General features: G+C 42.1%; 1 protein-coding gene across 2 annotated transcripts; it reads left to right on the top strand.

Annotated features, from left to right (window-relative positions):
• Nucleotides 1-24,975: 24,975 nt before the first annotated feature.
• On the top strand, nucleotides 24,976-128,566 carry LOC114571017 (ephrin-A5b-like). 2 transcript variants are annotated; one of them, XM_028601770.1, is made up of 6 exons: nucleotides 24,976-25,309; nucleotides 25,397-25,967; nucleotides 114,632-114,924; nucleotides 125,333-125,398; nucleotides 125,521-125,601; nucleotides 126,584-128,566. In XM_028601770.1, the coding sequence occupies exons 2-6, from the start codon at nucleotides 25,840-25,842 to the stop codon at nucleotides 126,706-126,708; spliced, it is 693 nt and encodes a 230-aa protein (XP_028457571.1). In that variant the 5' UTR covers nucleotides 24,976-25,309; nucleotides 25,397-25,839; the 3' UTR covers nucleotides 126,709-128,566. The 2 variants fall into 2 exon arrangements, with proteins under 2 accessions (XP_028457571.1, XP_028457570.1); XM_028601769.1 differs by having other exon boundaries at nucleotides 24,976-25,967.
• The last annotated feature ends 15,613 nt before the right edge of the window (nucleotides 128,567-144,179 follow it).

The raw sequence follows: 144,179 nt of genomic DNA, 5'->3' as shown, positions 1-144,179 counted from the left end.
AGCTAGCAATCTACACGCTAAAAATGGAATTTGAATTGTGCAATAAGGCTGCTTGGTGCTTCTGAGGAATGATTGTGAAGATTTACAAAAAAATACGTTTACCGCATTTACTTTCTAACTGGAACGTTTTGGGACGAAGTACACACCGATACACTGGTAGGAGCAAATTACGTTTCACCGTGCATCCAGCTAATTTAAATAGCTCATCTTACTGTATTGTGTGAACAGATAACTTCATGTAATATTGCATGTGACGTTTTCTTTTGCAGGGTGCAAATGTTCGACCCAAACAAGTTCCTTCCTGAGACTATTTTGCAGAGGCACTGTCCATGGTCTGGAACTTGGTGCCACCCAAGAGGACTGTGATTGGTTTAAAGAAATGCAAAGGAGAGGTCTGGCAATGAGAAACTAAGGATTGATCAACCTTCACCATAGCTGCCGGTTCATATGAAATGGATGCTGGAATACTACCCCAAGTTCACACTATTCAACTCCCAAAACACCCTCGACGGTAAGAGCATGGAACACTTTAGGCATTTGGATCATTCTTGCCTAAACAGACAAACTGACTATTTGTTGTTTCAAGTTGAGTCCATGGTTCCTATGGTTGTCGTGGACTCGTGAAACATCCAAAAAGTATTGTACAGACAAGAACGCAGATTGACAATGGCCTCCTCGAACACCAAGTTGAGTCCGCAGTGCTCTCAGTGCTGCCACAGGTGTCCAGAAGCTACATAGTAGCAACACTGATTCAAACGGTTGTCCCTTTTAATTTAATCTTTCAAGTAGCACGTTCCTAGGACCCCATTTTAACGACCCAAGTTTTTCGGGTAGAACCTAACCTAACCTTGGTGTTAACGCTTGCGCAGTATTGCATTTTCGTTCGGTAACTGGGGTTGTAGAAATGCAGTCCTGAAACAGCAGCTTTCTTTACTGCAGAAACATAGAAACTTGTGTACCGTGGTATAATGCTTCTGTGTAGCAGCTACCTTCATTCATACTGTACAATATAGACGTTTTCTGTTTAAGATAATACTCACTGTCTTTACTTTTGTGGAGACTAGCTAGGATCCAAATCAAGAATAATGGAGAAGAGCAGTTTCTAAACCTCCTGGTGTGTTCAGTCCCAGCCACTCAGCCGCAAACAGATTGAAAGTAGCATTCTGCGATCAATGGAACCTCATCAGTATGGAGCAGGTGATCTCTGCCTCTCTGTCCCATTGTCCACTTTGCTCATTATCTCACATTCAAAACACATATGGACACAGTGACGGGAAGTATTCACTCAGGAGGTACATGTTTGTGTTCATGCTGGAGATGTATCCCACATATCTGTGTTGGTATGTGCATGTGATGTTGTGATACGGAGAGATGGGTAGAAATCACCCACTGCGGTTTGTGTGTGTGTGTCACAGGACCCTGTCATTCGATTACAGGTCACACTAATCTAATCATCCAGCTGTGAGCTCACTGTGCAGGCCTTTATGAAAGGGACTGTAGTGCTGCCGAGCACAGACCTCAGTCTGTCACCACGTTACCTTTTGCTCAATGACAAACTTTGTCTGGGCCGACTCTGATAGCCTGCAGCTGTTACCCAGACTGATTATTGTGGGAGGGAGCGGGCCTTTGCTTCAATTTAGACACCTCACCCACTCCGGTTAGGCATGTTAGTGCAAACAAGGAGTCACGCCAGGTCTATCTGAAACCTGGGGGGGGGGGATGTCCAGGTGTGATTGAGGACAGAGGCGTCTCAGAGATAAAGCTGTTATCAGTGTGACTTACAGGACTGGACGGGACAAGCCACTCAGCTCCCCTCCCTGAAATCATATTGACAGGAAACACGGCTCCCTCAGATGAACTCTGAGGCGTTTCGTCTGGTTTATCATTCTCGGCCCCCGCTTCTGAGGGGTTGGCAGCTAATACAGATTTTCTAAGGCTAAATCAGCTGAGCGGCTTGGGGTAAAAGAGATCAATACTTTTCATTTTTAACACAGAGGCAGTATCGACCGCCGTGACAAGGCCTCTTCAGTGGGCCCGGAGAGACTTTCTGCGCCCCTGATAAAAGGCGTATTATTTTAATCATCATCATCTTTCATCCGCTCCTCTCTTATCTGCCGCCTTTACACGGGGAAATGGCTGAGGAGAGGGTGGCAGGGAGTGCTGCCGAGTCACAGATGCTAAAGCAGATTGTCTGACTCATCTCTGAACCTGTGACTTCTTATTTCGTAAGCTCTTTGTGGAGTTACGGCCGCAGCTAATAGGATGACATGCTAATGCCAGGTTGTGAAAACGTGCTGGCATTCATTTATGAACACAAAAGCAGCACACAAGACACTAACTGTAATCATAGACGGTAATAGAAAAAAAATAGATGGATGACAGGTCTCCACTTCCTCCCACTGTATAAAAGAGAAGCCATCTTGTAATTTTGGAGCCAGAGTCTTCCCAATAGCGATCGAGCGGTGGAGCCGCGGTATCAAAGTCCCGCCCATACACCCTGCTGACCAATCGCGAGTCAATCACGGCTGTCAATCATGGCGTTTCACCCCGTTTTTATAGCATCTAATACCTTAAAAAACAACTTATCAGAAAAATGAACACTTAAACAAACATCAGCGTGATCAGAACTACCTAAAAATGACAGTAACCATCTTTGGGGCAAAAAAAAACGTGTTTGACGTAACCTGTACTGCAAGCAGCCGCCAGGGGGCGATCCAGATGTTTTGGCTTCACTTACACAGGCTGTGGCTAGTTCTCATGTCGTTAAATGGCATCCACGTTTCCTTCACTTGCTTCCTTCTTCACGTCTTAGTGCGTCCCACCAAGGAAGCACGGGAGAGACGGAGGAAATCATGTGAGGACAGAGGAAAAGAGGGAAGCGTCACATGTCCTTTCCTGTGAAGCGTCAAATGGATTTGTCAGCTGTATGGGCGGAGTTAGCAACAGCCTTCGGCTGCTCTCGTGTATCCTCGCCCGTGTTGTAGTCAAGACCACCTCATGTCTTTATTTTCGTGTATTTAATGTGTAACTCTATGTTGTCTTGTACGCTTTATGCCTTCTCTTGGCCAGGTCGTTGTTGCAAATGAGAATATGTTCTCAATCGGCTTACTTAGTTAAATAAAGGTTAAATAAAAAAATTAAAAAAAATAATCTGAGAGTGTAGACTAGAGTGTATCGAGACCATGTCAAGACCAAGACTGTGAGGGGTTGAGACTGAGTCAAGGCCAAGACCAGACCAGTGCCAGAGAGCCAGAGCTTCTCCTGTCTCCCACATTCACTTTCTTCATTTTCCTCCGAGACGAGACGTCCAAAAAAGTTGTCTTGAGACCAATCTTAAGACCAAGACCGATCTTGTGACTACGACACTGATCCTCGCTCACAGCTCCTCCTCCATCCTAGCTCCTCGAGGCTGAAATAAGAGCTTTGAGACGGCCCTCACAAAGGAGGGCCAGAACGACTTCCGGTTCAAGCGAGAAGCGAAAAACTATTAAATACTGTAAGAGACTTGGGATTCAGCCTACACATTTACCCCTGAATGTAACAAACTCACGTGTAAGCAATAATACACAACTAGGTGTCCTGCTTCTGTATTTAAAAAGGCCCCAGCGAGAATCCACACTGCCACAATGCCGTTTAGCAAGGCACTGAACCCCCACTTTGTGCAGAGCTGCTGCTGACACAGCGCTTTGACCTGCCAGTGGATGGGGGGGGGGCGAGTGAAAAATAATTTCAGTGTCACCATCAGTTGTAATAACAGAGAGATATGTAAACACTCCACGGCCCCGGGACAATGTAACATTCTTATTATGATAAGAAAAACAGAAATGTTTGTATTCATGACCACATCCGTATCCATGCACACGCGGTGATGAAGCCACAACGTCTGACGGTACTGAAGCAGATCACAACAGCCGAGTTCCATCACAGAGAGACAAACAAACTGGATATTGTAATTTTATTCATTGACCAAATTGGCAGATGAAATACAAGCCATATTCATAAAGTGGCAATAAGAGGCAGAGGCAATACGAAGCTAATGGCTCCGCTAGCGCAGCAGCGTTTATTGTTCCACTGCACTAATAGACCTCTCAAAGACAAACTATCGTTCAGGACCGGCCTTAATGTTTGCAGAAAATCACAGAATTATTCTGAGAGATGAAATGATGTGAACTTCAGTCGGGGGGGGTATTTTTTGGCATTTTTCCTAAATGTAAAGTTTTCCAAGTACTGGTCGAACACCAAAAGCCCATAAAACCCATTCAAAACAGTTACGTGTCTTACTACTGCATGTGAGATTTATTTTTCTCTGGCTAGGACAGTCTCACAAAGTGGCAGCTCAAAAAACATTTAGGGGGCAATTCAGCAACGCTCAACCATCTCTCTCTCTCTTTCTCTCTGAATGAGGAATGAGGGATATGGTGCGGAAAACTCCTGCAGTTCTTTCCAATGTTCTCTGTGTCTCGGCTGCTCAGCCGGCCGTAGCTTCACAAATCGGCTCTGCTTCCGTACGGAAGAAGCTTTTTTTTTTGGGGAGTTTATTTAGTTTCGCTAAGAAAACAGCTAAGAGAGCTTAGCGAAGTTGCAGATCGCACCCAATTCAACATAGCTTGATCTAATTTGGGCCAAATGATCAAATGTATGCAATGTAACGAAAACGTGAACCTTGGTCCGGACCAGACTGATCTCATGAAGTGGCGTATGTATGACACGCCACTTCGTATGCCATTTTGGCGTGTTATCAAGACGCATAATCGCTTTTTAGCGTGTTCATCAATGGAAATCGCCCGCCCTTGACCTACGTTGCGAGTGAATTTTCGTCTTTGCAAGTAGTATAAAGGGACTTTCACCACTAGAGCCGGGTTCGCGTCCCGCGTGTGGCGATTTTCAGCCGTTTCTTTTTTTTAAGCCTTCCCCAATGTTTCTTTCCTAAACCCAACCGTTTATTGTTGTCCTAAGCGTGTTTTTGTCATTTTTTTCCGTGTTTTTGTCGTTTTTTTGTGTTACTAAAGCCTTTCCCTGTATTCTTTTCGTGAAACCAACTTCTTTTTTTTTTTTTACACGCGTGACGTTCTCACGATAGTACGTCACGTTCTCGCGATAACACGCAACACGTGGCTGGTATATTTACATTTGCTGTAAAGGCCCTAAGACGGAGACCCAATCTTCCTTCGTAGATGTGATGGGCTAGAGTTCAGTTCAATTCTAAGACCTGGCTCACTTCAGTCCATTATGGGAGTCTATTGTTTTTTTTTTTTTTTTTTGTCATGACAAGGTTACAATAACCAGACACCTCAATGCTGCGGAACGTTGATTACCTTGAGCTATCGCTGCCAGCTCCCATTCAGCCTTTCTATGAATCACGTTAGCCGCGTCCATTGTGTGACACAAACCAGGCACGGAGAGGAATCAACTCACTTTGTATATATTTCTGCTGTCAGGTAAATGTCAAATGTCTAAGTGTCCGTTTCTGTGGGAACAGAAAACAATTTAAATTTTCTTTTATTTTTTTAGAACGATGACTTGCTTTCTTGGGCCCAAAAGGGGATGACGTCTTTAACTTTTGCCTGGATTCATTCACTTCAAAACATCAATAGATAAAACTGCAACCATATTAGTCGAGAGACCTCTCTTCTGACCCCTGTTTCCACCCCAGGCAGCCACTGGCAGATTTACCCAATAAACCTTGCTGACAATTCACCAAGCGAGGGCTTTCTCGATTGTAAAAGGAGATTAGCTAAACAAATACCTTCACCTTTAGAGGCTAAATCTGTCTTCAAGGAGACTGGTGAGGGCTGAGCTTCTGTGCAGGGAAATAAAGGCAATGAATGAGACCGAGGTTTTCGTTTGTGACAGCAGGGTGATCTGATAGCTACTGAGGGCATCCTGTGACTTGGAAATCACAAGTTTCACGTTTACAGCAATCTGTGTGTCATTCACTGTCGAAGTGTCCTTGAGCAATAGCTGAAAATAAATAAATGTGATTTGCTGCCAGGAGTCTCCCCTCTTCTGGTATGTATGACCTTTATTGAGTAATGCATAAAAATGTCTTTATTTTGCATTGCAAAGTGCTTTACAACCTCTCAAAATAAATACATAAGGAAGGGGAAGGGATGGCTCTGCTGGAAAACAGCAGTTAGTTAAAAAGTCTAACTGCTGTTTTCTACAGCCACGACGTTCCACTTCCCGGGATTGCTCCGGTACCACTGGAAATTCCGCTGGATGTCACTTCTTTTCGGCCAGATATTCGTTACCTTCCGCTTTAAATAAATAAATAACAATGGCGGATGTGATAGACAGATTGTTCATCCAATCACCTGCCAGTGCCTGCCCTTTTCCAAATGGTCTCCAGGGACGGTTCCTGAGGTTCTGTGTAGATAGATAGATAGATAGATAGATAGATAGATAGATAGATAGATAGATAGACTTTATTAATCCCAAATTGGAAAATGTCTCTCTGTTACAGCAGCAAGTTACAAGGAACTACACACACACATACAGACAACAAACCATCTGGCTCATCAGGTCACATTGCATTTCTTTTAGCTGACGCTTTTATCCAAATCAACTTACAATTATTGCCTTAACCCATGATGGTGCAAACTCAGAACAGCAAAGACTGAGTTCTTAATTTGGAGGCTGAAGGCAAACGCAACAGTTACCTTCAATTGTTCCCCAATCACACCTACTTGTATCATATCTTTACACAGGCGGTTGCTTTTTTATGTCGTTGAATTGTTTTCCCCAGCAGAGTTTACTGTGAAGACACAAAATATGTTTTGTGTCCTTTGGAAGTTTCCCAATTTGTATTGTGATTTCCTCGTCCTATATCTTTTCTATGCCTCACTCAGATAAATGGGTTCCATTTTTGTCGCAGAAAGTAAGAAGCTCCTTTTAATTGTCACATTGATCTGCCTTGAATGGTACTTCACAGGCGTAGTAAGACGGAATCATCTGCTTTTGTCTTAAAGGGGCAGTTTGGCTCTTGAAACATTTGGAGGCATAACTTTGAGTTAAAAACTTCAGTTTATACATAACTATTTTTCGCGTATTCAGGGCTCTTTTAGAGGCTGGTGGGGGCCAGTAGGTGCGGCCAACAAACAATTTGTCAAATCACCCATTATTGCTCATGTCGAGCTTTAATCACTGGATTCAAGGCAAATCAAAAGTATTTGTATGGGAAACAATACAATTCTGCATTGCATGTGTTTCATCTCCTATTGCTGCACTGTTTCTTGTGAAAGGATTCTTTTTCTAAACCCTCTTTCAGAAGTCTAAGATGTTAACAGAGATTTCTCGACTGGACTCAGTGGCTAAGATGCAGATATTTTCGCTGCTCTCTTTATCCACTGAGTCCTGGCTGTGCCGCTCTGCTGGGCTGGCGTAGATGCCTGTGATCCATCATTACATGCAATACAGAGTCACCTCAGCCCCACACTTCTCTGCAGGCCGTCTGCTAATTAGGAGAGGCAGAGAGAGTTGGGAAGTAGCTGCGGAGTAATAAAATCTACAAGTTCCGCGTGAGCGCCCGACACGGAGCAGTGATATTTCAGATTTAGCTCTGTGAGGGGATGTTTAAATATGCCATTATATCAAAAGTTTTGTCCTGAAATAAGGCTTCCACTTCCACTGGAAAAAAAGCACAAAATGAAAAAGTTTTTTACTGATTTTTGTGTGGGTGGGTGCTGATAACACTGAAGAATGGGGAGTGCTGATGACGCACATGTTGCGAACACACAATTCGCAACATGTGTTCATGTCACCAATTGTATGTTTTTTATGCTGTTAAAATTGTGAGGGTTTAATCCAGGAGATAACATGAGCTGGAAATTAAAGGACATGATGTCACAATTTTCATGTACGGACACCATCAGGTATAAGGTACAAGTAAATATTTCTCGTCATGTATGTTTCATATCTGTATGCAGCTCTGCATATTGGTGAAATTGCAGTTTAGCACTATGAGGCTGTGTTCTTGTGGGTACATCTCATCAAACCAGCTGCCAGACATCCATTTATTTTTCCCCCCAGAGCAGAGAAATGTCAGTAAATGTTGATGACTGCTTTCAGCTGATCTTTGGAGTGACACTGTCTGTGTCGCCCACATACCGCTGTTACCAAATATCCCACCAATCGCTGAAATGCCACCGGTGCTACGCCTGGAAGCTGGTTCCTGTTGGCTCTCTGACAATTTCATGATAATTTGGTTGCTCGTAGGATGCCGTGCAGGAATTCTTGGCCCTGAGCCACACTTTGAAAGCTACAGATATACAAATGAGAAAGACTAGGGGCTGACAACTCTTATTTGGTGCTCGTTGGAGTTGATTGAATACGGTTTCAATCCACATTTGTCAGGTCTAAATGTTGTAATTCAGTAAAATCCTGGGAGCACTTTGATCCTTCATTTACTAGCATTCAGCACTCAGAGGCATAGTGCAGTGATGTATTCAGCATCACAGAAACAACACTATCTCAATATTCTTACACTGATTTATTTATGAATGATCTACAGCCGTATATTATATATGAACTACCTGAGGATTTAAAAAAAAAAGAAGTAGTTTCTGTTGAGGCAACATTCAGTGCGTGCACATGTTACTGCCAGCTGAAATTCAGGAAAAACTGGATCCTAATTGGTCGGCTTCTGTTTGATTTGAAGTGGGGTGGCACGTCGGGGGGGGACCAATAATCAGTTGGGGGAGGGGGGGGGGGGGGCATTTTAATCAGAAAACAGCATAGAAAATCTGCTTAGAAATATTGGGAATTAATTGACACCAGGTTGACTACTTTAGCTTAATTAATGTTAGCCTTGAGTTAGCGTAACGTTATTGTTAAAGGTGCAGTAAGCGATGCTGCGCAGACTGTTGAATTATTTGAACTCTGCCAAATAAATACAACCCCCCCGCCCCCCTTAATACTTGTATTTTGGGATTTCTACTAGAACGTGTTTACATGTTTTAATGTTTAAAAATGAATCTCATTTTCACCCTCTCTCTGAAATGCTAGCTGCTTCCCAAGTGTCTTATTTGATATCTCCTCGCTCCTCCCTAGAACCGGAAGTCGTTCTGGCCCTCCTTCCAGAAGGCCGTCTCTAAGCTCTTATTCCTGCCCTGAGGAGCTAGGATGGAGGATGGATCTCTGAGGAGCTATGAGCGAGGATACATAAGAGCAGCCTTCCCGTGCAGCTGACAGCTGTTGCTAACTCCGCCCATACGACGGATTCAAGTGACGCTTCAGCGGAAGCACACATTTCCTCATTTCCTCTCTCATCACATTATTTGATGGCTTCCTCAGTGAGTCCGACTAAGACGTGATGAAGGGAAGCAAGCGAAGGAAATGTGAATGCAATTTCAGGCCCTGGGACGTACCCCCTCTGAGCGCTCATTGCTCCCATGTTGGGATAAGGTCTGGCTCACTGGCTCACAGTCTGCATTCCAGTTCATCCCAAAGGTGTTGGGTGCGGTCGAGGTCAGGGCTCTGTGTGCAGGCCAGTCAAGTTCTTCATTTCTTTATGGACCTGACTTTTTGCTCGGGTGCATGTTGAAACAGGAAAGGCTCTTATCCAAACCGATGCAACAAGTTAGAGGCGCAGTTGTCCAGAATATTGTTTACTGTAGAATAACGATTTCTCTTCACTGGCTCTAAAGGCCTCAAAATCATGGAAACAACCCATTTAGTGTTTTTTCTTAGTGTTCATTTTTTCCAGATGAATCCATGTGCAAGGTTTCTGTGCTTCGTAATATGTATTAAATAAAACATCAACAAATTGGACTCTGACTGCAAACCACTTAAGCCTAATTGATGGGTTCACAAATTTCAAAGTCAGTTTTGACATGTGGTTTATTTATATGAAGATTTCATTTAGGTTGCATTTTATTTTGTAGTACAGATTTTCACCAGGAATCATTTTAGAAAAAGGCTCGGACTCGGGGTGCAAAGTTGTGCATGACGTATTACACATTAAACGCGTGCAAAACATCATGAGCCCTTAATTAATGGCTCAAAAACTTTACATTTATATAATTTTTTTGAACGTAAATGTATGCCTGTCACGGTTTGAGAGTAAAAAGTAGGACTCAAAGGCAGGAGGCCAGTCAGGCAGGATAGCAGAACAAACAGCGAGGCTGAATCCAAAGAAAACACAAGCAAACTGGAAACACTTAACACTAGCAGATACACTGAGAGCCAGGAACAAACACAGCCAGTCAGAGCCAAGTGAGCACTAATATACACAGGAAAAAAAAAAAAAAAAAAAGAGGGTGGTAACGGGAAACAGCTGATGTGACTGACAAGGAACAGGTGAAACACATCAGGGCGGGGCGGACCATCAAAAAGTAGGAGAAAACACAGAGGAAGGAAGTAAAACTAGACATGACACAAGAAGAACCTACAAAATAAAACAGGAAACTAAACAAAACTCAGAATCACAACAATGTCTTGCTATGCAATAGAGCCGGAAGGATTAGTTCATTAATTAATTTGTCACTCGCAACAATTTTATTAATCAAATAGTCGTTTCAATAACTTTTAAGCAGAAATCCGCTTCTCAAATGTAAATAATTTGCTGTCACCTGAGTTTCTAAGTGAAAGGCAACTAGGCTTGCTTTAGTTTCTTGACGATGTATGTGTGTTAGTTTTCTGTTTTCATAGTGTATATGTTTATACTTATATTGTTTATATTCTTTTTATCCTTCTTATATTTAGAGAATGTGTGACTTGCACCAACAACACCATGACAAATTCCTTGTATGTGCAAAAAACGTACTTGGCAATAAAGCCCTTTCTGATTCTGATAATAGTAAACCAAATATCTTTGGGTTTTGGTCGGTCAAACAAGACAAGCTGTTTGAGTATGGCAACTTGGACTTTAGGAAATTGTTATTGGCATTGTCTCACAATTTTCTGATATTTTATAGACAAAGCTAATACTCATTAGCTGAATCGATAATGAAAATTTGCGAGTCTTGTAGGAAAGATGAGGTTGTTTCACAACTGTTCCTCTGGTTATGTTTGAATCTAAAGTCACTTATATGAAAAGTATCGCATACTTGCATCAACACTCCGTATCTCAGTGTCTTAGCTTGCTCTACCCTGAAATTGCGCTTCAAATTATTAAATGTTTCCATTTAGAATTTTGGGGGGGGGTTATTCCTCAGGCTGATTTTCAAAAGGCCGCCATCTTTATTGAAAAGTGTCTGTTTAGTTTTGACACAGATCTTCCCAGAGGGGGATCAGATATCTGTCGGAAGCAGAGCCAGACAATGTATTCCCCCCCTACCCCGCCATGACCCTGCCAGGGTGCACTCATAACCCTCCAATACATGACCCCTCTCCACCCACCTCATTTATCCGGCAGACACATGAGCTGATGAGTCCTTTCGGTCATTGGCTTACAGATCAATTTTACCGTGCTCGGAGCAATTTGGTTTTGCCTGTCTGATCCACAGCTCCTGATTTCCAGTTATGATCAAGTCCCCACTTCAGCTTGAAATGCCTCAGATCAAAGGCTAATGAATAAAAGGCTAAACTAACTTCCAGGGCCTTTTCATTTGAAGAACTAAGAGGTTTAAGTGTATATAATTAATCACTTTGATAGAAATTAACATAAAGAGCTACTTCAAAGTGTAGTTTCTAGCCAAGCTGATTTCTGCTTTTGTTTACAGGTCCCACATATTGTACGAGAGGTTTTCCAGGGGTGGGGGGGAAGGGGGGGCTAGGGCAGGGGGGCACTGGCTACAAAATCCTCAATGTACGTACATTTCTTTGGCAATTTTCTTCTTTATTCCTCTCCCCAAATCTAATCATGGCTCCTACGGTTTTAACAATAAGTTAATTTCAGGCTGAACAAATTGTGTTATGGGAATGGGAGTGAGCAGATTGATTCAAAGGGCAATGAGGGCCGATCAATGAGCAGATGAGCGCTGGACCTTTAACTCCACAGTGTGTGACTCCCCGAGGCAGGTTTGGCTTCAATTCTGATAGCACCCTCTCATTTAGTCTTTGGGACGGACACCCACAGCTGGGACTCTTCTTAGCTCTCGATTGAGGTTGCAGAGATCTGATCCTGGGTCTGCAACAGTGGCCTCCACATGAACTGTATGAACCAGTGCCATGCACAGATTCAATGACCGAGATTCAAACATAACTGGGCCAAGGGTGGAATAAAAAGAGGGAGAAACTCTTCCTCCTTGCGTAATTCACAAAAAAGGCATTTAAGATAACCATAGGGACACAGACTTGGGTCACTGGTTAACAGGGGCTGATATAGAGACAATTCGGGGTCATCAGAGGGGCATTTGAGGTGAAATGTTGGTCAACCAGAGGGGTGTTTGGGCTGACAAAAATGGGCTGACCAGATGGGCACTTGGGGTTATTTTGGTTGACCACAGGGGCACATGGGTTGGTTAGAGGGCATTTGGGCTGTTTAGAAAGGCACGACCAGGTGTAAACAGAGGCACTAAATGCAACCAACTTTGGGACAAGTTGGGTGACTAGAGGGGTATTTGAGCTCACCATAAAGGCACTTGGGGGCACTATAGTCAACTATGTGAGGAATTTTGGCTGACCAGGACACTAGGGGCACCAGGGGCACCTGGAGAACTTTGGACAACCAGATGGCCACTTGGGCTGACTAGAGGGGAGTCTTGGTTGTCTAGAAATGCACTTGGCTTGACCAGAGGGGCACTAGGGCTGATTAGAGGGCATGCTATGGCTGACCAGAGGGGCACTTGGGCTGACAAGAAAGGACAACTCATCCACAGGGACATATGGGAGAACTGAAGCCCATCAGGCCCTTTGGTTGAACACAGTAGCACTTTATTCAACCAGAGGGCCACTTTGGGTAGCAGAAGAACAGTGGAGGCTGCTGGAGATAGGTCTCTCATAGGGCGAGGCACAACTAGCAGCTAATGACAGTGATAGGTGGAAGAACATTATCAATGCCTTAAGTAAGTACAAAAGGCACTTGGGGGCCCTTGATAATAGAGCAAAAATGAGGCATGACACTGTCCCATTACGACAAAGACATACACATGTACATATATAAAGGCTACATAAAAGGGGCACTTCACCACATCACCACTCTCTGTAAACGCCACTTGTATAAATGTACAGATCTGGTGAGCACCTCCCCCCACCGACATAGCTAGCATTCCAGTGTCAGCAGCCCTCTGTTTGAAAGACTTTAAGCAGGGCAGGCTCCACGGGTCACAGACATTACTTACCTACATGCAGGGAAACTAGGAAAACACTGATGGTGAGAAGTTTTTCCTCCATAAAAACACACAAGTGTGTGTGTGTGTGTGTGTGTGTGTGTGTGTGTGTGTGGCCTTACACTCTCTCTCAGGCTTTTGTGTGCCAGTGTGAGTTTGTGTATTTGTGTCTGCAGAGGTTGTGTATACAAAAAGAGTTCAACCAGGTGCCACACACAGACGTACAAGTGCAGAATGGACAGGAATAATCCAGACCTCCCACGTCTTTCTGGCTTGAAGTCAGCCTGTCATCGTGCATCTTCCTCACACCCCTCCTCTCCCAACCCCTATTTCACCTTAATTTGTATATTTTTCACCACAGCCAAATCTTTTATACGACGCTGTTCTTCAACAGCTACGCCCTGTAGCTTACGGGGCTGCATGCAAGGCCAGCTGGGAAGGTTCACACTGGAGTTTTAGACAAAGCGTTGAAGAAGGAAAGACACGGTAATAAACTGATTCCTTGGGGGAGAGATAAACATTTACTTTTCCCTGAGGAGATGGCAATAGCATTACGAGTAGGAGGAAAACGAGGGAAAGAATAAAGACGCAAAAGTAAAAGGAAGTCAAATGGACAGTGAGAGTAGAAGAGAAAGATAGAAAGGGAGGTACATGACTTATCAATCTGTATATAGCACACAACATATTCCAACAATAGCTGACCTGTGTCTTTAAAAAAAAAGAAAATCAAAAAATCTTTTGAAAACTAGCAGAGAGGGGCTTGTAGAATGTTAAGTGGCCATAACCATTACCAGGCATTAATCTGCAGTGCGGACAGGTTACTAGAACCCACTGTGGGCTTTGAGGAATAAGGAAGAAGCATTGCGAGCTTTTGATTTGTTATGGAAAATTGAAATAGAAGCCCAGTCGGATCTCCCAGGAAAGCCGTGAATCGGACCAATTAAGCGTGTTTTCGCCGATTCATCACTAGAAATGGAACTGTGGCAAGCATCTAATTATCACTTACGTTATCCACATTCATGTTTAGACGCAACAAATGATATAATTAGCTACAAAAAGCCTGGAAGTCGGAAGTTAAGGGCGGCAGCACAACGAGTCGTTGCTATGGAGATGATGCATCGTCTCGTCACGTCGCATCAGTGTGAACTGGCAGACCGGCTCGTTGCAAGTTCTTTGGTCTGAACTGTTACGGAAGATGATTATTATGCCTGTATGCTAAAATGGGTTAATGCAATACAGTTCATGATCCTTTTCTAGAATGGAAAGAAGTGATAATGAATGAACACACGGCATGGCTGACTTCGTGCGCACAACTTCAAGACCTACAGTTTACCTAACCAAGTAGTTCCTTCAGCCAGTAGAAGCTGGGAGAAAAAAACCACAAACTGAGATCCTGCTCAAACGTCTTCATAAACGAACGTAATCCAGACAGCATGTGTTCCCTGGATGTTGGGCGTACAGTGTAAAAAGATACTTTGACACCAGAGACTAAGATATGTGTCCCGCGTCCTCAAGTCCACTGTTAGTTTTGACACCTGATTTGAGTAAGTTTTCTTCTATTGACAAAAATGTGTATGTATTTTTTGAAAGGAAAATGTGATAAGGCCAGTGTTGGGAAACTTCACTTTCTACATGAACTAGTTCAAAGTTCAGTTCACAAATTTTAAAATGAACTAGTTCAGTTCATAGTTCATACTTCAACATTTTGAACTAAGTTCACAGTTCCAAAAATGAAGTTGTTCACCGTTCTTTTTTTCCGTATGTTGCCGCAAGCTATTATTTTTCAAAATGATTGCCACAGCCCATATAGAACCACAGACAGCAATTATTTTATCAGTTTTAACACTTAACTATGCGTCAGATTTCATCTTCATATCCAGTCAGTTCAATGTGCCGTTTCAGGTTTGCTGTGGATGGGACTGAAGTGTGGATTTTCTTTTTGAAAGCCGGCGGGCAAAGTTTGCACAGAAATGTCAGATTTTCGCATCCTCGCTGACCTTGTCATACGAAGCCTCCACGTTGCTTTTTGTTTTGATGACGCAAGCGGCGGTGTGACACTGGTGGCTGGTGTTACCAGATTGGGTGTTTTTTCCGCTACATATGAAGGCCTGTTTACGGTCTGTTTAACCGGGTTTTGGCCTGGAAGGCTCCATAGAAATCTGGCACCCTGTTAAACTGAGAGAGCACGCCGTTCACAGACACCAGAATGAACGAGTTCACAGTAACGTTCATCAGGCAATAATACAGTACGTTCAGTTCATCCATCCATCCATCCATCTTCGTCCGCTTATCCGGTGTCGGGTCGGACGTTCAGTTCATGTTCCCCCAAAATATGAACTAGTTCAGGCACAACACTGGATAAGGCGATATGCAGGCTTTGTAGCTAGTTCCACCAGAAGGCTGGAATCAGAGGACAGGCTCAGCGGAAGACCATCAAAGACCTCGCAACTGCTGCCGAAAGAAGCAGTCACTGGCTGTGGCTGAAGTCGAAGGAGACTGTATGGGCTGCCAAGTGACCTCATGGAGCCTCCAGTACAACACACACCCAGGTCTGATCAGCCTCAGATGGGCCAGCCTCGGGTGAGGGTGTATTGTGATAAAAGGCCGAAACACCCAGTGAGGCCAGGGTGCACAACTGATGATGTGTCGTACTGGAGGTACCAGGCGGTCACCCCCCAATCCAACCCCTCTCAAGAGGACATCAACAACAGTACTTGTGCTGAATATCAAGAGATTATAACATCTAGTCGTAGTAAGCATACTGTAGTTTTTATTTTTTGTAGTTAAGAAAAACTAGACAGCTTTCTTTGTTGCGTACAGTTAACATGGTTAACATGGTGTCCTTTATGTCTATGGTGAGGTTATTCCTCCTTCAAATATCTCTTCTTCCAGTTAGTATCCGTATTTAGTGTGCTATGGGGCCAAATTCAATAAAACACATGTCAGTTAACATGAAAGTGATGACTAAAGGTCAGTGAATAAACAAAAAGTCTCACATAAACACAGCATTTTAAATTCTGAGATTTATTTGTCAAGTCAAAGTAACCAAAAACCAGCATCACAACACTATTTGTAAATGTATTGAATACCTAAGTTTTGGGCTTGTTATTTCACATAAATAGTGACAGCAAGCCCTCATGCAGTGTGTGTGTATATACAGTGCATGTGTCCAAAGACAACAACCCATCCAAGGGACCGAATAATAAACCATGAAAAAGAAAGAAAGAAACAAATCCAGGTCCCAACACCTTTAACAAACTTTTTCAGGGAAGAAAACAATAATCCTCTATACAAAAATGATAAAAGAGCTACGGTGAAGCCTTCATAAAAACAAATTAATCCGCCAAATATAAGCAACTCAAGTCATTGCAGCAATTATTTAACTTGTAACAATTTATTTACTTCTCAGTACATGAGAGGAATATTGAAATGGATTTTTCTTTGCAGAAGAAAACTGTTTACCAGCTGCTAATGGAAGAGGGCTGAGAGGCTGTAATGCCTGTGCGACAGTATAAACACTCAGTGGCACTTTGATGGCGCTGGTTTATTACAGATTGCATTCATAAGCATCAGAAAGAAAAAACAATCGGAGCAATCTGCAGCTCTTATCGCTGCCGTCACTCTGCTCTCCGGGAGCACACGTATGAGTCAACGTCCTGTGGCAAAAACAATCTGATATACTGTAAATTAGGGCTGTGTATTGGCAAGAATCTGGCGATATGATATGTATCACGATACATGGGTCACGATTCAGGGACTGTTAGGCAAGGACACTAGTGGTGTGTCTCAGCATAGCCCTCTAGTGGTACGGGGTTTAAACACAACATAAATGTGGACCACTGTCCTACATGAATATTTTTTAACGTTAACTAAAAAAGTTTTTAAAAAAACAACAAAAACAAATCAATACTGCGTTTTTGAAAATTGATATAGTATTGCAAAATAAAATATTGCAATACTCAAGTGGATTGATTTTATTGTATTGAAACATGTTTCTGTGAACTATTTTAGTAAAATATGTGATCATATTCTTAACAGGCCGCCATGACAGTCTGGCTTTGAATTTATGGAGAAAACAAACCCATGTGACGCGTTTGTCCAATCAGCAGCCGGTTTTCATTTTTTGGGCAACAATACAGATTAGCGCCGCCTGCTGTTATGGAGACGTATTACGTCTCGTCTCTTTTAAACATAAACGTTGCAATTTTAAACACGTCTTTAACGTTGTGAAACGGTTGCAGTTTGGTTATGTTTAGGCTCAAAAACTACTTAGATAAGATTAAGAAAAAGGTCGTTGTTTAGGTTGAAATCAGATGTTACTTGCCACGGCCAATTTGTTTATGTTTAGGCACTAAAACTACTTGGTTACAGGGTAATTTCGTTTTTGATTTTTTTTTTTTGTCAACCTGGAACCTATTTTCCTTTGTTTTTGTGTGTAAGTGATTGATAGTAACAACAATTTTTGAAATTGGTCCAGTATTAAGCGTGAACGCTGTGACCGGCAGACACAGACCGAGCTGCAATGTAACCTTATAGGGAAATGTACATTGTCAAATTTGTCTACTAAAAGTGTTTTTTTTGTTGCCACAGAATGGCTCAGATAATTATTCTAAGTGTCTGAGAACAGTATGAAAAGGATCCCTGTAGAGATAGACCTTTAAAAACCTCTTTAAGACCTTTCTGTTTAACCAGAAACAGCTCTCAGGTCGCTAGCGCTAAACCCACCAGACTCCATTTAAAAAAGCAATACTTGTAGCTTGTATACAGCCAACATTCTTTCACATGTAAATCTGTAAAATATGTGTTTATTTCAACCCAAATTAGAGTTGAAAAGTGGAAAGGCGACCCTTTTCATAGATTTATTTGTTTCTGTCTACTTTGAATGAAGCGTATTTTACAGTGCTAAAATTATTGTTTATTTACATGGAGTCTGGTGCCTTTAGCAAATTCAATTTAAAAAAAAAAGGATCTTACTCTTTAACAGAAAGATTGAACTCCTTAGAAATCCTTTCCATTATGTTGTCATACACTCAGAATATTAACATGAGTCTGTCAATGGCAAAACAAGCACTTTTGTGAACATTAATACAAGCAGCACAATAGCCCTGTTACCCAACAATGTAGCCTTTTTCGCTGACTGCCGACAGCAGCTTGCTTAATACCGGACCAATGTCAAAGATTGTTGTTCCCATCGGTCACTTTGAGACACAAAAGCATAGAAAAATAGGGTCCAGGTTGAAAAAAAACGTTACACAGATCGTGGTTTGGGTTAAAATCAGTCGTTACTTCGCTTCCTGAAGGTTACGCATGCGCAAATTTGGCCCTCTTATATTTTGTCATCTTACTTCCTGCTCTGACCCCCTCATAACTACTACGTCCACTATATGGTGTCGCCACTAGAAACGTAATCATAGATCGTAATTGCTGCTTGTACAAACGCGGTCTGGGAGCGTTTTATGGGGGAGGACAGTCTCCTCCGCGCATGTGACAGTTGACTCAACGGGCCATGAGAAACATTAGGATGCACCGCTGTGCTGGCAGCCCCACTGACCCTGATTTATAATAAGTCCATTGTCTTGGGGAACACAGACGTATATCAGGCGCAAATGAAGTAGGACAGGCACTTTAGCTGGGAAGATGAGGTGATTATAGCTCATGGATTAGTCTGCCTGGGTGAGGTGGATCATCAGCCTGATAAACACACACACACACACACACACGCGCACGTGCATGCACACACACACAAAAGTGAACACACGAAAAACACTTTTTTTTACACGTTCATGCATGTACAGGACACACACATGCGCACACACACACACACACACACACACACACACACACGACACCCAACAGACAGGGGGAGGGGGATTTACTGTAAACAAAGCCCACAGGAAGATGATCATGCTGCTGGGGAGTTGGGTTGGGTCCAAATGATTTGATGAATGGTGGCATACAGCAGGTGCATGTCACTGCGGTTTACATGTATTTTTTTTTTTTTTAGTAGGGTTCAGGTATGGACCAGTGGTGGAAGAAGTATTCAGATCCTTTCCTTAAGTAAAAGTACTAATATATATATATATATATATATATATATATATATATATATATATATATATATATATACACACACAGTACAGGCCAAAAGTTTGGACACACCTTCTCATTCAATGCGTTTCTTTCTTTATTTTCATGACTATTTACATTGTAGATTCTCACTGAAGGCATCAAAACTATGAATGAACACATATGGAATTATGTACTTAACAAAAAAGTGTGAAATAACTGAAAACATGTCTTATATTTTAGATTCTTCAAAGTAGCCACCCTTTGCTTTTTTATTAATAAGGGGAAAAATTCCACTAATTAAACCTGACAAAGCACACCTGTGAAGTGAAAACCATTCCAGGTGACTACCTCATGAAGCTCATTGAGAGAACACCAAGGGTTTGCAGAGTTATCAAAAAAAGCAAAGGGTGGCTACTTTGAAGAATCTAAAATATAAGACATGTTTTCAGTTATTTCACACTTTTTTGTTAAGTACATAATTCCATATGTGTTCATTCATAGTTTTGATGCCTTCAGTGAGAATCTACAATGTAAATAGTCATGAAAATAAAGAAACACATTGAATGAGAAGGTATGTCCAAACTTTTGGCCTGTACTGTATATATATATATATATATATATATATATATATATATATATATATAGCATTTGATGTGATATCTACCCAATGCCCTTTTGCAGGTGATGACCCCAGAGCTTGCGTGCTGGTTAATATATAAAAAACCTCATCATTTGAAAAAGTATACATCCGTTTAAGTGTTGCTTCTACAGAAGCCATTTCATTTGGTGCTCTGAGAAACCTAATAGTTTTTGAAGTAAGTGTAGACACTGTGGCATCAGCGGCCAAACAGATGGACTCTGAACCATGCGAGATGGAGTTCAACGAGCCTGTTCAGGTGGGAGTAAACCAGACCGTTTGTGAACAGGAGCCACAGTTGGAGGAGCGGCGGCGGCGGCGGCGGCGGCTGTTCAGTGTCTCTGAAATGTTTACAACCGTCCCGTTGAGCCCAGCGGCCCTGAGATGCGCTCCTCCGTGGTACTGTTGTTATGAGGAGGATTAGTTCAGCAACCAGACTCAAGTGTGTCTGGATCTGCAGTCACTCACTAATGGACAATCTCCAAACCCCACCGAGTGATCTCTATGTAGTCTAAAATCATTTTTAGGGGGGAGACCCTACAGGCAAAATCATCACTTTGACTTTCACATTTGGAGTTTTGGGGCTATTTTGCTTCCATAACATGTCTTCTTTCAGACTATTTGGAAAAAAACATCCAAAATACACAGTAAGGCCTAGATGTTTATTTTACCACACTTGTGCCTTTAGATCTCTCCTAAATTCCCCAGAAGTTAGTAAGATAATGCTTTATTTATCCAGAATACTTATAATAAAAACCTAATTGTTGTAATGTCAGTAGTCCAACACATTCCAGCCCAGTCTCATGCCAGGTCGTTATATAGTCACGTTATTGTAATCTATTAAGTCGTGGACAGGTTACGTAAATGCCGTTTTTTTCGTGTGGCGATTACGAAATTGAAAGCAATGCATTTTAATGGGAAGCATATTTCGTGATCCCAGAACGCTGACGGTAGCGAGTAGTTGATAAGGCGAAAGTCCGCGTAGGGAGGTTGGTCGGGGTGGTGGATGGGTCAGAAAGGGTCAGAAAACACAGGACTTTCATCCCGGAGACCGGGGATCGCGCCCCGCGTGTGGCAGTACCTTTGTCCCGCATGTTGCAGTTCCTTTGTCGGCGTGTCCCGCGTGTGACGGTTCCTTTCCTCGTTCTTTTTTTTCCTAACCCCAACCGTCTCGTTATTGTGGCGTTTCATTTCACTGTTGTGGCGTTTCATTTGCCCGTTGTGGTGTTTCGTTTCCCCGTTGTTGTGTGCCCCTGTGGCCGGGGATCGTGTCCTGCGAGTGGCGGCCCGCGAGTGGCGGCCCGTCCTGTTGTTTTGGCCGCCGTGCGGCGTTTCATTTCCCCGTTGTCGCGTTCCCCAGAGCAGGTTCGAAAAGCGTGACCTGTACACGTTCAAAAGTCGTTGCATATACACGAAAAAAACGTAAAAATCATAACCTGTACACGAATTTATGAATCAAAATAACGTGACTATTACACAACCTGGCGTGAGACCGGGTTGCGCATTCTCATGAACATGATTGTATGATATTCTAAGAAAAGTTATGCACGCTTAAACTAGAAGACCTCCGACTGCTCACGGGACATCGGCTACAGAGCTCCGTGCTGTAGAGTGGCAGATGCTAGCTGTTTAAGCCGCTACAGAGCTTTGTGCCACAGAGCGGCAGTTGCTAGCTGTTTACGCCGCTACAGAGCGGCAGTTGCTAGCTGTTTAAGCCGCTACAGAGCGGCAGTTGCTAGCTGTTTAAGCCGCTACAGAGCTCCGTGCTGTAGAGTGGCAGATGCTAGCTGTTTAAGCCGCTACAGAGCGGCAGTTGCTAGCTGTTTAAGCCGCTAGAGAGTGGCAGATGCTAGCTGTTTAAGCCGCTACAGAGCTCCGTGCTGTAGAGTGGCAGATACTAGCTGTTTAAGCCGCTACAGAGCTTTGTGCTACAGAGCGGCAGATGCTAGCTGTTTAAGCCGCTACAGAGCTCCGTGCTGTAGAGTGGCAGTTGCTAGCTGTTTAAGCAGACAGAGAGCTCCGCACTACAGAGCTTGGTGCGGCTACGGTGCTCCGCATGATGCTCCGTCAGGTCAGCGCTAGTTGGTGGTTCAGTAACCCGGGAATAGGTAACTGCGAAGCGGGTGCAGAGCACCGCAAGCTGCCGATCATTTCGGCGGAGATTACGGTTAAGTTTAGGCAAGAAAGAGTGAGCGTTATGCTGCGGTGAAAGTTGAGTTTTGGCACCAAAAGGACTAGTTAAAATTAGGAAAAGTTTGTGGTTTGAATAAAACCACTCCCAAGGAACATGCATTTCCTGGGTGAAAGTCTTTCTTTTCCCCCAGGGAAGGGAACGTCACTCCCTGGCTTGAAAGTCATGCATGTTAACGCCCACCCATCTACCCCAACCACCTCCCTACGCGGCCAGCCCCGGTCTTATACGGCTGCTGTCAATGTGGTGCACACAGCAACAACAAAAAACCTTGTAAATCATATGAATTACAGTGCTTAACTTTTCGTAGCTTTTCAAACGTACACGGTTAATGAGGACAGGCTGCAGTATTAAACTGGGGGAAGTTTCATGCTGATATCTGTTAATTAAATGTGTTACCCTATTCACCTGTAGTGTCTTGCAAAATGTATGGAATTTTACAAGCCATATCTTTCAAGGCCCACTCAAAATCAGACTCTAGGCCAGAAACCTCCACTTCACTAGCACTTACATACACCAAACCTAGCAGTTTCATTCCTATCTATATTCTCAAGTTTTCTTTTTACTTTGTTAATATATCATTCTTAGGCATTTATGCAACAATTTATGCCTAAAATGTGGCGATTTTTTATTTTTATGGCTGCTGACAGTATTTTCTGATTTATGGAGTGATAGAAAGGGATCTCCAAAATCCCCTCTGTAAAAACATTTGACTCGAATATGTCAACAAAATAAAAAAAAGAATTTTGAAACTGGCTTTATCCAATGTTCAGACTCCTGCTCTGGAAATGTGCACGCACATTTAAAAAGAAAATTGTCTAATTTGCATATTTAAACATAAAATCTTAAACAAAAAAGATTTGTCGTCATGTAAGAAATCAACTGGGGAAGTTTCATGGCGATATCTGTTAGTTAAATAACAAAACAAAAAAATCCCCTATTCACCTGCAAACTGAGAAATAGTTCAAATGTACGGATGAGGATTAGGGCCACATGTTAAAAATGTATTTGAGTTTAAAGTCAGGATTCTGACTTTAATCACAGAATTCTGAGTATAAGAAGTCAGAATCCTGAGATTAAAGTCAGAATTTCTGACTTTTGTTCTCAGAATTCTGACATTAATCTGACCTAATCCTCTTCCATACAAATGTTTTCTTCTTTAATGAGCAGCGTATTGTATTCCTGCAACAACAAAAAAAAAGACTTCCTCATACAATTCATGAAGGTTTTCCCATCACCACCACTACATGGCGCATTGAGTCATGAACCCAAAGCAGTGCACAGCTCGCTGGAGACCTACAGCCCTGAAACCTGATGGAGTCAAAGATTGAAATGTCTGTGAGACTAATGGGAGGCCAATAAAAATGCTTCAAAAACGTAGTGACGCAAACTAGAAGAAATGAAAGCTGTTTTGTGCTGACATTTAACTGTGTGTCATTTAGTGCAGAATGGAAATGTAGTTTTCCCCCAAACAAGAGAAAACCCTGCCAGCTGACATACTTTACTGGTTTCAAGGCAATGTTTGCCAGTTAAACAAGACCTGTCTGGAAACCAGTTGGAAACTATTTCTTTATGGCAGGCAAAAACACTGGGAGAGCAATGCATTTACTGACGACACAAATCATTAGAGTAAAATTCATAAAAAGGAGTTCATTTGCATTAAAAACAACTTAAACTTTGGTTTAGTCCGAGAACTCACGTTTGAAATGTTTATTATAACAGCAGAAAAGTGTGTTTAATGATTCCCCCCCACTGGCCGGAGCCTACAGGTGGATGCTGGGGTGGTGGGGCTGAAAGCACCATTGACGAGCAGCTTATATAGACCACCAAATTGATGGGGTGTGTTTGGTAAATGATATATATATATATATACTCTATGTACGGAGTGTGAAGTGTGTCATATGGGTATACAGTGCTGCAGCTCGAGTTGCCTGCCTGAACTAGCCCGCAGGCGTCGCCCCAATAAAATCAACTTTAAAAGATGTCAACTGGACAGATGGTACGGAAAAGGATAAGAGACAATATAAAAAAAATTATGAGTTCCAAGTTTGTTTGTTTTCTCAGAATTCGGACTTCATTCACTCACAATAAGCCTTACTTTTCCCCCTCAGAAAATTTAATTTTCTTTTACTCTCAGAATTCTGAATTTAAACTCAGCGTTGTGACATTTTTTCACATTGGCCCTCATCCTCTTCCGTAAGATTGTGTGATCGTGTCATTACAAGTAGAAATAAAGTTTTATCCACCGGCCTGGGAAGCAACGATCTCCCTCCCTCCGTCCCCAGAAGGAGGGATGTTGTTTTTATAAACGAAACCCGTCATTCAAACCCCCCCCACCAAGCCAATCAGACTGCGCGCAACCGTGAAACTGTACACTGCAAGAAATATCTGCAGCAACAAGCAGCTACAGTGCTGCAGCGGGCGGCTGCACGAGAAACCACATGGATGGAATTCATCATGACAGCCTCTCTGCGCAAATGCACCCATTACTGCACAGAATGGTAACATTTGAGTTCCTCTTTTTTATTTTTATTTTTTAATTTTAATTTTATTTAAATATGTGCTTTGACGGGGTTTTCTGCAACCTGTGAAAACGTGAAGCATCGCAAAAAAACCTGAGAACAAAGCAAGGCTGATCCATGCATATGCGTGATTCTTTCATTTCACCCAACAAACAGTCTCTAAAGATCAGAACGCCACAACTGCAACAACAAAAAAAGGCGAACATTTCTTGCAGTGTGGCCCTGGCTGACACAGAAGGAGGGAGGAAGGGGGAGAGAGAGAGAGAGATTGAGTGAGAGAGGTAGGGTGAGGGAGGGTGTAAGGGGGGGGGGGAGGGAGTTGGTGGAAGCTAGGGGGTTTGTCCGGGAGAGAGCATGGCCGCAGGAGCCGGAGCGCTGCACACTTTTGGTTCGCTTCCTCCACAGTGATAACACACCGCTTTCTCGTGCGCTCTCGGGTGATGCTGCGGAGCCGCGCGCCACGGAACATTTAACCCGGAGATCGTGTGCGGAGATCTGTGTTTTTCATTTACTGCGTGCGTTGTTGCTCGGCACGGCAGAAGCGCTCGTGCTTGCCGAGGGTTCAGCCGGAGCTAAAGCTGCTGCTGCTTTAAGTCTTCTTATTCTGCTTTTTTTTTTTTTTTTTTATTTGGAGGGGGCTTCTTGGTTTATTCCCAGCGAACAGGAGAGACTCTGAAAGCTGGTGAGCGCTACGGCACAAGGACTGCGTTTCTGCTCTCTTTATCTTTGTATTGTGGGAAATTAATTCTCTGTTGTTTTTTTTTATTAGATTATTTTCTCCGCTGCGTATAGCTCCTCTCTGGGAAATCCAAGGCGAGTTGGAGAAAGTGTCCGCTGCGCCGCGCCGGAGTTGAGCCGGAGGAAGATTGTTCAGGCAGAAATAGTGTGGACTTGAAGTATCCTAGAACTGTTATTTTTTGTTTCATTCTAAGCGAGTGGAGGAGTGAGCGTGTGGTGCAAAGTTGTTGACCTGACTGACACACCGAGGACTGAGCAAGGAAACGAGAGAGAGAGATATTTAGGCTTTTATTTCTTAGTTCCTAAACACCGAGGAGGGAGCTTCTACATCTGTGCGGGAATAAAACGCGTCAAGTGGACATTTCACCAACCACTTCCAACAGAAGCCTTTACAAAGCCGAGCCAGAGGAGAGAAAAAGAGAGAGAGAGAGAGGCTGGAATCAACCTTGGCTTCCCCGGAGTTCCAGAGCCAATATGCCGCAGGTGGAAATGATCCTCCTCTTCCTCACGCTCATCTTTGCGATGTGTGTGTACGGCCAGGACCCGGCTTCCAAGGTGGTGACGGACCGCTACGCCGTGTACTGGAACCGCACCAACCCCAAGTAAGTAACCCCGCCGACTGAGCACCGCTCGCCCGCAGGAACGCGCCCGGCACACGGGCGCCCTCCGCCCGGCTGGAGGCGGCGGACTTCACCCTCGGCGTTTGCCCGGTTGTTGCTGCGCTCTAACCGGCTTGTAGCAGTTTGATTGTTGAGTGACTGGATGTGCAGTGTTAAGCCTGCACTCTGAGCCTCATTTAAAGACACCACAAGTTACCCACTTTAGAGGCTAATCAAAAACGCCACTTCATATAGCCTATTCACATATTTAAAGACGTTTCTGTTAGTACGTCAATTTGCAACAAAGCCGTATTATGATTTAACATTTGCATTGAGTTACTCTTCTTCGGCAGACACACACACACACACACACACACACACACACACACACACACACACACACACACACACACACACACACACACACACAAGGTTCAGTATTTGTTATGTTCCCGCTTGACTACAACCTTTATTTGTTTTTGTCTTCCCTGACGGATTGTTGTCACGCTTGCAGTTCATAATCCTCCATATCTGAACCAATGTTTGTGCAACACCGTAGCGGCATATACATCATGACCTGACAGAGGGACAAGGCACACTCTCACACAGGGCTGTCCGCTATTACGCACCATTACGCGCTATTACGCATTTATTGTTCAGTGTTTTTGCTGCACGTTCAGCTCGGGAAATGAAATATACGAGCAGGGTTGGTTACAAGCGCCGGCACAGATGCATTCGGCTGAGCTCGGCGCCGCGGCGCTGAAATAACGTCGAGTCGCTTCTAGTTTGCTGCCATCGATTAAAAGTGACAGAATTGCTTTTGTGCCAAATGGAGACTCATCCTGTGAGACTTTATATATATGTTTTTGTCTTTGGAGATATATATATACAGTACAGGCCAAAAGTTTGGACACACCTTCTCATTCAATGCGTTTCTTTATTTCCATGACTATTTGCATTGTAGATTCTCACCGAAGGCATCAAAACTATGAATGAACACATAAGCAATTATGTACTTAACAAAAAAGTGTGAAATAACTGAAAACATGTCTTATATTTTAGATTCTTCAAAGTAGCCACCCTTTGCTTTTTTTGATAACTCTGCAAACCCTTGGTGTTCTCTCAATGAGCTTCATGAGGTAGTCACCTGAAATGGTTTTACCTTCACAGGTGTGCTTTGTCAGGGTTAATTAGTGGAAGTTTTTCCCTTATTAATACAAAAGCTAAAAGGGTGGCTACTTTGAAGAATCTAAAATATAAGACATGTTTTCAGTTATTTCACACTTTTTTGTTGAGTACATAATTCCATATGTGTTCATTCATAGTTTTGATGCCTTCAGTGAGAATCTACAATGTAAATAGTCATGAAAATAAAAAGGAAACTCATTTATAGAGGTGTGTCCAAACTTTTGGCCTGTACTGTATGTGTATATATATATTTATTTATTTATTTATTTTTGTGGCATTAAGAGTTTCTGTGGCTTATTCTGCTGTCACAGTGACACAGTGCTTTGCACAGAAAGTGCTCATTGAGTGTCTTTGTTGTGTTTGGTTACTAAAAAGTGAAACACTTTAGGTTGCTTTCCTGGTTTAAATTACTACAAGTCTAGTCTGTTCATATAAGCCCTGATCCTTCTAGTTCTAATACTAAAGTGACATTTCTCTTCCTAGACTCCCTCCTGAATGTGTCAGGACTCCTCCCTGGGTGACTCAGTGCCGTGGCCTTGGCACTGGAGCACTCAGTGATATAATGAGTGTGTGTGTCACTTTGTTTCAGTTGGACAGGAATTCTCTGCTCTGGTATTAGCTGGCTACAGTTTCGGCATGAGTCAAAAATAAAAGAAAAGAACAAGAAATGATATCAACATTTGCTCAGGAGCGAGAAACTGGTCTGTTGGGCTGACAGGGTGTTAATTATTCGAATGCAAATGTTGTGCTGGTGACATCAAAAGGCTGAGGGAGTTCCTGCTCATCTAACAGACAGATATCTGAGTCTGATAACGGCTTTCTGACCCACTCACAGGCTGCACGTTGTTCTGGTTTTTTTTTTCTACTTCTTTTTTTCTCTTGGCTTTCAAACCGAAAAATCTTCAAAATCATACTACGATATCAATGGTTTGTTCCCTACCCTCTAATACGACCCACAGGAGCGTTTCATAACCTAACGCCCCTAGAGGTGGCAGGAAATACTTATATCTAAGGGCGTAACTTTGGGTTCAAAATTGTGGGATCTCAAACTATCCAGAGAGGTCCCGGGACATGTCTGCATGTATTGAGAAAAGAGACACAAACATTGAAGAAATTGTTGAAAAAAAATCTCAAAAAAAAGAAAAAAAAAAAAAAAAAAAAGATTTCAACGTCAAAAGGCTACAAATATCAGAAAAAGTGCCAAAAAAAGGCGAGAAAAACTCCAAAAGAAGCAACACAAACATCGAAACTTTAATTTTTTGCCCAAACAAACAAAAAAAAAAATTTGAAAAAAGCAACAGAAATGTGGAAAAAAAGCAGCAATAACTTTGGAAAAAGCCCAGAATGGATAATTGGAAATGACGCCTATGCTTAGATCTAAACCAGAGATAGTTTAACGTTATGAAACGGTCACAGTTTGGTTCTATTTTGGCCCAAAAAGGACTTAGTTAGGTTTGAAAGATTGTGGTTTGGTTTCAAATTAGACGCTTCTTTCCACGTAAAGTTGAAAGATCTCGCCGTTTACTTTTATTTTCAAACAGGACTCGGACCCCGGTCCCCTGGGTGAAAGTCCTGTGTTTGTTTGACCCATCCACCACCCCAACCTTCCATCCCAACGCAGAAAATTTGGCGCTCTTACACTTCTTCGCCTTACATCCTGCTTTGCTCCCATCATAATTACTACGGCCACTAAGTTAGCGCCGCCACTACAAATGTAAATATGAGTCGTAATTGCTGCTTGTACAAAACGACTTATGTGGGCGTTTTCTTTTTTTCCGGGGGAGGACAGTCTCTTTCAAACAGTTCCCAGTTCCCAAGTCTGGTTTCTTGGTTGCCATGCTCACCCATCCAAGGGTCCCCCCCCCCCAGCCCACGCTGGGGCAGACAATAAGGGGGTACACAGGGGTATTTCAACTGCGGCCAAGGCACAGCGTGGTGCTCGGCCTTGTGAGAGATCCACACATGCTGAGGTCACACACTTGGTAGTAACCAGGCGAGTAGCAGGTTAAGCAGCACAGAGGGGACCGTTGTCAGGGTCAAAACCGGGGCAGTACCGCCTGCCATGGGGCCCGGGTGACGGTCCCGGCACGGCACCCCGCCTGGGCTTTGTTCCTGCAGAATGAAGGCTAAATAAATGAGTAACTCTAAATGACTGTCTCCTTTTCTCATTCATGACTTTAATCTAAACCTGACCCCGGCTGTATAATGTAAGAGAGGGCCGTGCTTAAAGCCTGGGGGCCCCCCCTTGACCTGCAGCAGAACCTAACAGTATTCCATACAAGCTCGCAGGGCCCCGGGGTCCCTGCTGTTTAATGTAACCATACTCAGTATTGGAGCTCAGGGAAACCTGCTGTGGTACAGTCCCAACTTCCAGATGAGCTTTCTCACCCCCCCCCCGCCTCTTCTGCCTTCTATGCTGCATATTTGACCAAAGTGGGGAGAAATGGCATCCGGAGCAGCAGTCCATATTCAGCCATTCATGAAATCCCCTGCAGGAGCTCTGGAATTGAAATGGGAAGTGAGTCGTGAAAAATAGAAATGCGATGACATTTTCGTGTTTTTCTATTGTTTCAAAGGGGGCTGAAAGGAACCTTTTTGTTGTTGTTGTAAGTCAGATAAACGTGCGTCCATGTTTGCTGTGCTTTCATCTTCCTGCCCTGATGCTTGTTGCTGATTAGGATCAGACGAGCAGGACTCTGAGCGGAGGAGTACAGTACAACCCTGAGGATGGCTCAGCTTCTGCTGGAGTTTGAAAAGCTTCCACAATGACAGCAAGTAGCTGTGCTTGTATAAGCTACCTAATGCAATTAAATGAAACTCCAGTATCTGGGGGCCTTGTTAGAGAGAAACTGCTGAGACACCACTGATGAATGATCCTTAGTTGTTTTTCCGATGGCAGATCTCTCCAACGTTGAACCAAAAGGGCTTTAGATAATTGTGCCATTTTGGTATTTATATGTCAAAATGTAATTAATGTAGTGTAGATGCTGCGGTGAAAGATTTGGCATTGTTCGGTCTAACTCAGAGTGTGCAAATAGTTGCTATGCAGGTTTGGAAAGTCTGGGAATGCTTCTAATTTGGATTTAGAAAACTCACAAATTTAACAAAAACCTGGTAAGAGTAAATGGCTAAACACTGACGTGACTCCTTTTAGTTGTAGACTTTAGATACATTTATAGAAGAATAATGAGGAGTAATGCTTGGTGGGCGTACTGCAAAGTAGTGTTAGCAGAATCTAGTTTATAAATCATACTTGGTTCCCCTTTCTAATAAGGCGTACTTTCTAAAAGAATTTTAACAAATGGATTTATTCATGTCATTGAATCATTTATTTCAGAACATGTAGAACAAAACCAATTTATAAATGACTTATTGACACTAACATCTGCAGACTTGCACTGTCTGTTCAGAATAAATCAAAAGAAAGGGATCCTTTTTTCCCGTTGAACTAAACCATGACTCCTTAACCATGTACGAACCGAACCGTGACTCCTAAACCGCAGTATGAACTGAACTGTGACTCCTAAACCATGTTATGAACCAAACCGTGACTCCTAAACCATGGTATAAACCAAACCGTGACTCCTAAACCATATTATGAACCGAACCGTGACTCCTAAACTATGGTATAAACCAAACCGTGACTCCTATACCATATTATGAACCGAACTGTGACTCCTAAACCATGGTATAAACCAAACCGTGACTCCTAAACCATATTATGAACCGAACCGTGACTCCTAAACTATGGTATAAACCAAACCGTGACTCCTATACCATATTATGAACCGAACTGTGACTCCTAAACCATGGTATAAACCAAACCGTGACTCCTAAACCATATTATAAACCGAAACATGACTCCTAAACCATGGTATGTACCGAACCGTGACTCCTAAACCGCAGCATGAACCAAATTGTTACTCCTAAACCACGTTATGAACCGAACCGTGATTCCTAAACCATGGTATAAACCAAACCGTGACTCCTAACCCATGGTATAAACCAAACTGTGACTCCTAAACCATGGTATGAACTGAACCGTGACGTCTGCGTACCGTTACACCCTAATAGTTATTAAGTCATTTATAAATAGATCAGAGGTTGTGGTGGAATTAGCTCTTTGCTAATGTCTGATCTATGAAGCATTAATAACTGATTTAACCATTATTAACCATACGTTACAACTTATAAACCCTTTATAAAGTATGCCATAAGGCATAGAAAGCTGTAAATGTCAAAAGCTGTTAATGAATGGATTTTAGTACAGACACAGACACCACTATATGCAGTAAAAAAAAAAAAAAAAAAAAAAAATATATATATATATATATATATATATATATATATATATATATATATTAACATTAATAAAGCCATTAGTTACAATTTAAGACTTTGTGTTTTATCAGATTTGAATATAGCAATCCAAACATTTGTCCTTTTTGTGTGATCAATAAAGTGCTATTGACACCGGTATCAACCATTAATAAAGTCATTAGTTACAGCTTTATTAGAAAGTGGCAACGATACAGAAGCCTCCCAGTGAAGACAAGAAATCAAAACCCGTAAAATAAAAGCTGTAGCGTTCATGGTTGAAACGCTCATGTAAGAAAAATGAGTCACAGATGTTCCTTGTCAGCTTTGCCGTCTGTGTCGGCAACCAAATGATGGAATAAAGTGCATGAGTGGGGTATTTACTGCTGCTCTGACAAGGAGCTATTAGCGAATTCCCTGCTCACCAGCTATTTAGCTGCTTCATTAAAACCCACGCGGGTCCATATGGTCCGCATGCAGGCATTGCCGTGGCCCAAGGTGTTTATTTGTTGCTGATAGGCGGGATCAACGGAGAATCAGGGCCGAGTTCCGACCCTAATCTCCCAAGCTGTTTGTGTCTCCGACGCCATGGAAACTGATACCCCTCGTCATCAAAGAACCTCATTGGGTGGGACTAAGTACCTGACAGCTGGGGAGAGGGGGATTCCAGCATTCAGGGAGAGCACTGTCACCCCAGGGGTTTCCTTTAATCCCTGATAATGCCCATCCAAAGCCTTCCCAAGCAGATGCAACATATTTCTCCTTAAGACAATCAAAGAATCGTTTCAGCGGCCTGTTTGCATTTCGGTTATAAGTGTGGTTATTGACTTACAGCAGTGGTTTCCAACCCTTTTTTGGCCTGAGGTACCCCCACAACTATGTCAGATGAACTCACGTACCCCTTCATCAGTTCCAAAGTTATGTTCCAAATGGAGAATGTCCTCCCCCAAAAAACACTCTCATAGGTCGCTTGTTCAAGCAGCAATTACGACCTATATTTAGAGTAATGGCGCAGGCTAGTAATTTTGTCAGGAGCAAAGCAGGAAGTAAGGTGATGTACTATAAGAGCGTCAAATTTCCATGTAAGGAGGCAGTTTGGGTTGGTGGATGGATCAAACTAAACGTAAGGCTTTCGCTTCAGGGTTCAAGTCCTGTTGGAGAATCAGAGTAAATGGCGACCCTAACGCCTAACGTAACCGGAAGTGAAGTAATATCTTCTATTTTTTTCTTGAACCCAACTAAGTAGATTTGGTTCTTAAACATAACCAAGTAATTTTTGTGCCTAAACATAGGCAAACTGTGACCTGTTTGACAATGTTTGGCACGTTTAAAACTGCAACCTTTACATTCAAAACCACGACCGACATTCTCTGGTTTAAATACGATGGTGGTGTCCCGTATAAGAGGGTAGGAACAAACAACCCAAATCTTCGGACGGTTTGGAGGACTAATTGTCCAAATGTATAACACTATTCATTATATCAAAGTGGTCCTTATACAATTAAACTGTCAGTATTAAGGTTGGTTTGGTCAGCAATTGACTAAAACTAGCATACTGGGCTACTACTACTCAAAACAAAGTTGAACATTGACCATCCATCCTTTAACTTTTAGCTTTATTTCAACCATTTATCCAGTAGGCTACTTAGAACTTATCATTTGAACTGTTTAGCCATTACTTCTGGCTATTCATTTCTACCCTTTAGTCATTACTTTTTGCTACCCGTTTTAAATGCTGTGCTCGCTTGCTAACTAGCTTTCTCTTACGTAACTGCAACATGCAGTGTTCTTACAGTTGACTTAATGTATATATTTTTTTAATCAAACCATAATTCAAAAATTTTAAAATTAGGAGCTACCCGACAATCTTGCCCCGTAAGCCTGGTTGGGAATCACTGACTTAGAAGACCTCTCTGATGATCCAAACTGTCTCTTTCCTCTCAGTTTTCAGACATCATTAATTGCTTTTGGTTGAGCTAATAGCTCCGAAATGGTACTTAAGGTCCTTGACTTGACGCTTGCACACATTTCTTGTCATGGCAGAACAACCTCCGCTATTCGCTTTTCTTACTCTGCTCTTTTTAATCTCCACTTAAAGAAACAATACTCCACTTTTCACTCGGTGGGCCAGCTGATGTTGTGATAGTTTCCCAGTGGCATTGTGAGTTGCCCGGATTGCATTGTTCCCAGTGTTTACCCTCGCTTTCCCCTCTCAGCCTTTTCCCCGGCTCCCTGCCGCTCGGTTCCGCTTGGATTAAAAAAACGGCACAAAAAGGCAAACCGCGTCCAAATATTGACTGGACCTCAGGACCGCAGCCTCTCTCCCAAGCGCCATTGTTCCGCTCGAACTCAGCGGCCCATGGATGGCTTTTAGCAGCGCAGAGAGACGGGCGAGGATGGTTGCGGAGAGTGTGCATATGTTATCGGAGGTGGGGCAAGGGGGATTATAACAGGACAGGACAATACAGTTGCTGGGGGTGAGAGAAACTTCCTCCTTAGAGGCCAGAGGCTACGACAGGGGGAAACAGTGTCCAGGCCGCCGAGTCCCAGGGTGGGGTCAGAACCAATGTTCCCACCCTGAGGAAGTGTCAATCTCTAAAGGCATCAAAGAGAGCCTGTCTGAATGTGATTTCCTGCAGAGTAGGGTTCAGAGAACTATCAATAAAGTGAGGATGAGAGGCTCCTTATCTGAGGTTTACCTTCCATTTTATTACAAAGTGCAGCAGCATTAAGCCTGCTCGCAGCACTTCAGTCTCTCGGTGCTTGAAATGAAAAGAGCGTCACATCGCTAGTGGTGCAATGGAACTAAGTAGATTTACTCAAGTACTGTACCTTAAGTACAAATTTGAGTCTTTTCTTTTCATGCCACTTTCTACTTCCTATCCACTACTTTTCAGATGGAAATGTACTTTTTTTCTCCACTTCATGTATCCGACAGCTTTAGTTACTGGTTACAAACTTAGATTTTTGCAAATAAAACACATGTAGTTTATAAAACATGTAGGGCTGTCCTCGACTAAAGAAATTCTTATACGATTTTGTCGACCAATCGATTAGTTGATTTAATTGACAGAGCTGTGCGCTTTGAGAGGTGGAAATGTAGTTAATTAACCATCTGTAAAACTGAGTTTCTCCACAATTAATCCTGCAAAAGCACCACTTTAAATCTTGTGTTTACCATAAATGTGCTCATAAGTTTCTTGGAAATAAGTAATTAAGCATGAATAAGCATAAAAAATGACTTATCAACTAAAGAAATCTTAGTCGACTAAGACCAAAACGACCGATTAGTCGACTAATCGACTAAGAGGTGGCAGCCCTAAAAATAAGTTTTATTTTAAATGAAACAACCCAACAATACAATAGACTTGAGTATTTTTTTTACAATGTGGTACTTTTCTCCTATTGTGCCAGTTTGCTACCACTCGGAGTACTTTAATCAGTCGTGCCTTACGGAATGTACTTAATAAGACTGAGCTCCATAGACTCAGCTCTCCGCAGATTGGTGTGGGGGGGCAGTTGTCCTGTGGAGACACCCGACATTCCCCCATGCTCTCTACGACCCTGCCTGCAGAGAGAGGCCGCCCCCGCCTTCCCTTTACGCTCTCACTAATAAGGCGAGGCCCTGAGGCCGATGGGGCTTGATTGACAGGAAGCAGTGACGAAAGGTTACTAATAAGCGTTGACGCTTTATTGGTTCACGGCAAGAGTTTCTCTGCGTTTCTGCAAAGGCACTGGCGGTTACAGTCATTGTGTTGCAGGTTGGTGCATTTTCTTTGCGTTTGCTGATTTTTTTTTTTTTTCCTCTTCTTCATCACAAGCAATTTCCATGTTGAAAAAGGTTTTGAGCCCAAAAAGTATTGGTTTCCTAACACAAGAGCAACAAATCATCAAAGTGCAGCATGATGACGTTATTTTCCGATTCCAGCAGAAGTCAACTTGTTTCACAAATTTTTCTAGAATTTAGCGGCCGTAATCATGAATGGAAAGGAATCGAGACAAATTCGACTTGAATTTAGAAAATCTGACGTCAAGGTGAAGGAATCGACCCACGCAGTAGGACCATTTCTTCAAGCTTCCCGGTACAAATCCTCTTGTTTCGAGAACTTTCTAGAACTGAGTCTTTTTATTTTGGAAGAAGACTGAAGTACTGACCGGGGTAAATCGTTGAACTGGAATCAAGAAAAAACAAAATAATAAATCACACTTCTAGAAAAAAAAGAAATCAAGAAAATTCCATTTAGCAGAAGCCAAAAAGTCTGTCAGTGTAGCATGATAGCTTAAACCTGTTTCCATTTCAAATCAACTACTTCAAGAATGTTTTTAGAACTTTTTCGTTTGTCGGTATCTTGATACTGTAGAAGAAAGAATACAGGAGATCACAGCTTTAAAGAAAATAAAAAAAATCCCCAAAAAAAAAAAAAAAAAATCACATTTCATTTTAGAAATCTTTACTTAAAATGTGTAAAAACAAATCTGCCGGTGAAGCCAGATAACTTCCGTCCAATAAAAGTCCACTTGTTACCAGAATGTTCTAGAATTGATTGTCAGTCCGTCTTTAAAGAAGACCGAACAAGTCAAATTGCTGAACTGGAATCAAGAGAAAAACAAACTTGCAAACTGACTAAATTCCACTCAAAAGGTAAAAAAAAATTCAAACACTAGAATGTTTCTTGATTGAGAAAACCTGAAGAAAATCTGTCAGCGGTATGATTTTTTTCCAACCTGTTTTTCAATACAATAATAAACCTGTATGATAGAAGAATGATTCCAGAATTTAATCACCTTGAAAGAAGGGAAATTGCGACTTGAATGTGAAAAACATATTAGACAGGTGGAAACAGGTTAAGATAATCGTTAACCTATATTAGCAGATTCTTTGAACTCGTTGAAGAAAACACAACTTTTATGACTTGATGAGACTGATAGTGTCCTGATCAGATACTGTGTGAGCTTGCCATCCTGGGTTTGATGTGCACGACACTCAATGAATGGATTATAGGGGGGACTCTCCAGGCCTAATCTCACAGTCTCACTCCACTGCACAGAGGTTCACTTTTCTACCGTTTGAATCTTTTTTGTGTGTGTGTGTGTGTGTATGCTGTTTAAATGTGAGTGGTGAAATGGCATCCCCCGTGTCTTTGTAGGCACCGGTGAGGGTATTAGCAAAGAGGCTCTAAGGGGCTTAAGAGGTCAGCCCTCCCTTTGTGTGGAGACACAAAACACTTCCTGTGGGACCCTTCACCCCTCTGTGTTCTCCCCCCAGAAAGCCAGGCCCTGCCTGACCATTCACATTAATCAGCCTTAGCTCCTAATGACTGCAGTAAAGCTTCGCAAAACGGCCTCGAAAAAAAGCTCCTAAAGAGCCACTAAGCTGCTAACAGACAGGGCATGGCTGCTGCTGTTTGTAGGGCAGCACACAGTATCACAAAGAGTGTAGGGCGGCTGCTGCTGCTCGGCCATTGCTACAACCCCCAAAAAAAAAAAAGTGAAAGAGGAGGTTTTTTTTGGTTTGGAAACTAGAGTCCAAAGAACAGTGAAAGTTTGACAGAGAACGCTACAGCTGCACTGGAAAAATAAAAATGTGACCAATAAATCTCTTTGTATCGTCGGCTGTAGAAGTCGTCGTTTCAGTCATTTTCTACACTTTGTCTTGATTCTAGTGCGACAGTTGGCCTTACTTTATGTCTTTTCTTCCAGAAATGTCTTTAAACAAGTTGCTTTGTATGGGAGGCAGGCTGGAATAATGTCAACACTCATTCTCTGTATGTTATTGACTCTCAAAGGCTTTTATTTTTATTTTGACTTGTTTTTAAGCATTTTTCTACATTTAGCCTTCATTCTAGTGCAACTATTGGCCTCATCCTGTTTTTTCTTACTAGGAAAAGTCTTTTTGTCTTTCCTCCAGACTTTAAGGAGTCATATTAGACAACATGACTTGATAGTAGGGAGATTTATTCGCAGTGTAGATGTTAAAAGGTGCATTTTCTACTCCATTCTAAAAGTAGAGTCAATATAAAGGATGAGTGGATTTAACTAGGCAGCTGCAACTAACGGCTGTTTTCACTGTCGAATAATTCTGTTGATTATGTTCTGGATTAATGGATCAGTTGTTGTGGTCTAGAAAATGTCAGGAAATGATGAAAAATCTCGATCAGTGTTTCCCAAAGCCCAAGATGAAATGCCCTGAAATGTCTTGTTTTGTCCACAGCTCAAATAGATTCAGTCTACTGTCACAGATGAGCGAAGAAACTAGAAAATATTCACATTTAAGAAGCCGGAATCAAAGATTTTGGACTTTTTTTCTTTTTTTTTTTCCATAAGAAATGAATTACCATTAGGGCATTGGGAACTAGCAATAGCTATGAATGCTGTGATGCTGTACATTGGAGATGTGTTGCACAAATGTTTATATGTCTAAGCATCTGTCCCTATTCAAATAAACATGAAATGAAAATGAATGACAAAAGTGGCCGATTAATTTAAATACTTGGCGACTATATCAAATGATCTTTGCAGCTCTAGATTCAACAGCACGGAGTGAAAGAAGTCGGCGTTGTTTTTCTTTTGCATGTTTGGATTATTGTATGTAGGTGATATACCTCTCTTTGTTGGATTATTCAGCTTCACTTTGGACTCCAAACTGTTAAAAGTCAGCGGGACTCGACTCGACAGCTGGGATGTCAGTACGGGGAAGGCTTTGCTGCCTCTTCTGCTCTAAGACAAATGGGAGGCAATGAGAACATTGGCACGTCTGTAGATGGAAATCATATATGATTGCAGCTGAAATGTCAATTGGCTCCAAGTGTGATGATTTTTGACAGCGGGGGGGCCAAACCTCGGAGTAAATGTTTCTGGAAGTGTATTTGGGTCACCGCGGCCTCTGGAGGGACGCCTGAAACTAAAGAGTATGTGTTCCTCCTCATCAGGGCCATATTTCCTGATCTTAAATGGCTGCTGGCTCTTGCTTAGCTCTTTGTGTATCTTGGAAGAATTTACGACAAAAGCCGACGTGTGAGTGCTTTGCTCTCCCCCGTCGATGTTTTTGTGCGAATCGCGTGCGATTCGTGGCGCGGGCCACATACGATGTAGGCTAGGTTTGTTCTTTCAGCCACGCAGGCAGACCCAAACATCTCTGATGAGGCAAAGAAATATGCTTTTGTGGGAGACAGCGCTGCGGTGTAATCGCTTAACGTTTCTCTGGTTCAGACGTCTCGTGGAATCATTTGGTTTAAAGATGTACAGCTGGGCGATATGGAGAAAATCTAAATAGCCCGATATTTTTGACCAAATACCTCGATATCGATATTGTGGCAATATTGTAGTGTTGACAATTGGTGCTTTCACAAAATATGCACAATGAGATTCATGATAATCATCATTTATGTTGATATAAAAACTATGTGGGCAAAGGCAAATAATAGAACAGTTACAACAGTCTGGTAAGATCAGAAAATGACATCACTCTACTGTAATGCAGCCTTTAAAAACAGGAAAAGACAACACTTGTGTAATATCAGGATATTACGATATCCAAAATTTAAAACAATATCTAGCCTCGATATGTTGCCCAGCCCTAGTAAGAGGGTTTTATGGGATGTAGCGGTGGAAGAAGCATTCAGATCCTTTACTTAAAAGAAATAATACCACACTGTAAAAATACTCTGTTCCAAATAGGTATAGACCGGGGCTGTTTTTTTTTTTTGGTGGCAGTTTTCAGATTGTCTTTATCAGCGTTTTATATGCCTTATAACCGATAAAGTTAATGAATTCAAAAGTGGGCTACTTTGGCTCGTCTCCAGCTCTGTGTCTGTCCCTCTGCTTCGGTTCCACTCTCCACTGAGTCGGACTTCATGTCCCGCCAACAACACTGTCTGACTCTCCGTTACTGGGTATTATGTTGAAAGTTTCTAACGTATAAAATAATTGCTTAAAGCATTTAAACTAAGTTGTGTGTTGGATTTTGTAACATTCCATGACTTAAAAGATTTGAATTTTCACTGTAAATGCATATCGGCTCCAAATATTGGTTATCCATTAATAATCGGTATCGGCCTTGAAAAAAAAACCAATATCGGTCGAGTCCCCGGTTACAAGTAAAAGTCCTGCATTGAAAATGTCCCTTAAGTAAAAGTATGAAAGTACAATCAGGAAAATGCACTTCAAAGTATAAAAAGTAAAAGCACTTCAACGCAGAAAAACCCTCCAAAACAAACAGTTGTGTGTTTAACAGTCTAATCATTTCAGCTGGACTTGTAGGCCGTGATATATTATCGGGTAGTTTTATTCATAATAAAAACATATTTTATGAACCAGATGCGTTTTGTCTGCAAAAATCTTAATCTGTAAAGTAACTAAAGCTGTCAGTCAAGTACAGTACTTGAGTACACGTACTCAGTGACATTCCACCACAGATCTGATGATGGTTTGGAGCTGAACCGCAACAGGGGACAACGTTTTTTTGCTCGTTTTCTCCGTTTTTTTCAGCCACCCTCTGTGCAGACTAAGGAAAGGAGGGAGTGGGGTGGGGGGGAATTGGGAATTGTCGTGATTGTGTCTGCGTGTGAAGAACAGTTGTTGTTGCATGAACTCGCCGTGACTTTGCGGGACCTTTTCGTGTGGCTCTCCGCTCCGTTGGGACTCAAAGTGTTTCCTCCTGTTGGATTTCAGCACACTTGGTGCTCTGGGAATCCATGAAATATTCAAAAAGCTGTTGTGTGATCACACGATATAGATAGAGCCTGGACAGACCTTCACACGCAACCTGGAGAAATCCAGGTCAGGGCCCCCGCCACTTTAATACAGGGGTCGACATTATGTCCTATTATTTAAATTTTTTTTTAAACTAATCTTTTCCTGGCCTGGCGTTGCCTTGATGATGAATGACTGTGATTACATCGTTTTTTGTTGTTGTGGTATTTTATCATCGCACAACTTGAGTTGCAGGGTCATTAATTGAAATCTCAGACTGCCAACATGTGGAGCTACACTTTCCACGAGGAGGTGGCTGGCTTCTCCTCCTCTCCGCCTTCCTCTTTTCATTGTGATGCTGCTGCTGCTGCTGCGTTGGTGCGGGGAGCACAAGGCAGCCATTTTCCAAAATTCGGCTCCATTTTGTTTCATGGAATAATAAAAAAAAAAAAAGTAGGTTACGAATCCTGGGATGTCACTTGAGCATTCCCTGATCTTTTTTGATCCATCGCTCGACTACTGCAAAGAAAACAAAATCCCCTTCTTATACAGACACACGTGAATGTCTCCATAGGAACTCATTTATGCCTGTTAACGAGTTATTAAAGTCGGACTTTCCTAAAAACTGGAAAATATCCATGTGGAGTTCAAATATTTTGTTCTTTTTTTCTCAATTCTAGTGCAGTGTCATGCTTTTATTTTTCTTCTTTTCTAGTTTCAATTCAACCCACAAATCACAAAATTTGCCTCCAAGAGACCTTCATGATACAGACAATTTCCAGAAAATCGTCTTCCTTGGAAGTTCTTGTTATTGGTTTCTATTGGAATTAGGCTGGAAGTGAGAATTCCTTCTGTGCAGACAGAGAGCTTCCCTTGTGTGAAGAAAATGTCAGTTTTTTCAAGAAATATGATTTTTGTGTTTTTTTTGCGAGATGGAAATGATTGTCTGAACTTTGTGGCCTTTTTTTCTCCATCTTTTGACATTGTATGAGCAGAAGGATGAAGGCTGAACTTGGGGGCAAAGCGAGAAGCAGCACTGCCAAAAAAAAAAAATAATATGTACTTCCACAAACAAGCTAAAATATTGGGGACTTTCTGCCGATATATGCTAGTTTGAAATAAAACCAATCAAGCGGTGAGGAAGACAAAATGACCTGAGTCCCGAAACCGGCCACGACAAAACGTCATCTCATCTGAAATGGAGCTGCAAAGACGAATCCATTAGTTGTCAACTGATGAATTCATTGCCAGCTACTTTTGATGATCCATTTATCAGTTTGAGTCATAAAACAAGTAAAGATTCTGTGATTCCAGCATCCTAAACGGGAATATTTTTCCAGTTTCTTCTCTCCTCTGTGACGGTGAAGTGAATATCTTTGAGTTGTGGACAAAACGAGACATTTGAGTACGTCACCTTGGCCTGATTGTCGCCATTTCCTTGACATTTCATAGACCAAACAACCGATCGATTTAACGAGAAAATAACTGACCGATTAATGGACAATGCAAATAATCGGGATGAATGAAGTATCTATCTATCTATCTATCTATCTATCTATCTATCTATTTAGTTGCAGCCCTAATCTTCAAACTAGTCAAAAAGACTTGATGTTAAACCTCTGAAATCCAGGATGAACGTTGTGCAGGTTGTTGAAGCTCCGTTGGGTTTTTAATTTGGCTCAGTTCAGAAGTTGCTGTGTCTCTTTTTGGTCTTAGCTCGGAGGTCGCTTTGATTCTTGAAAGATGTTTGAGATGCGAGTGCGACGGCAACGCAACACTTGACTTTTTTTTTTAAGACGCGTTTGTCGTCAACAAATCTATCGAAAAACCAATTACCCTGGAACGAGTTTCATAACTCAAATCGGGTGCCGAGATTATTGATCTTGGGGCGCCCGGGGAAGCAAAGTTGGTAGAGCACATGGTCGAGGGTTAATTCCTCGACGCAGAGGCCCAGGGTTCGAATCCGACCCGCGGCAATGCCCCCCCACCTTTCATATCTAAGCTGTCCCAGTGATTAAAGGCGGAAAATGACCCCAAAAAATAATCGGTAACACTTTACTTGAAGGTATCTACATAAGAGTGACATAACACTGTCATGAACGCATGAACCCTAACCCTAACCCCAACCCTAACCATTAACTTGTCATGACTGACTATATTTCTATTTAAATCTTAAATCCCAGACTATACTCATATTGCACGATTCCTTCCCTCTCTTCAATTGTTATTGCATATTTTTTTGTAAATTCTATTGTATTGTTATACTGCATACTTAACAGTATTTATTTTTATATTTCTTACTCTCCAGGTTTAGATGTTAAGTGAACTTTTTTTACGCAAACCTGGCCAATAAAGCTGATTCTGATGACAAAAAACGAATGACATTTATTAAAGGAGCATTATCTCATAAGCGTTTCTGATTTTATGACAGTGTCATGTCACTCTTACGTAGACACCTTCAACTAAAGTGTAACCAAATAATCTATAAAAAAAAGTTGATCATCCTTAAATAATGTTTTTTTACGGCTTTGCCTACTGAGCTCTGATTGACCCACTAACACATTGATGGCGGTCCCCGCTGTGATGCGTTAGTTTGTGCGTGGCGTCCTATAGGAGCTGGCACCTTGGCTCCAGCGTATCGCCGCACGGGCAGACGCTGCCAGCGCTATAGCGCTGATGATCCTCTTTTATGTCGGGGGTGGGGGGCGGAGTTATTCTAGTGCATAATTGATGGAGGAGTTAGAATAGCAGAAGTAATGCGATGAGAGGGTGCAGTCGAGCGGAGCGAGGGATCGCGTGCGTGGGGCTGCAAACATTGCAGGGGACGAGAGGAGGGCATCTGGCGGAGAACAGGTCCCAGCGCTGACGAGACACAGAATATGTCAGCGCTCCCTCGGCCAATCGCAGCGTTCCTCTTTCCCCGCCCCAATCAGACGCGGCTCCTCAGAGGTAGAGTACTACGTTCCCATGAACCGGGGCAAGAGACTTCTAGGAGCTCTCGTCCGGCTTCTGTTCCTTTATGTTTTGTGGGGTTTTTAATTTTTTATTTTCTTCACTTTTATTCCAGAAAGCACGTACAGGTTATGGCAAGGGCTTGACGCTGTGAGGAAAAATATGCGATTTGGCGATAAAAAGATATAAACTTGTGATGAATAAGTGTACTCAGTTCTGGATTTCTGCCGCTTGCAGTATTCTGCTTAAAATACAACACGTTTAAAAAGAAAGAAAGCAAATCCTGTCCAACATTTTATTGAACAAACTGAACATTGAATTAACAATAAAAGACATGAAAAAGGAATGGCAGTTGCATTTTAATGTGCAGTTTTCGACCAATACGTCATTTCAAATAAATAAAATAAAAAATAAATCGCTCGCAATATTTCGCAGCCTTTTGCGAGGTGTTTATTGCGGCAGTTGATGCAATCAATCTCGACGACGATGATTAAAAAAAAAAAAAGATATTGTGCAGCCCTAGTGTTAAAAAAAATAACTTAACGGGACTATGAAATTGTCTTTGGTTTTTTAGCCTAGTTTTGATTTACGAGACAAAAAAACAGGTTCTCTCTACAGGTTTTGGTTACAAAAGATATCCCCCCTAAGTAGTAAGAGTAAGAGAGACTGACTTTTTTTTTTTTTTGTGTCGGTCTTTCAACCGACCCAAAAAAATCCTCGAAATGTCTTTCGCGATGTTGATATCGCGATGGTGGTAAGAAAAAAAAAAAACAATATATTGTGCAGCCCCTAGTCAGGACAAATGAAATATTGTTCTCAGTAACAGGACAACAGAGATCTGACATTTCAGACATGTTTCAGGGGCCAGATATTATTTGTGGTTTGAAATCTGATTGGGATGTATAATTGAGATAATCACATTTTACTGGAGATTCCTTTAAACTGGAAAGGAATGTTGTAAATCACCTCGAAGGGTGCTTTTTTTTTTGGGGGGCCCTCAATAAGGCTTTCTTTCTTTGTTTTTTTCCTTTCTTTGTCCCTGTAGTGGATTCTTCCACGTCGGGCACTGCGCTATCACCGACGACAGGGTGGATATCGCACCTAGACGAGCACCTACAAAAGAGAAACTAATGGCCCGACGAGCTCGTATTGTCAGACTCACAAAAAGGCGACCCGTCCCCCGTCCCGCTTCAAAGAGACTGACCAACTCTGAGGGAACAAATCCCCCCCCAAAAAACACAGGAGATGGGTTTCAGCCATCAGCCAATCTCGCCCAGAGTTTCACTTTGATTCAATGTGATGAATAAAGTTAAAAAAAAGCAATAAAAAAAACAGAATGTCTGAACATAATAATTTGTAATCTAAAATGATTAGGGGTAGAAAATGTTTAGGGTTTAGGGTTAGGGCTTAGGGTTTAAGATTAGAAAAAGGTTAGGGGCTAGGGTTATACAAAATATTTAATCACTGCAAAAAAAATGGTAAAAGATATATGAGTGATTTTGTTCAAGAATTGGAAGATAAGTCAAAAGAGTGAAAAGAAAATTAAAAACAAGCATTTCAAAAGAAACAAAAGTAATGAATTAGTACTAAAGCAAGACAATCCTCACTTTACTCTGGCACTGAATTGATCCCTTCATAGTTATATTAAATTGTTATGACTTATAAACACAAGAGCACTGCAAAAAACTAAAAAAACTACTTCAAACCAAGCCAGTGGTGGTGAAATGATGGCACTCGTTTTTTGGAGGAGAAATTAATTTTGCGATTTTCTAGAAAACGATAAAGCCAGTATTGTGGAATAACAGAATTAAGTCAGAAAAGCTGACTCTAAACACCCAAATAAAACCCTAATTTGAGCTGGAACCATTTTTAACCTCATTAGCAGATTATTTGTGCATTTTCTTTTAATGAAATATGCTTTTGGAATTAAGTGAATTGGAAAAACAGGAGGTTTTTTTGCCCAGTAATCAGCACACCTCCAATTACATTTGGTTTCCTATTTTTATTATTATTATTATTATTACTACACAGACATACTGACTCCTACATACAGTGTTTGTTGTGTATCCATTAGTTTTATATTCTGTCCTAATGTGCAAAATGTACAATCCGACCCAGCTAATGGGGAATTTATTGTAATTTCACGGGCACTGAGCGTGTTCTTTTAATTACCCAGAGTTCAGCGTGCTACTGTCTGAAACCCAGAGCTGTCCAGCGGAGCACTTAGAGGCCACTGGACCGCCACGGTTCCTATATTAAGGTCATAAAACCCCGGCTCATGAAGAAGTTTTATTTGCTTCCTGAGTGGGCCGGTTGCTCAGGTTTCCATCACAAGTCTTTATTGCTCCATGCTCATATTTCTGTCTCTGGTGGAGCGGACTAGTCACTTTTTAGTGGACTTTTCGCAAGTAGCAAAAAGCGTGGTCACCAAAAGTTCACAAATTATTTTTTTTTATTTTATTTTTCGTTAATGGCTTTGTTTTATTACAACTGCAACTTTATCTCTGTGATACTGTATAGGGTGTGGTTTTACGACAGCTGTTAGAATATCTACATGACAGGGAGAACACATTCAACATAATTCATAGCTTAATATTTAAATGTTAAGGAAATCCCCCCCGACCCCCCCAAAGGATGCCTTTTTATTAGTATTATCAGAGTATCTTTGCCTGCATCTACGCAGCTATTATGATTATTCATATGTCATGGCTTACGCACAATTCCTTCTTTTGTATTCATAGTTAGGTATTTTAAAACGCTAATTTAAAAAAAAAAAAATCTTGAAAGTAGAATTAGTTTCAAACAAAGATGTTATTTTGGCCTAAACATAATTCTAGATCATACTGGTCTTTGAAACGAAAATCCATCAAAAATCATACAATTTACTTTCACAACGTGTATAGTTTGTATCTGCATAGACGCATTTGCCCGAATATGTCATATTGTACAGTGTGTGATATGTGACATCACAGTTCAGCCTAAAATGATTGAATTCTTAAATACTGTGTCCAAACTGACAGATAGGTATTAATTCAACCGCATTTTCACATAACAAAACGATAAATTGGCTTCAAAATTAAAAGAAAATTAATAAAAAATCACGGTAAATGTATAGCTTTTACATTTGTGATCATTTGATTTGGGATTTGTTTGCATGGTTGTAGCTATAGTTCTGGAAATTCATCCGATGTTTAGTTCTGTGAGTGGTGTTAAACAACTTTTGGAATAAAAAACAAAAAAAACAAACACTAACTGAAAAGCGAGCTGGTTTGTTGCGTGGTTGAACACGGTGGCGTTGATGCAGCAATGTGTCGCCGGCGCTGAGTTCCACGTCTGTCACTTCCCCTCAGTTTGACCGTGCTGAGCGTGTGTGGTTATGGACTGCAATGAAAAGGGGGGGGAATTGATCGAAGAAGAAGAAGAAGAAAATGGGCCTGAAGTGTGTATGTTGGAGTCCCGTGACTGCTCATCTGGGTCACAAGGTTCTTCCAGAAGAAGAAGAATATGAAGAAGAAGACGTGGTGGTGGTGAGGTCTAGACACGCGATACACGGGGGGGTTAGAGAAACCCGTCACACACGTTTACCATCCACCAAGCCACTCCTGTATGGAGGCAGGCCCCTTCGAAAAATTTGCCCAGCAACCAGCAGTGGAGTGGGATATGCGTTTTTTTCCTAATCCGAAATCGCATTATTTTCTGATTATTTTAAATAACAGTGAAGACTGTGTCACTATACTCTGTGTTGAGATGATTACAATACTTTAAATACATAGTCTCTGTGTTGAATTAAGAGTTTGAGGAGCAGCTGTGGAGGCTGAAGCTCCAGCTGAGAGGGTTCTTTTTATTTCTTTTACATTTGGTGATATCAAGTCTGACATTTGGAGCCTAAAATATTCCAAAATTAGGTTACACATCCTCCACACTACAGTGAAAATGCATAAATCTGCAAATTTGTTCCAGCCCCCCCACACACACACACACAAACACACACACACAAAAAAAAGAATACATGGGGTGTGTCCTCTCACAAAGTCACCAATCAGGATTAACCCGTAAGCCTGCGGCAGCCAATGAGCTGTGGAGGCAGGCAGCTGTGCTTTCATTGGCCCTGTCGGTCGAGCCACGGATAACCAAAACTGTGCCAGATACACCAGGGTAGAAATAACCCAAAATTCCTTGGTGCCTGAAGGGAGCGAACGCTCTTCTTAATGCAGCCTGCTGAACTCATGCTGCAGCAGCCTGCTGCTTTCTGGGGGACGCAAACTCAAATGCCAACAACCATTGGAGATAATCACTGTCTGTATGGTGTCTATTCGTCATGGCAAGGACACACACGCACGCACACACACACACACGCACACACACACACGCACACACTTGTGTCCGCCACAGTATGAATGTTACAGAAGGTTACAGGAAGCTCAGTTTGCTTGCACTCTTTCTTGCTTCCTTGCTTCCTCATTATCTTTCTCTCTCTCTCTCTCTTCTTTTCAAGAAAGCTTTTTTGGTCCCCCAACAATCAACCTCAAACTTGTGACATATCAAATCACTCAGAGTTAAAAAAAAAAAAGATATATATATAAAAACTATATAACAAAAAAAAACAAAAAAAAACTGGCTTGTTAACTATACAATTTTAGATTTGGTTTTTAGCGTATATATAAATCCCCCCAAAATTGGTATTCGTGTACATGCTCAAATTTGTTATAGACACCACAGAACAATATCCCAAATTCTATTATTGTGTCCGCCCCTCCCAAACCCTTTTTTTTTAATTTTAATACCAAAGTTTTTATACCGTCTTTAGAGTTTGCTGTCCAAAAGCCAAAATCTCATGATACTCACAAATTGCCCAAATGTGGTTTAATGCAACCAAATTGTCCGTTATTTGGCATCCTCTTAAAAGCATCAGACTGTGTAAATGCAGTGCAAAAAAAAATCTGTTATATACGACACATTTGTTACAGGGCCCTTATTAAAAATGTTCTTGGCATAATCCAGACATACGTTGTAGTTCATGCAAATCACATATATTTGCTCGAGTGTCTTAAAACGGTGTAATTTAAGATAATCACAACATGTGTTACAGTATCAGAATCCCAACATTTAGAGTAGCAGCCTCAACATTTCTAAGATTTGCAAAATGTGCATATAGGGCCCAAATACATGTCTTATCATGGTCATACTGCATGTATATATCCCCCAAATTTGCTGTACTGTCCCAAAAATGTTCCAAACTGTGAAATTTGTTTTCACAGGATCCCCAAATGTGGTTCAGTAAATCTAACATGTATTTGTTAAGATCCCAAAATGTGTTATGGGGCTTTAAAATGTATCCTAAAATATACTATGGTGCAAACAGATACTAAAATCCAGTGCAGTGGCCCTACAATGTGTTACGTGTGATAATCCCAACATTTTGTAACAGTGTCAGAATATATTTGCAGAAGTTGTATGTACGGCACACAGAAGCTTCTTGTCATGGTTGAAAAAATACGTTTTAGTGCACACAAATACTACAGATTTGGTGTAGTGTCCTCAAAAATGTATTTGTGATAGTCACCAAATTTGTCATAGCACCATAAATAAATAAATATATATATATATATATATATATATATATATATATATATATATATATATATTGTTGCTGTCGGGCAGAAACCTATCGCCATATTTCGTCATTTTAATTCTCTTTCATAGATGAATGCTATTGGTCATCCTATACGTCTGTCTGTGGCTTTTTACAACAGGCTTTAAACAGTGACTAGATGGTTTTAGGTGAATAAGCTCAGTACATAGTTTTCAAATTAGCCTTCTTTGATTTCCTGAAAAAAATAAATGTTTGGACATTGGTTTTCACTATACAATGGCAACGATATATATATATATATATATATATATATATATATATATATATATATATATATATATATAAAAATGTTCATAAAATAAATGCGTTATGGCAATGCAGACTCCCACTCATTGTTTTCAACCAAAATGTATTTGTTATAGTTCCCAAAATATGTTTTGTATAAAACCAACATTTGTATAGCCCCAGAAATCCAGACATGTAGGAGAGCACGCTCAGAATTTGCTGTAGCGTCCCCCAAAATTACAAAATGTCTGCCAAGCTAGTGCGCTAATAACGCCATCGAGACATACACCTTTCAGATAATCATCTTTAAATATTTTATTAATGACAAACAACTAACAGGGGACACTCAGAAACGCTCCACGTCTTTTCTGCACACTGCCCCTGTTGCCCTGAGCTGCGTATTGATTCGGCTGGGCTAAACCTCCCGGGGTCCAGATGGTTTTCATCCAGCTGCTGACTCCTGCCGCTATGCTATAACATATGATGAGGGCGATTAAAGCTTCTCGGACTTCACAGCTTTGTTCTACTCCCTCAAGAAAGAAAAATCCACCTCAGCTTCACTCTCTGCTGAAGTCACTTCCTCCGTTCCTCCATGTGTGCAGCATACAGCGAGCTGGCGTTCGGCCTCCAGACAACACTAATGCTTCAAGTAGGGCTGCTGCTAACGGTTATTTTCATCGTCCATAATCTGATTATTTTCTCAATTCATCCGCTAACCGTTTGGTCTATCAAATGTCAGAAAATAGTCAAAAAAAATGTCCATCCCAGTTTCCTCAAAACCCAAAAGATATTCAGTTTAATATGATATTAAACAGAGAAGAGCAGGAAACCTCCATATTGGAGAGGCTGAAAACCGCATTTTCTGCCATTTCTGCGTGAAATTATTACTTTCACGATTCGTTCATTATCAAAATAGTTGGTGATTATATATTTATAGAGATCGACCAATCGATATGAGTCGACTAGTCGTTCCAGCTTCAAGTCTTCCTTCCGAATTTGGACCTGTGTTGTGAGCGAGGACCATTTTTTGTTCTTCTTTTGAGAAAAAAACGCTTTTTTCCCGGTACATAAAAAAGGTTCACATGCTGCACAGATGAATGTCAGCGCGTTGGGGACTTTAATTTGGCGGTGTGCTCTGTGGGTGCAGACACACATTTAATCTGCTGTGGAAAATGAGTCGGCAGACTTTGGGGAGACAGTGTGGATCGCACGCACGCACACACACACTTTACAAACACACAGACAGGCCGCGCATACCTTCACAAACACACACACACACACACACGCGCTGATGCAGACTTGTGAGCAGGGTGTCATATGTTTATCCTGTAAGTCAGCTGTTTGATCATAATTTGTGATTAATCAACCATGAGAGCTTTTGAATTAAGTGCAGCTTTTCATGTCAGAGTAACTGCAGCCTAATCCGTCTGGCCTTTCCCAAACGCTTTATAGTTTGAGCAGAGCAGATGACACAGAGCGGGGTGGCTCAGTGCTGGTGCTGGTTATAGAATGCCTTAGAACTAGAAAAGTCGCCGCTTTTAGTGCCAGCCGTGTCTTGAGAGCAATAAATTCCTGCCCCCCAGTGATGAAATGTGTATCCAGGAGGAGATTTTATATCTCGGAAGCATCTGCCTTCACATTCAGACAGTTTGTCATATCTACACGATCTGAGCGGGCGAGGCTCGCCGCCACCGCGGGTCATCCTTAGCACAAATCGGAGCCACTACAGACCATTAACTAATAACCGTATTTATTTTACAACCGCTCACACACATACGCAAACGTAAATTCACAAACTTCCCGAGCACGCGTCTCTGGTTGTCCGGCCTTTTCTCTCTCGCACGCAGTCCAGTGGCTCAGAGCTTTTAACACAGTTCAAGTAAACAGCATCTCACAGCCGTGATCCCCAACCAGGGGTATGTGTATGTGTAGCTGAACTTTAAAAAATAAAAATAGAAATTATGATTTGATTGGAAGAATATGTCCACATATTAGCATTAAGTCAACTTATAGTAACAAGTAAAAAATGGGAGAAATAACTAGCTAAATGTAGTGACTAAACAGTTTCGAATGATCAGCTAAACGTAATGGAGAAACACTTAAAATAGCTAAACTGAAATAGTTAGCTAACAATTGAAATAGTGGTTGAAATAGCGAGCTAACAGTTGAAATAGCGAGCTAACAGTTGAAATAGTCAGCTAACAGTTGACATAGTCAGCTAACAGTTGCTAAAAGTAGGCATATGGCTTTAAAGTTTTGTGCATAACTTTTTTATATTAACGCACTTCCGTTACATTCAAGCCATTGCCAAATGAGTTGATACAATGCGCGATCACAGAAGGCTTGTACCACGTGGATGCGCCGACAGTTCCAAAAAATTCATCTACACTTCAAGCAGTAGTGCCTAGAAGGGTTGTAGTAGTACAATTGCTGACTACACCAACCTTTATTGTCGACAGCTCAACTGTATGAAATAATTAAAAAGTATCCACTTGTATAATGAATGGTGTATAAATACATTTGGAACACATTGGGAATCGATGAAGGGGTATGCGAGTTCATCTGGGGGTATATTGGACTGAACCAGGCTGGGAACCACTGTCTCACAGCAGCTTCCTCCTATCTGTGATGTCTGAAGCCCAGCACGCTACTGCGTCTAAGTGCACGGTGTAATTAGGCCAACGAGCACCAGCTGTGTCAATTAACTCACCTGGCCCTGCTCTCATGAGCTATCCCCACACCTGTCTCCGCTGCAGCTGATTGCAGACCACACCCACCTCCCCAGCAAGGACTCTGCACTCTATAATAATCTATCATCTATAATACATGTCTCAGGTGTGCGGGTTTGAAGATCTGCAGTAGGCAAAGGCAAAAGGAACTGAAATCGAAATAGAAGTGATTCAAAATAAGAGGCTAAAGTATGCAGAATATTGTTTCACTTAGACACCTGAAGTCCTAAAAGATCCACTCACGTTTAGAATGCATGTGAGAGTAGAGTTACTCCATGAAAAGACAGAGGCATGTTTTAGCTTTCAGTTTTACTTTGAAACCATTACCAATAGCAGGTAGACAGGAGTAACAGGTAGCCTAATACATGCCAGGTGTGCTATATGATTGTTCCGTGTCATCAATTCGACTGATAATGTCAAAGGACTACTGTCTTGTAACCTTTTCTACCAAATTTAGCGCATATGCAGTTTTTTTTTTTAAATGCGGCAAAACCTGCTAAACATGGCCGATAGACGTCTTCCCCATTGCCAGTACAGTAGACGAGTGTCCCTTTCGTTACATTTGATGGCACAAACGTGCCGGAAAACCGGGATGGTAATCTGTAGAAAGCAGCATTGAGCCCAGTGAAAATGTTGTTTACTTTTTTTTTTTTAATCTCTGTTATCTGTATTTCAAACTCCGTGCTGACTAATTTGAAATCAGGTTCGAGATAACAAAAGGAGACGCGGAAGTTACAGACAAAGGCGAAAAGAAAGTACCCGCGACTACTGCAGACTCATTTGTCTCGGGAAGGAATGCCGATTGTAACCTTTCCCGCTAAAGATAAATGCCAGACGTTAGCGGGTGTAAGTGGCTTTTTGTCCAGTCGGCGCAGGTTTCCTCCACTAATACGGCGGCAGTCTAACATGAAGCAAATACGCTAACACTTAGCTAACACCGCTAACATAGCTAACATTCTGTCCGGCTGATTAAACAATGTTTACCGCTGCAGTCTACGTAGCCTAAATGTTTGTGCAGCTCCGATCGCTGCGTTCTAGTTAATCTTCGCTCTCAGTTGGTCAATAATTGTTGTTCTTTACAGTCAGCCTTTTAGGTAGAACACGTTATTTCCCGCCTTTATTTTTTCAAGAAAAAAAATTGGGAATTTATTAATGAATTTAAAAGATCAGGAAATCAAACATCGGATTTCTACTACATAAGGCGTATTCGGAACGATGCTTGCTGCAACAGGACTTTTTTTCTTACTGAAGCAGAAGAAATGACATTAGGGTGTGTTTAGGTTTAAAGAAATCTGGATATTCTTTGGTAAACAATGTGTAAAAAGAACAAAGATGAATGCGTTTGAGGCTAGACTCGCTAAGGATATAAGATTGTGCTTAGACAGCGACGTGGTGTTGGACACATGCTCCTAGCTTGTGTTTAGTTGCAGCCTGAACTAGGGCTGCACAATTAATCGCAATTTTATTGAAAACCGCAATATGGACATGTGCAATATCCAAATCGCGGGGGGCGTTGTTAAAGGCACAATATTTGTCAAACCATTCTGTGGTGCTTGCAGACATCCCAGCCAACTAAATGTATCCTACATACTAAAGCTTTTTTGTTGTTGATACAGGTCCTTAAAATCACACTATAATCATAATATATAATATTTTTCAATGAAAATAAGTGATACAAAAATGATCATTCCCTCCAATATCGGGAATCATCTCGCAATATCAGTCAAAATAATCCCAATTAGATATTTTCCTCATATCGTGCAGCCCTAGCCTAGAACAACGCCTTTCACGTATATCTTCACGTCTGCCTGGTTTGTGCAGGCTTCTCTGTACGTCCGAACAGAACTCTTATCATTGGCATTCAAATGCTTCAGACTCACCCTGCATGGCATGCCCTGGGCACGCTGTTCCCTCCCCACAAATGTTTCTCCTACTGCCCTCTTGTTCCGCTCCAGAATGGAGTTGACGCGTGTGAAAGCGAACGTGATACCGGGGGGGGGCCCCGAGAGTTCATTATTCGCCGCTATGTTCTCACGGGGGCGAGTGAAAAATCACTCCTTTGTGCCTTCGGAAGAAAGAGTCTTCCTCTGACCTCATGGTTGCGCAGTGTAATGTCAAAAGGCCCCCGAGGTTTGTGCGGTGTGGCCACACCCACTCTGTTGTGGAGCCGTCGTGGAATCCGACCAGGGTTCCCTGTCCCAGAGAGAGAGAGAGAGAGAGAGAGACGGAGAGAGAGAGAGACGAGGGGAAAAAAAGCAGCCTCTTGTAAACAAATGTTTGGATCCCACATCGTATACCGCACTAATTGGACCTTGGCTGCACAGAGGATCTTTTTTTCTTCTTCTTCTTCCTCCTCCCAAATCCAAATAGTGCATTTTCTGCATTCTCTGTACACTGTCCACTTCAGACCACACTCACTCTCCAATTAGGCTCTTTCTTTTAACCGATAGGGTAAAGATGTCTGCCATGCAGCACTGTGCAGCATCAGACTAGTCAGAATTAGAGGTTTCTTGATGCTCAGCTCAGTTCGGGTCTCCTCTCCTCTGCTTGTCGCGTCTTTCAAAGAGTTGACCGACATCAAACGCGTTTTTTTTTTTTTCAAAGCGGGCTGTAGAACGTCGTTCCTTTAGGGGGCAGATCGCTGGTTGATCTGAGGAGGCGTTGGCAAAGCTTCCCTCTGAACGCTAACAGATGACATAATGACCCAGAGGAGCCTGCTGCCTTTCGGGGTGTTAATTGAAGCTCTGTGCGGTATGTTTATATATACGTGTGAGTCGGTGTATCTGAGCGTGCATTTTTGCCACATAATCACCCCTACGCAGACACACACAGAGATGCAGAAATCTCTCTATTATCTCTATCGACCTAGTCTATATTAAGACTTGAAAATAGTTATTTTAACACAAGTAACAGACTTGTCCCATGTTCAAACGAGCTGAATTTGCGAACGCAAACAGTATGAATTTCCTGCCTTCGTGTGTTTTTTTTTTTTTTTTTTAAGATAGGCTACTCAAATTCAAGAACCTTTTACTTTTTTTTTCCCCCTTTTCTTAAAATACAAGATTATTTTTGATAAGACCGAGATATTGTTTGCAGCAGCTGCCCAATCATGTGGTATGTTCTGTCCTGAAGCATTCTAATTCTGACCCACATCCTTCTTATTCTTTAGAAAAGTATCACAGAAAAGACACGATTTTTGCACTTATTTTAACAATGCAAAAGTTTCCGCCTCCGATAATATAGCAAAATGGCTCGTAAAGATTGAGATTTGTTCTGCAAGCAGCTGCTAAAACATTTGGTCTGTTCCCCCACTGCTAACAAATCCAGACCCCAACCCGGGCCCGCAGGCACTAATGGACTTTTCAGAGCAAATCCTGGTAACCCGTGTGATATACGATAGTGTGCTTAAATCATAATTAGGACACGGCTCGACCGAAACCCGGGCGCTCTCATAAGGTTGATTTTGGATGCGGCCCTGATGTTCCATCCATCTCCTCCGTCTCTCCGCCTGTATCCCACCTCGCCAGATTGTTAGCCAAGAAATGGGGAAACGCCACATTTCTGCTCAACTTCATGGGAAAACGCTGCTTCTTCTGTCGGGAGAGGAAGAGCCGTTAATGGATTAAAGTGGCCGCTGTTTCCCACCCGGGGGGGCAAGCCTCTGTCATGGCCCCGGTTTTATTCCAAAGCCCTCCCATCTGCTTGCAGGCTAATGGGCATGGCTAGCGTAGCTCAGCTTTAGACCCTTGTCCTCTGCCATGAACTTGGCTTTCCTTGCCCCCTCTTCACCCCATTCATGTCACCAGGTCCTGGCAGTCTTGTTGGGCTTTTTTTTTTTTTTTTTTTTTTTTTTTGAACGTGTTCACTTTGGACGGCGATGAAAGGAGTCGGGGGAACACGGGATCTTAAATCACTTAATGAGGGGAGACAGGCAACGCTTTTGTCCGGCTTGTTCTGGAGCTGTGTCCAGCCAAAGGCCTCTAACGGGCTCTGACACCTCGCTCTGCTGCAGACCCAAGTGTGTGTGTGTGTGTGTGTGTGTGTGTGTGTGTGTGTGTGTGTGTGTGTGTGACTGTGTTGGTGCATTGCCAACATTGCTCCAGCCCGCCTGGCTTCAACGTTCGGACCATTTTTTTTTTATCTACATCTCAGCCTTTTTTCTTTGCATCTCCTCACCAGCTCGCAATGTTTATTTGGTCTCTAGCATTTTTTTTTTTTTTTTTTTTTTTTTTTGATGGGGGGGGTTTGCGGGAAGCATATTTGTGTGTGGTGAGGGGTTAAGTGGGAGGCAGAAAGAAGCCGCACGATGTGCTAGGCAGCGGTGTCGAGGACAGGGTCGCTCCCTGCGGGTGTTTGGCCTTGGCCCACAGTTAGGCATGTTGCTGACGGAGCCGCAGCAAGGCATGAAGGGAAAAACCCCAGACGAAGGAAGGAAATAAACAAGTGGCAGATAAGTTTGGCGTGTTTGGGTTTTGGCTCTCACCTCGGGCCTTGAACTTTCCAAACTCCCAAATATGTTAACGATGGGTGTAAACGATCATTAAACATTTTCTTTTAATGAGCCCCCCAAAAGTACCAGAGCCTGTTTTATTTTAGGTTTATTCTCTTAAGGGTTTGGTTGTTTTCCACTTTTTTTCCCCTCTCTCTCTCTCTCTCTTTGTGAATTCTGCACTCCCACGTTGTTGGCAGAACGTGAACACTCTCACGGCAAAATAACGTCACGCATTTATGACCCGGGAGCGTTCACACATTATTTCAAGATGTTGTGCTCGCGCTTAACGTTTTAGTATTGGGTTTATCTTTTTACTTTGGCCACATCTCAACACCAAGGAGGCTTCCATGGTTTTTATCACTCAGCTGTGCTCATATGTATGGCCTGTATGAAATAGGGCTGCACGATATATGACAAACATATGCAATACCGTTCTTGAATACCGCAATGGCGATATTTTTTGCGATAAATCAGCAGATATTAATGTTTACTCAGCTTTGCATTCCCGCATTGCTTGTTCAGTTTAAAACAAATGAAGGGAAATCATTTCCAACAGTCTTTTATTGAACAAATTGAACATCGAATAGAATATAAAACGGACCACTAAAAAAAAGAACCATATTTAAGTTTCCGACCGATACGTCCTCTCAATGAACACAAAAAAAGAACATTTGCAATACGTCGCAGCCTTTCACAATGTGTTTATTGCGCCACTTGATATCGCAATGTTGATAAAAAGAAGATATTGTGCAGCCCTAGTATTTAAAAACAAAACAAAAAAAAACTAGATATCAGGAATATGAGCTTGTCATTCACTTAGCCTAGTTTTAATTATGAATCGTCTTTGAAATGTACTGTACTGTTAGCATTTTTTATTCTCCAGTGTTAGGTTTCCCTTCTGACGGAGATGTTGTTCTTCGTTTCCTGCCCAGGGACTACAGAAGCTTATAGCCAACTCTGGTAATGGCTATAGCTTATAGCTAATTCTGGTACTGGCTATATAGCTAACTCTGGTACTGGCTATAGCTTATAGCTAACTCTGGTACTGTTTACTGGCTATATTAGCCCATATGCACAACCCTCCTCTCTCCTCCCCCACCATGGACTGAGGTCTGACTTGAGGGATGAGGGGAGGATTGGGATTCAGCCTAGTACTTGAACAATGGCTGGAACCCTATTACTTCAGACCTCTAATATTGACTGTTGATTTGTGTCTATCCTACTGTCTATTGTATTCCCTTATAATGCCCATATGTAAACTTTATCCTTGCACTGGTATAGTTTTTATATTACTATGTCTACATTATTCTCTTACATTGTCCATATTTAATGCTGGTCTCTAGACTTTATCCTTGCACTGTTGGACTTATTTGCATTACCTACCACCATGACACCCCCTCTCATAGAGCACCTTACCGTGCATGCTGAATCACAGGGTCAGTCGCTGGCCTGTCAATGCAAGCGTCTCATGCTTACACACCCCTCAGTACATTCATGTGGATTTATTTCATTTAGTATCTTTTCTTTTACTGTCAATATTATTCATGTGGATTTGTTATTTTATCATACTGTTTATGATGTATGTGTGTGTTGTGTGTGATGTCTTTAAGCTACTGGGACCTTGAATTTCCCCTTGGGGATCAATAAAGTATCTATTTATCTCTATCTATCTACTGCTAAGGAGCAGTGCATTGTCCCTGTCAAATAAATAAATAATCCCCAAAAAAAAATAAAAAACACAAAACAAACAGGTTATCTCTAAACAGGTTTGATTAAAAAAGATATTCCCCAGACACAAATAAAGCCTCGGTCGAGTACAGCTCAAACTGTATGAGAGGCTGTCTGGATCCGACTGTAGTAGCACCACTGGCATGATAAGGATCAGGAAAGCCCGGGCAGTCAGGGGTCAGCTTTGTAGTGTGGGGGCCTCAACCCACCCTGTGACATCACAGTCCAGGAAATCCGCCCCCCTCACCCCTCTCCCTCTCTCACCGACGCCCACTGCTCCACACTCCTCCAGCCGGGAGATGAGCTGCGTTTCTCCCCCACTGCCAGTCAAGTCTTATTCACCGCCATTCCATTTTCACTCGCACTGCTCCCGACACTCTCCCACCTTCTTTTCTGACAACTCAAGGTGCGTTATCAGCGCCGGGATGGCTAGTTTTGGATTTGCCACTTGCGCTCTCTCGGTTTCTCTTTCTCACTCATTGTCTCCTGGCACCGCCTACCACCCGCCGCCTCCCTCTTCTCTCTCTTTCGCACATGCTGCGCGCGCACACGCGCACACACACACACACACACACACACACACACTTTTCACATGTTCTCGCGCACACAGTGACTATGTGGCAGACTGGTGTTCAGTTACAGGTAGGGTTGGGGCATTGTATTAAAGGAACACGCCGACTTATTGGGAATTTAGCTTATTCAGCGTAACCCCCAGAGTAAGACAAGTCGATACTCATCTCTGTGCGTGCTGTAACGCTGTCTGACGGTTCCAGCATTAGCTTAGCCCAGCACAGATCCTGTAGGCAACTGGTTCCAACTAGCCTACTGCTCCCAATTGTGACAAAAGTGACAAAATAACGCCAACATGTTCCTATTTACATGTTGTGATTTGTAGAGTCACAGCATGTACAAAAAACAAGGTAACATGAGACACAGCCATCTTCTAACTGTAAACAAACCGGGAACTATATTCTGAGACAGGCTTGCTGCGAGCATATCACTCCGCCCAAGTACTATATTCTTCCGCTTGAGAATATAGTTCCCGGTTTGTTTACAGTTAGAAGACGGCTGTGTCTCATGTTACGTTGTTTTTTGTACACGCTGTGACTCTATAAATCACAACATGTAAATAGGAACATGTTGGCGTTATTTTGTCACTTATTCGGAGCAGTAGGATTGCTGGAACCATTCACCTGCATGTTCTGTACTGGCCTGATGCCGCTGGAGCCGTCAGACAGCCTTACAGCACGCACGGAGATGAGAAGGGTATGTATCGACTTTGGGGGTTACGGTGAATAAGCTAAATTCCCAATAAGTCGGCGTGTTCCTTTAAACGTTGACAATTCTGATTCTTCCTTTCCTTACGATTCTGGTTCTTATTGATTCTTGATTCAAATTCTCGATTCCCGATACCCGATTCCCGATATTCGATTCGATTCCCAATTCCGATTCTCTGTGGGGTGGAGTTGAAAGGGGTCACATGCTTAATTCAAAGATGGTGATTTACAGTTTTACCGGGCTTTCCCAGCGTAAAATAAAGCCACACTTTTAGAGCGGCACTTACTGCGCTCCATGGCTGCAACAGAAGAAGAAGCGCCCGGAAGTACAGTGGCCGCTACGGAAACCAAAACCTGCGCGTGGTCAATTTGGAACGGGAGGATCGCATTCAAAAATTCCGCAAACAATTCAAAATTTTTTGTTGTTGAAACCATTCCAAGTTGGAACCGGTTCTTGATGGTCAATCCTAGTTACAGGACACCCTTCGGTTGTTACCCCCCCACCACACCGATGTGTAAATGAGTTTTGTGAACTCGTCTTCATTAGAACTGGAGTTTTTCCGAGGCCAGTGTTCCCTGGCACCAAACCAACCTTTGGTTGAACCATTAACATATCAGCTGTAAACAGTTGTCGCTGCAGAGCTGCTCTGCATGTGTGTATCTGTGTGTGTGTGTGTGTGTGTGTGTGTGTGTCTGGTTGCGTGTTGATGTTGCTCACTGAAAAGCCAAGATTTATATGGCGTTCTCAATTTAGCTTCACTGCAGCCGCTCCTCGGGCTGTTAGACCTCACTGTTCTTTTCAGCTGGCTCAGGTCCGGTTCCTTTCACAGTCCTCCAAAACAAGAAGAATGCTATGAAGTTCCCATGGTAAATCACATTCACATTTACATTTTAGGCCTCATCCAGAATGCAACGAATGCTATGGGAGAGGCTGCGTTAAGACCCACAAAGGCACTGCATTAAACAGCCATAAGAGCTCGCGCTGGTGTGAACACAAACTAGTAAGTGCAGTTTAAAAAGGTATATTAAACACCAACACATTTCACTGCAGTTTATACTTCTTGTAGGCACAATTTTACAACTCTGAAAAGAAACAAACAGAGGGAGCAGCTTTCTCTGCCTTCTTAGTGTTTGAGAGACAAACAGTAGAACTAGCTCATGATTCAAGAGAGCTTCATTGTCATTGTCTCCAATAATAGAATTGTACTTGCAAATCCAGTCAGCTGAGAGATAAGACAACTGCAAATAAAAGAAAACAAATGTAAATGAGAAAAGAAAAAAACATTTACAGAAAAAGGAAGCACCAATATTAAAGTATCAAGAGTTTAAGAATAAAAAAAAAGCTATACAGGCTATACGCAACAATGCCTTCTACTTGGATTTCTACTTATATTCACACTGCATGTTCATACTGTACTTTAGTATGCTGACACTGCACTACAATAGCATTTGTACAATCCATTGTTTTAGCAACATTATCTTTTAACCCCATCTTTACTTTTTTACCTAATCTTACTTTACTTGCACTGTATCCATGTTACTAGATGTTACTTTATATACTTATTGACTAGCTCTTTTCTTACTCTTACTTTTACCTTAAATCTAACAGAGCAAATGCAACGGAACAATTGAGGGAATCAATAGAGTATTTTGACTCTGATGTTCATTTGGGTTACTGAATTTGATTGGTCAACGCAGCGTTTGCAGACAACCCTGGACAGCTATCGCAACAAAAGTTGAGCCAGGTTCAACTTCTTTGCGGATGATGAGGTTGCGTTTCTTGCTGTTGTGAATGAAGACGCCAAGGATGTTTTTTTGATGCAGTTTGAACACATCTTTACACTTCTTGCTTAATGTGATGCCCAATGGAGACTGGAACTATCTGTCCGTAAGTTAAGCCAACCCATGTAACGTCGGACACAATAGCTTAGCGTCAGGATCCCACAGTCTTCCCGTTCTCTCTGCTGATTCCTAACTTCAGTATCCACCTTTGTCTTCATAAAAGCTGTTTTTCAGTGGTTACGTTTTCTTTACATTGTCGGTAGTGAGTATCACCACACAGCGGCTTTTGCCATTTTCCTGTTTGTTGAATTGACGAGGAGGCCCCTTCACGCAATACAAGTCAATGGAGAGCAGAGAGTTGTGTCCCCCCCCTCCAAAGATGTCTAAACGTCTAGGTTAAAGTCAGGCTGTTTGAAAACTTCAGTTAGATGTCCAGTTGATATATAACGGTTGTTTAAAAGCATGTCAGCGCCCATATTTCATGGTACTGTATAGTAGATTTAATAAGCTGTTATACTGCCTGTGTCAAAAAGTTGAGCAGGGAGCTTTTGCTTCAGAACAGAACACATTTTGGATTTTATGGAACAGGGGCACAGACTTAGAGAAGCAAACGTTATTGATAAATCCGGCAGCAAACGCTATTATATTGTTCACTGACACAATTAATCAAGCATTCGCCAATATTAAAAAGTATAACCTTTGACCGTTAAAAAAAATTCAATTCAAAACGTAAACAGCTTTTGTATTTATTTCAACGATCTCTAAAAAATGTTTGAATTTCATTTCGCAATAAAACATTGTGCATAACTCCTGATTGATCTTAATGGCTAACGTCTGTCAACGGAAAACACAGAAATGCGTGAGTTATTTATTGGGTGATTATGTGTTCCATACCACATTTAAGTACAGGTAAATGAAAAACAACTGTGGAAACAAACCTGTAAATTGAAGCACCGGTGCAGGTGGAAGCGTGAAGGATACCGAGCCCAGTTTCCCGAGCCACTGGTCTTTTCAGGATGTTTACTGCTCTAAATGACAAGTTTACGTCGAAAAAGAAAGCACATACCGACCGAAACCACAGTCTATCCAAGTGGTGGCTGGGAAACACATTCCAAAGACATCGTTGCCAAACAGCCCTCTCCTGCCAGTCCTGCCACATCTGTGCCTACTCAAAGTCCTGTCTGCTACATTCCTTCTACCCAAAATCTGGGAGACATGTTTTCAATCACAAGATCTTGAGTTCAAAGACAATAAAATCCGGACTTGTTCAGGCTCTTAAATTGTGTGATAACTGCATGTGAGGAATACCTGAAGCAGTTTGGACTTTTTTTTTTTTCAGAACCCCTTAAGGGTCTACACTTTAGGACACTTTTCAGTTGTGGAAACAAATAACAAAAAGGGAAGAAAATAGCTGTTTCTTATTGCCAGCAGCCGACATCCGAAATTGCAGGAGTGAACGTCATTGTGCTCGGATAAATATGGGTTCACGCTTGTGTGACCCCCGACTACAAACAGACATTGTGTACTTTGCTCCGCGGCCGCTTTTTTTTTTTTTTTTTTTTTTTTTTTTTTTGCACGGCACTTTTGAATGAGCCCCTCGATAGGCCGCGAGCCCATGAGAAACCCCCGACTTGAAAGCCGTCGTCTGGACACCAAGGAAATTCTGCTGACACCTAATCACAAAAAGAGAAGGAGTGAAAAAAAAAAAAACGAAAAAACACCCGGAGCCCACGGCGATCTCCGCGGGTTATCTTGAGGGAGCGTAACCTTTGTGACATTGATAGGATTGTACACAAAAGAAGGCGCTTAGCTTGTGCGCGCACACACACACACACACACACACACACACACACACACACACACACACACACACACACACACACACACACACACGCACAACTCCACCAACTTTGTCCTTTCACTTGGCTTTCTTTGGGGTGTGCGTTGCCGGGCTCTGAAGCATGGATGTCAGGTCGCCCTCTGTTGCCATTCTACTCGACTCGCCATAATGGACCCCCTTTTTTTTTGCAGACTTTCGAATTTCCAGTGAAATTGATGGGAAAACTAATCCCTAAAAATAAAACCGAGGCTCTGTTCCTTTCTCCTCTTTTCTCAGGCTCTCAACCGCACGGCGCCTTATCAACACCTAATATCTTACACGTAGTAAAAGAGTTGAAGTCGGGCTGGAAGGCAACCAGTCACTCCTCTCTCTCTCTCCCTCTCTCTCTCTCTCTCTCTCTCTATCTCTCTCTCATTCCTCAACGTCTTTTCTCTCTCCTAACATCATGACAGAGCTTTTCTCATGTCAGACCAAACATGCGATTCCCTTTCCGTCTCTAGATGGCCTAATGTGATGGCCAAGAGTGGACAAACACTTGATTATTTGAAATCGAGGCGACGTTAGTTGTATCCGATATATGAATTATTAGGGTCGGGCATCGTTTGGATTTTAACAATTCTGTTTCCGATTCTGCCTTTCTATTCCGGTTCTCATCGATTCTCTGAGTGATGTCTAGGTTAAAGTCTCTAAAGGCTGTTTGAAAACTTTAGTTCAATGTCCAGTTGATATATAACTGCTGTTCAAAGGGATTTTAGCGACCATATTTCATGGTACCGCAGAGTTGATTTAATAAACCGTTAATACCGCCTGTACCAAAAGGTTGACCGGGGAGATTTAGCTTCAGAACAGAACACATTTTGGACGTAGTGTAACAGGGGCACAGACTTAACAGATAGAACCGTTACTGATAAATCCTCCCATGAAGATCTGGTTCTCTTTACCTCGCGAAAGCAGCGCAACCGGTCACTCCTCTTCTCTCGCACTTATCTCTCAACATCTTTGTCTCTTCTCATCTGACAGAGCTTTCTCATGTCAGGCCAAACATGTGATTCCCTTTTAACCGCTGCCGTGGAGCAGCTGATAGCCCAGAACTCTTCTCTCTGGCCCAGGCATCCGTGGAAGCAGACAGGGCCTGGACTGTTTATTTGATTTACTATCTATAGGAAGCCTCTATTTCTGGGGGAGGTGTAAGGCCAGCTTGATGAGGTGTTTAAATCCCTTGGGTTTAACTTTTCTCCGTTAGGGAGTCACATTTCTGCTTGAAAACAGATGTTTTGTTTTTTTTTGTACGTGGGCATGTGTGGGACAAAGGCTCCAGACAGGGACAGCACCACTTGGGACACTAGTGTGGCAGGATGAAAAGGACAATTTGAAAAGTAATTCAAGTAAACCATTTTTTTTTTTTTTTTTTTTTTTTTAATTTTTTTTTAGTATCTGTTGATTTAGCAGTTATTTTGATTCATCGTTCTGTCTATACAATCTCATGAAACGGTGAAAAGTGCGCACGATCATTTCACAGAGCCCAAGGTAATGCTATTAAATGTCCTGTTTTGTCCCAAACTCAAAGATATTCAAGTCACTGCAGAGCAGGAGAAGAAAAAAGCACCACATTCTCACATGTGAGAATGGTGGGGGGGGAACCATCAAATGCTTAGCATATTTGCTTTAAAATGACTTAGATATGAATCTGTTATCGAAATAGCATAGCAGATTATTTTTCCCTCGATTGACTCAATGATTCATCGACTAATCGTTTGCAGCCCTGAAATAAAGAGGTCGGAATTGGCCAACAGCCTCAACCAAGAGATGGATAGGTGGGGGGGCGGCGAAGAGCCAGTCATCGTAGAGAGGAGCGAGACGCGATAATCGTTTGAATATGGGGATGGTGGCACACATTTTCAGACAGTGTCTCCCCCGCGAGGCATTCGTAGTGTTACCCTCTGTTACACACACACACACACACACACACACACACACACACACACACACACACGATAAGGTGTGAGAGTTCAAACCCTGCACAGCGTCTCACCTGCACGTGTGTGAACGTGTGAATGTCGGATTGTCGGTTTTGCAAAGTTAGAGAAATTGTTACGCCCCCCCTCCACAGACACACACACACACACCTAGTTAAGATGTCAAACCATCAAACTAGCACTTCTGATGCAGCGTACTGGCACCTAACAAAACCATTTCACACCAATTGAATTGGATTCTTTTTCACAGCTATCTCTTGCGTGCATTTCAAAGTATGCATGTACGAGGAATCGGAGCCGTGCGTGGAGAAAGGGAAAGGAGAGGGGTGGTGGGGGAGAGGAAGAGGAGGGATTGAGGGGGACACCTCGGAGATAGCGGAGCACGGTGAATCCACTCAGATCTTCATCTCTGCGTCAACATTTCCACTGAGACGCTGAGTCACTCGCAACAGAGAGTCTGAGGTCCCGCCATGTGCACCAAATCAAGACCTAATCTCATGTCTGCCGCCACTTCACCCGTACTGCTCAGCCGGTGTGTGCCTGTGTGCGTGTGTGCGTGTGTGCGCGCGTGTGTGTGTGTGTGTGTGTGGATTTGACTCTGATGTGCGTGGTTGATATCAGTGGAAGTCCTACCTGAGTCATCAGTTGTAGCGAATAATACAACAAAACTGGCCTGATTGCAGTTACCTCAATGTTTCCACGTGTGTGTGTGTGTGTGTGTGTGTGTGTGTGTGTGTGTGTGTGTGTGTGTGTGTGTGTGTGTGTGTGTGTGAGAGAGAGAGTCTGTGTGTGTGATGACCCTGTGTGTATTTATCACAGTGATCAGCCTCTGGTTGAGAGATAAGAGGACAAACAGGCGGCAGGAAGTCACTCAACACACACACGCACGCACGCACGCACACACACACACACACACACACACACACACACACACACACACACACACACACACACACAGGGATTGACTCTCAGCGTGGCTGGATGATGTTCGAGTGTTGGGGTTTTTCCTTATGTTTTTTTGGTTTTTTTGCATGGTTAGTGCACGAAGGGTGCCAGGTGCCGTGGCTCCTTTTGGGGGGCAATGGCCAATATTCAGGGGGGGGGGGGGTGTTAAGGTGTCCCCAGCAGATATCCGGGGCCAAGATTTCCTCCTCGCCGTTCATTGACATAGTCCGATTAGCAACCACATCCAGATCCAGGTACAGGTACAACCTCACAGCTAATCTCTATCAACTGATACCAGCATCTGAACTCAGATTCACCCTCCTCTTGTCCTCGGGTCAAAGTTGACCCATTTTCAACAAGTTTCTACATTAGAAATTTTGGTTTCATTCAACCACGTGTTTGTGTGTGTACGTGTGTAAAAACGCTTTGATAAAACTGATCAAAACATCGGGGGAAAGCGTCAAAAGTGTTGAAAAAGTCGACCAAAACGTTGAAAAAGTTTTTCATTTAAAATTCTGATCCAGGAAATCAAAAAGTTGCACGGTCGAGCGGAAGACAACACGAGGGTTAATTAAAAACAGAAATGGAAGTGGATGATTCCAACATAAATCTCACTTTTTTTTTGAACTAATAATAATAATAATTTAAATAAAATCAATAGGATTTGTATAAGTGAGCATAAATGATATAATGGCTCTGATGCCCATGCATCGAGGCCTTATTGGTCCCTCTCTCTCCCCACATGTCATTTAGTGCCCTGATGCCGGCAGAGTTCACTCGGTCTTGACCTGCTTGACCCTCCGTTCTTCAGCCGTGCACAAAAAGCGTCAGACGTCGCTCATACGATCGCCGTCGACAACGCACGCCCCCCCCCCCACCCCTCCCGTCCTGCAGCCATTGTCTAAATGTCATCTGGCAAACAAAAAAACGCCTGTTCATACAGAGCCGGAACAAAACACAGCATCCTCCATTCACACTGCGACTGTCAAACAGTCCCAACAAACTGCTGCCCCCTCCCCCCCCCCCCTCCCCATCTCATTTCTTCTTTTCATATTGTTATCGGGGGTGGGGGGCGCAAAGAACTTCTCACCCCAGATCAAAGAGGGTATCATAGCAAACATGGCAGAGATCCTACCGAACCTAATACCCATCCTGTGCGTGCGTGTGTGTGTGTGTGTGTGTGTGTGTGTATGATTTGTGCACACAGGCTATAAAAAAAAGCCCATTGTGGCTTTGCCAGTGTGTCTAATTAGTGTGTACACAACTATGTCAGCAGTCCTGTGATCTCCTCTTGTTCCACTGTTTGTGGGGCTCTATTGTGAGCCGAGTGGGAACGCTGAGGGAAATGCAGATTTGTGTGTGTGTGTGTGTGTGTGTGTGTGTGTGTGTGTGTGTGTGTGTGTGTGTGTGTGTGTGTGTGTGTGTCCTGCAGGAGTGCGTTATCAGAGACACACATCAGCATTCCTGCCTGTCTGGTTGCGGTTTCGTCTTCGTGTCACCCGCGAGCTCAGCGTCTCGGACGCCTCTTGATTTACGGCGGCTCCGGGATCGGGTGGCGCTGCTGCCCAGTGTGCCAGCCCGGGGGGGGGGCGCCCCGGAGTAGTCAAGTTCAACCCGGTTGTTTTACTTCATGCCCTCTAACAACTTAAACTTTACGTCCTTAACAAGTGGTCCAGGGCCAGTGTTTTTTTTTTATAATCATACAGCTTAGGGTTGGGTTTTCCCAAAGGTACCTGAAGGTCTCCCATGACTTTTTGTTCAAGACATTATCTTGAGTTACTCAGATAACGCTTGTATTACCCAAAAGACATGTTTTTGAAAAAAGCAATTTTTCTTACTGATTATTCATTCTTTCTCCATCGAAGTGGGCTGTTTCTAAGTCAAGGTTGATAGGAAAAGTGTAACAAGTTAGAGGAGCGTTATTTTCACAGGTTCAAAGGTGATATTTAGAATGAAAAGTCATTTTAGCCGTCTTTATGAGGCATTTGTTTTCCTGTACCCGAGATGTGTTGACGACTTAACCGAGGTCTACGAGGGCCTCGCCGTGTACGGGCTCCGTACATACTGAACACATGTGACTAGCACACAAACTCAACTTCTTTGCATCTTGGTTAACCCTCTGAGGTCTAAGGGCATTTTTCGCATATCTTCTTGAATTCTCCTTTTAAGTGTTTTTTTTTTGTTGTATATAACCTGTAAATAACAAACTCAGCATTCTGTATAGTGAAGCCCAAAATTGTTGAGCAATGCATAACTCTAAAGAGATAATTTGGCGGAAATAGTTCTCAAATCTCTTGTGAAAACATACCTACGCTCAGTTGTTTTGGTGCTTGAAATGAGTTTACAGAAGTCTCGGGCTCACAAAAGTAGCGTAATATATGAATAGTAGATAAATGTCTATATTTTGAAATCCGAAAAGCCGGTGCGTCTTTTGTCCTCGGAGGGCTAAATTCGGTTCTTTGACGATAAACTTAATTTCAAATTCAAAAGAAAGACCTGCAAGTGTGTACGCTGTATGACGGGGGACTTTGGTTAGATCACTCCAAAATCTATTATGCTTTTTTTTTTAAATACATTTTTATACAAGCACCAAAGTGTAGGATGTGGCTCTCGGTAAGAAAAGGAAAATGACAAGGCTTTGATATGAAACTGCACGGAAATGCGTTAAGCAACGCACAGGGACAACAAGTAACAACGCAGAGAAGCCATTTTTCTTTTGGTGAGACTTTCAGGCAAAAAAGAAATAATTCTCTGAAGGGTCCCATTGTAACAAAGCTCCGTGAGTTCAAACTGTTGGAAGATTAACTTTGACTTGATCAAATGTTTTTGGTTCCCCCCTTGCCCTGTTTGCGCAGATGAAAGAGCTGACTGAATGGGCTTTGTACCGAATGAGGGATAAGACTATTGTCTGGATTGAGCTTTTGTCAAAATTGCCCAAGGATTTTGCAGTTTACCTTGTTGGTGTTTCGGTTGCTGGGTTTCCACCACGGAGACAACCAGTCTGACTTTGCGCTCCTGGAATTTATTTTGATTATTTCCTGTTGCAAATGAAGACCTTTTATCAGCTGCAGGGTTTTAATTACAGGATGCATTTAGAGAGTTCAAAATGTCCAATATGGGGGGAAAAAAAATCATTATCTCCTATATATAGAGGCTCCGAACTGCAACAGTGTTACTATGGCCACATTGCTGTCAGGTACAAACCATATGTCTTGTAGTTTGGGATTTTCGATAAACTGAACCATTACATGCTCAAAAGAACGTACAACGGCACATTCTGGTGGTATATGCAACCAGAAAGGAATCAAATGGGAGGTGGAGTTCCAATTCTTTGAAAAGCACTGTTATCTTATTGTTCTGCTATATTGATAACAGTGATCCGTGTGATTCGGATTTTCTCAGTTGATAAAAATCTTGTTTTACGCAAAACTTTCCATCAGAACAAAGCTTGATCTCCTGGAAACACTTTGAGATGGATTGAAGCCCGGCGCGGCCTTGCTCTGGGGAAGAAAACATTTAAATGAAGAGGACGTGCCGTTACAAAGCCACAGGAAGATAATGCTGAGGTGCAATATCAGTCTTTGATGCTTTGGTATGGCTGTCTGAGTGTGTCTGAGTGTGTGTCTGTGTGTGTGTGTGTGTACCCTGCTTTATCAGCACACAGACATGTAAGGGTGCCTGACCTTATCACGGTGTCTCTGCCTCCTCCTATAATCCCGTCCTTCCCTTTCTGCTCTTGAGATCGTCAATGAAACACACACACACACACACACACACACACACACCCTTAAACAAAGCAGATCAGAGGAAATGCTCCAAAAGCGTTCAATACATCCATCAGTGGCACTCTTTGAAAGGACAGGATTCCCGCCCGGTGTGTGGTGACCGGTCCAGACAGCTGATATCGATAGAACGCTGGACATCAACATGGTGGAGGGAGCGGGATGGTCCCATCATTGACCTGTGGTCACTAAGAAAGGACAGCCCACATGGGTGTGGTAAATGGTCCTGTACAGGTCAGTACTGTTCTGCAAATATGGTGAGAGTTAATGCTTATTTAAGCTCCCTTTACGTACGAAAATTGTTCATTTCAAAACAACGTAACCGTGAATGCCTACAAACTTTCATGCGTCCTTTTTGCATAGGTGTTAAGTATTACATTCACTTACAAGCAGGGCTCTAGTACTCGAGTCCGGACTCGGACTTGAGTCTGGACTAAAGAAGCTTTTCTGTAGTTTCGGACTCTTCTTGAACTTGTTGGTATTTTGTCTCGGACTCAGCCGTTGGACTCGCCAAATATTCAAGATGGTCTCAACCGAGTCCAGCACTATATGCTTTTATTCTAAAGTAACTTCCTCCTTCAAAACAAAGCCATTGATGAAGCGCGCTTGTTCAGAAAACAGGTACTTGTTTAATTCTAAATCCATCTAGAACAGGCATTGAGATTGGTCTTCATAGACCTCAATCATCAGGTATCAATCATTTTCATTTGGGCCACAGACCCAATGTCTTCAGGACAAGTAGTAAGTTCAACAATGGGAACATTTCCATTTTATATTTTATGAAAAATAATGGGACCTTTCTTTCTACAATCTTGACTGTCTCTCATTTGGACACGGTCTTGACTTGGACTCATACTTTCTTTTTGGACTCGGCCTTGACTCAGTCTCGACTAGTCCTGGTCTTGGAATCGACAAAGGTGGACTTGACTAACAGCCCTGCTTACAAGGACCACAACATCAACCAGATACGTTTGAACAATTTATTAATGAACGATGATCGGTATGCGAGGCATGAACTTGTGTGCTGACTGCGTTGTGGGGTAGCTTCGGTAGGAAGTCTACCGTAGCACCCGGGCACGACCGACCCCCTTAGGAACTGAAAGAGGAGAAAGGACAGGAAAACAGAAACAGGGTGGCAGAGAGGGGCACAGAATGAATTGAAAAGTATTTTAAGTAGGTTTTTTCACAACAACAGGGAGCATATTGGATCAGTTAAAGCTTTAGTGCGTAACATTTTGATATTAATGAACATCTGTTACATTCAAGCCGTTGCCAAATGAGTTGCTACAAAGCTAATTAAAACTATCAGCTCCACACAACTCTCTCTGGATTTCTCAGTATGACTATGTTCAGAAGATTGTGTCGTCCGACTTTCTCGCGCAGAAACTTGAGTCAAGATAATGACCTCTTCTGAAGAGTCTGTCATGTTTTTTTAATCCTCTGTGTCCTCCTTGGCTACTAGCCACTGCGTGGAGGAGGGGGGGGGGGTTGTGCGCGATCACGGAAGGCTTGTATCATGTGGACACTCCGACAGTGTTGTTGTCGTTACTTAGAATTCCTCATGGGGGCGGCAGAAATGATGCACTATAGCTTTAACATAAAAGGGTAGTACATTAGGCTTAGTACTACAATCAGACATAATCTCTCCTAGGATTGTCTTGATCTTAAAAACTGTGAGCCAGTACATACATTTTTATTCCAGTACTCCATATGTATTCCAGTGCCTTGGTACAAGGTTTCCATTTTTAAAATGTTCTTTGAAAATCAGTTTGATCCGTCATACATTTTTTTTTATGAATAACAAAATAAATATTGCTTTAAATTGAACTGACATTATGGAAATAATGTTTCATTGGATATTTGCTAAAGGCTTTAAGTCAAATCGGTGTTTGGTTAAATGGTTACAGTGAATCATCATACAAACAAAGGGTCCGTGCCCTAAAGCAAACATCTGACGAAATACATCAGATGTACAGAAGCCAGAGAACATGTTAGCGCTGCCTACCCCCCCCCTCTGAACCCCTTTGGTAAAGGGATCGGCTCTTATCATCGCTCTGGGGACGCGTTGGCCGTGACCTTCCAGCTCATTTTCTTTGGTAGGACTCTGTGCCATGACTTGAGGTTCTCCGATGTCTCGCAGGCTTCCCAGAGCTGGATGAAGCCTGCTGGAGCGTTTGATTTAAGACCATTATTTTTGCCCAACACTTCTTCTCCACCAGAAGCGAAGGCCTTAATTTATGTCTTTACTGGTTGTTTTTTTGCTGTGAGACTGTGCGGTCTCAGCCCTCATCTGTTTTACGGCACGGAATGGAAGTCATTCTGTAAACCCCTACGCACGTGTGACTCGTTTGGCTAACATGGCCATTAGCCACAGTTCATTCCTTTCTCTCTCTCTTTGCTTGAAGGCCTACCCAGAGACAGGGGCGTAGCCAGATGTTGTAAACATTCTCGGCTCAGCCCCAAATCTAGGTGGGTGTCCGGGGGTCATGCTCCATTTACGGCAGCTATATGCACTATTTCTGAAGCCATTTGATAATAGGATGTTTAAAAATCTGTACATCATTTGGGGTTAAAACATGAAAGTTGCCAAGGAAAAAGAATGAACCTGTAGAGCCGACATCCTGTTTGGTATCTAATTGTTCTCCAATAGAATAGATCTTTATTGGCATTGTTTTCAACAACGAAACACAGTTTAGCAGCTCTCAATATGACAGGTAAATCACAGACAAACAGAAATAGAAAATTTAAATAGTAAAATATAACAATCAAGATAAATAAACCCAGTGAGGTGGTACTATGTACATAATGTTATTGCGCTTCCAGTTTTTGGGGGTTTATTGCACACAAGTCTCTTCAACTCCAACTGCACTCCAACTGTCTAGGGCCGCATAATATGAGGAAAATATCTAATTGCGATTATTCCGACTGATATTGCGATTGCGATATGATTAATGATATTGGAGGGAATGATCATTTTGGTATCATTATTCTCATTTTCACTTTAAAAAATATTAAAATTAAAATGATTATTGGTGATTTTTGCGAGGATCTGTACCAAACAATTTTCTTTAGTCTTTAAAATACCATTTGTAGGCAGGGACGTCTCTACAGCCCCACTATACCCAATTCAGAATGGTTTGACACATTTAACAAATATTGCGCGCCCCACCTCCTTGCGATTTGGATATCGCACTAGTCCATATTGCATTTTATCAATTGTGCAGCCCTACAAGTGTCTTCATCATTCTGAAACCAGACCACAACAAGGATGACTAATCTTCCCTCCTGCCACCTAAAACAAAAGGGGGGGGGAATTGATCTTACTATTTAATAACGTACAGTAGATAACGTAGGAATTTGGCGTAAACCTCATCAGAGAGACATGAGGGGAAGTAACAAAATGTTGGAGTTATTTTAAAACCATCAAAGATTTGGGGCTTTTCGAGAGGACGTTAGGGGGCTGGAGCCCCAGAATCCACCACCCCCCCCCGCCTTTGCTCCGCCCCTGCCGCATGACACATAAATATCCTGAGTGGAAAACTAAAAACGAGGGCACATTACTCCGCTATAGCTTCCTGACCACCAGCTGCCCAGCTAAGCACTTTTTGGTCAGGACCAAGTCCTTGACATGCCTCATGACCACTGACACAGTGTTGCCGTGGAGAAAAAAAGGGGGACGTTCCTGGGTGTCACTTGGTCTTGATCAGCCTGAGATTTACAGTGACCTGACCCAGGGAAGGCAATCACGGGGTGGCTGGAATTATCCCAGGTTGACTCCTCCAGAGAAGGGTCAGGGTGAGGGATGCAGATTTATATAGCCACAGCTACATGCTGCACATGCTCTTTCTCCATTTAGCTAATGGGCCCGCTGTCATAATAACCATCTTTCAGGGCAGGAAGAGTTGTCATTGTCTCCCTGCTCAAGTGGTTTGTGTTTTCTTCTTGGAAAGTTGTGCGAGCTGCGAGCCTGGCCCGTGTGTAAGGAGTGTTGGCTATAATGTACCGCCATGGGGTTCCAGTCCCTGCAAGAGCCACTGTCCCAATCATGTGTGCGTCGTGCAGTTTTTGGAAGGTTACTTTGGAAATGTAATTGGTTACCGATTACATGTTACCGTATTTAGCCCTTGTGTTGTCTTCCCGTCGACCATCCAACCTTTTTGTTTATCTGCGTCCAAATTTCAAATTAAACCTTTTTGGGCGTCTTTTTTGACACTTTTGTCGCTTTTTCCCGATGGTTTTGTCACTTTTTTCCAAGTTGTTTTTGACTTTTTTTGACATTTTTGTCACTTTTTTCAGTGTTCTGTTATCATTTTTTTTTCAAAACGCTAATGAAATTGAATTTAAACACCAAAATTTAATGAAAGTAGTGAACTGATCTTTACATTTTTTTTTACTTGTGAATGGATGGATCCATTCAGGTTATTTTTTTGTGACAATTTGGTTGAAAGAAACCCAAATTGCTGATACAGAAAATCTTTGAAAATGGGTTCAATTTGACACGAGGACAACAGGAGGGTTAAAATGTAATAGTACTGGAACTTTTTCAACTACTTTATCAAACCACCGGAAATGAATGGGGGCAGGGTAGCCAACAGTTCAAACGAGACACGGCCATAGGACACGATAAAGACATTTGCGAAAAAAATGGCGGAACAGAATGCCAATGTATTTCATGTATAAAACGTTTGACTCTGAGCTGCCATTACATTACATTTGCTATCTGTAAAGCAAATGTATTTTCCCCGAGCACTTTTCTTTATCAGTCTTTTACCCAAAACATGTTTTTTTGTGTGTTCACATTCTAAGAAAATTGGTGTACTACTATTCTGTGGAAGATAAAATGACACACTTTCATTTTAACCAAGGAAAAAGCTATAATCACGTTAGCAGTCAACAACTATAGCTCCCATAAGGCTTACACGACATGCCAGTAGCTAAAGGGCAACACACACCAGCCGTGTCACCATGTGTCATGTCATCTGACGCCCGCAGCGCACGCACACACACAAACACAAACACCAAATAGTGCCATAAAGATGTAGTCAAGGTACATGTGCCAAATATGATCAAATTGTTGCTTTTTCCAGATTTCTGTGACAAGATGTCAGAGCGGATGGTGAGTGGGCTTACGTAGAAAACAACAACAGGCACTGGTGCTGTGATTCATGTCAGCCACTGCTGCTGTGTGTAGTCTTTAGGTCAGGGGATGGACACCTGACAAAATAGCCATAGCTTAATCACGGTTGAAATGAATAGGGCTGAAACTAACAATTATTTACACTGTTGATTAATCTGTGGATTCTTTTCTCGATTAATCAATTAGTTGTTAGGGCTATAAAATGTCAATCGGTGTTTCCGAAAGCACAAGAAGAAGTCCTCAAATGTTTGTCCAAAATGTAAAGATATTTAGTTTACTGTCAGGAGGAGCAAGGGGTGCCGGACTGGGGGCTGGAAATGGGACTGAGGGCCCAAAAAGATGCTGGAATGAATAGCTGTGAATGCGGGGAGGTGCCCATAGAGAAAGCTTTTCTACAGGGCCCAGAATGTTGTGCTAGGCCCCCAGCAGAGGAGTGAAGAAAGTAGAAAATATTCACATTTCAGAAGCTTGACTCAGTTAATTAGAATACTGTCTTTCAGAGAATACTTTTTTTCATAAAAAAAGGATTTAAACCGATTATCAAAATAGTTGGCGATCAATTTAAAGCAATAGGGCGAGCCTATTTTTTATTAATGAACGGCCGTTACATTTAAGCCACTGGCAGATGAGTTGATACAAAGCTAATCAGCACCACAAAACTTTCTGGATTTCTCAGTATGGATGTGTTTGCGACTTTCGCACGCAGCAGCTGGAGTGATGCGTTTTACGTCAGTCAGTGATTGTACTGCTAAGAACAGACCTACACGTTCAGCCGAAGGACTTAAATCCCAAAAAGAGAAAGTGACGCACAGCGTCATGACTTCCTCCGATCTTGATACCGCAACTACAGAGGACAGCGTGTCGTCTCACGCGGCACAAACGGACGGTGTAACGACAACAACAGCGCGTTAAAGATCCATTACCGCTTCATGCGGTGACACAGCTTCGCACACTGCCAGTCCATGTCTCAGCCAAGTCGCCACGCAGTCCAACAGCCAGATCCCCACAGCCAACATCTGTGCCACATTCCTTCTCCCATTCACACAAGTGTAAAGAGACAGCGGCGCGTTAGCCTCCAGCTAACCCCGAACACTACCGATTAGCAACGCCACGCTGGCTAACGGCACAATACACAGTGATGAGAGGAGCCCAACAGGCCGTGCGCTGTGCTCTTTATGGGGAGCAGGTGTGGCAGGAAAATATGAACACACACATATACACACACACACACACACACACGTTCATACACTCATGTGCACCTTCAGATTCATCATTGCCTCGTCCCAAACCCACACAGACGGCACACACATGCCAGATGGGTGGTTATGGATCAACGTGGGCCGTGTGCCAGCGAGCGGCACGGTTGTTAAGAGGAAAAGAGGGTGAGGGAGGAAGAAGGAAGTAAAACTGCGAGGGGAAACCTAAACCTCCTGGGAGCCATTCGTCTCTCCGGCTCCGTGTATCACATTAGGAAGAAGATAAAACTTTATATTGTCTTAGATGAGATTTTAACTTTGTTTTAGACCGGGGCTCGCCCCCTCCGAATTAATGGTGGCCTCCGGACAAGCATCGAGCTGATGCGCCGTTAAAAATCTCCGCCGAGACCCATGCTGATTAAATTCTTTCAGGCGGTGTGACATCTCAGGTGCAGACTGCTAAACGCTGAGGGATGCTGGGGTCCACAGCTATTTCATCTGGAAGAATAATGGATAGTGTTGGGTACGGAAGAGGATTAGGGCCACATGTGGAAACATTTATTGAGTTCTGAGTTAAAAGGTCAGAATGCGGAGATTAAATTCAAAATAAACATTCACTATTTTCTCAGAATACTGTCCTTTTCTGTACATTTCTAAAAAAAAAAGTTGGAATTCTGAGAATAAAGTCAATAATTTTTTTTTTTTTTTTTTTTACAAAAGGGTCAGAATTCTGAGAAAATTATGAGAATTCCTTTTTTATGTTTTTAAGTTAGTTTAATGTCAGAATTCAGAATTTTTCTCAGGATTCAGACTTTGTGGCCCTAATCCCCATTGTACCCTTTTTTTAATTTATATTAATTGTCTGTCGGCATATGTTATGACGTCATCACCCTGAATTTTTTTTTCCTTTCTCCAAAATCCTCAATTTGAGTCATTCATTGGATAAAATGGGTTAGTTTTTTGTATTACATCAACTTTATTTAATGAATAGAACTCATCTGTTTGGTCAACATAAATCCATGCAGGCAGCAGGCTAATCCAATGAGGGCATAAAATAATGACAATTACGCCTTTTGGCCTATAGCAACAATATGCCTCATTGCCCTGGAGTTCTCGGAAATGTTTTGATCACACGACTCGGGGAAAAAACCTACACAGTCGATACCGGAATCTAATTCCACAAATAGTATTATACTAATAATATTAGTGTAATCTGCAACTGGCAGGAATAACCGGTTTAAACGGAATTAATGCAACAACTAAAAAAACTGCTCAGGTTTCACACGTTTCAAATTTGAATGTCATTGTTGTAAATAAAGCTACGAAGCTTTGAACTAGTTGGTATAGCACATACATGCTGTATACTCCAACAATGTTTTTTGGCACGGCAAAATGTGTCTGTGGCTCAGCAGATCCGTAATCTTGTTTACGTATTTTTTGACGGATCGGGGGTTTATTGGCGTTTGCGTTCATCAAACCCAGTATCAGCTTCCTCTTATTGAATCTAAATCCTTTTAACCAGTCTAATTCGGTTTAGCTGAATTAACATTTGCCAGGGACTATAAATAACTTCAAGTGACAAGCTGTCGTCAGCTTTCGGTTGGTGCAGTTTGGAGAGCTCTGTACGTTGGCTTCTACTTGTAACAAAGGAGGAAGCTCGCACAAACATCAGCTTAACCCTTGTGTTGTCTTCATGTCAGCCATTGCAACGTGTTGTCACATCCTTTTTGTTTTTCACCAATACACCACACTATTACCACTAGTTTTACATCTTATGTTTAACTAATCGTCAATAAACTCCATGTATATGAAATTATATCTAACTTTTGAGTTAAAAAACTGAAATTATGAATTTGGAGCGATAGTTAAGCTCAGAGGAATGGATGTTTAAGTTGAGTCAGGATACTGTTTTAAAGCCATTTCAATTGTTGGTTTTTTCAAATGCTATAAATTGAATGAAACGCCCCAAAAATCAATGAAAGTAGTGAACTGATCTTTCATTTTTCTCGCGAAGAGTGTTTTATTGAACCATCCGTGTTATTTTTGGGCAACTGGTTTGAAAGAAACCCAATTTTGTGATATACAAATTTTGAAAACAGGTACATTTTGACCCGAGGACAACACAAGTGTTAACGACTTTATTTGGCCAAACTACAGATTAACATATAGTTTAAGGAAAACACAGAAGCCAGTAATGTCAGTAGTGCCAAGAGTGAATGGGTCAGTGTATCAGGTGTGTGTAAAAGGAAAAAGTCCCAAAAAAAAGTGGAGCATGGTGAAGAGAGAAACCAGAGTTTAGTTTGCAGTCACCTTAAATACACGGGAGCCAGCCAGCCAGCCAGCCAGCCAGGCTGGACAGGTGTGCCACATCTCCTCTTGACGGCCCCGGCCTGGACTCCGCCCACACAGGCTGGTTCCTGCATAGAGGAATCTTTGGCAGCGCACCAATCTCTATCACCAAAATGGCAAGAATTGAGAATAAAAAATAGCAATTTAAATCCTCTCTAAATGCTTGCTTGTGGGAAATTGTTGGGTCTCTGTAAATGATAGTGTGGTCTCGTAGATAACTCCTGTTGGGATCTGACAATATAAATGAAATTGAATTGAATTGCGTTAAGAGCACGTGTTGAACAAGCAGAACATAAACTTGAATATAAGAGCTAATCTCAGTTGTATCTCCAGAGTCTTGCGGTAATTTATTTGAATATTTATAGTTTTGTACCAGTTTTGTTAATTGGGGTTTTATTTACTCAAGCATTATATACATTTTTGTATATCAAATTGTCAGAAATAACAGGAAAATGGATAGATTTTTGTCCAATAAGGTAACACAGACCATTACTTTACGTGGACCGATCATGCTTACTGCTGTGCGTAGTCTCCCCCCACCCCCACCAGAGGCCCATTCTGAGCCAGGAAGAACCCAGCTACAGGCACCCTGGGACACACACACACACACCCCAAAACACCGCTGGGTCGTCACTGCTTAATCATACACACACAACCTGTAACTACATTCTATCTAAAGTACAGAAGACACAGTAGTAGAAGAAGATATGAAATGCTTCTTCCAAATACTGGAGGTCTAATTGAGTTAATCAAGAAGTAATTAACATTAAGGTTACGTTAATCAGCTGATATGTGCCGCATGTGATATTAATCATCATATCCATATTAAAGAGATGCACGCGCCACTCTCTGCAAACGAAATGGAGCACAGGAGAGATTAAAAGGTTCGATAAGACATTCGGTAGCATCTACATTGAGCCAATCCAGGTGTCCACACAACGTTCCACCATTTAGGAACTCTGCTTCTGGGAAAGAACAATGGATTTGTAGAAAAAAAGGGTTTACATCCCCCTAAAATATGAATCATAAAACATATTGTCTTTCTAGCTGTTCTGATTCTCAGGCGTTGTATTGGCACCGGAGTCAGAAAACTTCCAACCATACCCAGCCCTAGTAACAGATGACAGTGTGAATTTATTGCTTCAATTTATTTTTTTATGACCGTGCGTTTTTGTGTGTGTTTTTGTGTGTGTGTGTGTGTGTGGGGAGTGTTTATTTAGGCAGTAAATCCCCAGCGGCAGGGCCGAGCCTGGCAATCCGGCTGTGTGTCAGGAGGACTTACTCATCGGTGTTTGGGGAAGGGATTAGGAGGGGATGAGAGACCTACGTCCACACAAAACAGGATGAAGGGAAGAACTGACAGAGAGAGAGAGAGAGAGAGAAAGAGAGTGAAAGCGAGTCCATTTACAGTACTGACAGCAGACATGTTCTCCTCCTGTCTCTTCTTCTCTTTTGTTCTCCTGCGCCACTGAGTGAATGCTTTTATCCAAGGCCCCTCGCCGTACCACGCGTGCATACATTTTTAGCATTGGGTGGCTCTACTGGGAATGCAACGCCAACCCCCACCACTCTCATCACTGCCACCCTGGCCGAGGCGGTACCATGCTCTGCCAGTTGAGCTATGCGAGACCACACACTTCTTCTCTCCTCGTTAGTCCTCCTTGTCTGCAGACGCTTCTGTAAATTATTAGAGCAGCGTCCTGCTTTTTTCCTGACAGCTGCCTCGGTCACGGTTACACCACATGTCTTTTGTGTGTGTGTGTGTGTGTGTGTGTGGACTGTTAGCACGGTGGAGGGCTGGCTTCGTGGCGAAAGGCTTTAATCTTTTCACAGCAATAGATCAAATGACTGTAATGTTAATGGTGTCGTTCATATTGATTGAACCCACAGAGAACTACGGCAGATGGTAAGGCTGAGAGTGCAGACCTCTGCTGTGTCGTCGTCGCCAAAGCTATGCACCTGTAACCCAGTCAAGGGGTTAGTTACTTTTGGCCAATCGGAGGAGGTTGTGCCAGACTCCCGCCTTTTCCTGAGTCTCTACCTGATTTGTCAGAGGGAGAGCAGGAGTGCGGCTGTGAAGTTTAACGTTGGTAGTCACCAGAGAAGAAGTTTGTAATTGCATTGTGCAGATTAGAAACCAAATTGAAACGTAAGCAACTAAAATTGCTGAATGTTAGAACATCGTGTCAAATTGGTCGTTATTACTGTGACTTATAAAGTGTCAGGTTTAGTTCCATCATAGTGTTAACATTCTCATAAGGGGCTGAAAAGGGGCCCTAAAAGTCTGATCCTAGAATTACCCCTGATTTGTGGCATTTAACAGCACAAAAAGCTGGCGTCAAATGATATTTTTCCCCTTTCGCCGGCTGGCCAGAAACATGACGTGTTTGCTCGGTGACTCCTTGATGAGTAAAACGGGCAACTGTTCGCTACCAAGTTCGCCATAGCAACTTAAAAGCTGACAGAGGTGTTGTCGCTTTCGCTAGCCCCCAAGCGGTCAAAAGAATTGGTTGTCGCAGGTGTGCCGAAACAACTAGTAAATACTCAATAATCTCGACTCAACCTCCACTTGCCAGCTTACTCTGACCTTTCCCACCCAGATAGATGAGCTAGTTCCTGTCAGCGATAAAGGTGCGGTTGAAAAGCTCCAACAAAGCTAATAAGCGAACCTGCAGTTGTCCCCACCCCCCAATAAAGGAAACGGGGGGTCCAGGAAATCCACGAGATGCACTTTTACCCCCATCGGTCCCGTCAGTGGTGTCTGATGGCTGCGTGTGATTGACGGAGTAGAGGACTCCGCCAACATGCCAAACAAATGGAAGGCATGTTCGTCTATTTCACTCTGTCAACCTTTCCCCCGCCACATCCCCTCCTCCATCACTCTGTCGCAGGTCCTCCACAGCTCACCCCCCCGAGCTGTCAGGCCCAAATCAGGGGAACAGATGAGAAACAAATGGGTTTTGTCTGGCACACATGAGCGAGGGAGATACGCTTATCAGGGTTTTAGTGGTGGGCTTTACCCAACACACCTCCGCTGCCGTGGGCCACAGCTGCCCCTTCAGCTGCCCCCCCCACTTCTTCCTCTCTACCTGCCACTTTATCTGAGGAATGCGGGAATGCAGCGAGGCCAGGGACGGAGGGAAAGAGAAAGAGGGATAAAGTGAGGGGAAGGATAAAGGGGAGAGTCCCTGGGTGCTGACAGGCCCGCTCTTCATGCCGACACCTTCTCCTGAGTCCAGGCGGATTAGAGCCTTAGTGAAGGGCCAGGAAGCCCCACCTCCGTGACTCCCACCCTCCCAACCCTCACCAGTCCTCCCACCTCTTCTGCCTTAAACCAGCCAATGTTTCTTACTCTTAGTGGTAGAGGATATAGCAATAGACTGTAAACAAATTTAAATAATGGACGAGGCTTCCCAGTCAGAAAAGTGAAGCCAATGCGGAAGTGCCTTAAACCTGCATTCTCCACTGGTTGCAAAAAGAAGTCAGTTTCTATATAGGTCTATGATAAAATGGCCCTACTTTTCACTTGATTTAGTACCTCAATAAAAAATATAATTATTTTATGGCCCCAATCGCTAGTTTCAAGTCTTCTTCAATACAGAATGATTGAGAATGACTATTTATTTTAAAGCTTTTGTGCGTAACTTTTTGATAAACGTCCGTTACATTCAAGCCATTGCCAAATGAGTAGCTACAAAGCTAATTAACCCTAATCATGGTAGGCTTGTGTCATGTGGACGAGCCGACAGTGTTGTTGTCATTACTTAGAATTCCTCATGGGGGGCGACAGAAACTACGCACTATAGCTTTAAAATGGTCGATAAAGCAGGGGATGCTTTAGTGCCATGGCTACACGCCAACCTGTCGGTCATGATGGAGGCTTAGCAATGATAACCATCAGTACATCGTCCTTAAGTTTGACCCTCTCACTTTGTCAAAATGGATTGCAACATTATGGTCGCCTAAAGATGTCTTGTTCAGCGTTATGCCAACCAAGCTGGCTAGCTTCCGCTACAGCTAGCTGGTAACTTAAAGGAATAGTTTGCAGATTTTCTGGACTGCTGTACATGCAACTTTCCCTTCTTTAGCGTTTAGCTTAGCGCAGCGCCATTGCAACCATAAACAAAACTGGCTTGGCTGCACCATCCTCCCCAGCTCTACCCATTTGCCAAAAAACGGCCCACGCCCGTACCCCCGCAACGCAAGGCTTCAAAAGGGCACTCTACAAACCAAGAGGTGACATCACGGATGCTACATCCACAATTTTACAGTCTATAGATATATCGCAGCTGTCATAATAAGGACAAACATCCTTGTGCTTGGCATTCTGGGCGATTTTCAGCGAAAGGAATCTGAAGCTACACTATTCTTGTTCCATTTGACCTCCTCTTTAGGTTTTTGGATACTCTATTCAGTTTGTCTTTTGAATCATTACTGATATCAGAATTCCTTTGGTGCCGAATCATTGGTTTCCCCTGCTTCGGTCCCTCTCAGGCACATGTGCGTTTATTTACCCCACCCCCACCCCTGCCCGGCGATGTCAGAGCAACCTTTTTGGACAGACACTGGCACTCTGTGCTGAGAAATCCACTCGGGGGCCACTTAAAAACTCATCGACTGTAATATCATCCTGTTGTGCGGCGTTGACCGTCAACACCACCCACTTAGCGCGGCCGCGGATTGCGCGTATCGGCCGTCGCTGGCACCAAAATCTGTGACATGTCGTTTGCGGGACGGTCCCGCTGACCGCCGGGGGCCACCCCCGACGCTCTCATCCATTTACGGCGAGGCAGTGAGTGCTTCAGTCATGACGAGAGGCCCAGAGGCAGAGCTGGCAGAGCCCACAAGTGTCTGTGAGAGTAGGTTAGTGAGTGATTGAACGCAGCCCTCTGTGATGTGTGTGTCAGAAGCAAAGTACTGTGTTGATTATTGCGCGACGGGCACGCTGACTGAATCGGATGAAAGGAGGCTCATTTGCGACTTGCGAGATCTCAGTGTGCGTGCGAGCAAATGTCTCGGGATATGTGTGTGTGTGTGTGTGCTTTTGTATGCATACATCTGTGAACTTTACTGCGGTGTTAATGAGAAGCAGAACAGCCTGAAGGTGTGTGTCTATGTGTGTGTGTGTGTGCGGGAGTATGAGCTCTCATCTCCGGTGTCAGATCATCGCCTCAAAGAGCGGAAGCACAGAGGTGAATATTTATTCCAAACAGGGGGAAATTCCTCTTTATTAAGACAAATACAGGATGAGACAATGCCGGAAAGAATTCCACAAATAAAGACGATTCATTAGCAGTTATTAAGATGTTGTTCCCGTTTTAATCATCTGGCGCTTGATCCTCCATCTTGTTTGCTCTGCGTTACATGTCAGAACAACGGAATGCAGACAAACTGTCTGACAAGTGAGCGTTTTTTTTTTATTTTTTAATCAAAGCATCGATTCATCACTGGGAAACATTAAAGAGGCAAGAATTCGTCCTAATGACGCTGCCACAGGGACTTTCTGACAACAGTTTATATGGAAACATATGGTAAAATCTAAACAGGAGCCCGCATACAATATACAAAGACATGGCAAGACATACTGTGCCATGCAGAGTAGACTATACATACACCGCTACGTGTAAATATTCATTATTCTGTAACAGCGTACTTATTATAGGCTGTGTAAACATTTAAGTTGACAAGAGAACCAAAAAGTCAATTCTCTCCGCTCCTTTCGTCCATTATCTCCCGTACTGGTTCTCCTCCCTCCCTCTGCGATGAAGCCAAGTGAGCACAGCTGCGTTGTGACCCTGCAGCCGGGTCCTCCGTCTCCTCCCAGAATCCCCCTCTCTGTTCTGGGCTCGGCTGAGCGTACACCGTCTCAGAGCGAGTACAGTGCTTACAGCACACAAAGGCAAAAACTGGTATGCAGGAGCCAGAAGTTTGACTTTGGTTTCAAGAGATTTGATCTCGTAAATAGTAGGGCCGGGTTCCAAACTTCGGTACTTTAAGGCACCGACCAAATTGCCTCCATAGTAATGAGTATCGAAAATGCCCTTATCATTCAATACCAAATTTCCATACCTGAGAAGTCAGCCAATAAGCATTCAACATGGCTGTACCAAGATCTAATAGTTCTTGTGATTTGCTGTCTAACGCTACACGCTGTAGAGGCGTGAAGGAAAAACACTGTTATTCACAGAAACGGGGCTCAGGTAGGTGTGTGTGTGTGTGTGTGTGTGTGTGTGTGTGTGTGTGTGTGTGCGTGTGTGTGTTGTCGTATTTTGAACGATACCCATCGTAGAAAACCACAATGTGCTGTCTATAGTCTGGCGTTGCCAGACCTGTCTCCACAGGGCTGCAAAGGAAGGTCTGGCAACTGGAGCATACACTCCTGGATAGTTGAGTTGTTTGCATTTCTTTAAACCAATCCCAATCGTCGTGGGCCGGCGCTAAGCTCCGGACGCAGCGACGGTGGCTCAGCAAAATAGTCTCGGGAAGAAACTGGTTTTGGGGCAACATTTGCACCCCACAAAAGAAAATGCCACATAAAATATTGAATAAAGTTAACTGTTCACACAATACAGTAAAAATAGCTATTTAAATTAGCTGGCTACATGGTTAAACGTCATTTGCTCTTTCCAGTGTACTGTCGTGCGTACTGTCCAAAGCAATCTCACCAATCGGTGAATCAACCCAAAACGTCCCGGTTAGAGAGGAAATGCCGTTAACATAATCTTTGTAAGTCTTTACGATCATTCCCCGAACAAACCGCGCAGACCTGCCTTGTTGCACGATCCAAATTTTAGTCAAAACTTGCCATTTTCAGCGTGTAACGTTGCCCAGAGGTTCCGGTTAAATGTTTCTTTGACCGACCGGAGTTTAAAGTTGACAAAAAGAACGCACAAAGTGAGGGACATCCGGTGGAGCTTCCTGGGGCCCCAGAACTATTCGGTAAATGAACTGTAGTCTATCCAGACTACACGGCATACAATGCTCAGGCTTTGGTATTGGTGCAAGTAGAATACCTGCGATTCAGTGCTGGAATTGAAACAGTGACACCAATTTTTTCATAAATGATCCTCCATGAAAAAAAATGAGGAGGAGACAGAGATCCCAGTCTGATAGGTGAGAAAGGTCAGAGAGGTAATTTGCATTCCTCTCATGGGCTGTCTGTCCTGAAATCTGCTTCACATCTGCTGCCAAAGCTGAAAAGAGCAATGTTATTCTTTCCAATTAAGAGCCTCCGACACACACACACATACACACACACACCAACACACACACGTCACTGCCGCCACTGGCCGCTGTCACTCACCGCTGTGTGTCCGTCTGGCTTTTGGCTTTGTCCACCCAGATTGTATTACTGCCACATTTGGCTCAATCGTCCTGATTAAACCTTGAATTTAGGACGTATTTGTCCTATTACCGACTGTATTGTCATTATATATTTTTGGCCTATTACAGCTTAGTCTTCATTTTTATCTCGGTTATTTGTTTTGTTTCTGAAAGTGCATTATTTTACAAAATATTATTCTAAAGAACGTAGAATTTGAAAATGTCCAGCCGGGGGTGTGGTAGTATCAAAAAACAAAAATCAGACATTCAGTTTTTTGAAAGTTGAAAGCTGTTTTTAAAATATCAACAGTAAAAGAGCACATATTTTGGTCACTATACTCTTCAATCAGCAATTTCTTTCATTTTTCAACAAATGTTATCCTGTATTTTATTTTTTATTTCAACTTTCAAATATCGATATCAGTTTAAGCCTGAAAAAATTCCATGATACAGTATAGAACCTGAGTACGTGTACTCAGTTACAGTGACCACGAGTGAATTGCAAATAATGTTTTGAAGATCAAAAAAAAGGTTCCTTATTAAAGGTGCCCTGCCATACAAAATCATTTTTCCTTGTATTTTTTTAAATATGTTAGGTCCATATGTGTTTGGGTTATGTCATGAATGTGAAAATGAACTGCTACCTCCTCTGTCAGCTCTAGCCACTGAAAAGAAATAAGCGGAGAAATCAGGCCAATTACAAAAGCTGGTCAGTCTGACGTGGTGTTGCCTGTTGAGCTGGGTAAAGGATTCTGACAGCCAGGCTCTCATTGGCTAGCTGTTAACCAATCAGATTCAAACAGCTAAGCTTGTTGAATATTAATGAGAACTGGCAGAAATCGAGCTGAGTCTTCCTGTAGGCTTTCTATACAAAACTAGAATGGCTTGAAACAAGGTAACCAAGGCATTTCTTCCACAAAGAAATGTTACAGAGTCCACGGTAGAACTTCAGACATTACCACAAAGTCATGAAACATGTGTGGCAGGGCACCTTTAAGGCCTTTGGTGACAATTAGAAGCCAGGTCTGGATCCTGGATGTTGCCGGTTGAGCTTGAGTGACTTTGTCTTCCCCTTTATACGATTTCGCATTTTGGAAACAAAGTATTGCGTCTTCAGGCTGGAGCGGCCACAAACCCTCCAATCAGCTCCGGCTCTTGTCACCTGTCACCATCTGCGTGCTAACAGGCCTTTGAGAGCCTCTTCGGGCCGGCCCGGCACACACTGCCGGGCCCTGTTGCGCTGTCCGCTGACAAGTGTGGAGGGACGAGAGCCAGAAGGCACACAGGAATGCAGCACACACTCTCTGGGTGTGGGTGTGGGTGTGTGTGTGTGTGTGTGTGTGTGTGTGTGTGTGTGTGTGTGTGCGCGTTTCTCTAATTCCCTGTACCGTTTCAGAATGGAAGAATTGCTCTCACTAGCTTGTTGAAGGCTATTCTTGTTGTTTTCTCAGTCTGTTTGCCTCTGGCTAACCAGCGTCTGTTCCATAATATCAACCAGCGTGCTGAAAAAGCCTTTCACTTCCTTTTATTTTTGAAAAATCTCAGACCACTTGCCCTGTTGCCTATTCCTCCTTAAGCATCTTTATTACGGAAGGTTTTTATTACTCTATATTACCTATTTCATGTCAAACACACTAGGTGTTTGAATAAGGCCTTTTTTTTTACCTTTGTGCTGTCCTCCTGTCAACCACGCACTTGTCGTCTTCATTTTATAAAGCATTAAAGTATAGTACACTTATTTTTCAGAATGCATGGTCAATAAACATCATTCATATTAAATTATACCTATCTTTTGCTTAAAAAAAAACAGAAATTATGAATAGTTTTGACTAAAAGTTAAGATCAGAGGACCCTATGTTGATTTATAATCACAATTTTGTGTATTGGAACCATTCAAGCTATTTTTGGGCAATTCGTTTGAAAAAAACCCATATTTGGTATATAGAAACTTTGAAAACAGGTTGATGACTAGTTAGGTCAGTGACATACATGTAATTAAAGCGAGAGATAACGCTTATTTTAATAAAATGTCCATCTTTATATGACATATTAAACCAATGAGCTGTTTGTAACTATGTGTGTGCTGTCACTCCTGACCTGAGCTTAATCATATGAGGGATTATGGGGATTTGAGTCTTTACCTAGCGTGAGAAAATCAACCTAATCAGTCTGTCTGCCTCGGTTGCAGTGTTGGACAGCGTTTCGTGTCGTATGAAAGACTTACAGGTCCGGACATGTCACACACACACACACACACACGCACACACACTCATATTATAGAACAACGCTGTCAGCCAGGGACACACTGTTTATCAAAAGTGTGTCCTCCGACCTCATACCACCCCTACAACACACACAAACACACACCTAGTCAAACACAAAAGCGGTCAGTAGAGCCACTTGTGTGTATGGCGGTCATTCCTGAAGCAGTTTGCATTACCTGACTGATGATGGCTCAGGCTGTCAGAGCAGCAGAAACGGCTTTGTTGAGGCGGATTAGCCGAATGCAGCGCAGGGCTCGGGTTACTCCCTGGGTTTAGGCTCCGCTAGCGCCTCATGACAGAGGAAAGGTGCACACTGTGACCTGTAGGTGTTAAACTGAGACCTCTTCTCAACTGTGATGACCCGGCTCTGCCATCGGGACAGGCTGGATGTGCCAGATGACATCTCAACTCTCAGAAACCCCCCCCCTATCATTTGAGTGACCTCAAACAGCAGCGGTAATGCTGCAGTTGTTATGGGGAGGAAAAAATCACAATCACAATGATTATTTTAGTCAATATTGAAATCATGCTTATTTAACACGATTACTTGCTGACTTTTGGAAAGATGTTGCATTTATTGAAATTAAAGGTCCCATATAATGCTCATTTTCAGATTCATACTTGGATTATGGGTTTCTACTGGAACATGTTTGCATGCTTTAATGTTTAAAAAACACATTATTTTTCTTATACCGTATGTCTGAATATACCTGTATTCACCCTCTGCCTGAATGCTCCGTTTTAGCGCCTGTCACTTTAAGCCCAGTCCGCTCTGATTGGTCAGCATTTGTGGCTGTTCCATATCGACGCTCTTGGCACCTTTGCACCATTATTGCAGCCGGGGAATGACTGTAACAGCATCGTAGCGACACTTTCTACGTATATATAGTATAGTTGTGACATCACAACCGTAGGAAAGTCCTGACGGCTCGTTTTAAGGCACAGTTTTTGAAATACTGGGTGTGTATTTCTCTGTGGATTGGGTGTTTTGATCATTTAACAGTATATAGCATCTCAACTTGCTTTATAATATAAAAAGACATGAAAATCTCCCTTTTTACAATATGGGACCTTTAAACAACTATGAAAACACTTTGAACTATGGAATTTCCCTTCATACTTTTCCTGAACCTTCTTTTTCATTCAAAACACAAGACAAAATATGTGTTTGCTTGCAAAGTGGAGAGGGGAAAATAATTCTGGAAATCGTAATGGGGATTGAAATTTTATTAATTGCACAACCGTATGTGAATGGAGGGATGAAACGACCCTGCTTTTGTGTGATACTTTGCTCCAGAACGAGTAAAAACAGTATGTACAGTTTGTATCCATGTAAACAAAAATATAAAGTAGTCCATTTCAACTGAACTGTAGGGCTGCCGCCTCTCAGTCGATTACTCAACTAATTGGTCATTAGGATCTTCACTCATCCAAGAAACCTTTAGTTGTTTTTCTTGGTCTTTTTATACGGAATGAACCATTAGTCAATAGTCATTAGAGGAAAACTAGATTTTAATAGATTGATCTTTGAAAAGGAGTTATGAGGTTAGGGTCCCTAAGTTTCTTATTGTTTTTCTACAAAGGGACTGGTATGTAAGGGTTAATTCTTAGGATGGCTTCTAGAAAAGACAAAGTGATTTACTACCAGTCATAGGGGGAATATATACAATGTTCAGGCGGTATATGGCAACATAATTGGCCATTCTTCCAGTCTTGTTTGTATGACAGTTTTCACCAGAGTGTAACAAATAGTTTCAAAATAAGAGAAATGGAAAAATAACACCGACAGAGTTCAGGAACAGTTAAGTGTATAAGCCTCTGTTGAAAATGTTACTAACAGTGTATATCTGTCTACACTGAGTTATGCAGCTCTTTTGTAGGAAAACATGAAATATGTCCAAATATTTGTGTCTCTGTGATTATATCGGCTTTGGTTTAACCGCCTAAAGCCTCCCTGTCCGTGTAATTGGTCGTTGTGCCGAGGGTAAACACTATCTGAGAGGTGTTGAGTCTGTGAAGTGTTTCGGTGTGTGTGTTATCATGGGGAGTGCTGAGTGCAGTGTGTGTGTGTGTGTGTGTGTGTGTGTGAGGTGCATGATGACTAATAGTGGTTCAGAGTGATTTTAAACTCTGGCCTTCTTACCCAAACTGTCTCTTTCACCCACACAGACGTTTTCTTTCAGTGGTCATTATTCACTTGGTAGTTTTTGGTAACTGGATGTCAACCAATCTGCAGAAACACTTTTTATATTTTATTATTTATACAGTATTAGCCTGGAAAAGTGGCCGCTTTTCTCGACTCTTCAGGATTATTGCCAACTTCCAGTGAATTCCATAAGTTTGAGTGACTTTGGAGTGTATTTGAAGGATATCTCTTACTTTTCAGATTGGAAATTAATGATGCACTCATGTTAATTTAACTCTGATGTTTGAAGACATTTTGGAGGGGTTTTATTATTTTTGCCTTATTATGAAAGGCCTTCCGGCCCGCATCGGCTTCAGATATTGCCACAGCACCATTCTTAATTAAACCTGAAAATTAAACGCTTCACAAAGGCTTCGGGGAACCGAGGAATTTGGGCACCATGGACACAATTTGTTTTTGAGCGTGGCCTTCAAAATTCACCAATATGTGCAAAATGTCAAACTAGGTAATCAAAGTTAGGCAGGATGAAAATATGAAGTGCACTCACAGTCAAGTTTCAATAGTCTTAGAGGTTTAATGCTGTTTAAATGTGCACGTATGCGTATGATTTGCCAACTTGAATATCCAGATGACAGAGCTCACCCAACTTGTATTGTGCAGCACTTTAAATATTCACGTACATATTACAAAGCAAATGATGAAAATGTACGTGCCCTTGTGACAGCCACGGATGTTGACTGTTTTAAACCATGCTGGTGGTATGTCTCTATGGATGGCACGCTCAGCCCAACACTTTGATCCCGACTGATACATCTCAACAACACAACCAGTAGCTCATAATCAGCTCGATTAACAAGAGAAGGATGGAAATGCGACGCTACCAAGCCAGGGTCAAGCTTACCAATAAAAAAACTTTTGTTGCAGTTTGCGGTGGCGCGTCTGCACCATCCCATTACCTGGGAGGAGCACGTCAGGCCACAGCGTAGGGTACGGTGTAGTGTACAGTATCTATGCCTACAGTGTTTCCTTTAGGAATATCCAGTTGTATGATATTATGACTGCAGGATAATTTAAAAGGCAACCGCGACTCCATTGTGCATCTGCCCTATTTCTGATACCGTGGTGGCAGAAATTTTGCCATGGCGGGCCGCCACTACAAAATCAACATAGAGGAAACACTGGCGTACCTACGTGCATACCTACGTATGTACCTACTGCGTGGATTCAACCCAGAACCATAAATCAGGCTTTAGACTTGTTTAAGAGTAGATGAAATGGGTAGCAATCCTCCACGGGCTCTAAAGAATTAAGCCTGTGGAGGCTTTGTATCTGGTCCCTATTGACATTTTGAGCACTCTGTGAAACTGCAACATGTCCAACTTCAATGCTATGACTAACACAACATTGCTATGACTAACAGGAAATACGGATTCTTCTTACAATCTTACAAACCTGCTTGAACGCGGTGTCAGCATTTCTTTTGTATTAATATCATTTGGGCCGAGAGAGTCACGCATCATTCATGACAAGCGGACAGCGGCACTACATCTCGCTGCCATTCCACTGAAACATGATCACCAGCGTATTGTAAGTGCTGCCGGTCTAATAACATCAGCGTGGATTCAGCTCACAAACACGCCTTTGCTAATTGGTTGCGAAGATGGAACTGTGTGGCAGCTTTGATGAGCGAAAGGTCTCTCCCACCGCTGATCTGCCCTCCCTTCGGCTTCCAGCGGCGAACGGCAGGAAGGATGTACTGTACATTAGGGGCCAAAGTACTTAAAGTTGTAAAAAAGTAATGACAGCGGCTGCTGATGCGGGGCGAGGCAGCTCCGGCCCAACTGCGCACGCCGCTATGTGAAGACGCCGCGTGAGTGCTCGTATCTTTTTTACGACGTTCCTTAATGGTTATGGATGGAAATGATGGCACACGCGATGACGCCGCTCTTTTCCGCGGGGAAGATAATGGCGGTCGCATGCCATTTAGGACGGGAGAGAGAGAGAGAGTTTAGTGATGGCAGTGAAAGGGCAGAGAGTGGCATGCAAGCAAGCAAGTGGAAGAAGAGCAGGCGGAGAGATGAAGAAACGGGATGGTGGTGTAAAACGAGCAGAGAGGAAGGGTTAAGATGGCAGGTCCTGCCCTGCTCTGCTCTCTCTCTCTCTCTTTCTCACTCTCTCTCTCCCCAGGGGGGAGATGAGAGATGAGAATGCCTGTCATTCAGTGAAGGGGAGTATATTTATCCAATCCTCCACCACCACCACCCCCCCACTGTCTCCCACTGAATATCTTACGCTCCCTGTTCCAATTCTTTCCCTTTTCTCTCTTTTCTCTTTTAAATCTTTTATTTTCAATTTTCAACCTTCTCTTTTTTTCACCCTAATATCTCCCTTTGTCTCTTTGTCTTTAAAACTCCCTCGGCCCCATCCCAGGAAGCACTGAATTGGAGAACTGCAAGTGTGATAAAGTCAATGCTACGGTACTAATATGGGTGTATTCTTTTTAGGGGTGGGGGTGGAAAAAAATAGATAAGCATAGTATCACGATCATTTCTGTGACAATACTGTTTCGATACACGGACGCCAAGTATCAATCTTTTATTAAATAAATTAAAATGAAAAGGAGAATTTAACTTTTTGGTATTAGAATAATCAAATGTATCGCTTGTTTTCTGTCCACAAGATGTAAAATTGAAGTAAGATTAACATAGAATTTTTTTTTTTTATAAAACTGATGATTTTGGGGGAGTATATTTGAATTTGGAAGAAATAAATGGGGTTGGGGTTAGGGTATAAGGCAATATATCACAGAATATCGCAATTTGTTTAAAATCGCAATAATATCGTATCGTGACATAAGTAGTATGATAATATCGCATCTTGGGGCCTCTGGTGATTCCCACCCGTAGTGTTTTGTCTGATAATAATTTATAGTGATGTCACAATATGGCAAATGTGTGCAGAAACACATATGAATCTAATAAAAAGTCTTAATCATGGTATTTTTGGCCTCCGTTCCATATACGCTGTTGGAGCTCTGTTGCCAAATCTATATTTTTTTCTCTTTTTTTTCCCCTCCTGCTATCACAAACAAGGCCAGGTGCCAGCAACTGTCAGAGTGAGAAAGAGAGGAGAGAAGTGTTGCAGTTTGAACAGCAGGCTAGTATCTCCACTCCAATAACAATTACATCAAGTGGTGTGTTAAATGAGGTGGCCCACGGTTCAGCGGCTGGGGCTAATCTGTGCAGTCTGCTCCCTAAAACACGGCGATAATGACGGGCACAGGGGAGGATTCGGTTGCCTCGAAACGCTTAATTTAACGCAGGCACGTACTGTACATGTCAAAAGACGCACACTCACACGCACACACTGTGGCGGACAATGGATGCCAAAAAAAAAAAAGGACGTTTCCGACACTAATAATACTGAGGCTAATGATTATTCCCATTGTCGATTAATCTGTCTATTATTTCCTCAAATAATGGCATAGTTGTTTGGTCTAGAAAATGTCAGAAAATAGGACAAAGAAAACCGTGTTGAAAAAAGTGAGAACAACTTTTACCAAAAGAATCAAAAACATCACATAATGGGGGAAAGAAACCAACAACAAAAAACATTTAAAATGTTGACCCGGAAGGACAACAAGTTCACGGTCGACAGGAAGACAACACAAGGGTTATTAGATTCATCTAAGCGGCTCTAGACACCAAAACTGTCAGAAGTCCGAAAATAGATCCACATCTGTTTGGAAGCGCCCTTGCCGAAAGAAGCCGTCTGCCTGTGTTCTCAGAGATGGAAAGCGGCCCCTGGTGAGGCCCATCTATCAACGGCGGCTCTCTCTCTCTCTCTCTCTCTCCTTTATGGCTCTCTCTCCATCATCACATCCGGGCAGTAAATCCTTCCTCAATCTGACATGTAAGCCGCTGACAAGTGGTTCCCATCCAGCGAGTTCACAACTGGCCTGGATTGAGCCGAGGCGATCCGATAGCCGATCTGGGGTCCGGTTGTGAAGTTCAGAGAGGGCGCGCGGGGATGGAGAGGGGATGTGTGTCAGGTGGTGCAAAACTCACGAGAAAAAAATAAAAATAAAAAAAAGGATTAGGCCCGTGATGATTCTTGGATGTGAGTTGATTCAAACATTTGAATTTGTGTTTCTGTGTGGGAGTGGGCTTGGTTTGGTTTAATGCTAAATCAGCCATTTGGAGAGCAGCTGGTCATATTAGTGAATGGGGCCAAGTTTTTTTGTCCCGGGGGCCAGATTTCTGCTGCTCTCTGTGGCCTTTTTGGCTCCGAATAATATGTGCTGTGTCTGCAGAGTGCACGTACAGGTGGCCCCGCGGATTTCTATGTGTGCTTTTTTTTTTTTTTTTTTTTTTTTTTTTTTTAACTTTACTTTTATTTATCCAGGGACTTTTTGTTTTTTGGCAACACCCTGCTTCAGGCTCAGAGTTACAACGTTTACAAGGACTCCGAAACTGACACAAATTAGACCACCGACCCCGATTTGATAGGATTTTGTCCCAGGGTCCCCCATCTGATTTTGCTTTCAGATGATAAAGTGTATGAAATCAGCGAAATACTCATACATTCTGTCATTGTGTTTACTTATGGATGGAATTATAGTGAAAATAAATGATTCCCCTTTTTGCTTGGGACCCCCTCAAGGACCCCTCATGGTCCCCAGACCCCTTATTGGGGAACCACTGGTGACAGACGATGGTAATGGGTCTAGTGTTGGATTCTGAGGTGGATTTATTTTTTTTTTTATTTCCAAATTGGTAAAAAAAAATTTCCATTCATTAAAGGGCCTGTTCACCCAAATTACAAGCATATTTTTTCTCTCTCATCTATGTAGCCGTACAGGTAGTTTACACCTCTCTCTGAGAAGTCTGCCTCCACCCCCAATACAATGAAGCTGGATGGAATTTCTTTGTGGTCCTAACATTTTTGTAAAAATATTTATTTTATTCATCTCAAAAGCAATGTTTGCGTCCAGGAACGATGTTACTCGGAATAATCCACAGAGCATAGGCCTGCTCGCAGATTTGACTGGATCTACTTTCTTTCCAAGAAATAGTCCCTATGAAAACTAGTCACAGAATAGTCCTGACATTTTTTTTTAGGTTGAAATGATCCTTAAACGTCCTACAAATCTTTTATATTTGTGTCGGCAAAAAACAAAGTTCAATGTCGGTATGTTTTAGTTTTTCAAAACGTAATTATTTATAACTCCTGTTACTTTGAATATTTGAAAAAAATGAAATCCTTCTAGATTGGATAAGGGATTCGGGAGGATTGGGATTTGATAACTAGATGTAATACTGGATTTACAGGCAATAAAATGAATTAACTGTCTGGCTGAAGGCACTTGTTGAAGACGTATTGTTTGTTATTCTTCCTCCGTATCACATATCCCATTCAGTCAGGGATTCAAACTAGCAAATCCTTAGTCATACACCTTTAGCTCCCGCTACCTCCGTGTGGGGTGTGTGTGTTCGCATGTGCTTGAAATTTTGGAGCACCTCTCGGGTCTGTTTATGCTCTGTAGCAGTGGGGAACCCATTTATATGCATTAAAATGCGCCCCCTGGAGGTCCTAAAAGACGGGTCATTACCCTACTGACTGTACGCCTCGCTCTAGCCCGCGCTGAATATGTGAATGAGGAACATGGCCTCCACTGGCGCTGACACAGGAATGCTACAGCCGGTGTGAATATGAAATACAGCATCTTAAGGTGGAGGGTGTGAATCTGAGCCCGGGCTCTCTAAAAGGCGCCGTGTGTGAATCCGAGCTATGGCCTCTCTTAAAGGCGGTATGTGCAGATCTGAGATATAGTCTCCGGTTTTGCAGGCTGATGGACGGGACTTTGACAGACATTCTGTGTCAAGGGGAAAAGGGGAAGGGGGGAGTGTGATGGCGGGGCAGATTGAGCGGACCAGGTGGTACGGCTCGGGCGCTGGCATGCGAGGCACTCGGAGGGCGCGCCTATGTTTAGCCCTTACATGATGTTACATGTGCTGTTTTTTCTGGGCCTGCTGTTGGATGTAAAGAGGACAGCGCTGTGCTACTCCCACCGCAGGCCCGTACAAAGGCCACTTTAGACTAGGGCTGCACAATATATCGGGTTTTTTTAATCATCGCGATATCAACTGGCACAATTAACACATAGCGAAAGGCTGCAACATATCGCAAAAGACTAAGAGATTTTTTTTGTCAGTTGAAAGAAAATATCAGTGGAAAACTGCACTTTGGAATGTAACTGTCATTCTTTTTTTTAGCAGTGCCTTATATATTCAGTTCAGTGCTCAATTTGTTCAATGAAAGAATCTTGGGAATGATTTCCTTTAATTTGTTTTAAATTCTTAGTAATTTAAGTAAGTAAGTAAGTAAAAGTCCTGCATTGAAAATGTTACTTCAGTAAAAGTATGTAAGTATCATCATGAAAATGCACTTAAACGTATTTAAAGTAAAAGTACTCAATGCAGAAAAACCCTCTGTCAACAGTTCTGTCATAAGATAAGTGTTTAATCGGCTATTTATTTCAGCTGTACTCATACATTGTTGGGTAGCTTGATTTAAAATAAAACATCAGATTTTATAAACTACATGCATTTTGTGCACAACCATCTCATTGTGTGAAGTAACTAAAGCTGTCAGATGAATGTAGTGGAGTAAAAAGTAGAATATTTCTCTCTGAAATGTAGCGGAGTAGAAGTAGAAAGTGGCATGAAAAGAAAATCAACACTTTTTTCACGTTTTTGTCGCTTTTTATGGGTCCTATGACATGCTGCTTTTATATAGGCCTTAGTGGTCCCCTAATACTGTATCTGAAGTCTCTTTTATATAGACCTTAGTGGTCCCCTAATACTGTATCTGAATTCTCTTTCCCGAAATTCAGTCTTGGTGCAGAATTACAGCCACTAGAGCCAGTCCCACAATGAGCTTTCCTTAGGATGTGCCATTTCTGTGTCTGTAGCTTTAAATGCTATTGAAGGGGAGGTAAGGTGGAGGATGGGGGTGTGACCTTGATCAACTGCCATGCTTCGCTTGTTTGCAAGCCATGATGTCTCTCTCTCTCTCATGGGTGGGCCAAATTCTCTGGGTGGGCAAAGCAGAGAAAGGGGAGGTAACCTTGCTCCTTATGATGTCATAAAGGGAAGATTCCAGATCGGCCCATCTGAGCTTTCATTTTCTCAAAGGCAGAGCAGGATACCCAGGGCTCGGTTTACACCTATCACCATTTCTAGCCACTGGGGGACCATAGGCAGGCTGGGGGAACTCATATGTGAAAGTGAATGTGAATGTGAAATTTTCATGCCATGGGACCTTTAAAACATTGTCAGTGCCTTGTTTGACGCTTTTTTCAAAGCTTTATTCTACCATTTTCTAAGCTTTCAATGCCTTTAGTCACTTTTTGTCAACATTTTTGGCGCTTCTGTCACTTTTATGTCATTTTAGTCAACAGTTTTTGACGTTTTTTTAGAACATTTGAATTGCGATACAGAAAGATTTGAAAAGGGGTCAGGCTTGACCCGAGGACAACAGCATGGTTAACTACAGTACTTGAGTAAATGTACTTAGTTACATTCCACCACTGGCTGCAGCTGCCTACGTCGGTGAAGGACCCTGGACCTGGAGTGTCCTAGCAGCCCCTTGAGAGGCTGCCTGTTGCCAACCCCCGCGCTGCGCTGCCATGTCTGAAAGTTACGAGATCCATTTTTCCATTTGAAACGCATTTACCGTGAGTGACGCATCCCTGCGCAAATGGACACCGTGGTTTTCCTAAATTTTCTGTCGATATTGTTGCGTATTGTCCTCCTTGTTAAGAGGTTGTGCTGCGTTGGGAGCCGTTGAGACTCGCTATGTGATGTTGGGCAATACAAATAAACTCAGCTGTCTCACAACCAAGTTCTCACACACACACACACGCACAAACACAGACCTCCTAGCCCTTCTACAGGACCTATGGGAGTTTTAAATCAAGGACGGGCTCGTTCCCACTCCCTTCTTTCTCATCCCTCGCATGTTCTCGCCTCACTTTGGCTTCTTCTTCCTTTTGCGTTTCATCAATCTTTCACTGCCATTTCTACACCCTCCTTCCTCTGTCTTTCTCTCTCTGTCAGACCTTGAATATAATCCTCTCTCTCTCTCAGCCTTTCTCCCCCCCCTCTTCCTCTGAGCCTTGAGCACAACAAATTTTTCCGAGCCCGAGTTTTGAGCATTTCACCATCTCCCCACAGAACGCCTATTACTCAACCGAGTCAGCTCCACCGCACTTTGATGTGTGTGAGACCTCACTGGTGGATAAGTGCTGGTGTTGGTGTGTGTGTGTGAGTGTGTGTGTGTGAGGGCTTTGCAGACATGTCATGGGCGGGTGATTGAGTCCAGACGTTGTGGGTTCCTCTCCTCACCGCCGCCCCACCCCCCAGTCAGGGGGTTCAGAGTGTGTTGGGCCCGGGGCGGGGCCGCGGATCCCTGGGGTGCAGTAAAGTGATAGGGCAGTGCAGGGGGCTCGGATCCCCCCACCCCCCCACCCCCATGGGGACGGAGGTCAGGGGTCGGAGTCTGGGCCCTGCCGAGGCCAGGATCAGGGTCCGCGTTAGTCAAGCACGCTTCAGGTGGGGCCTGCCTGTAGAAAGCACCGCCGCATCTGGGTTTCTGTGTGTCTGTGTGTTTGTGCGTGTGTGTGTTTGTGCGTGTGTGTCTGTGTGTTTGTGTGTGTGTGGGAGGGGAGGGATTATTCTTTCCTCTGGTGGTTAACGTATTCTCTTTCTGTGATACGGAAGCAACTGCAGCAAGAAATGACTTTTTAAACTGTTACAAATGAGTTTTTGACGAAGCTCGTGTGAAAGCGGCCTGCTGTTACACCTGCGGCTGAGCTGCAGGTTCTCGTCATTTTTTTTGGTTTCTGTTTATTTTCTACGCAGTCGCTTGTCGCTTTCTGCAGCCTCTCGCAACAGGAATCCAAAGTGTGTCGGGATAATATAATAATACAACGGGCACCACATTCATTTGTCAGCCGTCAACGTTGTGGTGACTCTCGCTTGAAATACCGCGGTCGTATCAAAAACCATTATAGGAAATGTGGCTGATCACCACATCCAAACGGAATGTAGAGAATGTTTGACAGTTTTCGGCGCTGATCCAGAATAAAAACCAATGGGATTATGCCGCTTGGGGTTGAGATGTGTTAACATTCGGAGTCTGTTTTTTCTGAATTTGTTTCAAATCTGCGGAATTGTGCGTGTGAAGGGTCCGCGTTGGACCGTTGGAATAGAACGGACACCACCATAGACAATCTTTGTTACAATATATATATTGATATTGTCAAATGAAATTACTGATACTGTGATGAAAGGTTTTATCCATATCAGGGCTGCTCGATTATGGGAAAAAATATTGATATCACGAGAATTTAACGCGATTACTCGTTGACTTCTGGAAAGATGTTGCAATTATTGATCTTAATAAATCAACAGTAAAAAAAAAACAACACATACAACTGTGAGTTTACTTACAAAACGTAATGAGCTAAATAATAGTTTTTCTCGATTATTCTGTTTTTGTGATCATTGGGATCCGAAATCATAATCACGATGACATTTCGATTAATTGCACAGCCCTAATCCATATTGCCCATTCCTTGGGGGTGGATTTAAAACAATCTACCGATCGTATTTAAAAGAAAAGAAAAAATAAATAAATAGTAAATAGGTGAGAAGAGGAGAAATGAAGAGAGCGAAAAAGAGAGAAGGGATCCAGCCTGAGATAGACGTTAAATGAAGCATCAAGCAGCTCACAGCGGGTTGTTTTTAGACTTTTTGAACTTCCCCTCCCGTCCCTCAGCGGCTCCTAAGATGGACGACAGCGAGGTCAGTCCGCCACCTGGGCCCAGACACTGACCAAACACTGGCTCCCAGGCTGAATGATGGGCTGTCGCTAACCCCCCTGACCTCGGCTCAGAGTCTAAGGTGTCAGATCGATATCGGGCGGGCGCGGCGAGCAGCTCGTCCGCCGGGAGCCATGCTGGGCTCTCCGAGCCTACCCCGGCTGGGTGCTTCGGGCGTGGGCGTCCACGTTAAGTCGAATTAAAAACTCATTATCATCGTCACGATGCGCATACAGTGATCTCTACAGCAACCTGCAGATTCTTCCTCAGTGCACATGTCCGGCAGGGGGCTGATGGGATATATTTAAGTGGGGTAATTCTAACAGGAGCTGCTCTGGGACTCCTGGAGTTATGTGGCATCATGGGTCACCATATATACCTTCAGTAGCCTAATGCAGATATTGTTCTTAAAGTATATTATTTCTTTTCTTGTTTGCCAAGCAATTCTATTCTGTTTACATTCTTGTCTTTTCATGGTCATAGTTAATATTTAATATTAAGCTATTGCACTGTTCAATCACTGCTGTGTTTTTTTAACGTATTTTTATTGCGCGTTTTACACATAACATACAAAAAATAACAATATAGGATGCGATTAACGTAACATGTCACGAGGAAAAGGGACGGACAGAAGGCCACGTCAGCCGAATGCGTACAAATTATTATGACGTAATCTTCCCGTTGACCTTTGGACAAACTTGGAAAGCAAGAAAAAAATGTGTCTTCTCGTCCAACCCGAAATGGGTCTCGATAGTATCCCTCAGAGGGTTTTACAGGGTTTTACAGATTGGGTTGTTGCTGTTGTTTTTGGCGCCATTGCTTCAAACTACTCTCTTCTATTTGTGGGTCAAAAAGCCACTGCAGCGGAGTGGGGGGGCAGTTATAAGCTGCGGAGCATGTGCAGTAGCCTTGTGAGACCGTCCTGATCTGGCGAGCTCCAGTTTTCCACTCGCAGATCAGTCTGGCATCTTGAGATAGAGAAAGTTTTGAGCCGTTCGCCAAACAACGTTTTATCCGAATTAGAAAGTATTCCTTCATTGAAAGAAGAGCAAAAAAAAACAACACTGAAGGCTTTTCTCGGAGGAAAAGATGTTTCTCCCGACTGGTTTCGGCAAGAGTTTGATCTGATTGGTTGATTTGGCCCGTCAACATAGGTGGTGATAGACAGATGGTTTATCCAATCAGCTAACCAGTATTTTCGCCCCTTCCCAAAAGTTCTCCCTTCCCGGAAAGTTGCAGGAAATGCGATGCAAATGCGATGCAAATGCGAAGCGATCCGGTGAATCTAGCGGAGTCAGGTTACATGTGCAGGCGATGTAACCCAATTTTACCCTGGTGAAGGTGTATATTATATAAATATACACATATACACACAGGGTATTCATATATATATATATATATATATATATATATATATATACATACAACCCGGTTACTAAAGGAGTTATCTTGGTCTTATAACTAGGTTTGGGTATCGTTTGGATTTTTACGATTGATGCCGAACCGGTACTTTCAAAATTATTACGATTCCTAAACCGATTCTTAAAAAACATCAAAGAAAGGCTTTTACGTCCGTTTTGGTGAGCCCAGAGCGGAAAATATGGCATTTTAAAAGTAGCCTACATTTACGGTAGCTAGCTCACGGTAGACTAGAGAGAAAGTGTGATACTTTTACGTCCGGTTCGGAGCGAAATAAGAAACCAAAATTTGCGTTCTAATCCGGTCCGATTCCTACCGGTTGCGTGCTTCCATTGTGGAGCAGAGTTTCGGTATCCAACCCTTCTTATAACCTGCGTATGAGAACTCTGACTTTAGCCAAGGTAAGGTTTTTACGTGCCGTTTGAGCTAACCGGGGTATTGCCTTAACCTGAATATGATCAGGTTTTAAAACGGCATGTTAACACACCGAGTAGTGTGTTATTGTAAACTGCCGTCCTGGCAACCTGAGCAACCATCTTTGGCACAGCGGGGGTTGATGACTCGCTCTGTCAGCCCCTTGGGGTTTTACACTGACTGAATGACGGAGCCCTGCTCTGTGTGTGTGTGTGTCTGTGTGTGTGTGTTGACTGACACTAACCCCTTTCTGCTGTTGCTGCTTTGACCTTTTTGACAGCAGAATAGCTCTGTCAGTAATTAACCTGGCCCATCCATGTAAGCCAGAAGGAGAATCTCTTGTCCTTCTCAGTCCAAAATATTCGTCTTAAAAGGTCCATGTCAGTCAAAGTAGTCACGTGTGATTGCCTGCTGTGTCTCATGTAGTACTCAGCTGGAGAAACCTATGACTTTTCAACTGGTCAGCATACAATTTCAGTCTTTTCCCTCTAGGTTTGTGGAAGTCTTAGGGGGCACGTATTCGGCAGGGGGTTATGGAGGTCTTTCCCCAAGAAAATGTTAGTTTTGTGGTACAAAATAAGCAATTCCACATCATTTTGAACAATTACTATTACCATATTTGTATACAAAAATGAGAAAAAAAAGCTAGAGAAGATAATAAATAAACAAAAGCCAAAAAGCTTAAAGACTAAATTTGCTAAAGAAGTCCACTGGGAATCAACTACAACCTGGGAAGAGTCATTCAGTTAGTTTAGCTCTTTCTCCGCTTGGATTTTACTTTCATTCGGCTGAGGTGGTGTGGCCCAAAACGGATTTGGTGCTGCGCCTAAGCATTATAATGGTAGGGAAAACACACACATATAATAATATATAATAATAATAACCCCATATTAATAATAAATGATTGTTTACTTGGATTTAATGGGGACACTCTACTGACTTCACACATCATGAGTTTACTTGTCATGGTTAGTAATACTAAGCCTGCGAAAACCCTGATGACGTCACAGTGATGTCATCATCATTTCTAATGAAAGAAACTATTCAGTTGCATTATGGGAAATGTAGGTGTTTTTTTGTTGTTGCTTTTTTTGGAGACAGGGACTAAACAGTCTGAATACCTCAATTTTGACCATTCCTTTTTTTTTTATATATATATATATATTTCTTTTGTGAGTCCCCAAACTAAACTCTGAGGTGCTAATTTGCATGCAGCTTATATTTAAAGGAAATTCCTACTCTCCATAATAACAATTACATGACATCATATAGGCCTAGTGTAGTTCTTTCCTGGAAACTTCCTCCGAAACTATTGGAAATGATGGACCACAAAACTAACGCATCACTTAGAGCGCTTGTTTTTAGACAACATTGAATATTTGGAAAAACGTTGGCTTTTTTTATGAAAAAAATTGTTTTGGTGGCAGGGTTAGCTCAGTTGGTAGATCAGGCGCACATGTACAGTATAGAGGTGTACGCCTCGATGCAGAAGGTCCAGAGTTCGAGTCCGACCTGTGACAATTTCCTGCATGTCTTTCCCCCTCTCTCATCCCCTTTCATGTCTAGCTGTCCTATCCATTAAAGGGAAATATGACCAAAAAAAGAAGTGTTTTAGTAGAAAAACAAGGTTATATTTTTCCAAGTAGGATATTGAGAGAAAAAAAAAAGTATTGTTTTGCCGTTTTCCTGTTTTTCTCACGGCACATATTGGCACACAAGGCACAAAGACAGCAGGGCATAATTAGCAAAGAGATTAGAATATACACGGAGCTTTACATAACACATTCTCTGTCTGCATGGACTCCGTACGCCTGGCACACACACACACACAGCAGCACACTGCAGCTGCACCGCAGGACGACTTAGTGATTGGCACAGTCAGGACCACCAGGGTCCATGAACACACCACCGTGTGCTCTCTTTCTTCCTGTCTCTCTGTCTTTCTCTCTCTCTGTTGTATTTTTTAACCTTCCGAGGTGCCTTCCCACAATCAGCAATGTGTTTTCAATCTGAGGTCAGTTATTCACCTCCTCTGGTTTTTGTTCCCAGCAGTTAAAAAAAAGAAAAGGAAAATGTAAAAAAAAAAAAAGCATAGAACTGTCTATACTTTACAGACTCCATTTTTCCCATCTCTCTGCTGTCAACGCCCAGTCAGACCAAGCCCCCTGGCAGACACATTACGCGTTTAAATACATTGTGTGTGTGTGTGTGTGTGTGTGCGTATACGTTTGTGTTGTTCTAAGTCCTCGGACAGATGTGTGTATGCAATTAGCCAACTAAGTAATAATGGCTTTAACTTCCCAGCGGCGAAAAGCTATGAATGATGGGACAGGTGGAGGGAGGGAGGTGGGGGGGATGGAGACCTCCCAACCCCTCCGGGGGCAATGGGATGGACAGACCCCATCTGGTGACATCACAGGCCTCATCACCCTCTGTTTGGCCCCATAAAGAGTTCCCCCTAGAGGCTGTCATCAGGAACTGCAGCTCAGGATAGTGTGCTGCAGTCTTAGTATAAAGTAGTATCTGATATTTACTGTACGTGAGTATCAAAAGTCATTTTTCTGATAATAATGTACCTAATTATAAGAAGTAAAATAACAAACTGATTTTGAACGTCATTGGGGCTTCCCTATAGTGAAGCATAGGATTCAGGGTGGCCACACTTTGTTAAAAAGTCAGGGTTTTTTTTTTTTTTTTTTTTTCGCTCCAAACGAATGGAGACAATTCATGCAAATACGGCCACAGGTGTGTAACGTTATCTTCATCACCCCTCCCACCCCCCGTCGTCCGTTACGTTGGCGGCAGATTGCACCAGATACTTCCATTATACTTCTTCTTTACTTTTCAGACTAGGGTTTCGGCACTTTGCAACAAAACAGGCAGGGTTTTTTATTTTTTTTTGCAGTCTTAACAGATTTCTTCAGATTTTATTAGTAAAAGTTTCCAGAAAATATGAATAACAGTGACAAAGTATTTGTACTTGGCAGTATTTATACTGTGCTACATTAAAACACTGGTGTGCTGTTTAAAAAGACAGCGGGTTTGTGGAGGAGTAAAATGAGGGACTTGATATAGAATCAGCGTGAGGTCTGTGGTTTTTGTGCTCTCTTGTCTTTCAATGCAGACATTATGAGTGTGTGTGTGTGTGTTAAGAGAGAAGCGTCATGTGTTCCTGTGGCCTAAAAGCATCCCCCCTTTTCTCTCGATGTGGATTAACGCTGGGAAGCTGCCCCTTGTCTGACCCAACTGCGTTCATGAGGAAAACGACAGGAGGGCTTTATCTTATTCTCCTCCTCCCCTTTTACTTTCCTCGTCCCTCTTGTTTGCCTGCATTCTTCTTTTTTTTTCCATCTCGTTTTATTTATATATTTTTTTGCTCCTCTACTCAGGAAACTAGGTTTCGGTTGAATGACAAATATCTTGGGACTTTTTGAAACATTGCTGCCCATAGGCGACGATTTACGTTTTCCTCCGTGGGTGCTCAGTCACGTCCCCTTAAAAAAAAAAAAAAAAAAAAAAAAAAAAAAAAAAAGTAAAAAAGTAGTCCAAAAATGTTTGCATTTCAGAACCTTAGGAAATGGACAGCGGCCGACACGAACACACACGCCTGTTAACTCGATAATTACGCCGTAAAGTAGGCTATCTTTCAACTCAGGACAGCGCCACTTCTCATAAATACAGATAGGATTGGAGATGAAAACTTTAACCGCGATCAGCTTCGTGGGAAATTACGAATCAATGCCACCTGTCTAGCAGTCCCTAAATAGGCGTTTTCATTCGAGAGACGCTGTGATTGGTGGATAGGATATGGAGCAGGGGACCGACAGCGACATAACCAATCACACTATGACAGACGCTCCACTTAGCACCAACAGCAATGTTTAATTTTTAGGGGGGCTTTTCTTGAGTTAAAAAAGCAGAAATTATGAGTTATTTAGACTAATATTTAAGGAAGGAAAATCACAGACTGGTGTATGTCAACGTTTAGTCGGGATACTGTTTCGAAACATGTCATTTTTTTTTTTTAATGCAAAAATATTTAATAAAACACCCCAAAATTCATTGAAAGTAGAGATCCATATCTTTTGTTGTACTTGCAAAAGTGCGTTGTTTGGAATCACCCGTGTTATTTTTGGGTAATCAAAATTAGGTAGAGTTAAAAATAAACCCATATTTCTGATATAGAAGTTTAGAAAACGGCTGTAATTTCACGCAAAGACAACAAATTTTGGGATATTTTGGATGGAGGTCTATGGGTTTGGATGAACTCTACGACTGTGCATCTTCCTCTTTTTCCTCTACTTCCCTCCATCGGCTGCCTGTTACTTTCTTGTACTTCTCTTGTCTTCTTCCCTTCCTTTTCTTCTTTCACTTACTCCCACTCTCCTTCCTTTCCACCCTTTCCCTCCTCTCTTCTCTCTTTCCAATTAGCTCTCTTTTTTTTTCGGACTATGTCTGTTTCTGTCTGTACTGCCTCTGCCTGTCCCTTACCTGTGCCAGGCCACGGAGTCACACTACCACAACAGAAGGGGATAAAGAAAGCAAACAAGCGAGGGAGTTTGCTGAAAAGAGGGATTATCCGTAGATGTGTGCTTTGTTAAGAGCTCCAGTTACTGATAAGTCATTGATAAGCCCCTCCAACTGGCCGCGAGTTATTCAGCCAATCAGGGATCATTAATCCCCGAGACAAATGGATTCAGGGTTTAGGTGCTTTCATTTTGCTAATGGCTCATTATGACACATTTATAACTGACGCAGAACTGCTGAACCGCGCTGTTGTTCTTTGGTCGGATCGCTTTTTTTCTTCTTTCAACTTCCTTCTATCAAACCCCCCCCCCAAAGCTTGGTAGAGCCTTAAGAGCATCCTGCTGCTCAGAACAATGCCAGAAGGAAAACTGTTGAAATTGCCTCGATCAGCCCTGTGAAGGCTTAATGACTCACTAAATAGCCTATGACAACAAAGCCATTTAGAGAAACAGACAAATAAATCCTGCTGGTAATGAAAATGAAGAAACCCTGATGGTTTGTAGCTCGGTAAATGAATGACGCTCTCTCACGCTTCAGTCCAGAACACGGCAGGAGGGTGGGGGGGGGGGGGTTGCTGTTAACCATACGATGATATCAGCCGTCTATTTCTACCCTCTTAATACGACCCACGGGAGAGTTTCATAAATTCACTCCCTTGGAGGTGGCAGGAAATACAATCTCATATCTTAACCACAGAACGTAACGGTCACGGTTTTTAAACACGTCTTTAACGTTGTGGAACGGTTGCAGTTTGGTTAGCCTTGGGCAAAAAAAAAAAAAAAAACTACTTAGTTATGTTTTGGTGCCAACACTGGTTAGTTAAGTTTAGAAATAAGATTGAGGTTTGGTTTAAAACCAAACGCTATTTCACTTCCCGTTACTGTTTATTTCATATTAACATTTAATGCAAATTCCACATAAGTGAACTTATTGTGTCAATAGAACTTTTTCTGATTATGAAAGTTCGAATAAAACTCGCTGTTTACTTTGATTTTCAAATGGGACTCAAACCCCGGTCTCTTGAGAGCCAGTCCCCTGTTTGTTTGACCCATCTATTACCCCCAACCTGCCTCCTTACGCGGACATTTGGCGCTCTCATACTTCACTAAATATACATACTTCACTGTCACTAAAAAACGTAAATATGAGTCATATTTGCTGATTGAAAAAACGACCTATCTGGGCGTTTTTGGGGGGAGGACAGTCCCTAGTGTACAGATAGTAGAGATCGTAAAAAATATCCACAGGACAAAGTTTCTGGTCCGGCTCCACATAAAAGGAGAGACCAGAAGACGCTGAGAGATGAAATGTCATCTTTTCCAGCACATCTTGAGTTTGAGCTGTGCGTTTATGACTCTGTGTCTTATCAATATTTCATTTCTGCCACTCAAAAACCTCCTTCTCCAACCTCTGTCTGGCAAACATCTGGATCATCTGTTCGCTCGCTGTGAATTTTTATCGTCTTCTCCAACAAACACGTACAATCCACATTTTTTTATTTAGGCCGCATATGTTTGGCCTTATTTGACACTCTTGAGAACTGCCATCCAAACGCATCTCTGGTGAAGTGATCATAAACATATTGGAAGACAGATATGCTTCCAAGGCAAAGAAAGAGAAACTGATCGGCCAAAGTACATTTGCAGGCAGACAGGGATGCACTTATTCGGCACCTAGACTCGACCTGAGGAATACTTCTTGCGTTACACCTCACCTACACTTCCTGCTCCCTGGCTGCCATCTGCAATGTCTTTTCTTTTAATGATTGTGAGACACTCACAATAACCCTAACCCCTAACCCTAGCATATTTCGTAAAGTGTTTTTTGACTCGACCTGAGGAATGTTAGTCGCGTTACACCTCACCTACACTTCCTGGTCCCTGGCGGCCATCCGTAGTGTCTTTTCTTTTAATTATTGTGCAATAACGCTCACAAAAACCCTAACCCTAACCCTATCATATTTTGCAAAATGTTCTATAGTAATTTGTCTGTCTTTGGTTTTTCGTGGTAGGAAGTTTCGCACCACCTTTCCAGCGTGACCTAAAAAAAGGTGAAATGCAGCTACAACTAACGCTCATTTTCCTTGTCGATTGATCAATTAGTTGTTTGGTCTATAAAATGTCAGAAAACGGTGAAGAATGTTGATCAGTTTTTTCCAAAGCCAACGCTTGAGGCCACTGACTGACTGTTTAGATTTTCTCTGCTCTGAACCATAGAATGTGTTTTACTATTGAGTGCAGAAGTGAAATCCAATCAGGAGTGGTCACTGGAGACTGATTATGAGATGCGTGTCCATGCCAGGAAGTTATCGCTGTCCACACTCCGGACACTATCAGGATGTATCTGAAGACACATATCCGCATTATCATCACCTTCACAAACTTTGTTTCCCCACCTCTCTCTCTCACAGAAAGGCTTTACTTACAGACTCTTCTTAATCCTGACAAATGGTATCCGTTCCTCCTGGGTCAGGTCTGATTGACAGCCGCTGACACTCCCGAGGTTAAAGCTAACGTTGAAGGCTTAGCAAAGACACAGGAGGACAAAGCAGGCTACCCCACAGTGCTTCTGGCTGAGGACATGATACCGTAGAGCCGGTTGACCCCTGATAGTCATAATATCAGCAAGCGGCTCCGAAACTAGAAGCTGAAGGAGGCCAAGCTGTGCCTGCCTGGAGCCGAAGCGCTCGGCTGGTGCTGAAGGGGGGAAAAAAACCTGCGTGAGAAAACAAGGGCTTTGGTTTCACGTTTGACCAGACTATATTCAGATAGAGAAAAAGAGTGGTGGACAGTAACTTAGTACTCCCCGCATCCACAGCAGCCATTCATTCTAGCATCTTTTTGGGCCCTCCTCACATGATGGCCCTGGGTACTCAGTCCCCTTCCCCCCGCGCCCCTATACTCAAGGATTGTACTTCAAGTACAAGTACCTCAAATTTGTACTTGAGTCTTTTCTTTTCATGCCACTTTCTACTTCTTCTCCACTACATCTCAGAGAGAAATATTGTACTATTATATTTTTACTCCACTACATTAATCTGAAAGCTTTATTTACTAGTTACTTTACAGATTAAGATTTTTGCGCACCAAACACATGTAGTTTATACAATACAATGTTTTATTATAAATTAAACTACCCATAAAATATAACGGTCTATAAGTCCAGCTGAAATGATTCGACCATTAAACACAGAACTGTTTGGAACGTTTCCAGTTTCTTAAATGTGAGGACTTTTCTGCATTGAGTACTTTTACTTTTAATACTTTAAGTACATTTTCCCAATGGTACTTACATACTTTTACTTACAATATGTAACATTTTCAATGCAGGACTTTTATTTGTAACAGAGTATTTTACAGTGTGGGATTAGTACTTTTACTTCAGTAAAGGATCTGAGTACTTCTTCCACCACTGCATAACATCCCAACACACGCATCCGCTCATTTGTGGCCGATGTAAACCCAGTAGGACGCCCACTAATCCTGCAGCACATTTACAATCTGTGTAACAGCAACACGATACCCCCAGCAGGCCTCGGCGAGCACACACCTCCCTTTATGCTACCCATGCCTCTCGAGAAAAAATGTACACTACGTGTCAGCGGCAACAGCTGCGTCTGGATCGCTCCCTGCCTGCCTCACCTGGCCTCAGATCAGCTGATTCCATCGGCTGGGAGCAGGAGTATGCAAAGCTATGCAAGGTAGCTTTATTTGTATAGCACGTTTCTGCAACAAGCCAATTCAAAGTGCTTTTCGTAAAACATTAAAGAGCAGTTCAAAACAGTTCAAATAGAATAAGACAGCTATGAAATACAAGACTAAAAGTAACAGTGTAGTGTAATAGTGCGTTCCATTTACCTCGGAACTCGGAAGCTGGGAATGACTTCACACCCGAGTTGAACGCGTTCCATTTACAAGTCAGATTATCACTGTTTTCATTAGCTCTAGCCAGTTTAGCCATTGTTAGCGATGCCACTTTATAACTAGTTTTTTTGTATGCATACAAACAGCGTAGCAACATGTCCACAGATAGAAGACGGACAGGACTGTGTGTACGACTGATTTAGTGAGACACAACTAAGACAGAAGTCCTTTTAACTATATGTTACTACACCTTTCACGACTGTTGACGCAGGGAGCAGCCATGTTGGATTTTTAGCTCGTGGGGAATTCTGATGTTGTCCCAGTTCCAAGCTCAGAAATTCGAGGTTGTGGGGCGCGTTTCCGACATTGACCTCTGAAAATTACCGAGTACAAATGGAAATTAACAATTACTTCTAAAGGGGCAGCGTCGAAACAGAAAAGTCTTCAGCCTTGATTTAAAAGAACAGCGTTTTAGCAGACCTGCAGTTTGTTCCAGATATGTGGTTAGTTCTGACTCTGCATAGGGACAGAAGGCAGACCAGTCCACGACGACCTGAGAGGTCTGGATGGTTCATAATGTAACAGCAGATCCCAAATGTATTTTGGCCCTATTCAATGCCGTATAACCCAACAGTAGTATTTTGACATTCATTCTTTGGGAGACAGGAAGCCTATGGGTAATATCTGATCCGGGGCCAGCGGGGCTCGGTGAAACGTGCTCCGGCGAGTTCCCCCGTATCGGATCATCAGCCTGCTGCATGCTCCAACACGGTCTCTGGCCTGTCTCCCCTGACGGCCCTCACTGTGTCAATGAACAGAGCTGGAGTATTGAAGACATCCGCAGTATGTCAGTGATACTGAACCGCGGGCCATTAGCAGCTATGGAGACCCAAGCAGCAGGCCCGTCCCGAGCATAATCTGTCTCCGATAAAAGCCTCAGAAATGCAACCTTATACGGCGCCGATGGGAATATGTGTTTCCAATCACACTCTTCAGGAATGAATACCTGGCATATCGCGCCGCTGCAACTTTTTTTCCCCCCGTCCTTCTCCTGTCCACTCGGTTTACAGTAAACACCAGGCGAGAGAAAATCTCGGGGCTCTTTAACGGCGAGGATTGAGAACAGGCCTCATTTTCCCAGACTCTGAGTTTTCCCACAAGGGGCTTCTCCATCAAGCTGTCACATTGGGCTAATGAAAATCTCATTCTACAGAGGGATCCTCCTAAAGCTGCTAAAGGCACATGCTAACCAGGGGATTAGCCCTGTAACGCTAGGGGACTTCAATTTCAGCACCAGCATAAGTCATCACTGCCAAGCACCAACATAGATATATGGCTTAGGACTGACTAGCGTGTGTCGTACGAGGGTTTCTCCCACGGAGGGTGTGTTGCAAAGGGATCGGTGGAGTCTCACAAGAGACTCGGGATGATTGAGACTGACATGATGAGATCCTGTAAACAAAACCAGAACCGTAGCCTGGATGTGTCCTTCACAGTCCAGGCCTCAGTTATCCAGCGCATACGGGCACTTTCTTCAGCTGTGGTTTCACTGAGGGCACTTTCACTCCTATAGCTCAGTAGATTTGGGGGTAATGTTGAAACATTGTTGCCGTTTTTATTTGGTTCGGTTTGCGTTGAGATTGCACTTTGTCAAAACACACCAAAATGTGTTAAGAAATGTCATGCGGAAATGGTTACTTTATTATTGGATAGAATATCCGAGTGAAACTCTCTGACACCTTCTGGTCTCAGAAATAATGGGGTAACACCAAATTTGCGTCTTGGGTTTTGAATAAAATGCCTTAATTGTCATATCATTCAAAACGGAAATCAGAGTACTACGCTGCTAATTACACAAAAGTAAAACGTTCTCATTCACACATTCCAGACGATGATAAATGAATAAATAGATGAATAGATAAATTCAACTTGTGAGTTTTTGTCCATTCAGAGTTCTGATAGCTGTGGGGAAAAAAAGCTGTGTTTGAGTCTGTTAGTCAGAGTAATCTGTATCGTATGAGCTTCCCAGAGAGAAGAGCGTTTTATGGTTTTGGCTCAGTGTTTCTAATATTTTAGAAGAAGGCAAATGATGTGAGCAGCTAAAAAGACGAGTGAAGAAGAGGAATTCCCTGATGAGAGAGAGAGATGATGATGATGCGATGTCACACACACGGGGAGCGATTCATGGTCATTATAGGTTATGGATCTGAAAGTTGTTTGTCACTTAAATCATAAAGAAGTCTGTGAATTGAGTGTGAGGTTGAAATTGCTGAAATTGTTTGTTGGTTCACTTCCTGTATTTGGATCGGATCGCATTCTCGCCTGAACTCTAGAGCAGAGATCTTCAACAGGACCCCTAGGGGGTTCTCAGAGCTACATTAATTATCCACCAAATTAATGTACATTTAAAAGAAAACAAAAAAAAATCCCACTTATGATAGGCTTACTGGTCTATAGGTAAGATGGTCACTAAGGTAGCCATCCACAGATACAGTTCATCTGAAGGATTCATTGTGCCACATGTATATGTTTAACATTAAAACACTATTTATAAAATCAAGCCAACAATTCTTCTTTTTCTAGCTTAGTATTCTGTCCAAAAATGGCATGTATAAAGGCTTTAGGCCGCCCACACTTTATTGTAGGTCAAGTTTAATATGCAACTTAATTTTTTACAATTTTAATACAATTTTATAATGTAGTAAGGGGTCCCTGTTCCATCTCTCTTTCAGTTAAGGGGTCCATGGCTTAAAAAGAAATGTTGAAGACCCCTTCTCTAGATCACTTGGAAGTGAACCGGGACGCCCGTTTTTTTTGGTCGGCACCGGAGTTCGAATGAGCTTTCACACCGCCCCAAACGAACCGGACTATCCGACGAAACGCTCAAGGCTTCGGTTAAAACGGACCAAACTGCTCAGGTGTTAAAACAGCCTGAGATAACTTAAAGTATCAGCTGTTGTCATCAGGCGTTAGAGCACTCATAACCCTTTGGAGAACGCATCAAGGCGAGAGACTCCACCAAACAAACCAACGTGTAACCATCCTCACAATTAAGCCAGCTGCTATTGACGTACCCTTGAGCAAAGCCCTGCTTCAGGGGATCTCAGTGTTCGATGCGTACAAAACAAAAAAATGCAGGCTTCAGCAGAGAGAGCATGCATGCTCAGCATATTTTCCTTGGGTAAATAAATCATTAAAAAGGTCAAGATCAGAGATCGCATGATGTTGTTGTGGGGATTATCCTTGCATACATAAATGTGGAACCATCGGCTCACCAATGATAGATTCGTTGTGTTATTAATATTGCTGACGTACAGAAAAGTGCCCTCACTGTGGATTATGAACAATTACATTTGGTCATGTAAGCATAGGTGCTCACAAGCTTCTTTGGTGGAAATGCAAACATGATTTTTTTTTTTATTAATCTGCCTTTCAGAGCTGTATGGTGCCCTGTTTACACTCAGTGTTACTCAGCCAAACATCCCTAGTTAAAAATCGATCAAACTGTTTGAGATGGAAAAATTACGGCCATGGGCTTTATTATTTAATTTCACTTGTCTGACTTCTTCTATTTCTTTAGTTCATTTAGTTATTTTGATGTGGGCGTTGTTTTGAAATCTGTTATCTTTCATTTCTGGTATTTGAGACAATTGTGAACTTCAAATCGTGAGTTGAGTGTATTGTTACATCCCTACGAAACACACCGTGTGTCTCCTTTAGGTCTTACAAATGCGAATGCATTTCTTTTCTCAGAATATTTGCAAAGGCAATGTTGACTTTGCTAGAAGTCTTCTCATTGCCTGCTATTTGCTAACACACTGCTGCGTTCCATGGCATGTCAATCAGTGGAATAGTGTAAAACCATTGGCAGGTATATGTATTGCATCACCCATATACTGGAACCCACACGCGAAAATGTTGCTCCTTAGTGCTACTAGTGATCAAAAACCACATAGGGTACCTTTAAGTGACCATAATAAGGACTCTAGGCTTGATTTACTTGAGATTCCCTGATGACTTGACCTAAGACTCTTAGAAAGATAAAAGGTTAAAAAAAAGGCTCCGTGCTGCGGAGGAGGGTCTAGCTAGTTCATGCATGCAATGGAATTATTGGCATTTCTTTAAACCAATCAAAAATCGGCATGGGTGGCGCTACGCGTGACACGGAGCCCTGTTCCCTCTGCAAAATAGCCTCGGGAAGGAACTTGCTTTGGTGGAACATGTGTACGTTCAGAAGTTGTTTTAGTTGTGCAACAGAAAAGTCAGATTGGACATCCGGCCGTAAAGAAGCGACATCCTGCAGAATTTCCGGCAGCATTGTAGCAATCCCAGAACTGGAACGTCGTGGATATAGACTAGAATTGGTTAAACCCCAGAAGTAGAAGTGCAAGAGGCAGATTATTTAATTAAAATGCCCAAATTGGTCACAGTCATATAAAAAGACTGAAATACAGATTATGAAGATTTGACACTTTGACTCCAAAACATTTTGTTATTTTCACACAGATGTGATGTTCTTCTGCACAACATATTCACGTGTCACCCTTTTCTCTCTCTGTCCTCCAGGTTTTACCGAGGTGATTACCACATCGACGTATGCATCAACGACTACCTGGACGTCTACTGCCCGCACTACATCGGCCCGGTGTCTGACGAGCGGGCCGAGCGCTACGTCCTCTACATGGTGAACTACGACGGCTATAGCTCCTGCGACCACACCGCCAAGGGCTTCAAACGCTGGGAGTGCAACAGGCCTCTGTCGCCCAACGGACCGCTGAAGTTCTCCGAGAAGTTCCAGCTCTTTACTCCCTTCTCCTTAGGCTTTGAGTTTCGCCCTGGCAGAGAGTATTATTATATCTGTGAGTATGCGCTTACCTACCCTGTTACCTGTATTTATAGAAGTGATTGTACTTTTGATACGGACAAACATGTATGGACACATTTTGTATGCAAAACTGCCATTTACTGAAAGATTTTTAGTATTTAAAATGTATTTATTTAGCACATCTAAAAAAACACAACAACCACAATGATACATAGAAGAGACATTAGGGAAAAAAGACAAAGTAAATCCAGAAAAGGGGGGCTTGGCAAGTTGGGTTTCCTAGAATAATTTAACAATAGGTAGCATAAAAGATAGGAAATCAAAAAACATAGCGTTAGGATTTAGAGAAATGGCGGACCCAAAAATGCAAAGACAACCCGGCAGTGTTACGTTCAAAGATTTAATAAATAAACAAACAGAGTCCTGAAGTAAGCAGGAAAAAAATTGTACCAAAAAATGTTAAGCAAGCCAAAAGACCAGGAATCAAAATAACTGGAACACCGAGACAACCAGGTTAGACATACACACACAATACAATGATCTGACAACAGACAAAGACAACACTAAGACTAAATACACAAGGTAACGAGGGTGAAACAAAGGACAGGTGACACGAGGGCTCAGGAACAGGTGTAACACATCAGGGTGGGGCGGACAATCAAAAAGGCGGGAAAACACAAGATATGACATGGGGAAAAAACAGACTACAAAATAAAACAGGAAACTGAAACATAAAACTTACACAAGGATGAAAACAGGGTAAAACGCAATCAGAGAACACAAGAGACAGTAAACAAGGAAACGGGGAATAAATTAATACAATAAAACAGGAAAAACCATAACAGAAATCCGCAACCATGACACATGCACTCGACAATATTTATAGACACAAAGAGACAGACAAAAGGAAAAATCAAATGAGGAAATTATATGAAGAGTTAAGAAACAGAGAAAGGAAATGTGATCATGAAAAAAAGAAACGTGTTAGGTTATAGATACAGTAAAATATTTTTCACAGATTATTTTTGAATGATAAGGAGAAAAGTTTCTGTAGGCTGGGAGGGAAGCGATTTCCATATCTTAGAATCTCTGTAAATGCTAAATTGGGATATTGGTGATTCCCGTTTGAAGGGGGCAAAGCTGGGCTGCTTTTTGAGTGGGAAAATTGTGATATTGATTGTTAGGGGTAAACAAATTGCAAAAAGGACGAGGTTGTGGTTTGTTTAAAGATCCATGAACAAATCGGGCAACTTGAAGATCGTTAATTTTAGAAATGTCGTTAATTTAAAACATGTATTACTTGTAGTTTGATTAGATCAGTACTGACTTGAATCAAAATGGTGCCAATTTTACACCCTTTTCTTGTAGAGCTGCAAGAAGACATTTATTATATATTTGACAACTTTGGGTTCTTCTGTCAATGGAAAAAAGTTCCTATTTCTCAAAGTAAATTGCCCAAAAGGTATTGATTTGGTATCAGTTCTGAAACTCAGGTTATCAGCACTAGCAAAGAGAGATTTACAATGCTGCCCAGCTCTAACTGGGAGTTATATCAGAAGATCCATTTCCTTATCATGTTGCAAAAATAAAAATAAAAAAACGGCAGCAATGTTGGCATTCTGTTTTGCAAGTCCTTGGAATGAGGGCCAAGCCAAAATACAAGCCAGAGGGAGCAAAACATCTCCGCTTTCGAGGTCTCGTTTGAAATGTCTTTTGTTTCTGACTGGCTGAGCTCAGCTTTCTCTTCTTTGTGAGAAAACTGGGGGAAAACAAACAGCTGGGAAGTCATGTTTTCATAAGTGAAGTCAGTGCCCTGCAGGGGCAGAAGAAGAGATACACTGCTCTCCATGGTAGATTTTAGGTATTTAGCTGACACAGGTCAGAGGAACTTTATAATAAGAAGTGCAAGAGTCAGGGAAAGGAAACCAAATATTGGCATTTCAACAAAGTACAAAATATAGATATCAAATCCAAAGAGACTGGTGAGAGGAGAGGGAAAGTATGCAGAAAGTTGTCTGGCTTTTTGTACAACTTTTCAGCCTTGCTTCTAGACCCAGAGTAGGTAATTTGGAAAGCTGCCTATAACTTTAAATTCATTCAAAGAAATACACAGTTTGGCTCATCTGATCCATCTCAGAGGATGTTGATTTGGGTTGAAATGGAAATAAGGATTTGGTATCTGTTAGCTGGTCACTGAGTCAACACTTTGGACCAATGATTTCCATCTTGACACATATCTTTGGAAACTTTGCAAACTCAGCTAAGCTGAAAATAAGTACTGTGTGTTTGCAATGAAGCTCAGTGGAGTTTAAGATCATAAGGAAGATTTTTTTTACATAATTTAGTGAGGTCGATGATAAAATAATAGTCACTGGATAATTTGTTCTTGCGTCTTTCAACACTTTCGTCCTTGTGCGAGTTAAACCAGATCCAATTTTTGTTGTAGTATTTTGTGTTGTGATGGATTACCCTGGACTTGATGTTTCTGTTGGATTTCTGTGTCCATTGGCCAGTTTTCTCGACTGCGTTGCATAAATGTGACTGTATTGTTTAGGGGAATTGTGGTCTGCTTCTATCCGTGCCAGGGAATTGTTGATGCTGTTGCAATTCCTTGGATGTCGATAAGAAAAATCACAGATTGCCTAATTCTGCTTTATTTGTTAAGTTGGCTCTGGTTGATGTGACACTAAGTGAGGACGATGTTCTTGTGGACTTTGATTTTGATTGATCATCCAGAGAGAGAAAAGCACAGAGACAGCCCATATGGCTTCGAGCAGTTTGAGGCCATATGGGCCATCTCTCGCTGACTCAGATTCATGACTCATCCATCAGATTCTTGTTCGCCAAAGACACCTTTTTTCCCTCTGAGAACACGTGATCTGGGCACGGGATAAAGCAACATAAGACAGAGACACCTTTGGGAAAATATTAAGGTTTTATAGTCAGAACATTTCACATAATAATCATATTTGTCCTCACATTGTTTAGAGTTGTGTAGAAAAGAAGAGCTGTTTCTGGAATTTAATCGTTTTCTTTTAATAGAAACCTCTGTGTTCCTCCACATAGAAACACTGAATATTGTAATACTATATATAATACAATAGATTTATGTTGTGGCCATCAATTGTATAAATACTTAAATGTAATGTTTTGAGAAATAGTTTTTTTCTGTCAGTTTGGTATGATGAATGGCTCTAACTACTACAATACACATGAGCCTTAGCTGCTCTTGCTGTGGCGAGACGCTAGTCAGAATCAGTAGCAAAGTCAGAACGCTTCATCGTTCAGTGATTTAAAGCGTATTTGACTACTTTGTTTGGTCCCTTGTGGGGAAGCAGAACAAGCTAAAAACAGCATTGACATGTAATTACCTTTTAAAATGTTAGCAAATAAGTTACACATCCAACAGACATGGAGCAACATTAGAGTTAGTTGTGATTTTGGCCAGTTAATGTTAAATATTCACTCTTATTTTAGCTGTGTTTCAGTCTCCAGAGGGAAATATCTGGCTCTTTAGCTGCTAGATGCTGCTACACTAGTCACGTTAGCTAGTTGCCCACTTTGATAAACCCGGGGTACACTATCTGCCCAACACTAAACGACAGACAACGTTTTGTTCACTAGAAACAGCTGCTTCCTGCATCTAAAAACAAGTTTAATGTGAGTGAATCAAAAAAGTAAAGTTGTAGGTTAATAAAAACAGCGAAGCCATTAGCTAAAAGAGGCTAACATGCTCCGTAGAGCTGAGGGGAACTGCACAGAAGGCTAAGTGATAAATCTTATAGGATCCCTATTCAGAGTGACACCTTTACACAAAGCAATTTGATTAATTGTTAATATATAAATATTGTCGAGTGCAGCTTTAAGTTTCGAATGTTTCACTTACACAGTGTAATCCTTAGCTTTAGCTTGCTGTTAGCGCTGCGTAAACACCATTTTAGGCTTGGTGATTACATTTTTTGTACCGGAAAAATCTTTTATGTCCACATCCACATCCCTTTGACTTTTTAAAGAACATTTAGTTGCTACTTATCTGTACTGCTTGAGTTTTATGTCCATGCAAGCCTAACATTGTCTCTGCAAAAAAAAAGCATTTGCTTTTTTTAAATTTTATTTGAATGCTTACAACGTGTCGTCATTTCTTCACTCAGACTTTCTTAATGCGTCTTTCTTGGAGCTTTGAAGCTTATAATGGCATCATTGAGAAAATATAAGTATTGCCATCACACGTAAAAAGATATTTTCCCAAATGGATACTTTTTATTTATTTTTTTCACCCATCAGCATTGTTACAGTTGTTACAGTAAACTATGTTTTATCAGCTGCTGGTGTCATATCCCTAGTTGACTTGCGCTAACAAAAGCTCAACAATACCTGATAGTTAATACCAGTGTTGTACATACAATAGGGTTTCAGAATCTGTTCAGTGGGCATGTAAATGACACATTCGGGGGCGGGTCATGTCTGCTTGTCTGAGTGAAGACAGACACTCCTTTGTCCTGCTCCTGTGTGATGATCATCGTTCGCCCTCAGGCAGGGAGGGGGAAGAGAGGGCGGGGCCACGTCAAATAGATGACACCTGCAGTTGGCTAAGGGCCTGCCCGTCTGGCAGACAAGACAAACACCCGGAGGAAAGCCGTCCTGGTGTGGGATCAGTATTGCGGCTGGTCCTGGAAGGGTCAAAGGTCACCGAGCTTTCTCCTGGCCTCAGAGGGCGGCATGTTTTTCTAATAGAGCCTCGGTGGAGCGGGGAAAAGCCTGATCCTAATCTCAGGGGATAGAAATCCAATTTTCAGAGGAGACAGTTGAGAGTCTGGCTCTCCCTGTGTGAGAGAGATGACTGTCTCCCTGTAAAGCCCTTGTGCTTCAAACGCCGGGGCCCCGCTCCGTACAGCCAGTGCAGATCTACATCGGTAATGACATGAACCCCTCCAGCACAGTGCCCCGACAGCTTCCCTTTCGCTTCTTGCAGCTGATGCAAAGACAAAAGGGCTTTGTTCCCCAAGATAGACCGCTCATCACAAGAAAAACATCTGATCTCACACTATTTGAATCTAATTCAACTCACAGTCACAACAAATCCCAGTGGTGGAATGTAACTAAGTACATTCACTCCGGTACCGTACTTAAGGACAAATTAAAAGGTACTTGTACTTTGCTTTTCATTTCATGCCACTTTCTACTTCTACTCCACTACATTTCAGAGAAAAATATTGTACTCATTACTCCACTTACACACATTAATGTGACAGCTTTAGTTGCTAGTTACGTTACAAATTAAGATTTTATCACAACAACATACAGTACAGGCCAAAAGTTTGGACAAACCTTCTCATTCAATGCATTTCCTTTATTTTCATGACTATTTACATTGTAGATTCTCACTGAAGGCATAAAAACTATGAATGAACACATATGGAATTATGTACTTAACAAAAAAGTGTGAAATAACTGAAAACATGTCTTATATTTTAGATTCTTCAAAGTAGCCACCCTTTGCTTTTTTTGATAGCGCTGCAAACCCTTGGTGTTCTCTCAATGAGCTTCATGAGGTAGTCACCTGGAATGGTTTTCACTTCACAGGTGTGCCTTGTCAGGGTTAATTAGTGGAAGTTTTTCCCTTGTTAATGAAAAAGCGCATTGAATGAGAAGGTGTGTCCAAACTTTTGGCCTGTACTGTATATGTAGTTTATAAAATACAAGTACAGCTGAAATCATTAGCCGATCAGACACTCAGTTGATTGACAGAACTGTCAATCAGTTCCTAAAATGCGAGATTTTTTCTGCATTGAGCACTTTTACTTGTAATGCTTTTGAGTACTTTTTCCTGATGATTCTTACATACTTTTACATATGTAACATTTCCAATGCAGGACTTTTACTTGCACCAGAGTATGTTTACAAGGTGGTATTAGTCATTTTTCTTAAGGAAAGGATCTGAATACTCTACTATGTGTGTTGGCGGTCCCCGAACGTGCGACAGCGACGATCGCAAGTCCCGCGGAAAATGACTAAACGTGTAACATGTGTCTGAACATGTGACTGACAGGTTCACTGCTGTCGTGGTGAGGTGGCGGCCGGGTGACCCATCTCCAACACCGGGTTTAGAGTTGCAGGCGAGAGCTGGAGTTACAGTCACGGCGAAGCCCGGCTGTGTTGCTCGAGGAAAGAAAAGCCAGACTCTGACCTCGGTGGCAGACGAGAGAGAAAAGAGGAGAGAGGCAGCCGGGTGATTGTGCGAAGGGACGGCCGTATGGGGAGAGGAAGCGGGGGAGAGAGGGCGGTGAGAGAAAGACAGGGTGACACGATGTCAAGGAAAGATAAAGAACGAGGGCAAGAAATAGTAGAGAAACAGAGAATGAGGGAAGATAGGATTCCGCAGTGTGCACGGCTGCAACTGTGAGATTTTATTAAAGGACAAGACAACATTTTGGAGGATGAAGGATCTTCCGCAGATCCATAGGAGACGTAAGACGACTAAAACACAATGAGAACTAAAACGCACAGAACATGTGCTACTGACACTTCACATCAAAAACCAGATCAAAGCACTAACAAGATACTGTAAGACGAGATAATGCATGATGACGAGACTTGACAAGGGTTGGCTATCGTTCAAAATCATGGGCGGCACAAAGCCGCGGTGCCTCTGCAAAATAGCCTCGGGAAGGAACTTGTTTTGGTGCAACATGTGTGCTTTCAAAGGTTGTTTTTAGCCGTGCAACAGAAAACTCAGATCGGACAGATAGTCCAGCTAGCTGTCTGGATTTACCCTGCAGAGATCTGAGGAGCAGTTAACCATAGTCCTCAGAAATCCACCAGAGTTTAGAACGCCAACACAAAGGAAGCGGACATCCGGCCGAAAAGAGCCCGATCCAGTACTGATACAGTAAAGTGACGTCACTTTCTGAACTTACCAGACTGTTTTATAGCTGTAGCTGTTTTATTATATGTCCTTATCCACTATTTATCAAAACTCTCATTGTGTAAACATTTTGTAAAAGCACCAATAGTCAACCCTACAATATTGCCGCAATATCAACATCGATGTACAGTACAGGCCAAAGGTTTGGACACACCTTCTCATTCAATGCGTTTCCTTTTTACTTTCATGACTATTTACATTGTAGATTCTCACTGAAGGCATCAAAATCTTATATTTTAGATTCTTCAAAGTAGCCACCCTTTGCTTTTTTATTAATAAGGTAAAAACTTCCACTAATTAACCCTGACAAAGCACACCTGTGAAGTGAAAACCATTCCAGGTGACTACCTCATGAAGCTCATTGAGAGAACACCAAGGGTTTGCAGAGTTATCAAAAAAAGCAAAGGGTGGCTACTTTGAAGAATCTGATATATAAGACATGTTTTCAGTTATTTCACACTTTTTTGTTAAGTACACAATTCCATATGTGTTCATTCATAGTTTTGATGCCTTCAGTGAGAATCTACAATGTAAATAGTCATGAAAATAAAGGAAACGCGTTGAATGAGAAGGTGTGTCCAAACTTTTGGCCTGTACTGTACTTGTTCAAAAAAATGTTGACGTTTTTTTTCATATCGCCCAGCTCTAACAGCAGAGTTTACACACAGCACTGACCTTTCACCATAGTTCCAGAGATAACTGCGTCTCGATGCGGTTTGGGTATACTCAGCTTGTGTTTGGGCGTTGGGAGCAAGAAGTTCTTCATAGAAATAATGACAACAGATTGTCTGTCGCGGCACCTGATGACTGCGAATATCAATGTGTTGCCATCTCACATATGCAGTCAGTCTGTTTCTGCTGCGAGTTAATTTGAGACATATGTATGGTTGCTATGGCTACTTGCAGTTTAATATAACTTGCTCACTGATTTAGTGACTGTGGTAAAACATTTCCCTGGCTGTTTAAGGCTGCAGGCTAAGAGAAACGGTCATCAAAAGAAAACAGATCTATATCTGTATTAGTGCTGAAATGATTAACTGATCCAGAAACATCATTATTATTATTAACTACGTACTCATGTACCAAGCCCAAATTCATTCTGAAATGTTAGAATGTGCTGCTTTTTTTCTCTTTTATATCATTTTAAATGACATTTGTTGGCCTATGGGCCATTGATCGGGATAAAATATGCAATTCGAAGACGTCACCTCCCACTTTGAGAACTTGGGACTGACATTTTTCCCTACTTTGTGACATTTTACAGTCAAAGCGAAGAGTCTTTTCTATCGAGAAGTAATCAAGAGATTTTTTTGATAACTAAAATAATTAGTTATTTGAAGCCCTAATCCCAATCATTTCACAAGCTCAATAAAACTTCCTGGATCAGAGCTTTCTCTTGCCCTCTAATGTGTCTTGATACATCCGTCCCTCAAGACGTTCGTGCGAGAGTGCAGAAGTAGACTTTTTTTTTTATAGCAGTCAAAGAGAAAAGCCAAGGAAACAGAAGGAGCTTGAGAGATGTAGAGAAAGACAAAGACATAGACAGGCTTTGGGCCAGTGGAGTTCCGAGACAGAAACGGAGACAGTGAGTGAGTTCCAGCCACCGTCGGGGTGTGAGGTAAGTTACTCGATACCCGCTGACACAGACAGAAGCGGCGTGATTGACACCCATTCTCTCTGGTTTATTTCCTCCCTCTGCTGCTTCACTTCCAATATTCCTCTCATGGTGACTTTTATCTCCTCTCGCAGCCGCACGGCATCTGATAAAGTGCCTTTTTGAAATAAGAGCCAGAGTCATCTGCGACAGTGGAAACACTGACAAGGTTTTACTTTTATCAGGAATTCACCACACGGCCAGAATCCATCACGCCGAGCGTCTGGGTGGAAGGACGGAGGACTGTCTGAGGACAAACTATACGGACATCACGTATATAGATGCAACCCCAACTTGCTGGGACGATGGGCTTTGTCCCGATTTGATTCTTTCATGATACATGGGTGCCAATTCGATTTGTATTGCAATTTTCATTTATTGCGATTCAACACTATTGAGTGTTGAGATTTCCTTTTCCTTCTTTAACAGGAACAAAGTTGAATAATACACTTCTAGAGACAATATATCTTGAGACATTTCTAAAAAAAACTAATTGTTTTCTAAGAAGAATGAACATCAAATGTCAGTCAGTCAGTCTGGCATTTATTTCACTTGTTAAGAAGTACATCACAATGTATTTTCTGCATTTCCTGCTTTCGCTCTCTTTTGCTGGAAAGGGATATGATGTAGTCGCCATTGACAGTACCATACAACAAGAAAATAGTTAGGTGAAATATCGATTCTGGGGAAAAGAATCCATTTTTGAAATTGCTATCACAATACATACGTGATACGTTATTTCCCGAATAACGATCACATACATACTCAACACACGGTGACAGATATACTAACACACTCCAGGTTGTGTGTGTGTGTTTGCGTGTGTGGTCGGATTAAGAGCAGTTTGAGCAGGAAATGAGTGAGGTCACAGTATCGCGTCCTGTGAGGAAAAGTCTAAAAAAAAAAGAGAAAAATTTATAGTGGGATAATTAAGGTCAGACAAAACCTAAAAATGTTTTTGACAAAAGTGCAGACAGAAGTTGAAGTGACTCCGTCACAGCTGGAGCCACCGTCAGCACTCTATTAGCGACTCGGTCCCCTGCACTACTTGAAAACGAATTAGTTTTGTTAGCTGTACAAAACAATCACAGCAACCCCTACGAAAGGAAGTTTTTAATCTTCGCCTTTCACAACCAGTAACACAGAGGAAATGAGATTTTGTAGGTGAGCATAACAGCATGCCACTCATCTGCAGAAATGACTGCCCGTGGCCAAATTAGACTTGGAAATATGAGGGTGACATTGAGTTGTTTCATATGATAAAATATGGAGCAGCAGACTTTCACATCAGGATGAGAGGGGCGATAAATCTCTTCAGACTGTATTTAAAGCAGAGATAAGTGTGGAATGCATCTGATGGAGAAACAATGGACCTTGTCAGATTGGTCATTTCTACTGGTTAACTGATGTTTATGAATGAAGGTAGTTTTTTTCAGAGCGAAGAGGTCTCAGGTGAAGTTTGAAGTGAATGAGAATGGAGAATACCGAGTGGGTTTGCGGCAGGGCTGCACGATCGCGATATCAACCGCGGCAATAAACGCACGGCGAAGGGCTGCGACACTTTTGATTTGTGTCCCTACTTTGATCCAAAGGCTTGTACATTAAAGATATTCCCCTTTATATTGTACGTTCAGTGCAATATTGAAGTGAAGGCATTTTCGTCAAAAAAAAAAAAAAAAACTGTTTGCATTTCCAGAAGTGGATGAATCATCATGATCTCATTATTGAGCAAAATACGACAAATGCCATTTTAAACCATAACCACACAACCCTAGATTAGATCAAGGGAGGCGTTTTGAAACGAAAGTGTGGGTACTGTGTCTAAAGTGTTTTGTTCTCAACTCCTGCCTGTTGTCTCCGCAGCCTCCATCACTGACGACAAGGGAAGAAGAAGCTGCCTTCGACTTAAAGTCTTCGTCAGGCCTCAGAGTGAGTCACTGATTGTTGTGTCTACAATGCCCAGTTTGCCTTTCTGTTGTGATCAGGCCGTGGACCCGGGACATTTCACTGCTCTAAACTCCGCATATCCTCTCTCCTCTTTGTTTTCAAAGACAATTGTGTGAAAAACTCTGGGACCGTGCAGGAAGGGGTCGATTTCGAGGACAACAATCACAATTCTCTAGAACCCAGAGGTTGGTGGGAATATGCAGTACATAATATTTATGTGTGTTACGTCTGCTTATGATAATCTTTTCTTTTTATTTCCTTGAGAATTTTCATTCATTTTATGTACGTCATGATTTCATTGAATTGACGTGACATTTAGTATAGAGCCCACACTGTATACTCTTAGAATAATCACGTAGTCATGAACTTTTAACTGTATTAGAACAGTCATTTCTAAACGCAGACAATAACTCAGCTAAATACTCTAGAATAGAATTTTTGGGACAAATGTATAATCTGCCGATGTATGGCAGGCTGTTAATCAAAACAAGTGTTTCGAGCCTTTTTGCTAAGCTAAAGTCGACCTCACACCAAACGATTCCACTGTCGCAGACGCATTTTTCAATATCGGAATGAAATCATGAGTCTTGGAGTTGGCGCAGGCTCCCTTCGTCTCAGTAGTTTGGTGCAAGGTGGTCATAAAAATCGTATTAAGAAGTCCGAGTCAGTCTTTTCCGACAAAATCAAATGTGTTTGATATTATCGTTAAGTCTTGATAGTGAACGTTAACAACCAATGGGTGCGCTTCCTTCTGCACCAAACAGGAAGCAGCAAACCGGCTAGAGCCAGTGTTGTTTATGTTTACTATGGCGCCGTGCTAATTTAAACGCTAAAGAGGGAAAGTTCTAGATTTTCAACCCTTCTGAAGCGCGTCATCCCACAAACTTTTACCGGCGGGTAAACACGGAAAACCGAAAATCAGCAAACTTTCTCTTAAAGTTACCAGCTAACGCATGCGGTAGCTAGCTAGCTTGGTTACATATTTCAAAACATAATCTTGTTGTAGCCTTGCAAATTGTCACCCTGCAAGATTCCCAGTCTTTACATATTACGACAGATAGTCTTTAGATGTGATATGGGATCAGACTTAAAAGTTTTCTGAGTTTTCCAGTGTATGGTAAGCATAAGCTAACCGTCAATGATCATTTTTCATCTCTTTCCCTTCAGACGGCATCGGTCACGAGTCGCCAGAGCCGGCGAGAAGGGATGTGAACTCTGTCGGTCGGCGCCAGACTTCCGTCCTGCTGCTCAGCTTCGCCCTCATACTCCTGGCTGCCATCTTGTCTTTATAGCGCCCAGCCTGAGGAATGGATTGTCCTGATTGGACCACAGGCCGCCCTACCCTGCAACCCCTCCCCTCAAGGAGCACTTTTAAAAAAAAATTTAAAAAGAAGAAGAAGAAGAAGAAAAACACTGACATCTCTCTAGGTGAAACGAGAGAGGAAGGGACTTCGACGCTGAAGCCTTTTGTTGTTTTTTTGGACTTGCCAACATTGAGTGGTTCTTGACTTTCTGGTGGGTGCTGATGGACAAGGCGCCCCGAGGTGAAGGAGGCCTAGTCTCTTACTTTTCCGCCTCGCTGCCGTCCACAGTATGCAGATTTTCTTTGTTTTAAAGACAAGCACACATACATGCTTACAGGCATACACACAGACACACAGACACACACACACACACAGAACACAAACGACACAATCAGTACACTCTTTGGCTTGAATGGTAAAGAAGCACAGCAGGATCCCGCAAACGTTTACAGACATTTAACATTTTATTAGTGTTCAGGAAAAAAAACGCCACCTAACCCCTTGACATGTAACATGATTAAATCTCACATCAAAGTGGAAGAGGTTTCGAAGAAGATCCGGGAGCGAAGCATCGCGCACAGGCCAACGGAAAGGAAAAGGAGAAGGATGTTGTTGCTAGGAGACTGGTGCCAAAGGTGTGGGGGGTATGTGGTGGGCCTTTGATGACTTAACCTTCCTCTCAGGTTAAAAAGGAGTCGGATGTCAGACTGCGGAGGACCCATGTTGAGAGTGAAAAAAAAGAAAATTTCATCTTTTAGTGTTGGGATAGAGCCGGTTTAACGATCGGTTAATGTGGTCTTTGTTTTTTTTTTAATAATCACCTAATTCAATTGTAGCAGCCATCACGGGTGTACAGTAAAATATTTGAACGGAGCGTAGAAGTGCGTACGGTATTTTGCCAGGCAAAATGTATTTTCCTATTTATTGTGAAGTACTCGTGCTTTCTTTCTGTTCTGGTTTTAGTCTGCAAAGTACAAACAGTAGAAAAGGCAATAAAAACAACTCCACTTACCCATTAAGTTACTTCACATATTACACCGTTTTTTGATACAATCATACAAAAAACACTGAGTACAGTTTATGTATCTGTTTGCTGATGATGGTCTTTTAAATGTTTTTAACAAAGTCCAGGAAGAAGAAGAAGGAAAAAAAAAAAAAAAAGTCTGATGTGCTATCAGGGTGTAGAAATCATAGAATGTTTGTGTTTGGATTTTGTCATTAAAAATGTCACAAATGTAGTTTTACTATTACACTATTGCTTTTGTGGATCACTGTCATAACACGACTATTGTATATAGAGACAAATTTCCTACAAAGTTCAGGGATGTGTCCATGCCTAACATGAGGTAAAAAAAAAGTGTTGTTTTTTAACTCACGGGGGTTAATCTCCCTTCAGATAAAGCAGCACAAGTTTTGTGTGGCGATAGATATGTTTCAGTGAGACAGTGACGGAGGTGCAGAGCAGGTGGTGGTAGTGTGTGTGAGGGCGGAGGGGGTGGGTGTGCGATTCAGTTGCCCTCTTTGATGTCGTGTAAAGTGGCGTGTGTACAGAACACCCTCCTACCGGTTATTTCTGGAATGAAAAAAAATCGACCACCCGCAGAGATGGAATAAACAGAGTGAGGTGTCCTGTTCTCTCGGGGCAAACTGAAACTTTGTAGAGCCTCTGCTGAGATCAACGGTCATGTTTTCCAAGCACGGACACGCGGTAAACATATATTTTCCACTAGGCTTGTTCAGATTGGCGATCCGCTCGACCATCGACCATTTAAAGGGACTTGATGGGTATGGACCTTTTTTCACACCAGACATTTTGACTTGTCATAGCAGGAAAAGCCCAGCTGAAATTGATAACCTTAACAATGGCTCAGTTCCATCAAGTGTCCCAGGAAGCTATTTCAGTGAGTCAGCATGCACAACACCAGGGCCTCTCCTAAGTGGAATGCAGCCATCATTGATGGTTTTGAATACACCTGTGCTTTTCCTATGACATGTCAACATGTCTGCCGTGAAAAAGGTCTATTGTTTGTTTTTTTTTCGTGCCGGTATTAAGGCACTTAATTAGAGCTTGGCGAAAAAAAATCTAATTATGAATATTAAATAAATATTTTTGACCAAATACATCAATGTCGATACTGCGGCGATATTGTAGGGTTGACTATTGGTGCTTTCACAAAATATTTACACAATGAGAGTTTTGAGAAATAATCACCAATAATGTGGATACAATGACTTAAGTAGGTAAAGGCAAATATATATAACAGCTAGTAAGTCTGGTAAGTACAGAAAATGACATCACTTTACTGTAATGCAGCATTTAAAACCAGGAAAAGACAACACTTGTGTCATATCACGATATTACGATATCCAAAATTTAAGACATCTAGTCTCACATATCGACGTCGACATAATATCGACATATTGCCCAGCCCTAAACTAAATTGTTCAAATATAATCTAAAATCCATCTTGTGTGATCATTTTGGTCAGTTTTAGTCCCTGTGCACCTTAATTTAAAGCAACGCGTTTGTGATCTTTTTTCCAATCCTGACAAGTGCGCTGTGCAATCTGACAATAACCCTGCATCTCCATTCTCCATATACAATATATTCCTCTTCACCACAGCTTTCCTCTGCTGTTTTTCCAGACGGGAAAGCATCAAATCCACTCGTGAATGTATAAAAATGCCTGTAATTATCAACGGTTGACTTCAAATTCATTTTGAATTATGCATTTCATTCGTTACGGACTCTGTGCGATGCAGCAGAGCTACTTTTTCCAATTTGTAATTCGAGAGGGAGAAGTGATCATACGTGGTCACATACGATGTGTTTTAATGAAGCTGAATTCACAATATAGTAGTTCTCTTTCACACATTGGTCTGTGTCTGTTGTCAGAAGTAGCGTGGAGTTTGGTCAAGGCTCATAAATGCTGCTAGGGCTGGGTATCAAATTCAATACTTTTTAGGCACTGACAGAATTGCCTCTGAAGTATTGAGTATCAAGAAATGCCTCGTCATTCAATACCAAATTTAAAAATATAATAAGAAGTAAATCTCATCAGCGTCAGAGAGCCAATAAGCATGCAGCATTATTCTACAAAGAAGCTGAAAAATGTGTGCTTTATGAAATTGGTATGGAAAAAAAGAATTGTGTACGAACCGGTATGGAAGTCACGAAATTGGGATCGGTAGCGGTATGGGACATTTTTTAATACCCAGCCCTAAATGCTACCTTAACCAGCAGTCATTACCAAGTTATTATTTTACTTTTCATTCCATCGTCTGACTAATTTCTGATTGATGACAGCATCCAGCCTCCGATAATGGCAACATGCATATGGAAATACAGAGGGCCCCTTTTTTCTCAGCTGTTTTAGTTTAGTTTAGTTATTAGTTATTATTATTTATTAGTTATTCACAGCAGCAGTGAAAGCCTTCACAGAAACCACAGGCTGCAAGTTTTACTGCTGAAAAAAACCTGTAGTACCTTCCTTCTGGTACAGTTTGATAGAGCATGAGAGCCACTCTTAGGGAAAATTAAAAAAATAATAGTCTCAGACTGACATTAAAGTTGTAATTTTGAGATTGAAGTCATAATGGCAATAAATTGATCATTTCAAAACTCATATCAATTTCAAAGTCATATCAGTAGAATACAATTACATTTTGTGTAAAAAAGTGATGATAAAATGAAGATAAAGTTCTAAATTATCATTTTACCAGACAATTATATCAATATAGAGGTAGTGGTATGCTGCCCCCACCCCCACCCAAAACCAGGATCCTACAAATCCCATAATGCAGTTCTTTTGTTAGACCGTCCCTGCCTTTCAAGCTCCACACCACCAGTCTTCAAGGACAACCCTAATGACATCATCAGGGTTATTTTTTTTATTACCACTTTATCCAAGGTTACCTTTCAGAGCCACAGAAGACATTACGCAACTTTTTGGAGTAAATTGTGGAGTAAATAATGATCCTCTATCCTCCGCATAGAAATAGTTCCATCAAATTCTGTATTGCTGTTTATTTCTTTCTAATTAGTAGCATTGCTAGCTTCACCACTCAATACTTTTATATTATGTACAACATTCATTCATTCCTTGAATGACTATTTTTGAATTCCATAATCTCCGATTAGTTCATTTGCTCTTCTCTCTGCGGTTTCTCAGACAAAAGCCTAAAGAACGTTCACATATCTAAATACGACATCGAAATAAAAAAAAAATGTAATTAAATCTGAGCTGAGAGTGGCAGGGAGAAAAGAACTGAAGATAGCACTTTTAGTTTGAGGACATTTTGTCCCACAGATTTCAAATTTGAAGGAATTAATGAAGTATTTTGAACGTGCGATTGATTCAGCACATTTTTCATTTGAGGGGGCCACACATGAACACTTTATTAAAATTGGTTTCCTCCTCACACCTACCAGCCTCCATATGTTTTAGTTCACCATTAAGAGTCCAGTGTCACTGTAATCATTGCCTCTATAGCCACGCCACGATGAGAAAAACAACAACAATCAGTTAGTTTTGTGGATACTGTGTATCCAACAATTAGTCCGTAGATACTTTCGCTTTTTTTCACACCTGTTTTGAAGGGCACATTAATGTTCTTAGCAAGAAAAAAAAAAGTTCAATGTTTGATATAAAAAAAAAAATGCTTCGTTTCATTTTGTATGTCTTTTATATGAAACAGGAAAAAAATATATATAACAGGATCAACATTGCACCCTCTTGTCTGTAAATGTTTTTGTGGAAACTTAGCACACACCACGCAGTGTGCTCGGGTTACAATCATGGATCAAAGGGTCTGAAGAAAGAACACATGCATCTCCAAAAGCTCGAATATCATTTTACCCCCCCCAAAAAAAATTGTTTTATTGTGTTGTTGCATCAAAAGTGTCTTCAAGGGGCAGGGTTGTCTCTTTGTGACTGCGTGTGGTCTTTCGCTGATCTTTCCCTCCAGCTGTGTCCAAGCCAACCTGCGGTTAAGATCACCGTGGCGACGCAGGATGCGGGAGACAGCGATTGGCTTTTATTGGTGTAGAAAGCTCAATGTGTGTTTGTTTATGGCAGCGGGAGGAAGTCTGTTTTCCACCTCGAAATTGTGATGTTCCATGTTCTGTTGAGCAAACTGTGCTACAAGGAGGGCAAGTTGTATTGTATGTCCCGAGGACTTCTTCTTCTCCTGATTTTGGTACCATGTAGCCTGAAGCTAACACTGCTGTGTCCCTGTTTTGCAGCGACTGTTTTTCCATCCTCTGTATCTCAAAAGAAAGGATGTTTGCTTTTGTCGGTGCATCTAGCATTGGGATGGATTTTTGTACAAAGCATTCTCATGAACGGGTTGGTATGATATCGTACGAAAATGTACGCACACCGATTCCTATGAAAACCCTACGAAATTAGGAGACCGCCGGTTGGTTACGTGATGCCGGCTACAGAGCCCCGTGAGCTGTCGGCTGTATAATTGGCAGTTGGTAGTTGACTTTAGCCAACAAAAGCGGCGCGTTTGTGATCTTTTTTCCAATCCTGACCAGTGCGCTGTGCAATCTGACAATAACCCTGTATCTCCATTCTCCATATACAGTATATGCCTCTTCACCACAGCTTTCCTCTGCTGTCTTTCCAGACGGGAAAGCATCAAATCCACTCGTGAATGTATAAAAATGCCTGTAATTATCGACGGTTGACTTCAAATTCATTCCCGAAAATGTACGCACACCGATTCCTATGAAAACTCTACGAAATTAGGAGACCGCCGGTTGGTTACGTGACGCCGGCTACAGAGCCCCGTGAGCTGTCGGCTGTATAATTGGCAGTTGGTAGTTGACTTTACCCAACAAAAGCGGACTGTGAGCCGTGTGCAGAGCACGCCGACGTGGCGGTCTTTCCAGGGGGGCCGTGGCAGTTGAGTTTAGCCGACGAAAAGTGAGCGTCTTGCAGCGACGACAGTTACGTTAAAGGTGCAGTAGGTAAGACTTATAAAATTAACTTTCTGTCATATTTGATGAAACTGACCCTATGTTCCAGTAGAACTACATGAAGCAGGTAATAAAAAAAAAAAATCTGGCTCCTCTGGCACCACCTACTGCCTGGAGTGTGATTTGCAAAAATCCACAGCGCCGTATTCAGATGCACCAATCAGGGCCGGGGAGGAGGGTGTCTAACTGCGTGTCAATCACTGCTTATGCACACGCATTCATTCTCCCTTGTGGGGGGAGGGGCTTAGGAGACCGTTTTGCGCTTTAGCGGAAAGGGGGGAGGGACTAAGAAGTTGTTGATGTTCCAATTTTCTGGCTAAGGCCTGGATCTTCGCAATCCTACCTAGGGCACCTTTAAGGCAGCAAAATGACTAGCTACATTTTAGGTAAAGGATCACGTTACAGTGCTTAACTTTTCGTAGCTATATTTCCAACATGGTTCATGAGAACAGCTTGAAGCTAACACCACTGCGTCCCTGTTTGGCAGCGACTCTTTTTCCATCCTCTGTATCTCAAAAGAAAGGATGTGTGCTTTTGTCGGTGCATCTAGCATTGGGAAGACTTTTTGTTCAAAGCATTCTCATGAACTATACGATATCGTAGGAAAATGTATGCACACCAATTCTTATGAAAACCCTACGAAATTAGGAGACCGCCGGTTGGTTACGTGACGCCGGCTACAGAGCCAAGTGAGCTGTCGGCCGTATCAGCGGCCGTTGTTAGTTTGTGTTCTGATAAAGGTGACTGCGAGCCGGCAAAAGTTTAGCCGACATAAAGTGAGCGTTGAGGCAGCAAAGAGACGTTAACGTTAAATTTTAGGTCAAGGATCGAACACGCGTCCCCTGGGTGAAACGCTTGTGTTTCCCCCAGTAACGAACTCCGTTCCCTGGCTTGAAAGCGCTGTGTTTTATGGGATTAGGGTTAGTGGGGTTAGGGTTAGAGGGTTACGTGGAATGCTTACCCATTACAGTGCTTAACTTTTCGTAGCTATATTTACAACATGGTTCATGAGAACAGCTTGAAGCTAACACCACTGTGTCCCTTTTTCGCAGCGACTGTTTTCCATCCTCTGTATCTTAAAAGATAAATAAAAGGATGTGTGCTTTTGTCAGTGCATCTAGCATCAGGAAGGTTTTGGTTCATTTAGCCACAGTTGTGTTTCTCCCCCCCCACCCAACTAGACATGAATGTGCCACAAAACTGCACATTTTCTTTGATCATTGTAGTTAAGTGTGCCTTGTGCCTATATGACCCACATCCTCTCCTGTACTCATCTAAAACTATTCTAATGTCTGTTTCTTGCTCAAGTCCCTCACTAGAGTTTTCTACAAAAAAAAAGGCAATTTCTTTGTAAATACCACGTGTCGGAGCAGCTATGACTAACTGCAACAAAACGAGAAAAAAAAAAGATTTAATAAATATTTCTTTGTCGTTGTAATGGTCGCCGTCTGGTTTGTTCTTTATTAATCACTATGCAAATGAGTGACGGGTTGTGAAATGGGATGAACACCATAGGCGAGGTAGGTTTTTTGTCGCTGGATGTTTGTCACTCGATGCACTCTTCGCTCTGCCTCTCCCGCTGTCTGCTTCGATTCCTCACTTTCCGTCTTTCTCTTCCTCCCTCTGTCCATTGGGAGAATAAAAAAAAGGCCACAAAATTTTTTTTTTTGCTTGTAATAAGTACAGATTCACTTGGCAGGATTTTCTTGAAATAAGATATGCTCTTCAAACAAGATGATATATCTTTAACAAATAATACAACAGCTTAAAAACCTCATCGGATGTCCAAGGAAGCTTGTTTCAACGGAGACTCACTTAATATATTTAAGATGCATCGTCTGAAAACAAGTCCCTACATCTCACTGAACTATAACTTGTCAAGTGATCGTGTCTTATACTAAGTGTTATTAGATATGTTGACTAGAAATGAGATGAATATATGGTCCTTTGTTATCAGCAAAACAAGGCATTTTGCTTGTTCCACAGGATGGTTTCTTCAATAATTTATTTAAAATCTGCACGGCAATAAAACAAAATGACAAAAAAACTTTAAAACACAACTCTCCTCCGGCAGGTCACATCAGGGATTCTCTTTCTTTGTCCTACTTTTTCCTTTTTCTTCTTTTGCACCTGATTCGCGTCCACCTTCAACAAGCACATCATTAGATCCTGTGGCCAATCATGAGCTGTGTGTGTGTGTGTGTGTGTGTGTGGGGGGGGGGGGGCTGCTTCTAATTCCAAGTAGTCCAACAGACAAATCCACAAACCCATGCAAATAATAACTGTTAAAACATGCAACACATCTACCAACACAACCAAATGAAAAGCACACACACTCAAACTGGGCAAATAACCAAACAAATTAAACGTTGGGAACAAAATGAAAAGCTGCCTAAAGTCACATTCTGACTATATACTTGGTAAGATGTTGCTTTTTTTTTGGAGCGGTGACTTTGCCACCTGTCACCAACCTGCTGCAAGGACTTTAAGACATCCCATCATAACATTCAGACTGTGTTGTCACAAAACACAATGGGGAGAATTCCAGGAAAAGGTCAAGAACACACTGTGGTTTTTATCAACTGTAATAAAAGTGCAGCTAAGGGTGTCTGAGTCGCAGTGTGCTGCTGCTGGGAATGCACCTTGGACGGTTGGGAGCCACGAACTCTCAGCAGGGTGAAAGAAATCCTTTAAGGTCGTGACACACTAACCCGATTATCGCCCGTCGGACAGTCTGGCGAGATCAGTGACTCGAGTCTGTTCGGTGTGTTCCGTGCCGTCGTCCGTCGGAGGGGCCGACGGCCTTCATTTTGGCCGATTTGACACGTTGAATCAGAAGGCGGGCACTGCCGGCAGTCGGATTCAAATGACCCTTCTGATTGGTAGAGTGCTAACCCGGAAACGAGGAGCGGAATGAGCGTGACTAGAAAAATCGTGACTCAAAATCTGACGTAAATCTTTTAAACTGACCTTTGTCGATCTGAAATGAAGACAGATTCAGCAACTGCATCACGGCCTATTTCTCTCTTAAAATGTTTTCAGAAACACGTTTCGGTGAACTATTTTAGTACAATATGAGATCGTATTCTGAACAAGCCGCCATGACGGTCTGGCTTTGAATTTCCAGAGAAACCAGACCCGGGTGACGCGTTCGTCCAATCAGCTGCCGGTTTTCATTTTGGGGCGACAATACCGATTAGTGCCGCCTGCTGTTATGGAGACGTATTACGTCTCGTCGCTTTGGTGTGTTCCGAGGCACTTTTTTGACCAACTCGGGGAGACTGATCAGTCCGACTGGCTTTTCTGCCGAGGGTCAGCCATCTGGTTGGTGTGTCAGGGCTTTACGCTCACAGTTACTCAACACAAAATGATACAATAATGGTCAAAATGGACAGTGGCTCACATTTCCTGTTTGTTTATTTCCTCGATGGGGGTCAGGCTCCAAAACACTTGGTCCTGCATTTCCCACAATACATCTTGAAATCATCTTTCACTAGAACACGTGTCAAATCGGGCCCCTCGCAGATTTTAATAAGGCACGCATATCAACTCAGGTTGACAATAATTTGTGTTCCACCTACTTTTTGTGGCTTTTTCAACATTTTGTTGCTTTTCTGAAGTTTTGTGTCACTTTTTCTGACATTTTTTGACACTTTTTTCTTTTTACGGCCTACTTTTTTAGGGCTTTATGTTGACGAAACTGTTAGTGAGGTGACTTTATAAGACATGCAGTAATACAGTCAAAGATATTTGACTTTTTTTTTTTTTTTAAGTAAAAGCATGTCAATAAACTCTCTTTCTTTTGCGATGTATTATCATGTTCCAGTGTGGCCTTTAAGCCTGCACTTAACCCTTCCCCACCGGAATTTTGTTTTATTCTTTTAAACTTTACGCCCTATATTATCATCATTAAACTTTATTTGTAGAGCACTTTAAAACAACCACAGTGGACCAAAGTGCTGTACAGAAGAATACATGAAAAACATAAAATACCCAGCTCACACAAAAGTACTAAAAACACGAGGGAAAAAATAACAACCGTACAATAAAAACTATCACAAGTAAAATCAAGTAAATGTCAACATCATACAAGGTGTCAAAGGCCAAGGAGAAGAAGAGATTTAATAACAGACAGCGAAGAGACCTGTCTAATGGGAAGAGGGAGATCGTTCAACAATTTAAGAGCCGCAACAGCGAAGGCACGGTCCCCTTTGAGCTTACACTTTTGTTGTTACGTTTTTGGCACTGTCAGGAGCGGACGATCAGCTGACCTGAGAGAACCAGTGGGTGTATAAGGGTGCATCAGCTCAGAGGCTTCATTTCTATTGCTACATTTTGGTCTAAAAACGTATATCTCTTGCTACGTTTACACCTCGCATTCCCCCTGCTCTGGCGTTTCAGAGCTTTTAAACCGGACACATTTGAAAGCACTTCTGAGCCCGTTTTGGTTTGGAATCTGCGGGGTTCTGTTGCAGTCTCAACGGCCGCAAACGGAGACCTTTGGCAACGCCGACACCGACGCCAAATGTTTCGCTGCCTGATTGGGTCATGACGTCTCGGTCTCTGAGACTAAGCTACGAACATTTCCACGGCAACTACCAGCAACGGGCAAAGTATGCATGCTGCCTCCTGTTAATGCCCAAGAATGTTGATGAAATCTATACGGTTTGGGCGTGTTAGATTAAACGGAGATTAGTTCTTTTACTGGAGCTAAAAACACACTCCACTGCAAAGTAACCTAATGTAGCAATGTCACTGTAGCCAGCGATGTAGGGTGGGGCCAGTAGTGAAATGTAACTAAGTAAATGTACTCAAGTACCATACTTGAGTCTTTTCTTTTCATGTCACATTCTAATTCTATTCCGCTACATTTCAGAGGTGCGCAGTCACGGAAGGCTTGTATCACGTGGATGCGCTGACAGTGTTGTCATTACTTAGAATTCCTCATGGGGGAGACAGAAACTATGCACTATAGCTTTAAGGAAAGGGTCTGAATACTTCTTCCACAACTGGGGTAGGGCAAGACCAGTGAAGGAATATTAAAGCAATACAAGAATTTTAAAGTGAAACCTAATATGTACGGGCAGCCATTGGAGTGAGGGTAAATGGGGTAATTGGGTTTGCATGTGCCAGTTAAAAAGGCGCGCAGTGGCGTTTTGTACCATTTGGAGACGGGCGACAGAGGACCCACACACAGTGCATTACAGTAATCCAGCCTTGTGGTAACAAAGGCGTGGATTACCGTCTCAAAGTGCTGTCTCGGAAGAATTGACTGTATTTTGGCCAACTTAATTGGGAAAAGCTTGATTTAATGACCTGGTCTGACTGTCGAGCTTAAGATCAGAGTCCATTTTAAACCATAGGTTTGTGATGGTTGGGCCAAGGAACCCAAATCTACAGGGAGGTCATAGTGGGGCCACCAAAAAAACACTTTTTCTTTCTTTCATTAAAACTTAAAAAGTTAAAGAGCCCCTATTATGCTCCCTCCACCCCCACCCCTCCCGGTCTTTTAGTGTGTTATAATCGTTTTTTGTGTAATAATAGATTTATAACGTACAAAAAAACCCCATTTCATTCCAAATGGAGCTTTCTCTTGCCCATGTTCCTGTTTAAAATTCCTCAATTAATGATGTCACTGATTGACAAAGCCAGCCCTGTTTTTCATATGTGCTGCCCATTGGTGCTGCCTGAGCAAGCACAGCCCGCCTAGTGGCTTGTTTGGAATTTGGTTGACCAATCACAACAGAGTGGGCCAGCTGACCAATCAGAGCAGACGGGCCTTTATAAGGAAGGCGGGCCAACAGGCAAGTGTTATTTACATACACTTCTGGTGTACTTACAAACTTTCCAATCCATCGTTTTATGAGTAAATAAATTATTTGTACTAGTGTAGAAGTTTGGTATAATTTCAGGCATTATTAGTGGGGTCATTTACGAGATACGTCACTGGATCCATTAGCCCCTGCGCTAAGCTATTCAGCTGATAAAGCTACTCTACGCTAACTCTCCCAATGTTTGACCCAGGTGAAAAAAGCTTCTGGGGGGGGACCATTACTTTAAGTAAAACTACCAATACCAAAATTTAAAAAATACCATGTTACAAGTAAAAGTCCTGCATTGAAAATGTTACTGAAGTAAAAGTATGTAAGAAACGCAAAGAAGAAAAATCCTCACGTTTTAGGAACTGGAAACGATCCAAACTGTTCTGTCAATAAACTAAGTGTTAAATCTGTGTTTAATACATTTTAGCTGTATTGTATGTATATTGTTGTGTAGTTTAATTTATAATAACACATTGTATTTTATAAACTACATGTGTTTTGTGTGCAAAAAATCTTAATCTGCAAAGTAACTAAAGGTGTCAGATTAGCGGGTAGCTCACCTGATAGAGCATGCGCCCATTAATAGAGGTTCACTCCTCGACGCACCGGCCGCGGGTTTGACTCCAAGCTGACTTTGCTGCATGTCATTACCCCTCTCTCCCCCCTTTCATATCATCAGCTGTTCTATAAATAAAGACCTAAAAATGGCCAAAAAAGTACAGTACAGGCCAAAAGTTTGGACACACCTTCTCATTCAAATGCGTTTCCTTTCCTAGATTCTCACTGAAGGCATCAAAATTATGAATGAACACATATGGAATTATGTACTTAACAAAAAAGTGTCTAACTGCGTGTCAATCACTGCTCAGGAATATGCATTCATTCTCCCTCGTGGGGGGAGGGGCTTAGGAGACCGTTTTGGGCTTTAGCAGAAAGGGGGGAGGGACTGAGAAGTTGTTGATGTTCAAATGTTTTGGTTAAGTCCTGGATCTTCGCAATCCTACCTATGGCACCTTTTAAAGTAGTGAATTAGAAAGTACAATATTTCTCTTTGAAATGTAGTGGGGTAGGAGTAGAAAGTGGCCTATAAAAGAAGACTCAAGTAAAGTACAAGTACCTCAAATTTGTACATAAGTACAGTGATTGAGCAAATGTACATAGTTACAGTACATTCCACCACTGATTCTCAGTCCATGGAGTGCCAACAGTGGTTAAAGGAGGAAGAGAGTCCTTAGTGGTTAGAGAAACTTTACTGCAATCACAAGGGCCCACTTCATGCTCTTTATGAACCCCAAGTGTCCACCCGACTGAAGTGTCCTCAAGCAATGTAATTGAGTCATAAAATCCTGTCTAGTGTCTTGTTTCAGGACACTGACACTCATTTCAAGCATTATCGTCTTGAAAAAACTCAATTTGCTTTGGAAACAGGCGGAAATCCTCGAATCTGCACTGGCAGATTTTGTTAACTTGTTTTAAGGAATGCATTTTAGGACCGGGGCAGACACTGATATAGTTCATTAACTCTTTTGCCTAGAAATCACATTATATACCACTACATTGCAACAGCAAATACATACAATATAGACAATTTCCCAGGGACATCAAGAATGTTACAAAAACATAATTTAACCAAAACCAATCTTTTCTAACCACACTCAGGGACTCAGGATGCCAACCCCAGTCCCTGGTGTCCAAGTCCTGCTCTTTGTATGTGTGAATTTCACATTTTAGTCTGGATCAACAGAAGTACCTTTCCGGCATATTTGCCTGACATCCGGACATTCCGCTCTCTGTGTGTTGCCGTTCTAAAAATCCCTTCGCTTCGAAACAACAACAAACTTTGAGCTAGCAAGCTACGCGCTGAACAAAGCAGGACTGCTTGGTTATTTCAGGTTTATGGATCATGTTAAGATTAACACTAAATATAAATACATTAATGAATTTGTTATCTACAAAAGAGGGGCCCTGCAGAAATAGTTTGGAAACCACGGCATTAATGCATGCGTATAGGTCCTGTTTGTGCATGTGTGTATTTTGAGCCTGTGTGTGTAAAATAACAACAAAGTTCCCGGTGAGGGATTAATAGTAGTATTTCTTCTTCTTCTTAGAAAGAATGCACAAAGTACAGGACTTTGACATCAGAGTTTGGGGCTCTCATCCTGAGTACCATGTAAATGGACTGTATTTATTAATGGGCTGTATTTACTGGCGCATTTTTAGTTTTAATGACTACTCAAAGCGCTTTTACACAGTACGGATACCATTCACACATTCATACACTGGTGGCCGAGGATGCCATACAAGGTGCCACCTGCTCATCGGATAAACATCCACGCACATTCTCAACAGCAATGGCGCAGCATCGGGAGAAAATGTCTTGTCTTGTCTAGTGCTTTAAGCCACTAAAGACTTTTTCTTTAGTCAACCAAGACAAAGATCTTTCAGTTACCTTAACTAGGGCCAGTGCCTAAAGATAGCCATTAAAAAGTTCAATGATACTGTAGTCAATACAAAAATGGATGATGTATTGAAAACCAATAGACATGTGTTGTCAATGAAATTTTTACATTTTCACAACTCGCCCACATACGATAACTAACAATATTTCCTCATTAGGTTAAAATATTTCCTGGCCGGCATTACATGTGCTTCAAAATGTATTTGAGACAGGGTAACCATGGAGGGCAAGGCATTGCCAGACCTTCCTCCACAGCACTGCGAAGGGTATGGCTAGTCTGGGATGGGAGAAAAACGTGCTGTGGTTTATTAGCGTTTCAATCAATCACAATCGTCTTGCCGGACGGAGGAATGGTGCCTCTGCAAAATAGCCAGGAAGGAACTTGTTTTGGTGGAAAATGTGTACGTTCAAAAGTTGTTTTAGTCATGCGAGAGAAAACTCAAGTTGGACAGATAGTCTAGCTAGCTGTCTGGATTTACCCTGAAGAGATCTGAGGAGCAGTTAACCATAGTTCTCAGAAATCCACCGGAGTTTAGAACGCCAACACAAAGAAAGAGGAAGGTAACGGACATCCGGCCGAAAATGAGTCACATCCGGCAGAATCTTCCGGCGGCAATTGAACAATCGCGGAAATGAAACGTCGTCGACATAGACTAAAAGCAATCGAACCATTTAGATAATTTCCGTGTCTTACTGTTCTCTTTAACTGTCACTTCAAGGGCTGCCCGTCACTGCACATGTAAAGAAATGTCGATTAATGGGTGTTGTCCACATAAATGAAGAAAATTCCAAAAAATACAACACTAATGAAAGAACATGAGACAATGGTCCTGTTTAAGACTCAAGGATGAATGACTTTTTTTCAATGGTGATGTTTCGCAGAGCTGTAAGTCTACTATTCACGGGGGGGGAGAAGAAATAATGTGAACACTTCATTCAAAAGCACTTTACTGTTATCAGCACTGCAAACACTGCAGGTGTTTGGTTTCATACCAATTAGCAGTTACCCACCTCATGTAGCTTTCGAGCTACATTTAACAGATGTTTTTTTGCCCAGAAACAATTAGCTAGGGGTTTTAAAATGTTCTTTTGCAATTTAGAAATCTGCAGAGGGGAACAAAAAGCATATGCAATGACAGAAAGCAAAAAATCCTTCTGTCCTTTAGTTTCATTTGTATGCAAAGCAAAAAGCAAACAACATTCCCTCTGATATGTGAGGTCTTTCAGAATGTTTTGGACTAGTGCAATTCATAGACATTGATGCTTTGACTTTGTTGAGCTCTTGTGTCTTGTTGTCATGGAAACACATTAAAATCAGGGACTCTGCTCTACCAATACAGAAGGATGCTGCTAGTTGTTTTTCAACATAATAACCTTTATGGACACCTTTCTAGACGGGTTTGTAACAAGGTTATACTTGAATTTTCAATTACTTTTATTTTATTAAATGTTTGGATCATTTTCTGTTTGTTCATTGTCACGAAAGTTGATGAAAAAGCATGCTGTCTCCTTTCTATTTTCAGCGGTGGTATATTATAGCTTTTAACCTAAAAATATAGTTTCAGTTCAGTTTGTTTTTCTTGAAGGTTTTAGTTTTAAATTTAGTTTCAGTTCACTAAAAGTACTTCTCACTGCTTATTTTCGTTTTAGTTTACTATTATAACCCTGGTGTGTAACTGGCATGAAGATACGTCTCCATTATTTTGCCTACCTCCCCTACAGCACGTGTTCCATGTTGACAGATGTTGGATTGTGGGAATTTCTGAGACTGGACTTCCCACTGATAACCAGTCTCCTTTTTATCTGTGTTTTGGGTCCGAGGGAAACCCATCAGTCAGACGCTTCCACTTCCCGTTCTCTCTGCTCCACTCTCACAGATTCAGGGACCTCATCTGTTGTTAGGTGAGCTGTCAGTAAACCTTAAGGAATACAGTGTAAATATGTAAACACCAATGCTATCCACTTTGCTTCATGGAGGATGTAATCAGTGTTTAAGACTGTGGGTTTCCTCTGATGTTTAAACTCTTACTGTAAGATTATGGAGGATAAACCCAGAAACCTGTTCACAGCGGCGAGATTAGCTACCAACAGACTCCCTCTATCCGCTCTACTTTCAGATAGATCAACTTAAAGACACTGTAAGCTGCTGATCATCATGAGGGATGTTTTCCTTACAACTCATCCCCGTACCTCCATTACGTCAGGTTATTTCTTTCTGAATTAGAATGCTCCAAGCAGGGTGTTTTTTTTTTACCTTTGCCTTGTTAAGTTTGGTTGGCTGGTCGAACCTGGTAGCGGTAACCCCTGTGGTTTTGTTTGGGTACGTGTGAACAGATGTGAGATGTACCGATACCAGAATCGGTATCGCCTCCGATACTGCCTAAAACGCTGGTATCGGTATGTACTGGAGTTTATGCACCAATCCGATAACACATAGAGAAGCCCTAAAGAAAATCTACATTAAAGTAGTTTATTTATGTTCTTTTTCCGTTATAACTGACTGTCAAACTGGATAATAAAAGAAAGTTCTGTGGCATTCATTGTTTGGGTTTGTTCATGTTTCACAAAGAGTTTAACCTGAGTACAATAAAGATAGAAATCATATCACATCCATACAGGGACAGTAGTTGTTAAAACATAATACAATATGTGACACACTGTTATAGGATCAGTACTCAGTACCAGCCAATACGCATGTTCAGGTATCAGAATCAGTATTGGGAATCAAAAAATGGTATCTGACCATCTCTAGCGAACACTAGTTAGTTATTTTATTTAAGATCCCCATTTGCTTCGGTCTGTCTTAAACAGACGTTACTCTTTCTGGGGTTTCTATCATTTTATAAGAATATTACATAAACTGGATTACATACATCCACAACATTCAAACTCAGTACATGAAAAGAACAGCAAAAATATACATCAAAAAGGTACAAATTATTTCAAATTAAGCTTCATGAATCATTAATTGGATTTGTTGACCCCACTAGATTTTAGATTTGAATAAAAAGGCTCAAGGAATGGCAATTCATTGTGCTTTCAATCCTTTTTTGACCAGAGAGCGCCATCTATAAGGAAAATGCTTCACAAAGGAAGCATTAAATACAGTTAAATAATAGTATGACTTTCAAATGGCTGAAGATAAATATACATTTTACTAATACTGGAACAACAGATTTGATACATTACAGAT

This window comes from Perca flavescens, chromosome 16 (genome assembly GCF_004354835.1).
Source record: "Perca flavescens isolate YP-PL-M2 chromosome 16, PFLA_1.0, whole genome shotgun sequence".
NCBI classification, from domain to species: Eukaryota; Metazoa; Chordata; class Actinopteri; order Perciformes; family Percidae; genus Perca; species Perca flavescens.
This window is presented reverse-complemented; position numbering and strand designations above follow the sequence as displayed.

Coding starts and splice junctions, on each gene's coding strand:
- LOC114571017 (XM_028601770.1), top strand. CDS start 25,840: ATGCCGCAGGTGGAAATGATCCTCCTCTTCCTCACGCTCATCTTTGCG. Junction 125,399..125,520: donor AGTCTTCGTCAGGCCTCAGA/GTGAGTCACTGA, acceptor TTGTTTTCAAAG/ACAATTGTGTGAAAAACTCT. Junction 125,602..126,583: donor CAATTCTCTAGAACCCAGAG/GTTGGTGGGAAT, acceptor CTTTCCCTTCAG/ACGGCATCGGTCACGAGTCG.